The following is a 116,159-nucleotide window of genomic DNA, read 5'->3' as shown; positions in this document are numbered from 1 at the left end:
CTTTCACTTTCCTACCACAGAATACAAAATAAAAGCTGTGCTGTGATTGGTTGCTTGAAAAAAGACAGCAACCCATGTAATTACCAAAAGCTGTTTTGTTTGATGCTCGCAGCCCAGGGTCCTAGTGTGCAGGATCCATAGTCCAAGACAAAAAAAGAGAGAAGGCCACAGCATCCAATATGATGAAAAAAGGTTAAACCTTTATTCACACCGGCATAGAAAAAACTGCAACGTTTCGATTCGCCATGAATCTTTGTCATTCGAAACGTTGCAGTTTTTTCTATACCTGTGTGAATAAAGGTTTAACCTTTTTTCATCATATTGGATGCTGCGGCCTTCTCTCTTTTTTGTGATTGGCTGCTAGGTAATGTTTCGTGCATCTCACAGATTTTCTTTTAATCCCGCATCATGTCATCATGTTGTAGGTCATGCTTGATGTCTAGGGAGCTGCCTTACAAGGAGCTAAAAGAGGCGTGGTTTTCCTTATCCCATCCTGGAAAACTTTGCATATTTTTCCAGAATCCCCCTAGTAGAGCATCTATGGCTATAAGATTCCACAAAAAGCTGAAATTGACAATTTCCAGGCCTTGCACCAGAAATTGTGACTTTTTCATGCATTGTACACCCAAAACTGGGACACAAGGCAGGATACATCGGCTCCATTGTGCCTGACTAGATAAAAAATGTATCCACCTACCTGTCTATCTGCAGGTTCTCTGAAGCCACTGCTATAGCTCTGACAGTACTTTTCTGCAATCGTGCACTAGTCTCAGGTGAGTTATGAAGTGAGTTAAGGGAAACAACCACCAAAATCCATCATGATAAACCAGGGACACTTACTCATAGATCCAGGCACCATGACTCTGGTGATCTTCTTATATTTGTTATCCATGGCCTCCTTCCTTCTAAAATTAAGTTTTAAAATCATGCTAAGGAGCCAGAAGTGCGCCATGTTGTAGCTTCACAGGCTGTTACACTGTGCAGGAGCACATCTCACTCTTCCTCCTCCTTCTGCCTGATGTTACGGCAGCAGGGAGTTTTAGCACACAGTGGAAGGAAAGAAGTGCTCCTCCGTGGTGTAACAACCTGTGACGCTACAGCTCAGAGGGGCTCTGATAATGCTCAGGAACACTTATGGCTCATTAGCATCATTTAAGAGTTGATATTAGAAAGAAGGAGGCCATGGATAACAAATATAAGAAGATTACCAGTGTCACAGTGCCTGGATCGATGAGTAAGTGTCCCTGGTTTATCATTCTTTCATTTCCTTGAATGAGGTGCCATACATGTGGAAGACACTATTAAGGCCAATGGTTTCTCCGGTTGTGACCTGACCATAGACGACGAACAATTGAAGAAGAATGAGATGAAAAGTAAAGTTGTTTGTAGTTGGACCACACACTTATGTTTTCCTCTGGTACCATGTTGTCTTGCATTAATATTCACTGTTATTGACATTAAACTTATTTTTTTCGGAATCTTTGTTTTAAGCATTAATTTAAGTTTTATTAAATGTCTATATTGTAGAGTCTTGTGTGTGTTCCAGGTTATTGATGCATTGTGCATTGTGCGCTGGGGTAAGCGGCCAAGTTTGTCACATCACAAGTGGCACATGTTCTACTGGACTTGGATTGTTCGGTAAAGATGAGGGATTTTTGAAGACTTGGGTTTTAGTTTTTCATAGAATCGTGTCAGTCCGTTTTTCCTATATGCTGCTCAGTAAATCCGTTTGGTACTTTCTGTTGCTGGGTAATGCACTGACCATTTCACTCTGTACAGGAACTTTTTGCCTAATTGTTGTGATACTCAAATAAAACTTGTCCAAACCGCCCGCCTGTTTCCTGTGGTAGATTTCAACATAAATAAACCTAAATACTTGTCGGCTTATCTTCTTGTTGGAAGCAAATTTTGGAGATTATTAGATCCTGACTATTATATCTTGCGCAGTGCAACTATTTCACCAGAATACTGGCGTAGAAGCAGTGATAGATCTCCCCCATGGATCAATTTGTTAATGGATCTTTACAACATTTTTGTTTTCTATTGTATCAGATGATCGTATATGTAGAACTATAACTCTAGTGGACTTACTCTGATCTGCATAATATAGATCGGTATTCCTTAGAGACACTCATATAATGTACAGGGAAATCTATCCAGGTCCTTGAGAAGACCCCCTCTGTAAAAGAAGTTTTTTGTTTCAGTGTCCAATTTTTCCCCCATTCTTCTATAAAAGCAATAGAATATCCATTTTAAAAGACATTTTTTGTGCAAAACTGGACAGCCTCTATCTAACTATGTATATATTGTGGGAGATTTGGCCCAGTAGAGACCGTGGTAGCGGTGATTTGTGATGCAGTCCAAGACAGTGACACCAAGGTACAGTCCAAAACAGGTCTCGCCTGCTTTTATTGCAGCAGCAGTTACAAAATAAAACCGCCTTTACATTCAGGCATCAAACAAACAATATCCTACCCGTCAGGGCGCTAACTAAACAGAGTTCCTATAACTCAGCACTAAAACACAAAAGATTTCGCTGTTCCAGGCACAGAGGTCAGGGCTGTGTGCTCTCCAGCCTCCTTTCAGAGAGACAACGCTCTCAGCTCTGCTCAGCAGCTTTATGCAGCCTGATTAGGCTGCTCCCACCACCTGTGTCCAAGGTGCTGGACAACAAAAACTCAACACTCAGGCCTTGCATAGTATGAGAACCTAGGTGAAACATACCGCCCATCCACAGTTAACCCCTTCAGTGTCTCACAATATATATACATACATATAAACATATATATATATTAAAATGTCAAGATCTTTGTTGTTCTGAGAGTCTCAGATTTTTTTAAATGATGGTTTTTATAAATTTAATGTTTTGTATTAGAAAAATCTAAATTAGCATTAGCTCTCCTGGAATGAATGTTGAAGTGTTAGCAATTTCAGCAGTAGCACCTTTTGCAACTGGGGACACCATGACTGTTACCACAGGTTGCATAACTATTGGCTACTAGGGGCTGCTTGACTATTGCGTACTGGGAGGTTCGGTGACTGGATTTAGGACTAGGATCTGCATACTGCACCAACATTTAGTGTAGAAAATGCACATACAAAGTTTTAAAATAAAATTTTGAAAAAATTCTAAAATTGATTTTAATTGAATTTTTGCGAAATTTGCCCATCTATTAGTAACCACTTATAGTATGCGGGTGTCTAGGCTTTAAGATCATGAGATATAACCTAACCCTTATAGCCATGAAATACTGTACGTCTCATCTGAAACTTTAAATAGGTCTATAGTGGAAAAATAAAATGGCAAAAAAATTGAGAGCATAACTAGGAACACAGTTTTCCTACTTTTTTATATTATGTATCGTTGTTATGCAACAAACTGTTCATAAAAAAATGATTGAAAATGAATCTGCTTTATCCTGACAGCCCAGTGTCATCTGTCCTGGGTGGGGACAATTTTGTTTGCTTTAGTCATCCCTTTCCACGTCATGATATTCCCGTGGGATCGGCCCTGACATAACGTCTAGCAGATGCTCTCCGCTCTATCCCTTCTCCAGAAATTACAGATACATGTTAGAGCCAAAATAATAAATGATTTCCTTTTTACAATGGAGTTTATCTGCAATCCCCTGTTGCCATGTTTTTCCATAAAAGGGGAATATATCATAGGAACAGGACCTGGGTAATGGCTGCTCCTCATACCAGCAGCTTACCTGCCATCTGCAGCGTATGAGCGCAGCTTACCTGCCTGTAATACATGCACATCACTTGCTGAGGAGGCATTATGAGGTCTCTCTCCTCTTCCAACTCAGCACTTTCTCACCTAATTACTTGCTTAGGAAACTGATTATGCAGCCGAACAGCCAATCCGGCAAATTGATGCCCCTAACGACTAGTTACGGGGTCATTTAGCTCCCTGACAATACCACAATTCTAGAATTGTATGCCAGCTTAGTCGGACACCGAATGCACCAGGAGGCAGGAGCCAAAGGGGCGGGGTTTTATTGTACGCTGGTGTATGATAAATGTCCCCATTGTTGCAATGAAAATGCATTATGCTTTGATATTTCTACCACCCGATAGCAGTTTGACCATTTCAAGATAAATTTAGCTTCTTATTCCCTGGTCTTTACAAAAAATGGTTCATTTGCACAATTGTAAAAGCCTTTTTTTGTAAAAAAAAAAAACTGTGAATACGAAGCTAAAAGAAGAGCAGATCCTGTCAGAGGGGGCAGACACCAGTATGTCAGTGTGCTTGGTTTACAGTCCTTCACCTTGGTGGTAGATGTCTTTTAAGCCTTTAGACCAGTGATGGCAAACCTTTTAGACACCGAGTGCCCAAACTACAACCAAAACCCACATATTTTTTGCAAAGTGCCAATGCATCAATTTAAGCAGTAACTTATTACTCCCTGAACTTTCAGAGGTTTAAAGTTTATAGGCACCAGAGGACACCAATGCAGTAGAAAGAAGAAGACATTTGGATTATCATTGTAGCTGCTTTCTAGGGTCCTGGGCTCTCTGGGACTACAAGAGGCCTTGAGTCCTGTCTGGCGAACTCTGTGGTGGGTTGACGGCTCGGGTGCCCACATAGAGGGCTCTGAGTGCCACCTCTGGCACCCGTACCATAGGTTCGCCATCACTGCTTTAGACACTGTGATCAATACTGACCACAGTGTCTAAGATATTTTTTGTGCCATTCCCCCATGTATAGATCAGAGGATTCCCATGTGTTGCTACAGCTGAAGGCCTTGTGAGGGAGGACTTAATATACTGTCTGTCAGCATACAGCTGACACTGCAATGCCATAGTAATAAAATCCCTTACAAATTGAATAAAAAAATGCTATGTTTTTGTCACCTCATTTCCAATAAAATATTATAGAAAGTGATCACAAAGTTGCACATAACCTGAAAATAGTGGATGAGATAAAAAAGCTTTAAGAAGGTGACAACGAAAACTCAATTTTGCGTTGTAAGGAAAAGCTGAACTGAGAGTCATTAGACAAATAAAGGGGTGAGTCCAGCAACAAAGAGAGTATTTTCTATTAATAAAAAATGAAAAGAAAAGGTCTGACGCATTTTGAGCACAAGTTCTTAATCATAGCCCCAACCAAGATCTTGTGTTAGGTTTCAAACGCGTCAGACCCTTCCTTTATGATACTATATAATGTTTTTGATAAGATTAAATAATAAATGTAAAAATTTCAGGTTTTTTTAATCCTCTCCATAAATAGGAAATAAATAGGATTAAGTACACCCAAACAACAAAGTTCAGGTTCAGGTCCTAACGAGAGATGAGCGAGCACTAAAATGCTCGGGTACTCGTTATTCGAGACCAACTTTTCCCGATGCTCGAGTGCTCGTCTCGAATAATGTAAACAGATGCGCAAGAAGCGCTGAAATAATATCGGTAAATGATAAAAGTTTGCCAGTATATTTTGTGGATTACACAGCAGGGTGGCGACAAAGTTAACAAGTTTGATGTGGAAGCCATGAAAACAACCCAAAATTGTGCCTGACACAGTTCGTTTGATAAGGAGACCATGTATGGAGGCAGCTATATGGACGACTTTTGGAGGCAGCTATGGCGATGACGTGTGGAGGTAGAAATGGAGACAACGTGTGGAGCCAGCTAAAAAGACGACATGTGGAGGCTGCTATGGAGACAATTTAATTTGGATAGTGCCTGTATGTGGCAGTCCAAAAAAGTTTTCAAACCAGAGGAGCAGGTAGGTGGTCCTCCAGAAAAATTAAATAAATTGAGTGCCTGTATGTGGCAGTCCAAAAAAGTTTTCAAACCAGAGGAGCAGGTAGGTGGTCCTCCAGAAAAATTAAATAGATTGAGTGCCTGTATGTGGCACTCCCAAAAATTGCTTAAAACAGAGGACCGGGTAGGTAGCCCTCCAGAAAAATTAAATACATAGAGTACTAGAGCTAGAGCCAGTTGGCCCTGGCAAAAAATAGCCAGTTTCCTATGCTTTAGTGTACAAAGAGGAGGAGAAGGAGGACAATGAGGAGGAGGAGTGCATACATTATTCAGGTTGAGCTTCTTTCACCTGGTGGAGAATGAAAATCCGGAGAAATCCAGGCTTTATTCATCTTGATAAGCGTCAGCCTGTCAGCGCTGTCAGTCGACAGGCGTGTACGCTTATCGGTGATGATGCCACCAGCTGCACTGAAAACCCGCTCGGACAACACGCTAGCGGCAGGGCAGGCAAGAACCTCCAAGGCGTACAGCGCCAGTTCGTGCCACATGTCCAGCTTTGAAACCCAGTAGTTGTAGGGAGCTGTGTGATCATTTAGGACGATGGTATGGTCAGCTACGTACTCCCTCACCATCTTTCTGTAAAGATCAGCCCTACTCTGCCGAGACTGGGGACAGGTGACAGTGTCTTGCTGGGGTGACATAAAACTGGCAAAGGCCTTGTAAAGCGTACCCCTGCCAGTGCTGGAAAAGCTGCCTGCTCGCCTACTCTCCCTCGCTACTTGTCCTGCAGAAGTACGCCCTCTGCCGCTAGCGCTGTCAGAAGGGAAATATTGTTTCAGCTTGTGCACCAGGGCCTGCTGGTATTCATGCATTCTCACACTCCTTTCCTCTCCAGGGATGAGAGTGGAAAGATTTTGCTTGTACCGTGGGTCCAGGAGAGTGAATACCCAGTATTCGGTGCTGGAATAAATCCTTTGAACGCGAGGGTAACGGGATAGGCAGCCTAGCATGAAATCTGCCATATGCGCCAGAGTACCAACGCGTAAGAATTCACTCCCCTCACTGGCCTGACTGCCCATTTCCTCCTCCTCCAACTCCTCTTCTTCTGCCCATACACACTGAACAGTGAAGGACTGAACAATGGTCCCCTCTTCTGTCTCGCCAACATTCTCCTCCTCTTCCTCCTCATCCTCCTCCACCTCCTCCGATATGCGCTGAGAAACAGACCTAAGGGTGCTTTGGCTATCAACAAGGGAATCTTCTCCCCCCGTCTCTTGTGACGAGCGCAAAGCTTCCGACTTCATGCTGACCAGAGAGTTTTTCAACAGGCCAAGCAGCGGGATGGTGAGGCTGATGATGGCGGCATCGCCACTGACCATCTGTGTTGACTCCTCAAAGTTACTCAGAACCTGACAGATATCAGACATCCACGTCCACTCCTCATTGTAGACTTGAGGAAGCTGACTGACCTGACTACCAGTTCTGGTGGAAGTTGACATCTGGCAGTCTACAATCGCTCTGCGCTGCTGGTAAACTCTAGATAACATGGTTAATGTTGAATTCCACCTCGTGGGCACGTCGCACAACAGTCGGTGAGCGGGCATTTGGAGGCGGCGCTGCGCTGCCCTGAGAGTGGCAGCATCTGTGCTGGACTTCCTGAAATGCGCACAGATGCGGCGCACCTTGAGGAAAACGCTCAAGGTGTCTTGAGGAAACGCTGAACTATGAGATTTAACACATGGGCCAGGCATGGCACATGTGTCAGTCTGCCGAGTTGCAGAGCCGCCACCAGGTTACGGCCGTTGTCACACACAACCATGCCTGGCTTCAGGTTCAGCGGTGCCAGCCACAGATCAGTCTGCGCCGTGATGCCCTGTAATAGCTCTTGGGCGGTGTGCCTTTTATCGCCTAGGCTCAGCAGTTTGAGCACCGCCTGCTGTCGCTTAGCGATGGCACTGCTGCTGTGCCTAGAGCTACCGACTGATGGCGCCATGCCCACGGATGGTAATTCGGAGGAGGAGGCATAGTAGGCCTTTGAGACCTGGACCGAGGTAGGCCCCGCAATCCTCGGCGTCGGCAGTATATGAGCAGCCCCAGGGTCCGACTCGGTCCCAGCCTCCACCAAGTTAACCCAATGTGCCATCAGCAACATATAGTGGCCCTGCCCGGCAGCACTCGTCCACGTGTCCGTGGTCAGGTGGACCTTGTCAGAAACGGCGTTGGTCAGGGCACGGATGATGTTCTCTGACTCGTGCTTGTGCAGGGCTGGGACGGCACATCGGGAAAAGTAGTGGCGGCTGGGGACCGAATACCGAGGGGCGGCCGCCGCCATGAGGTTTCGAAAGGCCTCGGTCTCTACCAGCCTATAGGGCAGCATCTCCAGGCTAAGCAACTTGGAGATGTGGACGTTGAGGGCTTGGGCGTGTGGGTGGGTTGCGCTATACTTCCTTTTGCGCTCCAGCGTCTGGGGTATGGAGAGCTGAACGCTGGTGGATGCTGTGGAGGATCGTGGAGGCGAAGATGGGGTTTTCGCACGGGAGGTGTTTGGGCCGTGGTCCTGGGCAGGGGGTTGACTAACAGATGACACAGGGGAAGGAGCAGTGGTGTGCCCGGCCGGAGGTGAACCGGCTTGGTGCCATTGAGTGGGGTGTTTAGCATTCATATGCCTGCGCATACTGGTGGTAGTTAAGCTAGTAGTGGTGGAACCCCTGCTGATCCTGGTTTGGCAAAGGTTGCACACCACAGTCCGTCGGTCATCCGGTGTTTCTTTAAAGAACCTCCAGATTTCTGAAAATCTAGCCCTCGCCACGGGAGCTTGACTACGGGCAACATTTGGCGCTGATGCACCAGCTCTGGCCCTGCCTCTCCGTCTGGCCCCACCACTGCCTCTTTCAACCTGTTCTGCTATAGGACTCGCCTCCGTCTCAGAAGCACTGTGTTCAACCGGCCTATCAACCCAGCTTGGGTCTGTCACCTCATCATCCTCCGATCCCTAAGTCTGCTCCCCCCTCGGACTTCCTGCCCTGACAACAACTTCACCACTGTCTGACAACCGTGTCTCCTCATCGTCCGACACCTCTTTACACACTTCTTCCACTACGTCAATAATGTCATCATCACCCACAGACTGCGACTGGTGGAAAACCTGGGCATCGGAAAATTGCTCAGCAGCAACCGGACAAGTAGTTTCTGACTGTGGGAAGGGTCCAGAAAACAGTTCCTCAGAGTATGCCGGTTCAAATGCCAAATTTTGCTGGGAGGGGGCAGACTGGGGGGAAGGAGGCTGAGGTGGAGGAGCTGGAGGAGTGCTGATTTCGGTGACATGGGTGGACTGCGTGGAAGACTGACTGGTGGACAAATGGCTAGAAGCATTGTCCGCAATCCACGACATCACCTCTTCGCACTGTTCTGGCCTCAACAGTGCTCTACCACGAGTCCCAGTAACTTGAGACATGATGAACCTAGGGAGTGTAGCTCTGCGGCGTTCCCCTGCTGCCTCATCAGCAGGTGGTGTCTCACCCCGCCCAGGACCACGACCTCTGACCCCTGCAGTAGTTGGATGCCCACGTCCATGCCCTCGTCCTCTACCCCTAGCCCTCGGGTTAAACATTTTCCAAATTAAAGTGTAAACTTTAAATTTTTTTTTTTTTTGTGTTTATTTTTTTTTTTATTTTTTTAACAAAACGATGCTATCCTATTGCTATGGCTTGTTTCTAACCTACACTGACAGCACACAACTGGATTTTGTGCTGTGCCTGATGACTTTGAGCTATGAAATGAAATAAAGATAAAAAAAAAATAAAAAAAATAAATCAGCAGACTCTGCCTAATTCTAATCAAACCCCTAATAAATTGTCCCACTTCGATGTTTGAGGTGGATATGCGTGTCACTAAGAGATAAACACAACGGTTGCAGGTCTCCCAGCAAATTCCTCACAATATGGTACTAGCTTCACTACTAATGCCAGCAAGCCCAGCCACAAGCAAACAAAAAAAAGGAAAATATAACGCTATTGTAGGCCTAAGTAAGCCATTGGGGTTCTCCTATGGCTATTTTGTAGCCTACACTGAAAGCACACTGCTTTGCAAGAGAAGTTTGAGCTATAAAATGAAATAAAGGTAAAAAAAAAAAAAATCAGCAGACTCTGCCTAATTCTAATCAAACCCCTAATAAATTTTCCCACTTTGGTGTTTGAGGTGGATATGTGTGTCACTAAGAGCTAAACACAACGGTAGCAAGTCCCCCTGCAAATTCCTCACAATATGGTACTAGCTGCACTACTAGTGCCAGCAAGCCCAGCCACAAGCAAATAAAAAAAAAAAAAGTATAACGTTATTGTAGCCCTAAGAAGGGCTGTTGGGTTCTTGTAGAATCACTCCTGCCTAACACTATTCTAATAGAACAGCCTAACGCTTTCCCTGACCAGCAGCAGCTCTCTCCCTAGCGGCATCCAGACGCAGAATGATCCGAGCAGCGCGGGCAGCGGCTAGTCTATCCCAGGGTCACCTGATCTGGCCAGCCAACCACTGCTATCGACGTGTAAGGGTACCACGTCATGCTGGGTGGAGTGCAGAGTCTCCTGGCTTGTGATTGGCTCTGTTTCTGGCCGCCAAAAAGCAAAACGGCGGGAGCTGCCATTTTCTCGAGCGGGCGAAGTATTCGTCCGAGCAACGAGCAGTTTCGAGTACGCTAATGCTCGAACGAGCATCAAGCTCGGACGAGTATGTTCGCTCATCTCTAGTCCTAACTTCATCAGAACACAATGGTGATAATGCCCATGTTTGTGCCGGTACCAATCGTGGACAACAACTGTTCAAATTCCGGTGGCATTTAAGCTGATCTGGCTTGTGCCCCCCGACACTTACATAACGGTGACACCATGCACTGGGGAGTCATGACATCATGATAAGCGCCAATCCTCTCCTAAATGGCAGTGAGCACAGTCCACATAGATTTAGATGCCAGCAACTTTTCCAGTGCCATTCAAACAATTAACACCTGCAATCTTTGGTGTTGCAAGGAGTGTGGTTCTTGTCCGGGTCCGAGCCCAACCTACCTGCTTGTTTTGATTTAGTACTTAAATTGTTTTTAAACCGGTAGTGTGAGGTAGCACACTAAAAGGTCCAACACTGGTAGTGTTAGTGGTAGTAGACTAGTACTGTAGGGTAACACTGACACAAATTGTTCTAAGACTGCTACACGGCTATAGAAAGTTCTGGTGCTGTTTTTGAAAGAAAAAAACCATTTCTAGTCAAGTTAAACAATATCAGACATTTAATATACCCCTTTAAAAGTCTATCCAAGTATTTGCATCCACATATTTTGTATATTACTTTTTGGATGCCTTTTTGGATACCTCTCAATCTGCTATTTACTAATTTATGAATATTAGTAATCAAAAGTGCAAAGTCTAGTGATTTGTATTACGGTAAAACTGTTCCTATCTTGGGTGTTTATGCCCCTTTAATTCATGTCAAGGTCCTACAATATTTGCTTAGGCAGAAGCTTCCAGTTTGCTGATCTCCTCATACACCTGGATCTACCTATGTGGTATATAAACTTTTGGATCATTAAAATAACGTTCAAAAAAATAAAGGGTTAATAAGCATGCGCCAAGTTAGGGGGTGACAGATCCACTAGTACTCTATAATATACCTCCAAATACTTTGTCCTGATCATGATATTCAGAGTTGACATGTGAATGGTTGTTCTTAGTCAGAAATTGTTACATTTCCAGGTTTTACATAATAGAGAAATTCTGTGGAATTGTTATAGTCCTGAGAATTACATAAGTGATGGATATAGTTATGTAATCCATTGTGAGTAATGTTTTGGGACCTAAATTCCATAATTAAAATGTTTTGTTCTCTTGTGTGATGTGAAGATAAACTGCTGCCTCCTTGTTAACTTTGGTTTAGTTTATTTTTAGTGCCTTTCAAATTCTAGCAAGTTATGCAATGACTTCCACGATCTGCATGCTAAAAGGTGAAAAGAGTGGGAGACAGGCAACTTTATCCACTGTATAGTGGCTACTTCTGGGTACTGCAGCTTAGTTTTGTAACATCTATTCCAAAACGTCCCTCTATCCGCAGTTGGCAGAATAGGTGGCGTTAATTTGTGTGTTTCTTGTGTGTGAACTGTTGCTTAGGTTTCTGTGTTCCTGCCCAGCAAAGGGTTACTATCCTGATGGAGAGTTCCCCCAGTGTGCTGCTGGAGGCGTGTCCTGCCTTATATACCTGCCCACTCCCATCAGACCTTGCTGGTTATTCAGTCTTTGCTATCTAGTGCTTTTGTTTTTTTTGTTTGCTATTCTGTGTATTTGACCTCTGCTACGCTTACTGACTATTCTATTGCTACTTGATTCTGTACCTTTGCCGCCATCTTGGTTTTGACCCGGTTCCAACTGACAACGCTTGCCTGTCTGTATCTGTTTTCCCTCAGTGTCATGTATCTCCCGGTGCATCCTGCCTTTCCTGTCTCAGATTTGTGGTTTTTTTCTGTGTAACAGTGTGAACACTGGTCTATCTCAATATTCCTGTTACCTGTCCGCTCCACCATCCAGCAGCTACCAGACGAAGTAAGTCTTCCCTGTCATCTTGTAGGGTGGCTCAGGGACCGTCAGTTAGGTTACTGATAGTGGGTTCACCCTTGTCAGGGCGGTTTATCTGTTGCAAGCAGAGTCATAGCCTGCAGGGACGTCGCAGGGTGAGTTTACCATCATTTACTCAGTCTGACAGCTAGCGCCAAACCTGGTTGTGGTAGCGCTGTTGCTGGACAGGTGCATTACAAGTTTTCATTCGAGTGAAAGGATGCATCCACAAAGCTTTATCCAAGATTTACACAAAGTGCTTAAATAAACAAGAAAGGCAGGGGTAAATTAAGTATATTAAAAAGTTCACATTTACTAAGGGTCCAAACAGCGCTTTTTCGTCGGGTTTCCCGATTTTTTTACCATTTTGCCCTGTATTGCCCCGGGTTTTTGACGCACGCAATCGGATTTTGGCGCATCGGCGCCAGCTTGCATGCGACACAAATTGGGGGGTGTGGACGTCGGACAACCTGACTGATTCGGACAAACCGCGGAATTTAAAAACGAAATTGTGTGGCAGGATCAGCACTCACATGCACCAGGAAGAAGAATGTGAACTCCGGCGGACCTCAGTGGGGAAGTGACACGTGAAGGAAATTGGAAGAACAATCTTGGTGAATCGCGGCATACCCGAATCCTCGTCGGACAATGCACAGAGGGGATCGGGACAGGACGGGTAAGTATATGTGCCCCAAAGAGTCCGCCATAACAACCTCCTGCGGCAGAGAGTTCCATAGTCTCACTGCTCTTACAGTAAAGAACCTTTGTCTATGGTTATGGTAGAATCGCCTCTCCTCTAGGCTTAGAGGATGCCCCCTTGTCCTGGTCACAGGCCTAGGTATAAAAAGATCTTTGGAGAGATCCTTGTATCAGGTATTTGTACATTGTAATGAGGTCTCCCCTCAGTCGTCTTTTGTCTAAACTGAATAATCACAAATTTTGTAATCTGTCAGTGTATTCTAGTCCCCCCATTCCCCAAATAATCCTGGTTGCTCTCTGCTGCACCCGTTCCAGTTCTACTGTGTCCTTTTTATATACTAGTGCCCAAAACTGTCCACAATATTCCATGTGTGGTCTGACCAGGGATTGGTATAAGGGCAAACTATGTTCTTATCATGAGAATCTATTCCTCTCTTGATACATCCCATAATTTTATTTTCTAAATTAGCAGCAGCTGCCTGGCTGTGGTCACTAAAATGAAGTTTTCCATCCACCAATACCCCAAGTCTTTTTCATTTGCAGTTTTCCCAAGTAATCGACTATTTAGCACATAATTATGCTTTATGTTTCCATGGTGCATAACTTTACATTTATCTACATTAAACCTCATCAACCATTTCTCTGCCCACTCCTCAAGCTTCTACAAATCCCTCTGTAATGCCAAACTACCGGCCTCAGAATTAATTACTTTACACAGCTTAGTATCATCTGCAAATATTGAAAATTAACTGTGTAAACCCACTACAAGGTCATTAATAAAAATACAGTCATGGCCAAAAATTTTGAGAATGACACAAATATTATATTTTCACATGATCTGTTGCCCTCTTTTATTGGCAGTTAGAATGAGTTACTGCAGCAAGTCAATATTTGCAGTGTTGACCCTTCTTCTTCAGGACCTCTGCAATTCTCCCTGGCAGCTCTCAATCAACTTCTGGACCAAATCCTGACTGATAGCCGTCCATTCCTGCACAATCAATGCTTGCATTGTGTCACAATTTGTTGATTTTTGTTTGTCGTCCTGTCTCTTGATGATTGACCACAAGTTCTCAATGGGATTAAAATCTGGGGAGTTTCCAGGCCATGCACCCAAAATCTCTATGTTTTGTTCCCTGAGCCATTTAGTTATCACCTTTGCTTTATGGCAAGGGGCTCCATCATGCTGGAAAAGGCATTGTTGATCACCAAACTGCTCTTGGACGGTTGGGAGAAGTTGCTCTTGGAGGACATTCTGGTCCCATTCTTTATTTATGGATGTGTTTTAGTCAAGACTGTGAGAGAGGTGCTGGCGCTTGCTTGTCCTTCATGGGCACCCTGGAGCCTTTTTGGAAACAATGGAACCTCTCTCCTTGAATTCCTTGATGATGCGATAGATTGTTGACCGAGGTGCAATCTTTCAAGCTGCAATACTCTTCCCTGTTAGGCCAGTTTTGTGCAGTGCAATGATGACAGCACGTGTGTCTTTAGAGATAACCAGTGTTAACAGAAGAGAAACAATGATACCAAGCACCAGCCTCCTTTTAAAGTGTCCAGTGGTGTGATTCTTACTTAATCAAGACAGATTGATCTCCAGCCCTGTCCTCATCAACACCGTACCTGTGTTACTGGAGCAATCACTGAAACCATGTTAGGGTGCGTTCACACGTTGCAGTTAAAACTGCACCACAATTAGTTTTGGGTGGTTTTAGGTGGTATTTCTTATTTTAACAAGTGAAAGACATTAAACCAACAGGTGAATGACATTTGTGGAACAGCTTTCTTCTTCAAAATCAAATTCATCCATTCGGTTCATGTCTTTCACCTGTGAAATTGACAAAACTGCACCTAAAACCACCTCAAACTGATTTCGATGCAGTTTTAACTGCAATGTGTGACTGCACCCTGAGCTGCTCCTTTAAAGGCAGGTCTGCAATGAAGTTAAAATGTGTTTTGGGGGAAAAAGTTCATTTTCTAGGCAAATATTGACTTTGCAATTAATTGCTGTTAAGCTGATCACTCTTTATAACATTCTGGAGTATATACAAATTGCCATTATAAAACCTGAGGCAGTAGACTTTGTAAAAAATAACATTTGTATCATTCTCAAAACTTTTGGCCATGACTGTAGTTAAAAAAGGTGGCCCAATACTGACCCCTGTTGCCTCCACAGGTAATATCAATCCAATCGGAGAATGTGCCATAGAGGACAACCCTCTGTTTTCTATCACTAAGCCAATTTCTTACCCAAATACACAGATTTTCCCCTACTCCCAGCAGTCTCATTTTATGTTCCAAGCCTTTATGCAGCACTGGAATGCTGCTAGGAAAAGAACAATAGGCATCATACTCCATACACTTCTCCTCTCATGAGGAGGGTTGGACAGGTATCTTTGGAAATGAAATCGGTGACTATCACAATAAGGGCATTAGTTTTGTTTCAAGGGGGGAATCAGATATTATTCAGATAATAACAATTTGGTATAAATTATGAACCTGGAAGTACACTCTAACTGCTGGGGTGGTTTCATATATTGAGGGCTGGATTTTTACTCTAATCCCTGTATAAGTAGAGTAGAAACTCGTCACTCCATTGAATTTTTATTTCCAAGAGAACGCAATACAAAAATGATGTGTGTAACGTTTGGATCGACAAGGCTTTCTTCAGATATGAATTGCTGAAGAAAAAGGAGAGAATATAGAATAAGAGACAATGTGGGAGATTTATCAGAAGTGTCTGAGGTGAAATTGTTCTAGTTACCCATGGAAACCAATCAGAGCTCAGCTTTAATTTTATAAACAGCTGTATGAAAATGAAAGCTTAAAGGGGTATTCTCATCTGGGCACTCACATTCAATTTCATTAATCTTCCATATATAAACATTTCTTCATTAGATGTTATTAAAAAAATGTTCCTGTGTGAAGATAAATGTAGTGATATGGTCCCTTAGAAACAAGACTGTGTCCTTGGATACGACCACCTCTGCTGGAGGGATTTCACAAAGAAACAAAAAGTTTTTGTAAATCAAAAATGTCCAGGAGTTACTGCAGGTCCCACAGCCGCCCCGTGGTAATGATCGCTGAATCCAGGTGGTCAGGCAGAGCTCAATAGCACATGTCTGGCCACCGCTGCTAGAGTGTGGGGTGGTTGTAACCGAGGAAGCTATCTCATTTCTAAGGGACTGCATGGCTACATTTATGAGAAATTATCTTCACACAGAACTGTGCATAGCGCCCATCTTTAGCACACATGCATATTGGGAGACTTTAATCGTTTTGGGTGCAATTTGAGTCTATTGACTCTTTTAGACAGGTTGTACAAACTTCAATACTAGAACAAGAAAGAGAAAACTCTAACATCTGTGTACAGGAAAGAAGGGCCATTTACACTCATCTGACTACATAAAAAAACCTAGAAACAACTTACATATAACACCAAACTGAACAAGGACTCACCTCAAAAATACACAAGGGATCACAAAGTCATTACAGATCTGTTTGCAGATTCTGCAAATCTTCTGGACTTAATTCCTGAGAATCCCAGAATAGGAGTATTCTATATTCATCCCAAAATACAGAAACTGAAAAAAATATCTCCCATAGGTCCTCTCCCCAAGAGCAGTATTTTAACTACCTTAACTACCTACATGTGGAATCCCTATATTTGAACTTCCCACACAAAGATGGACTAACCGCCTGCCAAATGTATCTCGGGGCTAATGGAATGACCTCAGAATTAGTATTACAGCTCACCAATTTAATTTTAACACATAATTAACCTACACAACTCTGTAACTACCACGGGAACAAAGATGGCACCAAAACTAGAAAATGACTTCCTGGAATTATCTTAAAAAACAACTGTAAAGTAAAGTTTTTTTTCCAACAAATCAATAACTCTTGGGATGTAAAACAACTTTGCCTGTTATCTTTGTTACTTTATCCAGCAGTTTCTTTGCTATCCCCCTCAGATTATCTCAGTGCTGCAGTAGCTCCTTCCTAAGCCTCTGCTGACAAGACAGGAATCCGTAAATTTGTTTATCTGTCAGATTCCTGGGAGGGGAGAGGCTGCTGCTTCCTGCTCACAGAGAAGGTCATGTGACAGAGCTCTCTCTGTGTTAGTGATTGGGATTCCGGCTCTTCTTAGAGAGCTGGATCATTAGGCTTTGCTCACTAAGAAGAGCATGCTATTTTGGATCCTGAATGGCTCCCTTTTAAATATATAATAGGGAAGGACAGGCCAGTTAGTCACCCCACACCACTCTACTTTTAACCCAATTGTATTGAGTCAAAGGGGGCGTGGTGAGCCGGTTAGGGGCGGGATTAAGTGAGCCATTGGCTCACATCATTTACAAACAAGAGCGGGCTTGTTCGCAAACAACACATCACTACTTTGTGTATGTAGAAGAGCTGGAGGTGTTGAGGACTGTGGATGCAGATGTCTGCTACACATAATAGTGAGGTACAAGACCTTCCGTGTCCCCTATCAGTTCCTCCATCAAATTCTGGTATTATACAAAACTATGTCTGTCTTTCCTTTCACCTCATGCCGCAGCCCTTCTCCCACCTTGTACTCAGCAGTGTCAGCTCTATGCAGGTCAGCTATTGACCCTAAGTACTTACACAGCACAGGCTACACACCACATGTTCTTGTTTTACTTATGATTTCTTCCACTTATATACAGTGTTCAAAGGTTTTACTTGTAGGAAACTAAATGGATTTAATGCTAAATTACTTGAAAGAGAACACAAGGCATCATGGGATCTGTGGGCAGCTTGAATTGGACTCAACTTCAGGGCAGGAGCAGGTAGAAGTTAGTCTCCACTCACTTCACCTCTGGTGAGAAAGATTTTTGCAAAGATAACTTTGTAAAGAAAAGGGCGAGCAGCACAATATGAGCACCGTTCTGTTTCTTTTAAAGGGGGAATCGAATAAAATCATTTGGTAAAATCATTATAAAGTTTCCCTTTAAAGGGAATCTGCCATCAATATCAAGCATGATAAACCAGGAACACTTACTCATAAATCCAGGCACTGTGACTGTGCTAATATTGTTATATGACCTCCTTCCTTCTACAATAACCTTTTTTCAACTAATGAAACTAAAGGGCACTGGTGGGTGTTTCAAGAACCCATGAGTGCTGCTTTGTCACAAGCTGTTACAATGATCAGAACATCTCTCTCCCTCCTTTCTCTGTCTGTGTAATCCAGTGAGGGGAGACCTCCTCTGCTCATTGTAACAACAAGTGAAAAGACATCACTGAGGAGCTCTGGAAACAGTGAGAGCCCCTCCAACTCATTAGGACAATTGTAAAAGTTAATTTTTGATTTAATAAAGCCATGGATAACAAATATAAGAACATTTCCACAGTCACAAGTGTCCCTGGTTTATCATGCTGGATTTTGATGGTAGATTTTTATAAATCTAGGTTCATCTTTGAGGTCTGGGAGATATGGACTGTCTGGTGGTAAGACAGTCATTACCACCAGAGTTCATCGCATCACACTCGCAAGTGTGGAACGGGCCTAACTCTCTTGAATTTGCTTTTCTAGGTTACTTCTGCCCCAATGAGTCAAATCCTGATGCAATCCTGCTCCAAAGTAGTCAGCTCTGCCCAGTTTAAACATGGGAGCAGGTCCTCCATGGGTGGTCTGGGGAGTAGACCAGCTGTTAAGATGGCAAGTACACAGTGCAGCACAGTGCTAAGGAGAGGGGATATGTGTGTAAACAGCTTTTGTGTTCCTCGGAACTGGGTAGTGCCCCTCTGAAGAAAGAACTGCTCACAAACCTCCTGAATTTCTTCTACACAACCTTTTCCATATGATTACAGATCTTAAAGGGGTTTTCCCCACAAAACAAGTTAGGCCCTATTCATTGGATAGGACCTAACTTGCTGATCGGTGCAGGTTTTAGTGATGAGATCCCCACAGATCATGAGAATGAGGGATCCAATGCTCCCGAGATGAGTGGAGCAGTCAGTCAGCAACCTTTGGCAGCTCCATAGAGACGAACAGGGCAACCCTGCCATGCAGGACCGGCTGCTCAGCTCACATCGGAAGCTACAAATAGTCCGACAGGGATACATTGAACCCAATTGGATCCCCCATTCTCGCGAACTGTGGTGTTTTCATCTCATCCCTATCCTATTGATAGGGCCTATCTTGTTTAGAGGGAAAATCCCTTTAAATGGCCACTGACTTCTCAGACAACTTGTGCTCTTTTAATAATCTGTCCTATGCTGAACACAATTGCCTAATTTACGCAATTTACACATTTTTCTGTATTCACAGTGAACAATCAATCTAAAACATTAACCAAACTTTTCAATTTGCAATCTGCTTTCTCTTGTATTCTCTAATAGCCAGATCCCAAGACTGTATACATGAATAAATGCAGGGGTAGAGTGCCAACCTCTTGGAAACTAGAGTTTGGAAAACAAGGTGGACGTCGATGTGGCACAGACTTATATCAAAATGTCAATTTATTGATTAAAAAAAGGGCTGGTATAATATCTTGGTACAAAAAAAGAATTAAAATAACATCGGACACAGATAAAATAACAAAGCAGAACAATTCTGTGACAATTCCTGACTGGCCCAGACAGAGCCCGGACCTAAACCCAATTGAGTGTTTCTGGAGAGACTAGAAAATGTCTTCCACCAACGTTCACCATCCAACCTGAGGAACCGGAGGATCTGCAAAGAAGAGGCAGAGGATCCCAAAATAAAAGAAGAGCTTTACTATCCTCATGCTGTTTGCCGGCAGGAAGTCTGTGTGTGTGTGAGCTCATCTTGGAATGCAAGCGTGGGGGCCACTGCAGAGAGAAGCTCAGTGCAGGAGAACAATGTGTCCTGCCCGACCCTAGACTTCTGATTTAGGGTCGGATCCAGGGGCAACCGAAATTGTATACACCAGGACTGATAGAGACAGGTTGGAATTATATCTGTGAAATGTATTTTTGTTAATAACATTGAATTAGAGAATGTGCTATTTTATTATCCTGAGTATATTTAAGAATCTTGTCTTTGTGAAAATACCCCTTTAAATTACATCTACCATCAGGATCAAGGATTGTAAAGCAAACACACTTACTTGCTAATGTGTGTCCTTTCTGGCAGCATCTGCTCCTCTTTTAGCTTCTTATGCTCATATTTTTACAAAAACAAAGCTTCAAAAATTATGCAAATGATACTGGGGCGGCTCTGGGCTCCATAGGCAGTAATGGAGTCTTAAGACCATCAGGTTTATTTGCATAATTTTTAAAGCCTTTTATCATAAAAACAAGGGCATAAGAAGCTAAAAGAAGAGCGGGCACACATCATCATGGGCGATAGATTTCCTTCAAATACGGTGTTGAATAGTAAAATAAGGACGGATCATAATTCCTTTTACATAAATTGTAAAAACATTAATAGAAAACATTACAGGAAATCAGGATCGCAAATTACAGGGCAATAATATATATCAACCTGAGATCATATCACAGAATTATAGGATCATCTGTGAGTAATCTGATTTTCTAGACCAGACCTGCACTTAGACAGCACAATGACTCATCTTTACACGGCAGAATACACGGCTCTTATTATATTATGGATCAGATTCCCTGTACATTTCTTCTATCTTTCATGCAACAAATGACTCATAGCCATTCATTGTGTCCCATCCTGCATCTCTTGGCCTCGCTAATAGGTATTGACTATCTGTTTAGTTGTAATTACAGTGGTGCATCGGCTGATAAAAGGTTTTGCTGAACGTTGGTGAAATCATTGTCATTTGATGCACTATATATTCTTAGTAATTAGAGCTCGGAGACAATTAGAATATTCAGTTCTCCCAATTAAATGGTATTACCATCTCTCCAATAGACCTCCTTCTGAGAAGAACGCCCCTTAAAGGGGTTTGTCCAAGAAAGAAATTTCTCAAATTTTAATACCTAGTTTATGTTTACATAATTAAGATAATTTTTTTAGATTCCATTGCTGACTCAGCTCCTCTAAATATGGTGGTCACTGTAAAATTAAGGCATTAATTGTGTGTGGGCACTAGCTGAGCAGACACTCCCTGAATCCTATGTACTATGAGATGCTGTGTGCTGACAATGTGCTTAGATTATCAGGAATTAGGTTTATCTACTCTTTTATTTAGCTTCTGAACATTCTACTAGTATCTGACACATACAAAAGGAGAGATGAGACAGATCAGAGATGAGGGATGATGAGATCTATAAAATGATTGATATAAAACACAATGACACTCTCAGCCCTGCTGACCATAACTATTAGCCAGTAACCAGTAACTATTCAGATAGTGAGTGCCAGCTGGAGACTCAGGTTGAATGTCGAAATGGGTTGTCAGGACTATTAAGCCATTAAATGCCTGAATACAAATCATTGTGTATCTATTTTAACCCAGAAGCACAGTATACCCCTTACCGTCCTTCAAGAGTTTTCAGGTGGTTGCCCGAAATCAAAGTAGTATTTGCTGCACCCATTGGGTAACCAGAAAAGGAAGCAACCAACCACCTCCATGCATCCCTTTTTTGATTATATATCTCTGCTTTTAAAAAAATGTTATGCTCCTCTCCTACACCATTTGGCACCTGCTGCAACTCCTTTGTCCCATATATGAAAACATCTATTTTAAGCTAGTGATCAGTTTCAATAGTCTATGCTATACTGATTTTAAAAAATGACTTTGTCTGTATTCTGTATCATTTTAGTACTTTACAAAACTTTATTTCACATTACCTGTCTCTATGCCAGCACTGTGTGTGAGTCCCTAGGGATAAGGAGGGGCAGCTGCAGCAACTTATGTGTGAGTCTCCTCTCGTCCACAGTCATCCAGCTTAGTCGGAGTGGTGCAAATCTATCATGTACATTGAGCAAGCAGGGAAGGGAGGGGGGTGGTGTGGAGTAGAGGAAGTATGCATGAAGAACCAGGTTATGTGAAACAAAGTTTTATAAATTACTGAAATGATTAAGAATTCTGACAAAAGCATTTTAGACATAAGCTATTGGAACCTGTCACTAGCTACAAATGACATTCCTGATGACAGGTTCACATTAAGTTGACCTCAGCCCTCAGACCAATATAACTATGCACCCCTTGTACAAAGAATTGCTTTAAATCAGCCTGCCCAAACAAAATGATTTACACACATTTATAGTAATTCATGTTTCTCCCAGAAATGACTCAGGATAACGTGTTCCAATAAAAAGTTTTAATCAAAGAAAGAATATTTAGAATTTTCAGTTTACAGAGATTCTCTTCAAAATAGCAAAAGCAACAACTACACAAATGTAAAACATATACATTATTATATAGTCTTGGACTTTACATAATTTATTAAAGAGAGATCTGTCACCATTTTCTAACCTTTTACATAAACACAGCGGAGTGGTCAGACCCTCTAAATCATGATGGAGCTTTTCTTTGTTTATTATCTAGGTCTGTCTATCAGTATGTTTGCTGCTGCAATGTGTTTATTATGTTTGTTATGCATTTTCAAGGTAAAGTAGGCAGAAATCAATACCTGCTAAAATCAACTTGAAAGCCAGCCTAGGCCAACTTGAACAAATTTTGATGAAAGGCTTTTATGGGAGCTTGTGGGCCCCAATGCTAAATCTATAAAAGGGCTATCATCCCTAATATATAGGGGTAATCTCCTCTTATCATGAAGAGGGCCACTTTGGGTCTGGGATAACTGAAACCTCTGAGACCGGAAATTGTATAGAGAATTTGTCCACTCCCCTTCAGATGTGTCCATCCTTACTTTAGATCAACCAATATTGCAACATGGTATGAGAATCCTCAATAGGACCCACCTCCCAGCACAAACAAACTATAGCCAGCCATAGACACATAAACATAAACATTAGAGATGAGCGAGCACTAAAATGCTTGAGTGCTCGTTACTCGAGTCGAACTTTTCCCGATGCTCGAGTGCTCGTATCGAATAACGAACCCCATTGAAGTCAATGGGAGACTCGAGCATTTTTCATTGAAAGAACACTGAAGAAGAACAGATGTTTGCAGATGTTTTCACTGAAAGAACACAATGAAAGAACACTGAAGAACACATTGCAGATGTTTCCGTACATCTGCTAACTTATCCGAAGACACGAGTGCCGAACGGTGTTGTTCACAATAGTATGTGAAGAATATTATGTGTGAAGAACGCATTGCAGATGTATGGAAAAATCTGCAATGTGTTCTTCACACATATTGTTCTTCACATACTATTGTGAAGAACACCGTTCGGCATGCTTGTCTTCCGATAAGTTAGCAGATGTACGGAAACATCTGCAATGTGTTCTTCACTGTGTTCTTCACTGTTTTCTTCACTTAAATGATCCTGTGTTCACTGTTTTCATTGTATTCTTCACTGTTCTTCACTGTGTTTTCTTAAGTAAATGCTCGATCTCGAGTCGACGAGATACTAGTCTGAGCAACGAGCCGTTCCGAGTACGCTACTAATCGAACGAGCATCCTCGCTCATTTCTAATAAACATCTCATGAGATAGTTTTACAAAATCATGTTTTTATGAAAATCTGATAATCTGATACTCAGCATAAGACATGTTGAGCCAAGAGGAAAAAGTAAGGAAAGACACATCTGTAAGATTTTATAAAGGAAGAAAGTGGTGGCAGATCTTCCTTAATACATGAAAAGCTTATACAAATAGAAGCACAAGGCTAATACTCTTAAGTCATGGTGACTACGTTCCCACATAGTGGGTATTACTTTGCTTAGAAAAACATTCATGTAAAAGACAAACATGAAAACACTTTCTGTTACACTCCTCACATAAAAAATATCTGTATTCAGATTACCAGATATCCCAATTCTAATGTTACATACCCCAACACTACTGGTTTACCCATTACCATACCAGATCCTATGACCTGGCACTAGGTTTGTACCAGGAAGCACCTTTGCAATGTTTCGGGATTCCACTTTTAACTTCCTGTTATGATCTCTGATACAGGGATCTATGGAGGAATTTATCATTTACATATGATCAGGGTAGGCTTACACCGTCTAGACTCAAAATTTGGAGGGAACAGTGCACAATTATTTTTATAGACAGGTGGTACCGCTATGGGGTAGTCATGTATCCCTATCAGTCTCCAAGCTATGAAGACAGTAATCAGGTACCATAAGCACAACTTACTCTGTTAATATGATTTATCTGTAAAATATAATGTGTAAATTAGATATTATTTGATCACAAAAATATGAACACATCGATCACAAGGCACCAATAGACAAGGTATACAGTAAATATAACAAATTGCTGGATTGGCAGCAAAATCTCTTAACGATGCCTTAGACTTCTGCATAGCGTAGGTCACAAAATAAGTAACCTATGTCTTTCTAACATTCCAAAAAAATGAAAACATAAGTACCTACAACACTGGTCACATGTTTGATTCACTAAAGCAAATTGATGGCTGGTCATCTATATATCAGGGGGGATGGATCAGGCATGTTCGATATCTACATGTTCAATCCTTTGTTTTGAAGACACAAGCCAGTACCGGAAGTGCGTCATCTACTTATAGACAGTATATGCATGAGTTTTCAAGTGTATAAAGGGTAATGTCGACAACCCCTATATGCCCTGACGTGAATAATAGACAGAATTAAAGGGTTTCCCCAATTAATATGTCCCTTTCTTGCCTTTTAACTGAGCACAGGTCACAAAACATGGCAATACACACCAGGCTGTGATGTACACTATTCATGGGCCCTCATGTTTGAAAAGATATATAACCAGCTATATGCTCTTTGTAGTGTCGCAGTAGCACAGAGGTATAATATGAGCTTTCCCATGTCATAAGCCTTTTACTGGAGGTTTAGAAAGTCAAATAAACTTAAATGGAAGATCTGGATTTACTGAAAATAAACTCCATTTGAAGTGGCCACATGAACTTTGATTATCGTTGGCAGCGGGCCACCTCCATGTGAAACTTAGTATTTGTTGCCAATTTGTAAACACAGCTGGCCATAAAAAAAATTCTCATCCTTTCAATGGATTTACAACCCCATCCAAACTCCTGAGTCACCCAGACATTCCAAGTCCAGAGAATGAGCATTTTTCCATGGAAGACAACATGTGGTTCTATGACTGCTTATTACTAGACGATGTAAAGTATTCAATTGTGGGGGGATTAAGGATATACCTGGAAAGATAAGTATTTTATTTTTTAGTATATCAGATATAACTGTATACTCAATTCCAGAGAAAAAAATGAGATTCTGTTATTCTGTATAACCCACTTTATTGTCATTGATTCTAAACTGGTTTTAATGTTTTGCATGTACCTACTCCATAAACAGGATAATCCCAATCAGTTAAGCAACCTGTACACAGTGTTCTATCTGCAGGCAGCATCTCATAGAACAGCTGGGGCTGAGCAGATTGTACAAAATGTCCTGTATGTAGGCAGCATGTTATAGAGCAGGAGGAGGTGAGACGATTGTACACAGTGTCCTCTGCGCAGGCAACATGTTATAGAGCAGGACGAGCTGAACAGATTGCACATAGAATACTGTCTGCAGGCAGCATGTTATAGAGCAGGAGGAGCTGAGAAGATTGTACTTAGTGTACTATTTGTAGACAGCATGTTATAGAGTAGCAGATGAGTAGATTGTACATATTGTTCTATCTGCAGGGCGTATGGTATATGGCAGAAGGAGATGAGCAAAATGTTGATGGTTTCCTATCTGGAGGTATAATGTTATAAAGCAGGAGGAGCTGTCATGTGCATTGAGCAGGGGAGGGAGGGGGATGGTGTGGAGAAGAGGAAGAATACATGAAGAGATACAGGCACACACAGGCTGCAGCGGCCCCTCCCCTGGGACACATCATAAGCGGCTGGCAAGGAGCCAGGTAATGTGAATTAAAAATCTCAGCAGAGATAAGTCCCCTGATGGTCTGGCAGTGACTTACTAGCATTACTTTCCTAAATCAAAATAAATCCACGTGTGTTCATGGATGGGGGATATCGACAAGTGCTGCTGTCAATTGAATGAGTGTCTGGTTTATAAAGTATTTGCATATGAATCAAATTAGTAATTATGGATCCTTGGGCAGGTGACCTTCCCAGGAGCCCTAGAGAACTATCTACTTAATTCTCCAACCATGACAGATGCTTTTCTGAGGGCACATCTAAGGATCTACTCTACAACACTTTTGGGAGCAAACGTTACATTAGGGATGCTGACCATTCTTAGCGGATATAACAAAATCCCATCGTTTTTTAAAGTTGGTTATCTTGTAACACACATTTCTGGGCATTTTCAGTGAAGAAGAAAGAAAAGGAAGGAAACATTCGTGCACCTGCGAATCTGGCACTGGAAAGGTTCCACATTGTACATGGACGGAAATGTTATTATAGATATAAAATGTGCACGGATAACGAAACATGTCCAAGGGCGTAACTAGGAAAGCAGACCTAGCAGACTTCTTAATGGGGCCTGCTTAAAAATATACATATTACACTCATATATACCCACAAATTTATACACCTATACACATAAACATGCAGTTCTTCACTCTACACACACTATACACATCACATATACACACATTGAGTGCCATATACAGACATACAGCATATATACACAAATACAGTATATATATATATATATATATATATATATATATATATATATATATATATATATATTTATATATACCATATACACATCACAGATACACATTTAAACAGCATATATACATCACATATATGTTATAGATCTTTAGTGTCAGGTTGGATGACAGGGCCCCCTAACACTGTGGGCCCCATAGCAGCTGGTACGGCTGCTACCGCTGTAGTTACATGCTTGTACATGTATTAAATATCTATGCAGTGTCCCAGTGTCAGCTGCCGTATTGGGTAGTAGGGGAAGAGCGTTGGTTATATAAGCCCTTGATTGTCTGATGCTCAGGGGGATTTTTCTTAGAAATAATCTTAGGTATATCATAAGCCACGCTGTTTTTTAGCAGCAGGCTTTGTGTTATTAGGAAGGAATTTGGTTCTCACCATTGTGGTGTCATAGATGAAATTTATTGTACCCTTGAAGGAAGGATACAAGTCTACTGTAAGACATGCCCACTTCACCACCCTAGGAGGATTACCCATGTCAGCTCCTGTCTCTGTTTCCTACATGACTCCACCTTGTGGATAGAATTTTGTTTAGCAGCTATAAGTGCTCCAGCTGCACCACCACTACATACCATCCAGGGCCTCCTCAAACAACACCGACCAGGGACGACTACCGGAGAAAGCTTCGGCTTGCACAGTGTGGCCATCAGGTTTATTGTTGCCCCTGTAGACCATGGGTCTCAAGAATTTATGGGGTTTCTAAAGGCCACAACATCCAGGGCTCTGGAGGACCTGATCAATCCTCCCAGGATCTGCTACCACTACTGTCCTCCTGCCTCCCATCCTAAAACATTTTCAGAGGTCATCTGGTTCAACCATCATCTACTCCAGAGTTTGATCTTAGGCATTACAAGGGTTGTCAAGGACTGGAACAAATGTCTTTCCAGAGACAACTCCACTCTTGTCCATGGCCCCATGCCTACACATAACATGGACAGATACTGTACTGTTTCTCGAAAACATTGCATGCTTATTTCTAATTCAATAAACTCCTTTAACAATTTTAATAAATAACACATACAACTTCATTATATAGGAATGTTTGTATAGATAAAGCTATTAGTATCTATTATTAGCCCTACATTTTTTCAGTAGTCTGCAAGTAATCAATAATACGTGCCTTTAACCCCTTAAGGACGGAGGGTTTTTCGGGTCATTTCTCGCTCTCCAACTTCAAAAATCCATAACTTTTTCATTTTTACGTGTACAGACCTGTGTGAGGGCTTATTTTGTGCGTAACAAATTTTACTTTCCCGTAATGTTATTTATTTTAACATGCCGTGTACTGCGAAGCTGAAAAAAAATTCCAAATGTGGAAAAACTGAAAAAAAAACCGCACGTTTTGTGGGCTCAGTTTTTTCGACTTTGACTGTGCACTCAAAATAACACCTCAGCTTTATTCTTTGGTTCAGTGCGATCGCGGTGATACCAAATTTATACAGGTTTTATTGTGTTTTAATACATTTTCAAAAATTAAACGAATGTGTACAAAAAAGAAAAAAAAATTTTTGCCATCTTCTGACGCTAATAACTTTTTCATACTTTGGTGCACGGAGATGTGTGAGGTGTCATTTTTTGCGAAATGATGCGACGTTTTCATTGCTACCATTTTGAGGTCTGTGCGGCAAGCACCGACCGCGGTTATTAGCGATGGGGGTTTTCTGCAATATGCAAAAACCCCCACCTTTGTATGAAGAGGACTCAGCCCATGAGCCCTCTTCACACATCCCTTATACCTCTGCGCCATAGAGCTACGGCACAGAGCGTTAAGGGGTTAATATCTAAGCAGGAGAAATATAACATATTAACAGAAGACAACACAACTTGAGGTCATTTGCAGATGGCCATGTTTCTTTTGAGAAACATATTGGGGGAGATTTATCAGAAGTGGCTGAGGTAAAACTAGTTGTCTATGGAAACCAATCAGAACTCTTCTTTAATTTTATAAACTGCTGTGGGAAAATGAAATCTGGGCTCTGATTGGTTGACTTGGGCAACTTGAACAGTTCTGCTTTCACACACTGCTGAAAAATCTCCCCTATTCTGTATGTTGGACGGATTTCATGGATTAAGCACGTCCGTATGAACAAATCACACTGCGTGGTAGCAAATTAGGATCCAGTAAGCACCTGAACAGCTGAACTCAGTCCACACATGGACGTTTTTGTTTGACGGAAATGAACATGGATGGACTCAACACTCAATGTTTGTTCGGGATGAATAACATCCTCAATGTACTCTGAGAAGTGCTGCAAGTTTTAAATATACACTCTATATAAATGATAAAATATTTCTCCTTTACTCATTGGAGGGAATTTATCATTAGGTTTTTTGGCATTGTTTTGGCACAGTTGTGGTGCACATACTGTTTGGTGACTTTCCAGTGCACCAAATGAACATAGGACACTGCAAAGTCACTTTACAGTAGACCCTGCTTGAGCCAAACTCATTATTTGCTCAGACTAGTTTTAATAATACTGAACTATATTCATGATTTGCGATTTGGCGCAAAATTTTCGTTTGGGCACATGTTTTGCCGCAAAATGACTACAGTCATCCCCTGCCATAGAAATAGGAAATAAACCACTACCAAGACCAATTGCTCATTAGACGGACATGTGCGGCAAAAAAAATACGATTTTACGACAAAAAATAAAACTAATACAACAATATACGTAGAACACAGACAACCAAGTCAAAAAGATAAATTGTAATGATAAATTCCCCCCATTGAATGGAAACTTTCAGTGTTAAAGGGAACCTGTCACCAGGAAACCCATTTTTAGCACTCCCCAAGTCCCCACAGAGCATAGTACATACACTGCCAAAGTGTTTTTGTATAAAAAATAGGTTTTACAGAAAAAAAAGTTATGTTATATTGTACCTTTCATTAGCATCTGCTGTGTGACTAGGCACTCGTCCCCTGGGAGTGGCTGGAAAGGAACAGTTCCCCCCACCCCACCCTTGGGAAACTGCTCCTCCATGTGTCCTTTTCAAATATATGAATAACTCAGCTCACCCGGGATTGGCTGTAGAGGAGCAGGGGGCGTCGCTAAGCCAAGCGATGGGCGTTTTCACTGGCAAAAATACGTTTCATTCTTAAAAAAGAAGAGACATTCTCAGGGACTGGATGAGGAAGTGACTGTAGTTGTTTCCATAGACACACAGGATTATGAAACTGCTAGCAGAAGCTGCTATTGTAGAGACTGGTGAATATTATATAGCTTATTCATGTAGCTGCATACTGTGACATGACTATTCCCACATAATATCCCCCTCTATTTATCTACTGACCAAAAATATTCCATAATTACATTAAATATAGTCATTTTAGAGGATGTGCAGATATGGCAGAACTGCCCCAATGGCAAGTGCACCTCTTGCCCTGAATACTGCTTAAAATTGTTCTGCTACATATAATCAAGTTTTTATAAATTTGTTTAGTTTAAGAAGCTGTGTCATAAACATGGGTATCCAAGTATTAGACATCCCAGAAAAAAACTTACAAAGATGGCAAGAATTTTTTCCATTATATGGGGTTCCAGAAAAACAAATTGCCATATATTGAAATGGTATCTTGAAATCCGTAGAGCTAAAAATTGATAGAGCTGAGCACGCTTTAAGAGTACAATGCGTTGGCTGAAAGTTTTCCATTGATTAGCAGAAGTTAGGTCCATATACACAAGTGGTCTTAACTATTAAGAGAACTAACGTCTCAATAAAGCCCTTCATTTGCAGTCATTAGAAACACTAAATTCTTGCCAGCAAGTTGCATAGCTGTGAAGGGTTTCAATTAGTCTGCTGATATCCCCGGAGCGCTCAGAATTCTTCTCCCCCCTTTTACTACTACCGGTAGGTTTTGGCCGTCCTGGAGTCTGGAAAGTAAATGGAAAAGCAAAATGTTAAATTTCATTCTAGATAGAAAGTTAAAAGAGAGCTTATGTCAACAGAAAAGGATACATTATTTTGGTCAAATGGGTCTATCTGATGGGACCATCAGCGATCACAAGTGGATAGTGGAACCATTCCCCCTAATAAATGGAGCAGCAGGTTAAACAGACTCCCTGCCACTCCAATAATCTTCTGTGGAACTTTCAGATATAGACAAGTGGTGTGAATATTTTCTGTAAACTTTTAAAGTTAACATTTTTCTAAAGCTCAATAAAAAATATGCAGTTGAATCAAGCCCCCTCTTCCTCAGAAACCCCCCTTCACTGTAATGGATGGTCCTGCATCCAGAGACATCATTATCCAGATCTCCTGGAGTCCAATTTATGGTTTCAATCATAGAGGAGGAGGCATTCAGAGCTCCCCAACTCTCCTCCTCGTTGACTTTATACAACCAATTTACATCTATCTTCAAAGTTGATTTTCAGGATGATATCACCAAGTTGGGCCATGAAAGAAACAAAAACTAGAAGGTGTTACTGTTTGACAATATTCTGGTAGTGGTTTATTAGGCCAATTGCTGATGACAGGTTTCCTTTAATGTACACTGTGCACACCATCTTGACAAAACAGAAATGTAGGAATTTTTTTATTAATTTACTAAACAAGAAAAACTGAAATATCACATGGTCGTGGGTATTCAGACCCTTTGCTCAATAATTTGAGTAGAAGCAGCTTTTGAGCTAGTACAGCCATGAGGCTTCTTGGGGAAACTTCAAGTCTCTCCAGAGATGCTTAATTGGGTTTAGGTCAGGGCTCTGGCTGGGCCAGTCAAGAATGGTCACAGAGTTGTTATTTTCTGTATTTTCTGCATTATCTCGGTACTTGGTCGCATTCATCTTTCATTCAATTGCTACCAGCTGTTCTCTCTCTGCCCCCATAGGCTGATGCTGCCACCACCATGTGTCACAGTTGGGATTGTATTTGCAGGTGATGAGCAGCGCCTGGTTTTCTCCACACATACCTCTTAGACTTAACACCAAAAAGAGACCAGAGAATCTTATTTCTCATAGTCCTTCATGTGTTTTTTCCACACTGTATGCGGCTTTCATATGCCTTGCAGTGAGGAGAGGCTTCCCACGGCAGACTTTGGCATAGAGCCCCGACTGGTGGAGGCTGCAGTGATAGTTGACTTTGTGGAATTTTCTCCCATCTCCCTACTGCATCTCTGGAGCTTAGCCACCGTGATCTTGGGGTTCTTATTTACCTCCCTGACCAAAGCTCTTCTCCCACAATTGCTTAGTTTGGCTGGAAGGACAGGTCGAGGAAGAGTTGTGGTTGTCCCAAACTTCTTCCATTTAAGCATCATGAAGACCACTTTGCTCTTAGGAACCTTGGTTGCAGCAGAAATTCTTTTATAACTTTGGCCAGATCTGTACCTTGCCAAAATTCTGTAGCTGAGCTCCTTGGGCAGTTCCTTAGACTTCATGATTCTCATGTGCTCTGACATGCACTGTGAGGTCTTATATAGATAGGTTCCTTTCCTAATCAAGTCCAATAAGTTTAATTAAACATACAATGAAGAAGTAGAACCATCTCAATGATGATCAGAATTAAATGTACAGAAAGTGAGTTATATATGAGTGTCACAGCAAATATCAAATATCTACATTTCTGTTTTTTGTCAAGATGGGGCGCAGAATCTACATTAATAAACAAATAAAAATAACTTTTTTGATTTCACCAATTGGCTGCAATGAAACAAAGAGTGAAACATGTAAAGGGTTCTCAATACTTTCCATACCAACTGTATATACCGTATATACTCGAGTATAAGCCGACCCGAGTATAAACCGAGACCCCTAATTTCAACACAAAAAACTGGGAAAACCTATTGACTCGAGTATAAGCCGAGGGTGGGAAATGCATTGGTTACAGCCTCCCAGTATATAGTCTGCCAGCCCCTGTAGCATACAGCCTGCCCAACCCCTGTAGTAGGTAAAAAAATAACACTGTACTCATCTTTCCGATGTCCCCCATAGGTCCTCTTCTGTCTCAGACTGTCTCAGACAGAAGAGGACCTACGGGTGACGTCAGAAAGGTATCATAGTATATAAGGCTGGAAGGAGACGCAAGTCCATCAAGTCCAACCTTCAAGAATTAAATAAATGTTTTATCCCCATAACCCGTGATATTTTTTCTCTCCAGAAAGTCATCCAGGCCTCTCTTGAACATGTACATAGAGTCGGCCATAACAACCTCCTGCGGCAGAGAGTTCCATAGTCTCACTGCTCTTACAGTAAAGAACCTTTGTCTATGGTGATGGTAAAATCGCCTCTCCTCTAGGCGTAGAGGATGCCCCCTTGTCCTGGTCACAGGCCTAGGTATAAAAAGATCTTTGGAGAGATCCTTGTACTGTCCGTTCAGGTATTTGTACATTGTAATGAGGTCTCCCCTCAGTCGTCTTTTTTCTAAACTGAATAATCCCAAATTTTGTAATCTGTCAGTGTATTCTAATCCCCCCATTCCCCTAATAATCCTGGTTGCTCTCCTCTGCACCCGTTCCAGCTCTATTATATCCTTTTTATACACTGGTGCCCAAAACTGTACACAATATTCCATGTGTGGTCTGACCAGGGATTTGTATAAGGGCAAAACTATGTCTTTATCATGAGAATCTATTCCTCTCTTGATACATCCCATTATTTTATTTGCTTTAGCAGCAGCCGCCTGGCTCTGGTCACTAAAATTAAGTTTACCATCCACCAATACCCCCAAGTCCTTTTCAGCTTCAGTTTTACTAAGTAATTGACCGTTTAGAACATAATTATACTTTTTGTTTCCATGGCCCAAGTGCATAACTTTACATTTATCTACATTAAACCTCATCAAACATTTCTCTGCCCATCCCTCAAGCTTCCACAAATCCCTCTGTAATGCTAAACTATCGACCTCAGTATTTATTACTTTACACAGCTTAGTATCATCTGCAAATATTGAAACTTGACTGTGTAAACCCACTACAAGGTCATTAATAAAAATATTAAAAAGAAGTTGCCCCAATACTGACCCCTGTGGCACTCCACTGGTAACATCAACCCAATCTGAGAATGTGCCATTAATGACCACCCTCTGTTTTCTATCACTAAGCCAATTACTTACCCAGATACACAGATTTTCTCCTATTCCCAGCAGTCTCATTTTATATACCAACCTTTTATGTGGCACGGTGTCAAATGCCTTTGAGAAGTCCAGATATACAACATCCACAGCGTCCCCCAGATCCAGTCTTGAACTTACCTCCTCGTAGAAACCAATCAGATTAGTCTGACAGGACCGATCTCTCATAAACCCATGCTGACGCTGGGTTATAAGGTTGTGCACAGTGAGATACTCCAGGATAGCATCTCTAATAAACCCCTCAAATATTTTCCCCACCACAGCAGTTAGACTTACGGGTCTGTAGTTTCCAGGATCGCTATTTGATCCTTTTTTGTATATTGGTACCACATTTGCTATGCGCCATTCCTGTGGAACATAACCAGTCCTCAGTGAATCTTCAAATATTAAAAATAACGGTCTGTCTATCACCGTACATAATTCATGCAGAACCCGGGGGTGTATGCCATCTGGCCCCGGTGATTTATCTATCTTAGTGGTTGCGAGGCGGCGCCGTACCTCTTCCTGGGTTAAACTGTTGACATTATAAAAAGAATTAACATTATTCCTCATTGTGTCTTCCACCAGGGGATTTTCCTGGGTAAAGACAGTTGAGAAGGCGACATTCAGTAGATTGGCCCTTTCCTCATCTCCTTCCACCATGACCCCCATGTTATTTCTAAGGGGACCCACACTCTCTGTTTTTAGTTTCTTATCATTTATATACTTGAAAAATAATTTGGGATTATTTTTGCTCTCCCTGGCAATATTTCTCTCAGTCTCTATTTTTGCGGCCTTTATCTGCTTTTTACAGGATTTATTTTTCTCTCTATAATCCTGTAATGCCTCATCGCTACCTTCACGTTTTAGCACCTTAAACGCTTTATCTTTCTCGCTTATTGCTTTCCTTACAAGACTAGTTAGCCACATAGGGTTTTTCTTGTTCCTTTTATGCTTTTTCCCATAAGGTATGTGTTTCTCACAGGACTTTTTCAGAATATATGAGAAAAAGTCCCATTTTTGGGGGGGGCTTTTGTCCTTGAGAGCATTATCCCAGTCTATGCCTTTAAGGTCTTCCCTTAGTTGCTGAAAATTTGCCCTCCTGAAGTTTAGAGTGTTGGTTGCCCCTTCACTAACGCTCTTAGTAAAGCGTAATACAAAATCAATGATATTATGATCACTATTCCCCAGGTTCCCCCCAACCTGTAGTTTTGATATCCTATCAGGTCTGTTAGTAAGGATAAGGTCCAGCAGTGCCCCCCCTCTTGTTGGCTCCAGGACTAGTTGCGACAGGTAATTGTCTTTTGTTGTTGACAAGAACCTGCTACCTTTGAAGGACCTGCAGGTTTCTACCCCCCAGTCAATATCTGGGTAATTGAAGTCCCCCATGATAAGTACTTCACCATGCTTTGAAGCCGCATCCATTTCACTTATCAGCATTTCCTCTGCTGCCTCCATTATATTTGGAGCCTTATAACAAACCCCTAGTAATATTTTATTTTTATTTTTCCCTCCTCTTATCTCCACCCATAGGGACTCCACATTTGCATTTGTGTTACTGATGTCATCTCGCAAGACGGGCTTGAGGCAAGAATTCACATATAAACAAACCCCTCCCCCTTTTTTATTTATACGATCCTTTCTAAAAAGACTATAACCATCTATAGTAACAGCCCAGTCATAGCTACTGTCCAGCCATGTCTCGCTGATACCCACTATATCATATTTCCGTTTCAACATCAAGAGTTCCAGTTCCTCCATTTTGTTTGTGAGGCTTCTGGCATTTGTGTACATACACTTTATATGGTTTTCCCTGTCCGTATTCCTTTTGTCCTTATTCCCCAATCTCATTCCAGCCCCCCTTCCTCCCCCATGGACTATGACCCTTCCCAGCTCTCTATGTACACCGTCTATTTGCCCTGCACAAGTGTAATTGCCCTCCCCCCAGGTCTCTAGTTTAAACACTCCTCCAACCTTCTAGCCATTTTTTCCCCTAAAACAGCGGCCCCCTCCCCATTGAGGTGCAGCCCATCCCTACTGTAGAGGCTGTAGCCCACAGAAAAGTCATCCCAGTTCTCCATGAACCCAAACCCCTCCTTCCTACACCAACTTTTGAGCCACTTATTTACCTCCTTGATCTCCCGCTGCCTTTCTGGTGTGGCACGTGGTACAGGCAGTATTTCGGAGAAAATTACCTTTGAGGTCCTTGCCCTGAGCTTATGGCCTAAATCTCTGAAATCATTTTTAAGGACCTTCCACCTACCTGTTACTTTGTCATTAGTGCCAATGTGGACCATGACCGCTGGTTCCTCACGAGCCCCTCCCAGTAATCCGTCAACCCGATCCGCAACATGCCGAACCCGAGCACCCGGCAAACAACACACTGTTCGGTATGCACGGTCTTTGTGGCAGATTGCCCTGTGTGTTCCCCTAATAATGGAATCTCCCACTACCAGCACCTGTCTGACCTTGCCTGTGCTCCCATTACCCTTCTTACTGGAGCCGACATTCCCCTGGTTGCTAGCGGCCATGTCTTTCTGCAGCATTGCTACCCCAGAGCTGATATCCCCCTCATCCACCAGCCTGGCAAACTTATTGGGGTGCACCAGATCAGGACTAGACTCTCTACAACTCTTCCCTCTACCCCGCCTTCTACATGTTACCCAACTAGCTGCCCCCTCATTCTGCACCTCCATACTTCCCTCCCCACAACCATCTTCCCCAGAGAGTTTGTGCTCCAGGAGCAGCAAACTTCGTTCCATATTATCAATTGCCCGCAGCCTTGAAACTTGCTCATTTAGATCCAGAATCTGGGCTTCCAGATGAGCAATTTTCACACACCCCACACAGCAGTATTCCCCCTCGAACGGCTGTTCAAGGAAAGCATACATGGCACAGGATGTACACCGTGTAGCAATGCCACTTATGGAGTCCATAATTCTAATGGGGATTACAATAGAAATATGCACAGAAAGAATTTACAGTCAAAGTAACACAAAACACAGAAGTTACCTGCTAAAGCCCCTCAAACTTAAGTCCTGTCTAGATAAGCAAGGTGAATGCCTCCCTATACCCCCCACACAATATACAGATTATGCAAGTAAAATACCTTTAGATCTACTTGGTTGCAATAAAAAACACACAATGAATATCAGGAAATAAAAATGTAGATGCACTTATCTATTTGTTGCAGGATCCAAAACGTACTCCTTCCCTTAAACCTAAGTCACACTTATGACACTGCACACACTTGGGATCAGTGCACACTCGCTGCCAAGCTCATACACTCACTTTGCTAATGCTTTTTTTTAAAGTTATCGGCCACAAAAATCTGCAGAGCTCACTGCACAAGATCTGGTGAGTTTTGTCTTTATTTTTTTAGTTGACTCGAGTATAAGCCAAGTTAGGGTTTTTGAGCACAAATTTTGTGTTGAAAAACTAGGCTTATACTCGAGTATATAAGGTATATATATATATATATATATATATATATATATATATATATATATATATATTTATTTATTTATTTTTTTGTGAGTATGTGTTTTTTCTTAATGGTGGACATTTTCACAGTTTTTTTAAAATTTAGATTAGTTTTTCAAGATTTCCATATCTATAAGATCCCCAGTTAAAGGAGGAAATGACCCACTGTGGGGCTGATGTCTGATTACCGCTGTACTGGGTCGCAGCTCTGATTAACCGTTTTGGGCCTGGAAATCACATGACATGACCTATTGAGCCTGTGACACTGCCAGCTCTTCTATTCACAGAATAATGCAGCGCGATGCAGTGCGGAGAGGAGAAGGCAGAAGCGGTATTAAGTCAGCGCATGAGCAGGAGAAACTGCAGTGACACCGAAAGACATCACTGCAGACTCGGGCCCCGAACCAGCTGACGTCTAAGGTTAGTAAAGCGGTCGGCATCAATCTAATACATACAAGTCAGATTTACTTTCTCACCCTATGATTTGAAGACTTCAGACAGAGGTTGTTATTGCTGTGTCTCACAAGAGTTGTTAGCCTTTTTTTCAGTTCACCAATTTCAGCGGAACCATTGATCTTCAGATTTTTTAATTGGTGCTTCAGAAAACATCCCCAATAAACCAAGTTCTGTTCAAAATAAGGAAAAGATTAAAAATAACTGTTGTGCAAGCTGTAAATTCCATAATAAATATCAATAGTCCCTAATAAACACACAATGCAGGAAGATGAAAACAATATAAAAGCTGCTCTTAAAAGGTTTTATCTGTTTTTATATGTTTTTATTACATATCCAATACCGTCCTGCAGTCTTTTGAAACACTTAAAAACTTCTGTTACTTAATCAGAGAAAATTTGGTGCGTTTCGCGCATTGAAAAAATCTACTATTTATTTAGTGGTAGATTAACCCCTAAAGCTGCTGGGTAGCGCCTATCAGTGTGTCTATGATTGTTAGGAGTTTTGCTCCTGTATTTTACTCATAAAATATTTTTTATTTTTTAACCAGATAGGGCTGTGGGGGGGGGGGGGGGGGCATTACCAGACCCCCTCTGCGCTTCAGTGTGCTTCTTACACACCCCTCTGAGCACTTCTCTCCCTACTCCTTATCTTGATCTCCCATCCCATTGTCTGCCGGAAATATTGTGGCAGCACAGTGAAGATACTCCCTGCTGCACAAATATTTCTGGCTGACAGTGGGAGAGGAGATCAAGAGAAGGAGCAGGGGAAGAAGGGCTCCGAGGGGTAATGTGCCACCAAAGCCCTTGTGCTTAATTTACATAAAAATAAAGATTGTTTATAACCTATAGTTATAATTATGCTGCTGGGAGCTACCTAAAAGAGTTAATGGTTAATCTACTACTAAGTGACAGATTTCCTTTAACCCTTTTTAATACATTTTCATACAAGTAAAAATTATGGTAATAAAAAACAGGGTTTAACAGAGGTGCCCTGTTTGTGCAGCCTGATGTTTGAAACTCGTTCAGGGAGCCCCCTGCTGATGTTATTGCCCCTGACAAACTTCAGAGTAGTAAAAGGGACTGCTAACAACATGGCTGTCTCTCTCACCGACTGCATCCCTGCCACAAGCCCCTTACCATCTGTCTAGGTGCACGATTGCAAGGGGATGGGTTAGAGATGGCACAGAAAGCCCCTCCGATCTCCATAGGACTGCAACACCAGCAGAAATAGAACCTGCTATGTAATCTGCAGACAGTCACATGGCCCGGTCACGGTCTGGCGAGACATGAAGGCCTCACCGCACCATGACCGTGCAAAATAGAAGTCAATGGAGGCCTTGAGCTAGCTGTAATTTGAGCATCTAACTCACGTCTGCCATTTATGGTCGTGTGCATGGTGTCCTAGGCTGAATCCCTGTGCAATCCCTACAGCGCGGCAGAAAGGACATTGCGCCAGTCAACTCTCTTGACTTGTTTATGTCAGTAAATGTGGATGCTTGTACTTTACATGACAAACTATGCCAATCTCAGAGCAGTCTCATCTGGGGAGTTCATCCTACGACAAATATATAAATAAATTGATAAATAGGCATTACCAATTGGTAGTGTGCGCTGCATAGCCTGACATTGTCCAATCTGAGACATGAGATAACCTAAGGACACATCCTATTTTAATGCCTATTCCACTGACACGCACATCTTATAAACAATATCAATATTTTTACCTTGAGTTGGCAACAAAATGTACCAATATCTCTGGAAACATTTAGGCAAGTAGCCTTAGACATGTGTCGGATCTCGTCTACCTAACAGAAAAAATAAATTTAATATACTGAAGCATAGACATTCATATTTATCAATGTGGTCTCTCCATAAATACAAGTATAACCTACAATTATTTTAGAGGAGAGGTGGTTCTACCATCACCATAGACAGGGGACATCCTCTACACCTAGAGGAGAGGCGGTTCTACCATCACATAAACAGTGGGCATCCTCTACACCTAGAGGAGAGGAGGTTCTACCATCACCATAGACAGGGGGCATCCTCTACACCTAAAAGAGAGGCGGTTCTATCACCATCATAGACAGGGGACATCCTCTACACCTAGAGGAGAGGAGGTTCTACCATCACCATAGACAGGGGGCATCCTCTACACCTAGAGGAGAGGCGGTTCTACCATCACTATAGACAGGGGGCATCCTCTACACCTAGAGGAGAGGCAATTCTACTATCACCACAGACAGGGGGCATCCTCTACACCTAGAGGAGAGGCAATTCTACTATCACCATAGACAGGGGGCATCCTCTACACCTAGAGGAGAGGCAATTCTACTATCACCATAGACAGGGGGCATCCTCTACACCTAGAGGAGAGGCGGTTCTACCATCACCATAGACAGGGGGCATCCTCTACACCTAGGGGAGAGGTGGTTCTACCATCACCATAGACAGGGGCATCATCTACACCTAGAGGAGAGGAGGTTCTACCATCACCATAGACAGGGGACATCCTCTACACCTAGAGGAGAGGCGTTTCTACCATTGCAATAGTTAGAGGTCATCCTATACACCTAGAGGGGAGATGGTACTACTATCGCCATAGACAGGGGGCATTCTCTATGCCTAGCGGAGAAGCAGTTGTACCATAGTCATAGATAAGGGGCATCCTCTACACCTAGAGGAGAGGCGGTTCTACCATAGACAGGGGGCATCCTCTACGCATAGTGGAGAGGTTTTTCTACCATCGCCATAAACAGGGTGCATACTGTATGCCAAGAGGAGAGGTGGTTCTACCATAGCCATAGACTGGGGCACCCACTACTGCTAGGGGAGAAGCCGTTCTACCATTGCAATATTTAGGGGGCTTCCTCTACGCCTGAAGAAGAGGCAGTTCTACCATCAACAATAGTTAGAGGGCATCCTACACCTAGAGAAGAGATGGTACTACTATCACCATAGACAGGTTCATTCTCTATGCTGAGAGGTGGTTCTACCATCACCATCAAAGGGGGCAACCTCTACACCTAGAGAAAAGTTGTTCTACCATCACTATAAATAAGGGGCATCCTCTACTCCTAGAGGAGAGGTGGTTCTGTCATCGCCATCAACAGGGGGCATCCTCTACACCTAGAGAAGAGGTGGTTCTATGATCACCATAGACAGGGGGCATCCTCTACACCTAGAGGAGAGGTGGTTCTACCATCACCATAGACATGGGGCATCCTCTACACCTAGAGGAGAGGTGATTCTACCATCGCCATAGACAAGGGGCACCCTCTACACCTAGAGGAGAGGCGGTTCTACCATCACCATAGACAGGAGGCATCCGCTACACCTAGAGGAGAGGCGGTTCTACCATCACCATAGACAGGGGGCATCCTCTACACCTAGAGGAGAGGTAATTCTACCATCACCATAGACAGGGGGCATCCTCTACACCTAGAGAAGAGGTGGTTCTATGATCACCATAGACAGAGATTATTTACAGTGTGAGCAGTGAGACTATGGAACTCTATGGCACAGGAGGTTGTTATGGCTGATACTTTGTACAAGAGAGACCTGGATGACTCTTTTATAAGCAAAACTATCATGGTTTATAGGAAAAATTTTAATCTTATAGGTTGGACTTGATGGACCTGTGCCTTTTTCCAACCTTATATAATATGACTATGTAGGACTCACAATCCTGTGGCTGGAACTGATGAAAGAGAAACATCTACCCAACCCTCCTCTGTCTGCAATCATCAACTACATTATTATAGGGGTATTCCCACGAAGACAAGATTCTTAAATATACTCAGGATAACAAAATAACACATTATCTAATTCACTGTTATTAACAAAAAATTCAGCATTTCACAGATATAAGTGTTACCCGTTTCTATCAGTCCTGGTGTATACAATTTTGGTTGTCCTGGTATATGACTATGGTCAGGCAGGGCAGATTCTTCTCATAAATAGCTTCTCCTATCTGCACACTACAGTGCTCTCTGCCCTTCCCCTGCATTACAAGAGGAGCTCAGACACAAGCACAGACGCTTCCTGCTGGCAAGCAGCAGTGTGAGGAGATTTACTCTTCTAACTACAGATAAGATCTCTATAGCAGGGGAAGGAGGTATAGCAGAGCTGAGCTGAGGTATAGCAGAGCTGAGAGTGTTATTGAGTGTTATCATCATCTCTGATTTGTCTCATCTCTCTTTTTCTATGTGTCAGATACTAGTAAATGTTCAGAAGCTAAATGGAAGTGTAGATAAACCCTGTACCCTGATAATCTAAGCACAGTGTTAGCACACAGCATATCACAGCATGCAGGAATCATGAAGTGTCTGGTTAGAGAACAAACTCTCTAATTTTACACATCACAAAGTTATAGGAGCTAAAACAGCAATAAAAACTGAGTAAAATTGTAAAGTAAGGGGGATAAAATGATCTTTATTGTCAAGGCGACTGGAGAAATTACTGGAAGTCTCACTGGCAATGAACTGGGGAGCTAGAACAAGTAGGAACCCTTTATTTTTTCCACCTCCTGGTTCTGAATCCTTCCAATAAAACTCTTAAAGGGGTTCTTTGGGGACACTGGGCCCCACTGTAAAGTCTGTGCCAGGCCCCCAACTATAAAGTATCATTTATATTCCTCTTCTCATATGGGAAAGTAACACCTTATGGGCCCCCTAAGTCTCTTGGGCCCAGTTGTGACCGCATCCTCAGCACTCTTTAGGGTAAGCCCCTAGTGTGAACATAACAAGCAGCCTGGCCTTACCATGCAGCATGGTTGCCCCTGTTACATTGAAGAGCGCATCTGATACAGCCTCCGGCTGCAACTTGTAGGCTGTAGTGCATATGCACCACCATCTCTATATATCCACAGAGGGCAGCAGTGATGGTTGGCCCTGTGATGCACCGGATCATGAGAGGGAGATCGGTATGGCCTGTTTATAATGTTCTTACCCCCCCTAGGGCCGGTAGTCAGATAAAAGTTAATACAGACTTTATACAATGTCTATCAAATATCTGTCACAATAAAATGAAGCATTTTTTTCATATGTACTTGGTACTACTTTAATGTTAATATCAAATTTGCCTAAAGTTTTTGAATTGTATTGTATTCTCCTTCTACTAACTTTTTTCCACCGCAGATTATAGGGATGTTTAAGTGTCATTTTGCTATCACTTTTTATTAATATCAAACACACAGAAGAATCTCTGAATGCTTACCTTTGTTAAATTGCTGCATACGTCCACAACTTTAATTTTTTTGCTGTTGCTGCAATGGCTAAAATTTTTCGACAGTGATTCTTTCTGAAGAAAAAAAAAATGACATTATAAACACTTGGCTGCTACCAAATACTCCAAGTCACTACTACAGACTTTATTTGGAGTCCTTTAGGACGGGGCTTTATAAGTTTTCATGTGATGTGGTAAAACGACCTTAATGGTACAGTAGGATCAATATTTCTGTGAAGAAAAGTTATGGATAACTTATTATAAAGATTCAAACCTTACAGGGCCGGCACCAGCTCTGGGCATACCTGGGCAATTGCCGGGGCCCACATAAGACTGTACATAATGAATCCATAGAGGGTGAGGGGGCTTTATATAAAATAACCATGATGGGGCTGTTTTTAGGGAACAGGAGACTGTTTTAGTTTCTGAATTTTCAATGCTGCCACATGAGTTCACTGCAAAGGGGCCCACTGAGGCTCTATCACCCAGGGGCCTACTGAAACCTGGAGCTGACCCTGTAACCTTGCTTCAAAAAATATATATATAGGTAGTTTGAGGCACATGCAAAGATTGATGTGACAAAGAAATTTAAGACTGATCTGACTTGGGTTTACAGTCCTTGTTTCAGCTACTTTTCCTGATGCAAAAATGGCCAAAATATATAAAAAGTGGTGCAATCTGCTTGTGCACTTTGCCTCACTCCTGTACAGGTTGCGCCAGATAATTCAATATTGACGCAGGAAGTTAAATTATCGGGAACTATCGGTGCTGCTACGGAAAGTGTAGAAAGAATTATATTTTTTAATTTTGATGCACTTTCATTGTAGACCGTGTGCCAGAATTTTTGGAGACTCCAAACATAAGTGTACCCCAAACTCCAGCTAAGCACTGCTATGCCCCCTTAGGTACCTACATTTTTAAAGTGTCAGACAAAGTGCAGTCATGACACAAAGGTGGTGCAAACACTTAACAAATACATGTGCAATTTCAAGAGACCTTTGTTTTAGTGTAAAGATAGATAAAAAATTGGCCCAGACACAACAATATATCTGGGCAAATGGGGCTTATTTACTAAGGGTCCCACGGCCGCATCCCGACGATTTCCAACGATTTCCGTTTGAGCCGCTGGGACAGGAAAATTAAAAGGAGTTTTTGGCACACGCAATCGCATTTTGGCGCAATCGTGCTTTCATGTGACACAAATCGTCGGGGCGGGGCAAATCCGACAGATTTGGACAAATCGCGAGCTTTAACTTCAAAATTGTGTCGCAAGCCATTCACTTACATCGGGGAACCTGATCGCGGAAGCGACACATAGGGGCACATTTACTTACCCGGTCCAGTCGCGATCCAGCGGCGGGTTCTCCGACGCTGATTCGGGTTCTGCCGCGATTCACTAAGGTCCGTGCGGCGATATTCACCAGGTGTCGCTGCTGCGCCGAGGTCCGCCGAAGTTCACCTGCTTTTTTCTGGTGTATGTGAGTGCTTGATCTTGCGACACAAATGGCTTTTTAAATTCTGCGGTTTTTCCAAGTCCTTCGGGTTATCCGTTGGCCACGCCCCACGATTTCTGTCACGCAAATCGATCGCGTGCGCCACAATCCTGTGAAATACAGCGCAAAGCGGAAATATTCGGGAAAAACCCGACGGATTCGCGGCTGCGGACCCTTAGTAAATGTGCCCCATAAAAGATATCGGGCGCACAATCTTCATGAATCACGGGAGAGTTCATCCAGTTCGGACAGTCCGGATCGGGGATCGCGCAGGGACCGGGTAAGTAAATGTGCCCCAATGAGTTAAATTACCCCCAAAACTACCCAAGCTAGTGAACGTTAAAGTAGTAATAATTCATAAATTTACAGCATCATAAAGTAATTCAGTGCAACATGTGCATTTTGCGAGCCACAAGGAACAGACCTGTGTCATTAATTAGGACCTGTCTGACATCATCACTTGAGCACCACTCACACTGTCATTGTCCTTAGGAAACAACCGCCTGGGCTTCAAAGATGGGCAGGAATACGACGTGCCCTATCCCTTGTGTTCAAAGGGACCGAGCACAATGGAAAGCAATGGGGCGGTGTGTTAGCTGGGGGAGCCCACAACCAAAACACCCGTTTGTGTACATGAGACCTAATAGTTTTAGTTCTACTTCTACAAGACGCAGGCTATGCATCAAAAAGCGGGCAATGCCCATAAAACAGCATTATTGTGAAATACTGTAAAAAATAATTTTCAGACAAGACAAAAATAACTTTTTAAACAATACTTTTTATTGACATCTATTAAAGAACACATACAAAGAAAAAGTATACATTATGACCCAACAAATCCCATCGATTACATTAACAACAGTCCCCTCCCCAATCCTTATAAACACTTCACTCCATCCAGACTGGGAAGTTACAAAAAATGTATATCTTTTTTTTTTTTTTTTTGTACACAAACAGTTTTTTTCAGTATTGGTAGCACATCTGTAGTCAATGTGACCACTTATTGTAGTTTGTGGGTCCAGGATTTGTGGACCCATTATTCAATGTGTGCATTAGCATCTTCTAAAAGTCACCATTTTTTGGACCAAGCTAGTTGCTTGCTTCTTTTTCTCTGAGATCTGCACAATCGCACCATTGCAGGGTACATATATATTTTTGGTTATTTACTGTTATCTTATTGTTCTATTTCATTAAATAAAGGGGGTTATTTATCATATGATAACGCCATATTGCAGTCCCTCAGGCGCAGCCCAATACAAACTTTTACCTTTGAAAGTTCACTCGCTGCAGCTCATGCGCTGGCGCTGGGCAGGAATGCCCCATGCTGCGCCAATCCTCCACAGCCTCTGATAAATAACCCCCAAAGTGACTAAAAACTGCATTTCTATAATATATATATATATATACACTCACCAGCCACTTTATTAGGTACACCATGCTAGTAACAGGTTGGACCCCCTTTTGCCTTCAGAACTGCCTCAATTCTTCGTGGCATAGATTTGACAAGGTGCTAGAAGCATTCCTCAGAGATTTTGGTCCATATTGACATGATGGCATCACACAGTTGCCGCAGATTTGTCGGCTGCACATCCATGATGCGAATCTCCCGTTCCACCACATCCCAAAGATTCTCTATTGGATTGAGATCTGGTGACTGTGGAGGCCATTTGAGTACAGTGAACTCATTGTCATGTTTAAGAAACCAGTCTGAGATGATTCCAGCTTTATGACATGGCGCAATATCCAAAGAGTGCCAAGAAAATATTCCCCACACCATGACACCACCACCACCAGCCTGAACAGTTGATGCAAGGCAGGATGGATCCATGCTTTCATGTTGTTGACGCCAAATTCTGACCCTACCATCCGAATGTCGCAGCAGAAATCAAGACTCATCAGACCAGGCAACGTTTTTCCAATCTTCGTCTACTGTCCAATTTCGATGAGCTTTTGCAAATTATCTCGAACCAGACTGCCCATTCTCCTCTGATCTCTGGCATCAACAAGGCATTTCCGCCAACAGAACTTCCGCTCACTGGATGTTTTTTCTTTTTCGGACCATTCTCTGTAAACCCTAGAGATGGTTGTGCGTGAAAATCCCAGTAGATAAGCAGTTTCTGAAATACGCAGACCAGCCCTTCTGGCACCAACAACCATGCCACGTTCACAGGCACTCAAATCACCTTTCTTCCCCATACTGATGCTCGGTTTGAACTGCAGGAGATTGTCTTGACCATGTCTACATGCCTAAATGCACTGAGTTGCCGCCATGTGATTGGCTGATTAGAAATTAAGTGTTAACAAGCAGTTGGACAGGTGTACCTAATAAAGTGGCCGGTGAGTGTATATATATATATATATATATATATATAATATATATATATACATATATATATATATATATATATATATATATATATATATATATATATATTATATTATATGTAAAACATATTAAAGGAAACCTACCATTTGATTTGATGCATTATGAAGCAAACATACCTTGAGAATGCTGTAGCTACACTGATGCAGGATCATATCTTGGTTAATCCCTGTGCTGAGTGGTTTTGCTGATAAAACAATTATAAAGTTATGATAATGAAGCTGTCTCGCCTCTATGGCTGGTTCACTGCTTCTCCTAGCACATTCTAGCACATTAGTTATTCACAGCACAATAACTAATGTAATCCCTGGGTTGTGCATGAAGGCAGAATAATCAATTGCTGCACCATCCCCCGGCTGCTGTGTATGAGTGATCCAGCTCAGGTTGATTTGTCATGCTTGACTAACCTCCATGTCTAATGCCAACTCCTTGTGTAATGTGTTTATCTAGGCACCAAAAATCCGAGGTCCAGCCTCCCTCCAAACACTTGAAAAACTTTGTTCTTTATTAAGGCATTGGATAGCAGTACAAGAAATCCACTGTCCTTAATCATAGCTGGATTTTTGCCGCTACAAGTATTCGTATACCCCAGCAGAGGGGTGGCCCGTGCCTCACTCAACACTTAAAAAGCAAGGTGAGCTTGTTACTCCACTTTTTATGATTCAATGTTTATCTAGGCAGCCAGCCTGACCCAGCTTTCCCAAGGTCCTGAATCTTATAATTGTTTTTTTCAGCAAAACCACTCATCTCAGGGATATGTTTCTGCATCAGTGTAGCTACAATATTATCAGGGTATGTTTGGTTCATAATGTATGAAATCAAATGGTAGGTTTCCATTAAATGTAAAAATGTATTTCTAAACAGAAAGAAAACTTTTCTGTTGTATTTTTTTTGTTGAAATTTGTTGACAGGACTTCATTATTACTGATAAAATACACTCCAATACCAAAAAATTATCAGTACTGTTTTTGAAATGTTCTTAGAATTGAATGTTGAGAATTGAAAGTGGACCTCTCCTTTCATAATGGGAAGTCCATTTTTTGATATAGACAGTCATGGGTGACTGCTGTATAATTGAGTTAGAAGGCCCCGATATAATGCACACTCCTGGAAAAGACAAGAAAAGAGACAATGTGCCCTAAAACTTAGTCCATAAGCCACTTTTTTCTACCTGATTGCCTCACAAACCCAAGCGGTAAAGGACAACTAGGAGACAATCCATCCCTGCACCACAAATCATAACACAAAGACAGGACAAGACAATACAAATTATTAAGAGAAGCCAACAGAGGCTGGTCGGAACCAAGAGGGCACACTAACAATGTTCAGGAAAAAACACAAAGACAGTATTAGCGCCTCCTTAGCCACAGTCCAACCAACTGGAACCTGGAGAAAAAACAGACGCAAATTTTAATCCAAACAATCTTTATTAAATCCAAAACATCACATGTATCAGTATACAGCCCCTTCTTCATATGTCATTGATATAGTATACTTTATGGCTGTACTATATTATCTCCATGCTCCAATTACTTTTCTTGTGTCCATCCCCTGATATATTTTTATAACTTTTTCATATGGTTGTTTAGGACGTAATTGATCAAACTTATTTCACATCCTTCAACTCTAAGAAAAGTACAGAGGTAGACAAAGCTTTCAGTGGGATTCAAGCTTTTGGATCACATATTTATCATCTACCATGGATAGATGACATATGTTAAATACTGTTAGAAATCTTTTTTGAGGTCTCAATTTATGCAAACAAAGAATAACAGCACAAAATAAAATCAAGAAATAATGCATCTATTAATTATAGTGGATTCACAGGTACCATACATTTTCAATCATTGACAAATCTGCTGTAAGATCTATGTGTCCTCAAAGTAGATTTTTCATGTAAATATACTATAGGATTCATACAGAAAAGGTGACAATTCAATAAAAACCTATGATATAAGGGATTCACAAATTTTCAATTTTCAACAAATGTAATACAATAATTGCAGTAATACAATGTGAACAAAAAAACATTTACACTAGTGGAAGCAGTTGGATGTATAAAATATTTATCACATCAGGGATGAATGGGGAATGACATGAAAAGGCCTTTACGAAGGAACATCACACCTCTTCTACCTCTCCTAAGATATTAAAGGGGTTTTTCCACAAACTAAAGTTAGGCCCTATCTATTGCGAGAACGAGGGGACCCTTTGTCTCTAATCTCTATGGAGCTGACGGAAATTGCCGAGCACCGCACTCACCGATCTCTGTCAGCTCCATAGAGATTAATTCAGCAGAAGGGTCATGAGCTGCTGTCTGCTCCATCAGTCTGACGGAGCGACGAGGGATCCAACGGACCCCTTGTTCTCGCGATCTGTTGGAGTCTCAGCACTTAGACCCTCACTGATCAGCAAGTTGGGCCCAATCCCATGGTTTTTGCCTAACTCTAGTTCATGATAAAACCCTTTAATGTGGGGTGGCATAATGTATGGTTGCCAGACATCCTTCTAGGCCACAGATATTTTTTTTTCTATTTGGGGTGGGGGTGTAAAAATAATCCACATTTTATACTCACCTCCTTCTGTGTTCCCGCTCTGCCACTGTGCAGTGTGTCACTTTAGAGCCTAATGATGTAGCAGCACTGCAGCAGTGGTCGGGATGGCACTGCCAGGCTCTGTAAACTGCCAGCAGTGACAGACTCCACAGCAGATCAACGGGAGCTGAAGGAAATAGGTATTATTATACATGTTATTCTTACACCTCTCCCAGCCATATGTACATATAATTTAATCTCCACACAACCCAATTAACAGCTTGGTGTTGCATTGATTTGGTTGTGGAACTAGTGTTATGATCATTTCTCCAAAATTTCTGTGCAACTGTTTTTTAACCTAAAAGTTTTTCTTTTATTAATTCTCTAATTATTTTTGTCCAGCTCTACAAGCTCTAAAGTTACCATAGTTACCAAGTTTCCATATTAACCCCTAACAACAGGATAGTGGAAAACAAGCCGATTGGTGCCTGGTTGATTGGTTGCTGGGACACTTACAGATCACGAGAAGCGACCCCAGGATCCCAAAGACATAGCCCTTTACCTCGTGATCTGAAAAATGGGGATCATGATGGAGTGGCAGGTCAAACATGCTTACTGCCTGTCTATTAAATACTATGGGAGTGTCAGAAATGGCAGCACAGTGTTCAGCTATCTAGTGGATAGGGGATAAGATGCAAACTTAGTACAACTTCCTTTAAAGAGGACCTGTCACCCAGAAATTCAGCACTAGGAGCGGCTTACTAAATTAATGCATCTAAAGTAAGCAGCTCCTAGTGTTAAAACAAATGCAGCAGTGTTACAATGATAGCGTTATCGGAAACCTCTGATAACGCCATCTAACACCGCTGAGGAGTACAATAGAAACGCCGGACCGCTCTCAAAGCTGCCTCTTTCCCGGACCGCCACGCTTGCTTCATAACTCGTCGGTGACTGCCACGCGTCATGCGGCAGTCATCGCCCCCTCATGAATACACTGGACGCTTTGAGAGCAGTCGAGCATTTGTACTGTACTCTGCAGCGGTGTTAGATAGCGTTATTGGAGGTTTCCGATAACGCTATCTTTGTTACACCGCTGCATTTGTTTTAGCACTAGGAGCTGCTTACTTTAGATGCATTACTTTAGTAAGCCGCTCCTAGTGCTGAATTTCTGGGTGACAGGTCCTCCTTAAAGGAAGTTATACCAAGTTTGCATCTTATCCCCTATCCACTAGATAGCTGAACACTGTGCTGCCATTTCTGACACTCCCATAGTATTGAATGGAATTCCTGGGTGACAGGTCCTCTTTAAGATTTCTACTGCTATGTGAGATATTTGTGAGATGTTCTTTCATAAATTTGAATGATATTTTCTACCATATTTGCATACTGTATCTATACATATAAGTATTAGTATAAGATCCCTGTACAGTGGAAATGTAATGGGAATATCCAGCCCAGTTAAAAGACATCTACCACCAGGATGAAGGATTGTAAACCAAGCACACACCTTAAGAAAAATAATGGTTACAAATTAAGCAAGTGAGCCAGAGGGGCTCCAGATTCTCGATGGAGCCCCAAGCAGGACATAAGAAGCTAAAAGAAGAGCAGATCCTGCCAGAGGGGGCACACACCAGCATATCAGTAAGCCTGATTAACAATCCTTCATCCTGGTGGTAGATGTCTTAACTTTCTCATAGGCGGCCTCACTACTCCTCCATATCCCAAACTTCTCATATCCTACTTGACAAAGGTCGTGATGACCGAAACGTCGTACTTAATGTTTAAAGATCTGTGAAAAATTACTCTTTAAAATTCTTTTTGCTATGGTGAAGGCTTTGCTATGTGATAGAATCACTGAAATAAAAATCATTTGAAAAATTCAGAATTGGTGTGTGCCATGTTCTCCATATAAGATTAACTTTCTCATAGGTCATACATGGATGCTTGTGAAAAGATCGAATTGTGAAGGTTTACGATCCTTAAGTTTTAAATAATTACATTACTATATCTGAATATTAATGTTGATCTCATATTACACACTGCATTAAAAGGGGGGCCACCAATGCACCTTGTTCCCTGACCACAGGATAGGGGATGGTTGGTAAGTTCAGAGTGGTGGTCTCTTGCCTCCCTTCTAGACAGATGTTATGCAGGCACAATACTGCTCCATTTAAAGCGGTTGTCCGGGTGTTTAAAAATTAATATTCAGGGGGTCTGGGGGAGGGGCTGTAGAAAAAACCTAAACTTTTACTTACCTGGCGCTGCTGTTGTCCCTTGACAGTGGGTGGAAGTAGTCTGAGCTTAGGGTGTCTGCCTCTGCTCACAAACAGCACCAACAGATGGCAGCGTGGGACAACTGGAGTGCCGGAGGAGGTGAGCATAAATTTTGGGGTTTTTTTTACAGCTCCCCAGGTCACTTGTATAATTTTTATACATCTGGACAACCCCTTTAACTATATGGGACCAGGCACTATGCAGTAATATAGTATCTGTATAATACTCACATATCTGTATCACCTGATCCACAGTCCTTTTCCTTTTCCTTGTGTATACGTCCTTTTGGTTCTCACGTGATATATAGCTGCTTTGGTCTTTGATTCCATCAGCAGAGGGAATGCTTGGTGCTGGGTTTCTAGTTTCAATATATTATAGTACTGGCAGTCATGAAGGCAGATACAGGCAGTCACCGGGTTACATACAAGATTGGGTCTGTAGGTTTGTTCTTAAGTTGAATTGTAAGTGTATATTTTATCATTGTAATCCCAGTCAGAACTTTTTTGGTCTCTGTGACAATTGGATTTTAAAAATGTTGGGTTGTCATAAGAATCAATATTAACACTAAAGCTTCATTACAGACGCCTGTGATAACTGTTATAGCTGATCACTGTAGCCTAGGACTAAAGTACAGTAAATTACCAATATCCAGAGGTAGGTTTGTAACTAGGGGTCATATGTAAGTCGAGTGTTCTTAAGTAGGGGACCGCCTGTATATGTTTGATTTTACTTCTGTAGATGCCATTTAGATTCTGGATACACATACCAATATGTTAATCATGTTATTAGTAGAAAATCAAAGATGACCTTTGGAGGGTTTGGGCCAGGTTATATAGCTATCCCTATCTCAATGGAACAAAATGCTAAATATGTGCAACGTTGTTCCATTCACTGAGCTTAACTTTCAGACATATTTCAGCTAAGTACAGATCTGCAGGTCTATTGATTATGTAAAATTGGATGTTTTTTAAATGCATATCCAGTTGAGAGATGAAGAGTACAGTGTCTTAGAATTGTATGGACAGATTGGGGGTCATTTACTAAGGGCCCGAATCACGTTCTTACGGCGATTTACCCAAATGTTTCCGTTTTGCGACGATTTTCCCTGAATTCCCGGATCGGATTGTGGCACATCGGTGCCGGCATGCACGCAACGGAAATCGGGGGGCGTGGCCGGAAGACCCGAATCCTCCACACAGAACACGCTGCTGGATTGAGAATGGACCGGGTAAGTAAATGTGCCCCATTATATTTCTTTATTAAATAAATAAGACTAGGCCAAAATGCAGAACCAGTGAGTAAAAAAAAATAAGTACAGCTTTACTAGGATTTCTTTGCTTGATCATCAGCAAGTATGACCACCTCTATAAAAGACAAAGTTTTGCTGGTCTGAAGCATTCAGGGATCTGTTAACACAATTCCATGGAGAAAGGATGTCAGTAATGAGCTCAGACAATCAATTGTTACAGCACATCAATCTGGGAAAGGTTATAAGGCTATTTACAAACCATTTGAAGTACATTTTACAATAAAAGGGTTATACAAGAATGGAAATCATTCAAGACAGTAAAGAATATTCACAAGATTGGGTGTACAGGCAATTTGATCCTAAGTTCAGATAATGTAAAAACCCAAGAGTATGACTGGTTTGGAAAGGGTAACATATCTTAAAACTGTAAAGATACATCAGAACAAACTGTCAAAATAGCAGAATTCTGTTGTAATTTATGCCACAAAGCTAAAATCCCTTGTGGCACATCTATCAGTGGTTTTACCAGTTTTTAGACACTTTCAGACTAATACCACAAAAGGACGTGACTTGGATGGAGAAAGTTCCAGTATCATGAAAAGTTCACACCACCCTCTTTTCATTAGAATAAACCTTAAAAGTCCAAATGTCCAAATTGCCTCTTTTTTAGCCATTTCTGCACACATCAAATTTGAAAGTGATAAAAAGGTTGTACAGTTCCCAAATCGTTGTCAATAAAAACATCAGCTCGTTCGCAAAAAAATCCAACTATACCTAGCTCCGTATTCGTTTTTCCAAAGTTTATGTATTTTTTAACATAGTAAAAATGTATCGATTTAGTATCTCTTTGGCCTTACTGATCCAATTTAAGGTAATATTTCATTTGGATGACACAGTGAATGTAATAAAAACCAAATTGTGAGAAAATGATGCAACTGGGCTTTGTCATCAATTTCACCCTATTTGGAATTTTGTTTTTTAGATTTCTGGTACGTAGCTCAGAATATTAAATGATGCCACAAAAAATATTTGCTTTACAGAAAATAAGCCTTGATACACTATGAAAAAAGAAAAACAGTTATGGCTTTTGGAAGAAAAAAATTTGTAAAAAAAATGGAAATGCAAAATTAGAAAATGACTGTGACGTTAAAAAGTTAAAGGGGTTTTCCCGGGAAACAAGTTAAGCCCTAGCCACAGGATAGAGCCTAACTTTATGATCGTGGGGGTCTCAGTGATGAGACCCCCACAGATCATGAGAAAGGGGGGCCTGATGGGGTCCAAGGTACCTCCATCTGATCCGCCTCATCTGCTCCGCTCATCTCTGGGAGCGACGAGGGGTCTGATAGAGGTACCTTGGACCCCATATGACCCCCCGTTCTCATCTCATCACTGAGCCCCCACCAATCAGCAAGTTCCTGTGGATAGGGCCTAAAGTGTTTTCATAGGAAAACTCCTTAAAGGGCATCTTGGAAACCAGAATGAGTGTAATTACCCCATAGACTGGAATGATTACAATAATGATAAACTCAGCGAAGCTAAACTATTTGCTCTCTGAGGGGTGCTATAGAACGGTGCCCCCTCCACCCCATCCAGTAGTAATATATCACGTTATTTTTTTATTAAGTTGGTTCTCCATACAGTGTCTCCCACCCATGATGAAATCGGGTGTAAAGGGACCCTATTTTTAAGAGTCAGATCCTGCTTTTCAGTAGGTAACTGCAACTTTGATGCTGAAACCCATGGTGCTGCCTGAGGGAAGAGGCTCAACTTGCCTCATGCCTAGTGCACCCCGAGATAAACTACAATAATGACAAACTGCACTAGTTATCTCACTTAAAAAAATATGTGTACATAACATTTTTACAGACTGTCCAAAAACATAATTTTTCTAAAAGTGCTTTTAAAACATGCAAACACATATACCTACCACATTTTCAATGTTATTTATCAGGGCATTCTCATAATCCTTTAACATTGCAGTTCTGTTGTATACGCAGGAACGGGCACTAGTGCTTGTCAACATTATCAGAAAGGGAATGGTGATACTATATTGGAGGAAAACTGAAAGAAAGTAGAACACAAATAGTTAATAAAAAATAGCACAAATATATTGGAATTACTTCTATTTTTCATTAGTATGGAAAAGTTTGGAAGCATGGGAAGCCCCAAATGGAACATCCAATATCCTGTATTTGGGGACCAGTTCTGTTGTGACGCTCCCAGTAAAATAGATGACATTTAGATATGTGTAAAGGTTACAACAAAATGAAGGCACAGTTCATGTTGGTTACAATATGAATGTAAAAGATTCCTAACACATTTTGTGTTGGATCTAAACTCTGTGAATCCTGAGATATTGTCCATGTTATTAACAGTCACCTCTCTATATCCACAATCATTCGTTACATGCAAACTTCCATCCAGGGCCGGCTCCAGGTTTAAGTAGACCCCTGGGCGGAAGAGCCCCAGTGGGCCCCTTTGCAGTGAACTCCCATGGTGGCATTAAATATTCAGAGACTAAACCAGTCTCCTGTTCCCTAAAATATTCTCTAGTTTATCATCCCAATCAGCCTCCTCAAGGTTATTTTATATAAACCACCCTGTGCCCCTATGGATTCATTAGATACAACCCAACACACCCTTATGGTTTCCTTATATACAGCCTTATGTGGGCCCCCCAGCAGCTCTGGACCCTGACACTTGCCCATGTATGCCCAGTGCTGGCGCCCGGCCTACTTCCATCCGTCAATAATTCGGCTTTAGACCAATGTTCAGGGGTATTACATCAGTAATAGCACATAAGTACCATGCAATTAAAGTGATTTCCAGTCAAATCATATTGATGGCTTATCAAGCTAATTTAAGTAAGGCTACATTCACACTACAGTATGGGGGACGTATATACGGCCGACGTATATGCGGCCGATATACGTCCCCCATACACTTCTATGGGCTCACGGCCCTGTACGGGAGCGGTACGGTGCAGCACACGTGCGGCACCGTACCGCTCCGTAGCCCGGGGAAAGATAGGGCATGTCCTATATATACGGCGCCGTGCGCCATTACTTTCTATGGAGAGGGGCGGGGGTGAGCTGCGCTCACCTCCTCTCCCCGCACTGCCGTGTGCCCGCCGTGCTACGGTGCAGCGGGCTCACGGCAGTGTGAATTTAGCCTAACTCTCTATCTTCCGGAGGTTGCTTATTAAATGTGTATTACTTTAACTTAGGCCTATCAATATTGGACTTCTGCATATCCTTGTAGAATATCCTTGTTATCAATACAATTTAATTACAGGCGGCCGCTACTTAAGAACACCCGACTTACAGACGACCCCTAGTTACAAACGGACTTCTGGATGTTGGTAATTTACAGTACTTTAGCCTATAACAGCTATAACAGTTATCACAGGTGTCTACAGTGAAGCTTTAGTGTTAATCCTGGTTCTTATGAGAATCCAACATTTTTAAAATCCAATTGTCACAGAGACCCAAAAAAATTTGGCTGGGGTTACAATGATAAAGTATAAAGTTCCGACTTACATACAAATTCAACTTAAGAACAAAACTACAGAACCTATCTTGTACGTAACCCGGGGACTGCCTGTATCTATAATATTTGTTGATTATTCTATAGTCCCTAAGCCTTTTGGGCCCGGTTGTGCCAACACCCTATGCACCCCCTCAAGTTAAACTCCTGTAAATGGGTTTTTCTTTGGTGTCCATTTTTAGGTTTCAGAACCTAAAGGGTCCTCTACTACTTTGCTGGGTCAGTCTGACCCTGAGTACAGTATCACCCAGCAGCACTGTTGAGGCAGGTCAGCCCATGGCTGGTCTGCTTTACTTTACAATTTAGGTGGTAAAAATGTGAAGCCTGTACATTTTTATATTTTCCGTGGAGGGAGCGGTCAGACAGCAGCTTCATTAAATTGATTCATTATTTACTTGACTAATGGATTGAAGGATAACAAGCCAAGTTTCAGTATTTGATTATCTGTTCCACTGCCCAACGCTCCAGGACTCCTTTATTTTAATTGTTTTTGGTTCTGAACCAAATTCCAAACTAAATAATAAAATTTATTCCAAAAAGATCTTTTTCATTTTTCAAAACGTTAAATCATTTTTTCTGATTCATTTATTATTTTTGTGAGATATTCCACATAATTTCTTCATTTTCTCCTTTCACAATACAGGCAGTCCCCGGGTTACATACAAGATAGGTTCTGTAGGTTTGTTCTTAAGTTGAATTTGTATGTAAGTCGGAACTGTATATTTTATCATTGTAATCCCAGCCAGAACTTTTTTGGTCTCTGTGACAATTGGATTTTAAAAATGTTGGGTTGTCATAAGAACCAGGATTAACACTAAAGCTTCATTACAGACACCTGTGATAACTGTTACAGCTGTTTATTGTAGCCTAGGGCTAAAGTACGGTAAATTACCAAGATTCAGAGGTCCGTTTGTAACTGGGGGTCGTATGTAAGTCGAGTGTTCTTAAGTAGGGGACCGCCTGTACTGTAGCTGCTTTAATTTTCTGATTGTTCCCATTTGAGAAATAAGTTTATCTCCCCTCTACACAAGTCTGTGGTTCTCTATGTGCAGTATGTGTAGCCTTGAGTAACATTACTGCCTGGCAGAAGGGGTCTGACACTTGTCACTCTTCTCTTTTCTCTGGGGTATTTTGGTGTAGTATTGAGGGAACCTCTTGTAACTTGAGTGTCCCTATCCACATTAATAGTCAATGTTTTGTCATCCCGTCCTGGAAAACATATTTGCATATCTTCCAGAATCCCCTAGTGGAGCATCAATAGCTGTAGGTCTCCACACACCTGCAGACTCCATATGGACTCTCCTTATCTCCCTGACCTATCAATGTTAAAAGACAAAAAGTACTGGAATGGTACTGGTACTAATGGAACACACTTAATTAGATTCTACATTTGAAGTGGGAAAGGTTGAGCATCCTGGAGTCAGGCAACACATCAAGAAGTTGGTGGACAAATTACTAATCTGTACTCAAACACATGAAACTAAGTGATATGACCAATATTAATAGTTGTTATCACTGAAGTGGGGTCAAATATCCTATGTTATGCTCATTTTAAAAATGCCTTTTTTAGCACTTTAAATAATTTTTAATAGTTTATTTATGTTAAAAACACATTAATGCCGGCTCCTTGCCAGCAGCGTGTAGTGAGTCCCTGGGGAGGGGCAGCTGCAGACTGTGTGTGCCTGTGTCAGTCTCCTCTCCTCCATACAGCTGGGGATGGTATGGAGGAGAGGAAGAATACTTGAGAAGACACAGGCACGCACAGGCTGCAGCTGCCCTTCCCCCAGGACTCACCACATGTAGCTGGTATAGCCAGGTAATTTAAATTTACATTTATGTAAATGCAATTTATGAGGCAAGATCATGGCCCCCGTACGGTCCTGTGCATGTGACCTTGCGCTGTTAAAATTGTTTCCCTTTAAGTATCTTGGCAAGTAAAGCCTGAAGATATCTATTTAAAACTTTTTTTTTTAGTTTGGTGGTTTTGGTGGTTTGAACTTCTCTTTTCATTTATAGCGTATTGTGTAAGCTACAAAGCCCGACCACAAACCTTGTTGGCAAATACAAATCAAAATCTTCATCCACTGAAGAGTTAAAGGCACACCGATTCAATTTACCTCTCAATTCACAGCGTATCAGTGTGCAAGTGTAGGTGTATTTTTAGTTGGACTGAAAATATAATATCTTGTACCGTAATTCACATTATCTTCTGCAATAATTCAGGAGCAGGGAGAGAATATTTACTGTACAAAGTGAAACTAAACTTTCTTGGCTCAGTCTAGGTACAATAATGTGAAAGCCTGGCAATAATCTCTAACACAGAGATTGTGGTTTGCATATTTTGGGGGAGTGTGGCACATTTCCAGTGAGGGTTTATAGAAAATACTTTTCTTGAAACTGTCATTCCTTAAAGGAGAGAAACTCAGAATGATTGCCAAATAGGTAGTCAGTGTGAAATCCCCATCACCAGTGCGATAGTTCACTACTGATAAAGTGCTTAGTATAGACTTTTAGAGGGTGATTTATCATAGGGAGCCAGCGTATGATAGTGGCCACTCCCCCCTCTTGTTGCGGTCCAACCTGGTGTAGTTTTGCGTAAAAACTATTGAACTAAAGTTCACTGGTTTTACAAAAAAGCGCAGGCCTGAGGCGGGTACTTCCAGCGGCGTCCGCACCACTCCCCGCCCACAAGGTGTGAAGGTAATGTATTCACGGGTTTAATCGCAAATTCTTGCACTGCGCAAGAAGATTATTCCACTGCTTCTACGGCAGGAAACTGGCTCCCTGTCCTCCATAGAGGGAGATTTATCCGATATCTATTAGAGCAGAAATGCTCTAGTTGCCCATGACAACCAATCAGAGCTCAGCTTTCATTTTACCACAGCTGTTTATAAAAATAAAGCTGAGCTCTGATTGGTTTCCAAAGTAACTAGAATAGTTTTACCTCAGAAACTGATGATACATTTCCCCCATACTTCTTGTTCCTTCTCTTTAAAGGGAACCTACCACCTCGTAGCTGCGCGCCCTCGTCCGACAAGCCAGCTACTGCGCATGCGCAGTAGCTCCGGCCTCGGAGCTGGGGCTGCTCAGCCGGACGAGGGTAGGAGGAGTAATGTGGCTACTGGGGCGTGGAGTAGCCGCGCTGTGTAGCCTCGTGCTCGGCTACTCCACGCCCCAGTAGCCGCATAACGAAATTTACATATCAGCTCAATAAAGTGTACCAAAAGTTAGTGGGGACGTGAGTATTAGCTCTAAAAAGAGCTATCCTCACGTCCCTTACATCCACCTACCACCCGATCTACCTTTATAGGTAGAATCGTGGTGGTAGGTTCTCTTTAAGTATCAATGCACTATTAAAAGGTTTTCCGGAAACTTGATATTGTTGACCAACGCTCCAGATAAAAAAAAATTGGTCAGAATGGCAACACCGGCCTTTGTAAACAAACAGAGGCTAGCTGTGGGAGAGCGGAGATCCAGTATGAGTAGATTTTTGTTTTTTAAGCCAGCTCAACCATACATATGACATTTTTTTTATGCCCACAAAACCCCTTTAATATCATTTTGGTGGAGGTCTTTCACCCGTCCTCCCTGGTGATGAGTTGTTCTTGACACCATTAGATCTACACAATTGATAATGCTGATAGACTCCATGGCGTGTTATGTGGCAGATCACGGTTTCCACAGCTCAGTCTATGTTTACTTCCACTTCCATCATAGGTAGTATGTAGTAAAAAAAACTATTACCGTATTTTTCGGACTATAAGGCGCACAAAAAAATCCTTTGATTTTCTCAGAAATCAAAGGTGCGCCTTATAGTCCAGTGCGCCTTATATATCAACCGTACTTACAGACAACAGCTGCCTTGTACTGTGCACAGGTCTGCCACCTTCTGGTCATTCATCCTTATAATCCGGTGCGCCTTATATATGATCCTAGACGTTTTAGCAGGCATTTATTGATGGTGCTCCTTATAATCAGGTGCGCCTTATAGTCCGTAAAATACATTAATCTGAGGTTTCTTTCACACAGTGTCAGTCTTTAACTGTGTGACAGAAGTTTGTATTACCACATGATTGATTTCCTTTATAATGAAAAAAAGTGTCTATTATAGTCCCGCAAAGTCTGGATTAGTCCATATATCCCACCAAATATAACAAATTCAGTGCATTCAGAGTATGATCATTTTCCATTCTAGCTTTTATAGTTCTGCTGCTGGAGCAGGCCACAAACCGCAGTGTAAAATTTTAAAAAAAAACTTTTTAAGCAATAGACAAATATTGGTCGCTAAAAATTAAGTTACCCAAACTCTTAACATTATTTTTATACTCGCTACAAGTTTTATTCAAGGAATAATACATTTTCCAGACATCTTGTATTTGCTAAAAAAAATTTACAACTTTATCTGTAGTTTCATATTTGAGATTCCTTGTTTATCAGATGATCTGTTTAGTTTTAACTGGTCTGAGGCTAAAATTTGAGGCAAAAGGGTTGAGAATTAGATTCTGTGGCCTGTGGCCAGGACCTCCTTGAAGAAGTAATATGTACCCTAGACATAGCCAACTATCTTAATCCACGGCCGAAGTAATCAAAGAGACAGACAGTCCTGGCAGTGATTTTAGTCCCGGTCATTATATCGCTTACACCTAGTAAGGGGTCTGACGCATCTTGCCTCTGGCTTACTTTTAGTGTATTCCTTGTTTTTCTTGTGCTTTCTAAAGTCAGATTTGGGTGTCTTCATAACTGTTGGTGAGGTCATGCAAAATAATTAGTACAAAGCTCACGACATATTAAAAGATGGAATGTTCTGTGCACAAAAACATACACAATTGTGAAATCAGAACTTTTCTAGGGAAGGAGTCTATTAAAAAGATTCTGTGATCTAAGCCAAATAATAGATAAATGGGGCAAAAATCAGGGGGTCAAATGAAGGTACTTTTTGAAGGTACTTATGGCTATCAGGACATATAGTTAAAGGGGTTGTCCGATATGTATCGGGTGGGCTTTTTAATAACGCTATGCTCACCTCCTCTGTCGCTCCCAATGTCCCGCTCCACAGTCCGTCCGTCACCCCTACCTGCACCACAAAGTATAGTACATTATGGTGAGGGCTTATTTAGAGCAGCACTCCATACTATGCAGTCGTTCAGGGCCGGAGGCCCTAATGTGCTGAAACAGGGGCATCGCTAGGTCAAAAGGTTTGGGGCTCATGCCCCGGATCTTTTGGCCGGAGCCCCAGATCTCCCCAGATAAGCTGGATATTTGTCCTGCTACCCGGGCATTCCTCCCCTCAGGACACAGATCGTGATGAAAATGTGTGCATTACTTTCCCCTGCAGGTCCTAGCCTCCGGGAGGCTGCAGGACCTGTGATGATGTCATGATCACATGACTGGCAGGGGAAAGTAATCCACAGAGCTGCATGAGTGAGGTGAGGAGGAAACACAATAGCAGCTAAGGGAAGGGGGAAACCATGGGGGTAACTGTGTGGGCACATTACTTACTGAGGGCCTTTGTGGGGGATATTACTGGGGGGCTGTATGGGCACATTACTCACTGTGGGGGGCTGTGCGGGCACATTACTTACTGGGAGGCTGTGCCGGGGACATTACTGGGGGGCTGTGTGGAGGACATTCCTGGGGGGATGTGTGGGGGACATTCCTTGGGGGGCTGTGTAGGGACATTATTGGGGGGCTATGTGGGGGGCATTACTCGGTGGCTGTGGGGCACATTACTGGGGGTTACTGTGTGGGGCACATTTCTTGGGGCGCGTTCACACATGACACTAGGACAGCCCTCGGTTTGATCTCACATGTTTTCCAGTGAAACGCATGTGATCGGTAACAAGAACCTGGTTTTGTTTAAATGCGAATCAAACGTGGGAACGCAGCCTTGCTGTACATTAGGGAGATTGTTAGGGGCAGCAGCAGGATAACACTGTCAGGGAACCAAGATATAGGGACAATGAGGAACAAAAGATGTGGTGATGCCTAATGGAGAAGATGGAGGACACGTCACCCACAGGCACTGGATGTAACAAGTAGGGATTTCTCCAGTGTTTCTGTACACCCTGAGTAAAGTTGTTATAGGCACATCCAAATGTGAGGGGTTATATACAGGGGTCGGCATTACTAAAAGTGCGATACACATATATTGGGACGTGCGCCCAAATCTTTTACCACCCTAGCAATGTCCCTGCTCAGTATACTCACTGATCACAGCTATTTATCCCTTTAGACGCTGCAGTCAGTTCTGACCACAGCATCTAAGATGTTTTACAGTTCTCCCTCCCTTTAATTGCACCTTGCGTCATGATCAAAGGGTCCGTAGGCAGGACCTTATATACTGGCCATCAGCTCTATGCTGAAAGCCAGAGCACACTGCAATACCAATGTTATTCAGTGTTTTGAAGGTATAATTAAGCTATCACAACTTTCTAGTCCCCTCCTGGGAAAACATAAATAAAAAAGTTTAAAAAAAAAGTAGTAAAACAATGTTTAAAAAAAATAAAAAAGAAATTCTCCCATGTTCAAATCACACCATTTATTATAATAAAAAAAATGAAAAACTAGGAATAATCAAAAAGTTACAACTTCAGGAAGTTCAGGTATTGTCTTGTCTATTTATGACCTGCAGAAAAAAGATAACATATTATTGAGGCCTTGGGGTAAACAGAGCAAAATTTTACATAAAAAAATAAAGGTAAAATTTTCATCCTTTCCAGAATGAGTTTATTAAATTCAATCAGTAAATTATAGGCACCCAAAATGGATATCTCCCAAAAAACAAGCCTACAAAAAATAAGAAAAAGTGACCACATCCTGAAGGGAGTCCTGTAAGGGTTAAGAGAAGTTGCTATCAGGCTAGCATCAAGGTTCTCAATAGACACTCTCTACTGCTATACTACTGCATATTAGTTGTGGGGTTACTTCTAGTTAATTGTCCCTCTCTATATTACAGAATCACCAGACCAGTGCATTACACCCACTACTAGAGAAAGCCAGTGGGGCACATTTACTTATAGAGTCGGAAAATGCACTAAAAGTGCAAATTCCGTGTATAATGCAACATACACACGAAATCATCGTGCGCCAGAAAACATGAATGTGTCGCTTCCCGGCTCAGGTCCAACAGAGTTCACAATCTTTGTGGTTCACCTTTAACGTAGGGCGTGCGACACACTATGCAAGTTAAATACAGTGCTTGTTCAGAATCAATCGGACCGTCCAACGGCACGCCCACTAATTTGTGTCGCATGGAGACAAGCACAGTTGCGCCACCAAAAGAGTCGCACACACACTTCTTAAATACCTGTGCAAGCCGTTTTAGCCTAGAAGAACATGCACTGTCCGACAAAAGTGCGGGGCAAAGCCCTTAGTAAATGTGCCCCAGTAAGTCCTGCTGCTCTTACTCACTCATTGATAGAACCTGTGAATCTTGCTTTTGTTATTAGTTATTCGTGTATTACTGCTTGTCCATTCCGTCCCCAACGTCCAGGAAATGCCAGCACCTAGGGCTTCTGGGAGAGACGTCCCTAGGTGTGAATTCAGCTTCTCCATGCCTGACTGTTCCCGTGCTTCTCCGTGTCGGTACCGGTCCTCCCGTGCAAGTCTCAGCATTCCTGGACTCTGGTTCCGCGGGGAACTTTGTGGATGCCGCTCTGGTCTCCCGGCACCACATTCTCCGCTAGTCATTTCCTCTGTAAGCGGACAGCTTCTTTCCGATCTGGTCCGTTACCGCACTGAACCCATCCATTTTCAAGTTGGAGTCCTTCATCAAGAAAGTCTGGTCTTCTATGTCCTGCCTCGCTCCACATCAGCTATTCTTCTGGGTTTTCCTTGGCTTCAACTCCATGCTCCGGTCCTCAATTGGAAAACTGGTGAGGTATTCCGTTGGGGCCCGGAATGCCAATCTCGATGCATGGTGGCACCACTTCAGGTCCTGACCTCTTCTGCGTCTTCCACAACCCTGAAGGGTCTTCCAGCTTGTTACTGGGACTTTGCTGAAGCAGCACTCCGAAAAAGTTAGGTGAAAAAAGTGATGTTTATTCCACCAGTGATGCGACGTTTCATCTTTTCCATAAAGACATTCTCAAGCATAGTGTGTCAGCGATCAGCTGACTTAAATAGGCGGTGATGCAATCACCAACATGTGTGATAATGGGTACAAACAGATTACATTCAAAGGACTACATATAATACAGAAATCGTCCTACATAGCAGTGCACAATACATATTAAATATTCACTCAGACATAAAATCATTAAAGAAGAAAGATTCTTATATAACCATAAGGTCTGAACATGTGTTACCATGGTTACCAGCGTGATATCATTTGTGTGAGGAATCAGTGGAACTTGAAGAGGTGACAGCGATCCCGGATGGGGCATAGCCTGCTGGCAGGATTCCTTTGACCGTATGGTTCTACTGGATGTCTGTACCTAGCAGCATCTGTCCTCCTATGGACCACTTGGTACCGTTCCAGAGACCCCCAGCATATGTCCCGTCCAGAGCATCTGAGTCCCACCACCAGAATATGGTCGCATGGAGTTTTGGGTTCTGCCCTTAAACAAGATGGCCGAAGTATAATCAGACAACTTGTGCGCATGTCCCGCACATTACGTGTCGGACTTATGGGGATTAGTTCAAATAATCCGGTCAGATTGTGTTATTTGAATAGATGTTTTATTGTTGTGTATGTACCATTTATGTAGCACTTGAACACTTTAAGCCTCCTATCTCCTCACACAAATGATATCACGCTGGTAACCATGGTAACACATGTTCCGACCTTATGGTTATATAAGAATCTTTCTTCTTTAATGATTTTATGTCTGAGTGAATATTTAATATGTATTGTGCACTGCTATGTAGGACGATTTCTGTATTATATGTAGTCCTTTGAATGTAATCTGTTTGTACCCATTATCACACATGTTGGTGATTGCATCACCGCCTATTTAAGTCAGCTGATCGCTGACACACTATGCTTGAGAATGTCTTTATGGAAAAGACGAAACGTCGCATCACTGGTGGAATAAACATCACTTTTTTCACCTAACTTTTTCGGAGTGCTGCTTCATCTCTACATTTGGTTCTACTGCTAGAGGGGTTGTCGGACCCCTACGAAGACCTGCACCCTACGATTTTCCGCACGGTGCCGTTCCAACCTTTGTGTTTTATCTGGGACTTTGCTGATGTGTTCTCTAAGAAACAAGCGGAGACCTTGCCACCACATCGTCCCTATGATTGCCCACTGGATCTCCTTCTGGGTGCCACTCCTCCCAGAGGTCGGGTCTATCCCCTTTCCGTTCCAGAGATGGCTGCCATGTCAAAATACATCAAGGAGAACCTGCGGAGGGGTTTCATACGCAAGTCCTCCTTTCCGGCTGGTGCAGGGTTCTTCTTTGTCAAGAAGGGAGGCTCCTTACGTCCCTGTATCGACTATCGAGGGCTGAACAAGATCACGGTTAAAAACGCTACCCTTTACCGTTGATTACGGAACTCTTTGATTGTCTACGCAGTTCCAGGGTATTCTCCAAGCTGGATCTTCGGGGTGCTTATAATCTCATCTGGATCTGCAAAGGTGACGAGTGGAAGACGGCATTTAATACTCGTGACGAGCATTTTGAATATCTAGTAATGCCTTTTGGACTTTGTAATGCCCCTGCTGTCTTTCAGGAATTTGTTAATGACATTTTCCGGGACCTTCTCTATACGTGTGTCGTTTCATCTTGAGGTGGATGCATCCTCTGTTGGGGCTGGAGCGGGGCTCTCCCAGAGAGGGCCCAAGAGTCGAAGTTCCACATGCGGCTTCTTTTCCAAGACCTTTTCCCCAGCTGAGAGAAATGACTCTATTGGAGACAGAGAGCTGTTGGCCATCAAGCTTGCGTTAGAAGAAAAACTTGTTATACCTCCAGACAGCCCAGCGATTCGATCTGCTTATCCATTTCCATCCGGCTGACAAGAATGTCAAGGCTGATGCCCTGTCCTGGGCTTCGGATGTGGTTGGAGAAGAACCAGTTCCTCGGCACATAATTTCTCCGGACCAGCTTGTTGTTGCAGCTCCAGTTGATCTTCGGCAGCTACCTCCTGGCAAGACATATGTTAGACCTGTTCTCTGGAAGAGGATATTATCTTGGGGACATTCTTCTCGTGTGGCTGGGCATCCTGGGGTACAACGCACTGTGGCCCTCATCTCTCGCTACTACTGGTGGCCAGACCTGGTCAAAGATGTTCGGGAGTTTGTGGGATCCTGCTCCTCCTGTGCCCGCAACAAAGCCTCTTGCCTCAAACCGGCTGGACTGTTACTGCCGTTGCCGATACCCAGTCGCCCATGGTCCCACATGGCGATGGACTTTGTCACCGATCTGCCTGTCTCCTCGGGCTGTACTGTCATCTGGGTGGTGATGGACCGGTTTTCAAAGATGTCTACGAAGTTAAGGAGGTTCTGGACATGAAGGTCGTGAGCGGTTCTTTCTTGTAGACAGGAAGGCATTTGGACCTGAGGAGAGATCCTTGGAGCCTGAAGAAAACATCTTGGATCGGACTCTCCTCCAGAGGTTTCTTGAGGGGGAGGGCGAAGGGGGGGCGGGTACTGTCACAGGTGCTCCTCAGCGTCCCTCAAGAGCTCCGCTCATCTCACCTCCGCTGGCTCCAGCGATGTCCTCTCCTGCTCCCACGGCTCGGCGCGCGTCCCTGTCTCCTAGGGCGCGCGTGCCAGCTCGCTCACATTTAAAGGGCCAGCGCGTCGGTAATTGGCGCTGGCCTGCTATAAGTTTCTGCCTCTTCCTGTGACCCTTGCCGGATCTTCAAGTCTTCCCCATGAAGAGAAAGCTCTCCTGTGATTCCTGTGATTCCTGTATGCCAGTCCATTCTTGTGTGTGAGTCCGTTCCTGTGATCCTGCGTTCCTGTGTTCCAGTCTTTTCCTGTGTGCCAGCTCCTGCGATTCCTGACGTGAGTCCTCCTGTGCATTCTGGTGCTATTCTCCTGCTATTACTCCGGGGACAGACTGTCTCCTGTGTTACTGCGTTGGAGGCCACCGCGGGCTAGTCGCACCTGTGGAACGACCTGTTGGTATCTCGCCGCAGCAAGTCCAACCCGCTTTGCGGCGGGCTCTGGTGAAAACTGGGTGCCACTTAGACTCCAGTCCCAGGTCGGCTAGTACCATCTCCCGCGGTGGTCCAGAGGGTCCACAGACTCCCAGCCCTGACAGCAGTCCCCTGGTTATGTACAACATAGGTTCTTTGTTCTTAAGCTTGGTTCTTAAGTTGAATTTGTATGTTAGTCGGAAATGTATATTTTATAATTGTAGCTGCAGACAAATTATTTTTTTTGTCCCAGTGACAATTGGATTTTCAAAATGTTTTGCTGGAATGGAAAAGAGGTTTATCAATAAAAATTCATTACAGACGCCTTACACTGATCATTGCAGCCTGGGACTATAGTCAAGAGAGCTTCACCAGAGGCCACAGTGGGCAGAGAGGTTTGTCTCTAACTAGGGGTCGCCTGTAAGTCTGGTGTCCTTAAACAGTGACTGTAAAGATTTTTTGCCACAAATCACTTGGGATGTAAAACAACTTTGCCCATTATCTTTGTTGCCTATATGCAGCAGTTTCCCTGCTAAAGCCCTCAGATTAACGCATTGCTGCAGTAGCTGCTTCCTCTGCCTGTGCTGATAAGCCCTGTCAGTCCATAGTTTGTTTATCTGACAGTTTATCTGACAGGGCAGGGGATACTGCTTCCTGCTCACATGGGAGGAGGTCATCAGCTCTCTCTATGTATGAAGCAGTGCTTAGAGTGTTCAGGACTGTGGATACAGAGGTCTCCTGCACAGAATAGTGAGGTACAAGAACTTTCTTTTTCTCTCTCTGCACCTCATGCTGCTACCCTCCCCCACCCACCACCTCCAACGGCTGCCACGCCCCTCTACATGGCATGGAGGTGGCGTATTTACTATTTTATTCGCAAATTCTTAGAAAACTGGAGTAGAAGCAGTGAAAAATCCCCCCCGTAGATTAGATACAAATATTAAAATATACTATCATTTTTTTCCTGTTCAGCATACAAAGACTTCGTTAACAAGTTGTCCATAGAGCTTCTTCCTACACACTCTACACTATGCAGAGAGAGCGTCTGTTCCAGTAATATAAGCAGCTAACGCTCAACAGCAGCTTTGCTATGTCATTGTGCAAAAATTGTTCATACACTATGACAACGTAACCACATCACATACATATATGCATATTACAGTCATATGAATACATTTATTTGTATTATTGACACACACACACATATTTATGCAGACACATGTATTTTAGTTATATACACAAATATTTATGTAAGTCATATAGAAACACATATATCTATATATATATATATATATATATATATATATATATATATATATATATATATATATACATATATGTATAAAATTGATATACACACAATTGATATACACACATGTATATTACAGCCAAACAAACAGATATATGTATATTACTGTCATGTACACATACATATAAATGTATATTACAGATATACAGATGTATATCATGGCATATATACACATAAATATATATATCATAGTACACCCTACTTACTTTTCTGCATAACAGTCAGCCTTATCTCGCAGACAGTGGGAATCTATGACTTTCCGGGAATTGGTCATGTTGGGAATGGGACAATGCAGGACTGACCTGCTCTTCCCACTCACTGCATATAACCCTCCTCCATTCTATATGTCCTGGCTGCTACCTCAGGTCTCACTGTAGGAGGAGGACACTGTTAGGCCGTGGGATGCAGAAGAATGGTCTGGATAGTGAAATTTATAATGAAATGTAGTGGTAATGATGTGACCACATCCCTGGTCTTCTGTGAACACGTATATCCCTGCCCAGAATAGCAGAAGCACTTATTACTGACCAATGAGCATTTCTGCCAGACTAAAAAGCCAGGTACTCACTAGTCAGTATTCTCCTGGTATGTTAAGGAACCAACACGGAAGGTAACAGTTCTGTGTGGTATTCTTATAGTGAACGGCACTACAAATGTTTAGCATAAATTGGAGCCTGCTGTACATTTTTCACTGTATTGAAATGTCATGTGTCAGTGTCATGTCACTGTATTGACATGTAATGCAATTAACCTCTGGAGACCAACAGGTGGCGGTGTAAGTGTTGGTATAGAGTTATAGAGAGCAAAGTCTAATCAACTTTGTCTGTAGACTTATCACCTTGGTAATGCAGGCTGGCCCATCAGTATCAGTTAGCATTTGAGGCAATAATCGTGGTTCTGAGACGTAACATGCTAAACTGTGATAAAACATACCTCTAACCATCCCAGATCCAGCGGGACAATCCCGTATTTCGGGTTCTGTCCCGCTGTCCAGCCCGATAGGAGGTAAATAGTGGGACATCAACTCTGTTGGCATTCTCCAGGCGCTGACAGAGTTGAATAAAGTGCTAATGCCCTCAGATCTGTGAACTATCCTTGTGTCGTGACTGCTGCTGCATGCAGAACCTGGCCGGTCAACAGCCTTCAAGCTTCAGATCTGCAGAGGGCAGCAACGGGAGAGGGTAGAGGAGAGCTCCAGCGTGAACAAAAAGAAGTGAATTCAGTATCTGTGTGTGTTGTTTCATTTTATTGTGCAGAAACATGGGGGAGCTGAGACGAGACATAATATCAGAGGAAGCTGGTGGGGTGTCATAATATGAAGTGGGTCACAATATTAGGGGGCCATGGGAATTACAATATAAAGGGGACTGCTGGCGGGGACACTATTTGAGAGAACATAATGTTAGGGGAAGATGGGGCACAATATTTGGGGGCCAAAATGTGAGAGAGAGGAGAGAGTTGCAATATCAGGGATAGCTGGGAGACCCAATATCAGGTGGGTGGGGGATACAAAATGAGGGGGGCACAATACCTGGGGGACACAATGTGAAAGGTAGGAGTGGCTACAATGTGGGGTGGAGTAAGGGGTGGGGCAAAAGACGGGTCATATATTTGTATCTTTTGTCTATCAATCACTTCCACTAAAGTTGGACAATCTCGTGACAATTGGTCTGATTTAGTTGTGGCACCAGAATCCAGTACAGAAACAAAGGGGCAAACTACTGTCTGTAGACAGGGGTATCATAAATTCAGTGTCCATAAAGTGTCCAAATCTGGAATCTATTAATGGAGATCCCACGGTCTCAGATAGAGAACTAAAATATCAGTTAAACAGTTATATTGCCAACCTGCCAGAACCTGCGGGTGAATCGGGCCTGTTGCTATATGCTAAATGTAATTTGTGAAATTTCTACTATTTTATTAAGTAAAAGCCTTGGATTGTTGATATAGAAGTCTGGTTCTTATATTACCTATCTTAAAACTCTCTTTATAGCAGGCCTTGGAGTGCCAGGATCCAGGTAGGACCCCATGACATTTGGCTAAAACATCTGAGCCTAACTGTGCCTCCAGGGCAAGTCTGATCCTGACCACCTATGCGCAGTGGTGTTACCTGGCGCTGGAGGCTGTTCACGCTCCTGTGAAGAAGGTCTAGAAGGTGCCCATCCCCTGACATAAAACCTGATTGCAGTGCGGGGCTTACTATAAAAATCCAATAAGAGGTCAGAAAGGTTATTTCCCTCTCCCGCCGAGGTCAACCCCACTTGAAATACACATCAAACAAATATGTGGCAAAATTCATATTTCAGCCAAATGTTCCTCCCTCTAAATAGTGTCCAGGTATCTGCTGCTACTGCTGGAAAGGCAACTCAAATAAACCTCAGCAACAAGGAACAGTGAAATAATAACTAAATCATTGCTACTGCTTCCTCCATGAGTGTTCTGTAGGCATATACATTTACATGTTTAATTGCCTTAACACCTTAATGCTGCATGACGTGTAACATTTTTTTTTGCTACACAAGGTTTTAATTTACATTTTTCAAATGTATTTAAACACAATAAAAACTGTATAAATGTAGCATCCCTGTGATTGTACTAAACCAAAATAAAGTCAAGGTCTTATTTGGAGCGCACAGTGAAAGCTTTAAAAACCTAGCCTACAAGAAAATGGCGCAATGGCATTTTTACCACATTTGGAAGTTTTTCTCACTTTCCAGTACATGGCATGGAATAATAAAGACCATCACTTAGAAGTACAACTTGTTGCGCAGATAATAAACCCTCATACAGCTCTGTACATGGAAAAATGAAAATGCTTGGTATTCTTAAGTTATTTGTTTGCAAGTCTTGTCTTGTGTCCGCACTTTGGCATAGTGAGTGAATGTCACCCAGTCATTGGCCACTGATAAGGGTGGCGCCCAGTAATTAGGCAAGTGTCTGTTAGTGGGGATTAGGTTAGAGCTCAATGTCCTGTCTTCCATAGGTTCTGATCTCCAATTACTGATCTAAACCAAGGTAGGCATTACCCCCTTCTCACTAGATCCTGGAAATGTAGCTGATACCTGGATGGGACGCACCACCAAAGCTCCATCATAAGTTATGGTGCCATATAGAATGGCTTTGAGCTGACATGTAACTACACCCAAATATTGTTCACAGTAAGAATAGTGCCATTATTCAAATTGACAGGGAAAGACTGACAAAATGTCTAGCTGGGAAAATATGCAAATAACTTATGTGCATATTTTCCCAGAATCCTCCAGTGGAGTGTCAATGGTTATAAGTCTCCACATGCCTACAAGGTGGCCTTAATTGGGAAAGTCACCATAAGTCTCCCAAAATGTCTAAATGGTCACACTCAACGTTTTGGATGCATTTCAGAGCCATTAAATGTTATAAACCATGGCCCATAAGAGACTACTGATTGGTATGTAACAAAGATGAGACAGCTTGTAGCAACATGATGAACTTATCCAGGACTACTTATTAATTATACTTTTGGCATCTAGAGCCATTAATGCAAAAAAGAGGATAATTGGGTTACCAGACCCGAATCTACATGTTTAGAAGACATGAAGTTACAGAAAAGTAATTCAATAGGGTAAAATCAAATCAGAAGTTCTAAATTATATAAAATTATATATTGAAATATACTAAAACAATGGCCCGCCAACTCTATGAGGTCTCAGCCCTTTTCATTTTCTTTTTTTTACTCCCTTAATTTGAAAAATTTCAGATACATTCCAGAAATTGTGTTTGCTCATACTAAATGTAGTGTACAATGTGTTACTATATGCCCATAAAACAGGTTGTACACCGCTTTCTTGTGGCACATTAACAACTACATGCAGAGACCTTTTTGATGGACTGGGATGTCTACCAGGAGATAGATAAAGCAGTGCTTCTTGTACAATACAGCTCACAAACCATCAGACTACAGCCCAAGTCAAGGCCACGGCTTAAGAAGGGGCTTTGGGTCAACGTGGGTTGGTGCAAAAACAGCATTATAGATAGTGTGCTGCAGGAAAAGGAGGACATTATATTGTGTTGGCACTGAAAGGATGAGGCATTTAAACCATTATCTTTACCCCCACCCTAACAGTTCCTGGATAAGATTTGCTATACAGCCAGTCCATGGTCAAAAAGAAGATGGAGACCACAGCTGTACACCATCAACGACGTAGAGCAGTGATGGCAAACTTTTAAGAGACTGAATGCCCAAACTTCAACCAAAACCTACTAATTTATTGCAAAGTGCTCCCTGTTATTCCACAACTTTCAATTGTATTAGCATCCAGAGGACACCAACACAGTTAAAAGTAGGAGGGCAAATTTGGTTTTTTTTTAATGCAGCTTCTCTCTATGGTTCCTATGTACAGGAAGAATTGTGAAACCAGAAGAAGGACCTCCAAAGACAATCGACCCTGTCCAGACTTTCTCCTTCTTCCCACAGGCTCAAAAAGCAAGGATTTGTCGCTTTAGAATGTCACTAAGAATAGTATCTCTTAAGTTTTGTGGGTCTACAGGAAGATTCTTTGCATTCTGTCTGGTGAACTCTGTTCTGGGGCAATGGCCTGGCTGCCCACAGAAAAGCTAAGAATATGTAATAATCCCAAAGTTAAAGAACTAAAGTGTTTTTGTCCTGTTGCAAAGAATAGCTTCTTGACAGAAAAATTGGACAATAAAAGCAGTTCTCTCTCTACGTTCTGGACCCATTTTGGCGTTACCGATAGCTATGCATGCCTTGAAGGATTGCCTCGGCTCCCAAAGAATATCCGCATAGACTGCATGAAGTTCTGCCTGGAGAGGAACCCATGAAAGATCACAAAATTGGACCCTTTGACAGCACGATAGCTGAAATGGATATTTATAGGCAGTCCCCTACTTAAGAACACCCGACTTAGAGGAGACCCCTAGTTACAAACGGACCTCCGGATGTTGGTAATTCACTGTACTTTAGCCCTTGGATATGATAATCCTCTGTAGGAGTAATAAAAGGTGTCTGCAATTAAGCTTTATTGTTAACTCTGGTTCTTATGACAACCAAACATTTTTAAAATCCAATTGTCACAGAGACCAAAAATAACTCTGTCTGGGATTACAATTATAAACTAAACACTTCCAACTTACATACACATTCAACTTAAGAACAAACCTACATAATCTATCTTGTACATAACCTGGGGACTGCCTGTACTGTTATCAGAAGGCCAATATCTAGATCCAAACAAAGGCAGAGCAATCCTTAATATTAACCCCTACGGGACTCAGCCTCTTTTGGCCTTAAAAGGGTTATCCGGCTGTTAAAAATTACTTATGGCTGGGCTGGGATGGGCTAGTTAAACACAATAAACGCGTACTTTCCTCCTCCGGTGCCGCCGATGTCCCGTGCCGCGGTCCCTTCGATCTGTGCCCCTGTTTGTTTACAGGGGCACAGAAGCCGTGCACAGGGAACTTCCGGTCTGCAATGTGGATGACTCTTCCCATCCGTCCCTATCTCTCAGCGTTGTAAGCGCTGGGAGATGGTGTCGGATGGGAGCTTCCGACCGGGAGGAAGTTTCCTGTGCATCCTTGTAATCAAACCGGCGCACAGATGAGACGTACCGCGGCGTGGGACATCAGCAGCACCAAACGAGGTAAGTGAATGTTTATTATGTTTAACTATCCCACCCCAGCCCGGCCCTCAGTAATTTCTAACAACCGGATAACCCCTTTAAGGACCCGGTCCCATTTTTCAAATCTGGCCTGTGTCACTATAAGTGCTTATAGCTTTGGAGCACTATAAGATATCCAGAGGATTTTTAGATTGTTTTCTCGTGACACATTGTACTTCCAATTATTTAAAAATTTGGATGAAATCTTTTGCGTTTAGTTATGAAAGAAACAAAATTTGGCAAAAATTTAGAAAAATTCTTTATTTTCAACATTCTAAATTCTCTACTTTTGATGCAGATATTCATAGCACCCAAATAAATTCATAACTTACATTTACCAAATGTCTGCTTTATGTTGGATGTTTTTAAGATTCCACATATTTTACTAGAATGTTATGAGGCTCAGAATTTAGGTGCCATTTTTCACATTTTTTGTAAAATCACCAAAACCCGTATTTAGATGGACCTGCTCAACTTCTAATTGACACTGAGAGGCCTAAATAATAGCTAGACTCATAAATTAACCTCAACGTATGAAAAACCACTTTTAAGAAGTTTGTTAACCCTTTAGGTGTTTTATAGGGGTTAAAACAAAATGGAGGTACAAATTTTGGGTGGAAAATTAAACATCTGCAATGGATTAAATGAAAAAAGGCTCCACAAAGTTTGATACCCAATTTCTCCCGAGTACACCGATCCCCCATATGTGGTGGTAACCTGCTGTATGGGCGCACGGCTGGGCATAGAAGGGAAGGAGGCGCCATCCAGATCAGATTTGCTATGTCACATTGTACAGGATATACATTTTTTTGGACCTATAGGGGCCACATGAGATGCACTTTTCTGGTACGTAATTTTGGGGCATCTATAGCTAATTGGTGAGATTTTATTAACTCTTTGTTGATAAAATCACTTTTTAGAGCATTTTTTATCGGGTATTAATTAAAAATTATCTTTTTTCGGAACGTTTTGTGCGGGTTTTTTTCTCCGTCGTTTACCGTGCGGGTCCAGTAACGATTCTATTTTATTATACAGATTGAACCTCATTTGCCAAGTGGATGACCAGACATTCAGTTTGTCCAAGTCACCCTGCAGCCTATGAACATCCTCTATAGACTGTATTTCACTACACAGCTTGTACTACTACTCCCATCCTCCATAGACTGTATTACACACACATATTTTGTAGTTTACCACCCATACAAACCCTGTTTAGAAAAAAATAACAGTATTTACCCTGTAAAACTTTTTTTTTAAAAGGAAAAACAATGCCCAAATCGTCATTTTTTGATCATCCATCAAACAAAAATGTTAAATTAAACTACACAATCAAAAGGCTTTATGAACCCTAAGTGTGTACAAATATAAACTTTAGGTGTTGTAAAAAAAATTTGCCCTCACATGTTAGGGCTCCTAAATCGTGATAATGCAAAGAGTTTTTTTCCCCAAATGGATTTATTATGCAAAAACCCTATCAATATAGAATCGCTACATGCGTATTGACCCAGATAAAACAAGTTTTTATGTCATTTAGGATCCACAATAAATGCAGAAATATACAGATAGGGTTAATAAAAGTTAAGCAGTAGGAAATTTAAAAACCAAAATTGTGCTATTAAAAGCTAATTGTTGGGCCAAAAAAAACAAGACCCCAAACAGCTGTAGTGACAGGTTGCAGAAGGCATTGACAAAAAAAACAAAACAAAAACTGAGAACTGGCTAAAGAGGTTAAATTAGTTTGGGGATCTGAACCATTTAGGCATGACAGACATCCAAAAGATTATAAAATCAGGTAGGGGGCAAATACTTTTTCACAAAACTGTATGTGAACCTCTACGAAGATTGACAGACCAAATATCTTGGCCTGTCAACCTAGCCATGATGAACCTATCATATAAAAACTCTTCATACTAAACACCAGATAATGAGATGTTCTCCATACAAAGAGGTCATACGTTTTCAAGAGAACCGGAGCAAACAAACTTTATTGAATATTTAAAAGTTTCTGATATGTTTTTGCAACAAATCCAGAAGTGCTCTTGGAAGCATTAAAAACATGTGTTCTTACAGGCTGACCAGAAAGACAACTTGTTCCCCTGACTATTAGGACTATAAGAGGTGAAATTATTGAAGATGCTATTCTATACACAGAGAAGGACACTCATCATGCTGGAGAAGATGTGCCAAGAAATCATAGTAAGGATTCATTCTAGCCACCAAGGCAGTGACGCATGCCTTCACAAGGCCAGAGATGTTGTTTTCTGACCACACAAGGATCCAGAGATTATAAAAGTGATAAAGAACATTCATGCAGATATGCACTAATACAACCATTGATGACCCTCAAACTGCCTACTCTAACATGGAGCATGATAGGCATTACCTTATTGTGCTAATCTTTGCCAAGATTACTTAATAATTATTCCGATTTCTTACTCTTTCATCACAGATAATACAATTTTTAAGCTCATGGGTTGCAAAAGTTTCTAGAGAGTGAGAATGTGATCATAATACATACAGGGTGCAATAAGGCAAACTATGCCTCATTGCTTACATGAAATGCATTTCCCTCTACATCAATGCATGACTTACAAGAAGCCTTGTTCAGCCTTTACAACATCATGTGGCAGAGAGTTCCTTAGTATCACTGCTCTTACAGTAAAGAATCCCTGTCTATGGTGATGGTAGAACTACATCTCCTCCAGGTGCAGAGGATGCCCCCTGTCTATGGTGATGGTAGAACCGCCTCTCCTCTAGGTATAGAGGATGCCCCCTGTCTATGGTGATGGTAGAACCGCTTCTCCTCTAGGTGTAGAGGATGCCCCCTGTCTATGGTGATGGTAGAACCACCTCTCCTCTAGGTGCAGAGGATGCCCCCTGTCTATGGTGATGGTAAAACCGCCTCTCCTCTAGGTATAGAGGATGCCCCCTGTCTATGGTGATGGTAGAACCTCCTCTTCTCTAGGTGCAGTGGATACCACTTTGTCCTGGTTACAGGGAGTCTCCCCTCAGTTGTCTTTTTTCTAACCTGAATAATCCCAAATTTTGTAATCTGTTCTTGTAGTTTAGTCCCCCAATTCCCCACATAATCTTGGTTGCTCTCCTCTGCACCCATTCCAGTTCTATATCCTTTTTATACACTGGTGCCCAAAACTGTACACAATATTCCATGTGTGGTCTGACCAGGGATTTGTATAAGGGCAAACCTATGTCTTTATCTTGAGAATCTATTCCTCTCTTGATACATCCCATGATTTTTTTTGCTTTAGCAGAAGATGCTTCGCTCTGATCAATTAAATTGTGGGGGGAATCCAACAATACCCCCAAGTCTTTTTCTCTATCAGTTATACCAAGAAATTTATTGTTTAACGCATAATTATAATTTTAATTTCCTCGACTGAAGAGCATAACCTTACATTTATCTACATTAAACCTCATTTGCCATTTGTCAGCTGAGTCCTCCAGCTTCCACAAATACCTCTGTAATGTTATACTATCAGCCTCAGTATTAATTACTTTACACAGCTTAGTATCATCTGCAAATATTGAAACTCTAATTTTGTAAACCCTCTAAGAGGTCATTAATTAAAATATTAAAAAGAAGTGGCCCCAATACTGACCCCTGTGGCTGTGATGCCTATTTTGTGCTGCCCATTCTTTTCTTTCCAAAGTTATGGCTTTTTCTGTTCTGAAAGTCTTTGACAAAAATCTTTCTCACCAGAGTTGAAGTGAGCGGAAACTTATGTCTGTCTTTCTATGCCCTCAAACTGAGGCCAGTTAGCTTGCCCACAGATCCCACGATGCCTTGTGTTCTCTCTCAAAGTAATTTAGCATTAAATCCATTTAGATTCCCACAAGTAAATCCAATTAATGGCGCACATGCAGCATGTATATGATGACCAACCTGACAGCTTCCTTATCTGCACAGAGCTGGTACTGCTGATAACAAGATGGGGGAAGGGAGCAGCACAAGGAGAGGAACGTGACCGAGAAAGTTCTGTACAATCACAGGCTGGGATGGAGTGACTTATAGGGAGCAGGGAGATCTTTTACCTCACTATTCTGTGCAGGAGACATCTGCATTCACACACCCAGCTCTGCTACATTCACTGTTTTGGACACATCCAGCTCTGCAGAGAGCTCAGTCACATGACCTCTTCTCCTGTGAGCAGGGAGCAGCAGCTCCTCCCCTCTCATGAAACTGAGCAAGAAACAAAGTGTAAACAAACTACAGATTCTTAGGGCTTATCAGAACACGGAGAGGAAGCAGCTATTGCAGCACTGAGATAATCTGAGGGCTATAGCAAAGAAACTAATGGATAGGTAACAAAGATAATAGGCAGAGTTGTTTTACATCCCAAGAGCTATTGATTTGTGGAAAAAAAACTTTACAGTTACTCTTTAAGTTTGTGTTAAGAAGGTGCTAAAATGTTTTGTTGCTGGATCTTCAGAGATGAGTTTGACTGAAGCCTGGTCTTATATCTAATTAGTAAGCTTGATTCTGATGCTGTTTCTATGCAATAATCCTGGTTCTGGTGAGGTGTCCATTTAGTAACCTTCGTTCTGGTAGTGTTTCTAAGTGCCTCTTCTGTATCTTTGTAGAAATCTTGGTTCTGGTAATTTCTATGTATTATGCATTTTTCTGCTACTTCTGCAGTAGAAAGATGGGTTTGGTACTATCCCATGTAATATATTTAGTTATGTTAAAGTTTTGTTATCACTGTTTTTAAGCACTACGGTAATGGCAGGACACAAACAAGGACAGTGACCCTTGGCACTGAGAAACAGTCCATGCGGCAAGTGTGTTATATAGGAATTTGTTGCACCTGTGAGCATTAGTTAATCCTCACTGTCCTGTAAGAAGTGCACAGGATACACCCTCTGGTTTCAGGTTTCCATAGACGATAATAGAAAGAAAGATAAGATCCAGCACTTGTATATAATAAAAATGTTTGAATTCTTTATTGAATCATCGTATAAAATTGGTCAGCATGTAGTGGTATCCACAAACAGTTACGCGTTTTGAGTACAAACACTCTTCATCTTTCACAAAACCAGTAAACTTTTGTTTGCTGTTTTTTTTATGTAAAATTATGCCAGGTAATCCTACCAGCACGGACAGAGGAGGAAACAGGAGCAGATGTGACAACCACACTTCAGATCTTTGCCGACCGTTGCCGAGAATCTCCTTACAGTCCAAGGCCTGTGGCTCTGCATGTAATTTCCACATCTGGTTTTGGCTCTTAGTAAGTGATGCAAAACTCTGATGAAATAACTGAAATGAGAACTGGACCTGACGGATAAACCCTTCGCGCACAAATGCATAAGCGCTATGAGATGTAAACTGGCCAGATTCAGAAGGCTTGACTTGGCCACTGTAAATGTAGAGTTTGTCTTTTTGACGAAGAACTAGCGGGAGTAGAGGTTTCTGTCGTGGGGGTGAGGTTGGGAGATGTAGGACTGAATGTATCTGAGGAAACTTGTCACTTGTGGGGGGAGCAATAATGATGTTATATCAAGTAAGGCCCAAAGGGTGGTTCCAAGCATTGATAGAAGTTGTCATGATTTTCCCAGCCTACTCAGCATTTTGGATTTTTCTTCCCATACTCTTCTTGTAAATTCCTGCGTCCCATGAGGCAGAGATGAATAATCTTCTATCATTATCTTTGTGGATATCTAATTTTAGATGGATAGTCCTGGTAATTAGATTTTGGCCAATTCAGATTTCGGTTTATAGAAAGCCCATATACAGTAGAGTGTGGCTGATCCTCCTAGTCAGTACGTCCGCTCTGCTAAGTATCGTTACGTGAGGTGGACAGTAGGTGGAATACCCTTTGTAGTACTACTTGGATTCTGGATCTAAACATCTAGTAAGCATGAACTTTTGTGTATAGGGAAGAAGTGTCCTTTATTGTACAGCCAATAGGTTAAAGGACATCTACCATCAGGATTATGGATTATAAACCAAGTACACTTACAAGCTGGTATGTGCCCCCTTTGTCAGAATCCGCTCTTCTTTAACCCCTTGCCGCTCTGCGCCGTAGCTGTACTGCGATGAGTCCCGCGAATAGCGCTCAGCGCAGTACAGCTACTGCGCAGAGACGATGCCGGTTCAGCGCTGTACAGCAGCCGAACCGGCATCATTAGCCAAGGGATTTCAGCGGTAATCTACCGCTGACATCCCCGGCTAACACCTGCGGTCGGAGTGGTCTCCGATCGCGGGTGTTTAACCTGTTAAACGCGACCGCTGCATTTAACATGCCTTCTGGGGGTCTTTACCCCACGATCGCCCCCCCCCCGCACCGTTTTTGGGGGGGGCGATCGCTGTTTTGGCTCCTCTGGGGTCCGATCGGGACCCCAGAGAAGCCTGAAGGCATTGCCTTTAAGATAGCGTCTGTGACGTCATCTTAAAGGCAAAGTGTCAGCCTATGCATTTGCATAGGCTGGCACTGCTAATACCCTGCAATACATTAGTATTGCAGAGTATTATCAAGAACAATCAGATGATTGCTTGTTCATATCCCATGGTGGATCATGTAAAAAAATGTACAAAATAATGTTTTTCAATAAAAAATTACTAAAAATGCCCATAAGCCCCAAAACATATAAAGAGACATATAACGCTCAAAAAAGTCTAAATCATAACACAAACCCCACATATTTAGTATCACCGCATCCGTAACAATCCATAGAATAAAACTAAATAACTTTTGAACCCATATGATGAACGCCGTAAAAGAAAAACGTTAAAAACACGCCAAAAATTATGATTTTTACCTATTATATCCCACTAAAAATGCAATAAAAAGTGATCAACAAAACATATGTACTCCAGAATGATATTTTTGCGAACAAGCCATCAACCAGCTCTGTAGCCAAAAACGTAACAATGTTATGCCACTTGGAAGACGGCGATGCAAAAATGATAGATTTTTCCCCTTTATGGTTTTATTTGGCAAATTTAGTAAAACATAAGAAAAAATATTCATGTCTGGTATCCCCGTAATCGTATCGACCCATAGAATAAAGATAACAGGATTATTAGGCTATACGGTGAACACGGAAAAAAAAAAAAGTAAAAAATCCAGTACAGAATTGATGCTTTTCTACTCATGACCTCAAAAAAAGTTCCTAAATTTTCAACAATAGGTGATACCAACCCCAAAATGGTAACACTGGAAAAAGCATCTCGTCTGGCAAAAAAATGCCGTCACATGACCCCAATAACAGAAAAGCGAAAATTTTATAGCCTTCAAAAGGGGGCAACGAGAAAACTAAAATCCTGGCAGCTGCAGGGCGCTCCTTACCTTCTGCGCCTTGCTGTGCCCCCATAACACAAGAAACGGCCACGTGTGGGGGGTCGCTGCACTCAGGAGAAATTGTAGAACAAATTTTATGGTGAGTTTTCTCTTTTTATCTTTTGGAAATGTGTAAATTTTAGGGCTAAATGAACGTATAACCGACAAAATTTGACCATTCTAAATTTCACCGCCATTTTGATTCAATTACTATGAAGATCTCAAGGGGTTAACAATCTTTGTAAATGCTGTTTCTGATAGCTTGAGGGGTGCAGATTTGAAAATGGGTTGGTTATATAGGGGGTTTTGTTGCTAAATATGTAAAATTTGATTTCAAACAGTATTTATCCCCAAAATAGTCAATTCCGAAAATACGGAAAATCGCTATTCGATTTGTAGGCCGCGTGACGTAAAAATAAATTATCCAAACATTTCAAAAATTATGAAAATGTAAAGTAGACAAATGGGAAATGTTATTATGCAAGTTATTTAGGTGGTAAATCTATCTGCCTGAAAACGCAGTGATTTTGAATTTCGAAAATGGCAAATTTTTCTAAAAATTCATCATTTTTTTCTTTTTTTTGTAAATAAACACAAAACTTATCAGCCAAAATTTACCACTAAAATGAAGTACAACATGTGGGGAAAAAACAATCTCAGAATCGCTTTGATAAGTAACAGTGTTCAAAAGTTATAACCATATAAAGAGACGCAGGTCAGAATCTAAAAAATGGGACTGAGCCTTAACCTGCAAACAGGCTGCGTCCTTAAGGGGTTAAGCTTTTTATGCCTCTGTTTTTACAAAAAAAGGCTTCAAAATGAGCCTGAGGGGCTACACGCTCCATAGAAGTTATTTTCTTAAAAATCTAGGGCATAGGAAGTTAAAAGAAGAGCAGATCCTGATAAAGGGGCACACACCAGTATGTAAGTGTATTTGGTTTATAATTAGAGATGAGCGAACATGCTCGTCCGAGCTTGATGCTCGGTCGAGCATTAGGGTACTCGAAACTGCTCGTTACTCGGACGAATACTTCGCCCGCTCGAGAAAATGGCAGCTCCCGCCGTTTTGCTTTTTGGCGGCCAGAAACAGAGCCAATCACAAGCCAGGAGACTCTGCACTCCACCCAGCATGACGTGGTACCCTTACACGTCGATAGCAGTGGTTGGCTGGCCAGATCAGGTGACCCTGGGATAGACTAGCCGCTGGCCGCGCTGCTCGGATCATTCTGTCTCTGGATGCCGCTAGGGAGAGAGCTGCTGCTGCTCAGGGAAAGCGTTAGGGTGTTCTATTAGCTTACTGTTAGGCAGGAGTGATTCTCAAAGAACCCAACAGCCCTTCTTAGGGCTACAATAACGTTCTACTTTTTTTATTTTAATTTGCATCTTTTACCATTTTGTGAGGAATTAGCAGGGGGACTTGCTACCGTTGTGTTTAGCTCTTAGTGGCACACATATCCATAGCAAAGACCGAAGTGGGAAAATTCAGTAGGGGTTGGATTTCTATTAGGCAATAACTCAGTGTCATCTCATCTGGCATAGTACTGTGCTTCCTTTGATACTTGGCTAGAAAATAGCCATAGGAGAATACAAACAGCTTCTTGAAGCCTACAGTAGCGTTCTATATATTTGATTTCTGGTTGATCTGCTGGTGACTGTAGTTTCTGCAGTGCATGTACTTGCCAATTCTGAGCAATTTGTAGTGGGACTTGCGACCGCTGTGTTCTGCGCTTAGTGGCGCACATATCCATAGCAAAGGCTGAAGTGGCAAAATTCAGTAGGGGTTGGATTTCTATTAGGCAATAACTCAGTGTCATCTCATCTGGCATAGTACTGTGCTTCCTTTGATACTTGGCTAGAAAATAGCCATAGGAGAATACAAACAGCTTCTTGAAGCCTACAGTAGCGTTCTATATATTTGATTTCTGGTTGATCTGCTGGTGACTGTAGTTTCTGCAGTGCATGTACTTGCCAATTCTGAGCAATTTGTAGTGAGACTTGCGACCGCTGTGTTCTGCGCTTAGTGGCGCACATATCCATAGCAAAGGCTGAAGTGGCAAAATTCAGTAGGGGTTGGATTTCTATTAGGCAATAACTCAGTGTCATCTCATCTGGCATAGTACTGTGCTTCCTTTGATACTTGGCTAGAAAATAGCCATAGGAGAATACAAACAGCTTCTTGAAGCCTACAGTAGCGTTCTATATATTTGATTTCTGGTTGATCTGCTGGTGACTGTAGTTTCTGCAGTGCATGTACTTGCCAATTCTGAGCAATTTGTAGTGGGACTTGCGACCGCTGTGTTCTGCGCTTAGTGGCGCACATATCCATAGCAAAGGCTGAAGTGGCAAAATTCAGTAGGGGTTGGATTTCTATTAGGCAATAACTCAGTGTCATCTCATCTGGCATAGTACTGTGCTTCCTTTGATACTTGGCTAGAAAATAGCCATAGGAGAATACAAACAGCTTCTTGAAGCCTACAGTAGCGTTCTATATATTTGATTTCTGGTTGATCTGCTGGTGACTGTAGTTTCTGCAGTGCATGTACTTGCCAATTCTGAGCAATTTGTAGTGGGACTTGCGACCGCTGTGTTCTGCGCTTAGTGGCGCACATATCCATAGCAAAGGCTGAAGTGGCAAAATTCAGTAGGGGTTGGATTTCTATTAGGCAAGAACTCAGTGTCATCTCATCTGGCATAGTACTGTGCTTCCTTTGATACTTGGCTAGAAAATAGCCATAGCAATAGGATAGCATTGTTTGGTTTTAAAAACTCAAAAAAAAACAAAAAACACAAAAAAAAAAAAAAACACAAAAAAAAACAAAAAAAAGTAAAAAAAAAAATAAAGTTATAACTCTCATTTTAAAAATGTTTAACCCGAGGGCTAGGGGTAGAGGACGAGGGCGGGGACGTGGGCGTCCAACTACTGCAGGGGTCAGAGGCCGTGGTCCTGGGCGGGGTGAGACACCACCTGCTGATGAGGGAGCAGGGGAACGCCGCAGAGCTACACTCCCTAGGTTCATGTCTGAAGTTACTGGGACTCGTGGTAGAGCACTGTTGAGGCCAGAACAGTGCGAACAGGTGATGTCGTGGATTGCTGACAATGCTTCGAGCAATTTGTCCACCACCAGTCAGTCTTCCACGCAGTCCACCCATGTCACCGAAATCGCCACTCCTCCAGCTCCTGCACCTCAGCCTCCTCCCCCCCAGTCTGCCCCCTCCCAGGAAAATTTGGCATTTGAACCGGCATACTCTGAGGAACTGTTTTCTGGACCCTTCCCACAGTCACAAACCACTTGTCCGGTTGCTGCTGAGCAATTTTCCGATGCCCAGGTTTTCCACCAGTCACAGTCTGTGGGTGATGATGACCTTCTTGACGTAGTGGAAGTGTGTAAAGAGGTGTCCGACGATGAGGAGACACGGTTGTCAGACAGTGGGGAAGTTGTTGTCAGGGCAGGAAGTCCGAGGGGGGAGCAGACTGAGGGATCGGAGGATGATGAGGTGACAGACCCAAGCTGGGTTGAGAGGCCGGGTGAACACAGTGCTTCTGAGACGGAGGAGAGTCCTCGACCTGAACAGGTTGGAAGAGGCAGTGGTGGGGCCAGACGGAGAGGCAGGGCCAGAGCTGGTGCATCAGCGCCACTGTCAACTAGTGAAGCTCCCGTGGTGAGGGCTCTTGCGGCGAGGGCTAGATCTTCAGAAGTGTGGAGGTTCTTTAAGGAAACACCGGATGACCGACGGACTGTGGTGTGCAACATTTGCCAAACCAGGCTCAGCAGGGGTTCCACCACTACTAGCTTAACTACCACCAGTATGCGCAGGCATATGAATGCTAAGCACCCCACTCAGTGGCAACAAGCCCGTTCACCTCCGGCCGTGCACACCACTGCTCCTTCCCCTGTGTCAGCTGCTAGTCAGCCCCCTGCCCAGGACCCTGCCACAAAAACCCCATCGTCGCCTCCACGATCCTCCACAGCATCCACCAGCGTTCAGCTCTCCATACCCCAGACGCTGGAGCGGAAACGCAAATATAGTGCAACCCACCCGCACGCCCAAGCCCTTAATGTGCACATCTCCAGATTGCTTAGCCTGGAGATGCTGCCCTATAGGCTAGTAGAGACCGAGGCCTTTCGCAACCTCATGGCGGCGGCCGCCCCTCGGTATTCGGTCCCCAGCCGCCACTACTTTTCCCGATGTGCCGTCCCAGCCCTGCACCAGCACGTGTCAGACAACATCATCCGTGCCCTGACCAACGCCGTTTCTGACAAGGTCCACCTGACCACGGACACGTGGACGAGTGCTGCCGGGCAGGGCCACTATATATCGCTGACGGCACATTGGGTTAACTTGGTGGAGGCTGGGACCGAGTCTGACCCTGGGGCTGCTCATATACTGCCGACGCCGAGGATTGCGGGGCCTACCTCGGTCCAGGTGTTTCAGGCCTACTATGCCTCCTCCTCCTCCCACCCCTCCTCCACCTCCTCCTCCGAACTACCATCCGTGGGCACGGCGCCATCAGTCGGTAGCTCTAGGCACAGCAGCAGTGCCGTCGCTAAGCGACAGCAGGCGGTGCTCAAACTGCTGAGCCTAGGCGACAAAAGGCACACCGCCCAAGAGCTATTACAGGGCATCACGGCGCAGACTGATCTGTGGCTGGCACCGCTGAACCTCAAGCCGGGAATGGTTGTGTGTGACAACGGCCGTAACCTGGTGGCGGCTCTGCAACTCGGCAGACTGACACATGTGCCATGCCTGGCCCATGTGTTAAATCTGATAGTGCAGCGTTTCCTCAAGACATACCCCAATCTGTCTGATTTGCTCACGAAGGTGCGCCGCATCTGTGCGCATTTCAGGAAGTCCAGCCCAGATGCTGCCACTCTCAGGGCAGCGCAGCGCCGCCTCCAACTGCCCGCTCACCGACTGTTGTGCGACGTGCCCACGAGGTGGAATTCAACACTGACCATGTTATCCAGAGTTTACCAGCAGCGCAGAGCGATTGTAGACTGCCAGATGTCAACTTCCACCAGAACTGGTAGTCAGGTCAGTCAGCTTCCTCAAGTCTACAATGAGGAGTGGACGTGGATGTCTGATATCTGTCAGGTGCTGAGTAACTTTGAGGAGTCAACACAGATGGTCAGTGGCGATGCCGCCATCATCAGCCTCACCATCCCGCTGCTTGGCCTGTTGAAAAACTCTCTGGTCAGCATGAAGTCGGAAGCTTTGCGCTCGTCACAAGAGACGGGGGAAGAATATTCCCTTGTTGATAGCCAAAGCACCCTGAGGTCTGTTTCTCAGCGCATATCGGAGGAGGTGGAGGTGGAGGAGGATGAGGAGGAAGAGGAGGAGAATGTTGGCGAGACACAAGAGGGGACCATTGTTGAGTCCTTCACTGTTCAGCGTGTATGGGCAGAAGAAGAGGAGTTGGAGGAGTTGGAGGAGGAGGAAATGGACAGTCAGGCCAGTGAGGGGAGTGAATTCTTACGCGTTGGTACTCTGGCGCATATGGCAGATTTCATGCTAGGCTGCCTATCCCGTGACCCTCGCGTTCAAAGAATTTATTCCAGCACCGATTACTGGGTGTTCACTCTCCTGGACCCACGGTACAAGCAAAATCTTCCCACTCTCATCCCTGGAGAGGAAAGGAGTGTGAGAATGCATGAATACCAGCAGGCCCTGGTGCACAAGCTGAAACAGTATTTCCCTTCTGACAGCGCTAGCGGCAGAGTGCGTAGTTCTGCGGGACAAGTAGCGAGGGAGAGTAGGCGAGCAGGCAGCTTGTCCAGCACTGGCAAGGGTACGCTTTACAAGGCTTTTGCCAGCTTTATGTCACCCCAGCAAGACACTGTCACCTGTCCCCAGTCTCGGCAGAGTAGGGCTGATCTTTACAGAAAGATGGTGAGGGAGTACGTAGCTGACCATACCATCGTCCTAAATGATCACACAGCTCCCTACAACTACTGGGTTTCAAAGCTGGACATGTGGCACGAACTGGCGCTGTACGCCTTGGAGGTTCTTGCCTGCCCTGCCGCTAGCGTCTTGTCCGAGCGGGTTTTCAGTGCAGCTGGTGGCATCATCACCGATAAGCGTACACGCCTGTCGACTGACAGCGCTGACAGGCTGACGCTTATTAAAATGAATAAAGGCTGGATTTCTCAGAATTTCCAATCTCCACCAGGTGAAGGAAGCTCAACCTGAATAATTGATCCACTCCTCCTCCTCCTCCTCATTTTCCTCCTTCTCCTCCTCTTTGTACAGTAAAGCAGAGGAAACTGGCTATTTTTTGACAGGGCCCACTGGCTCTTGCTATAGTACTTCATGCATTTAATTTTTCTGGAGGGCCACCTACCCGGTCCTCTGTTTGAAACAATTTTTGTGAGTGCCACATACAGGCACTCAATCTATTCCATTTTACTGCAGGGCCACCTACCTGCTCCTCTGGTTTGAACAATTTTTGGGACTGCCACATACAGGCACTCAATCTATTCCATTTTACTGGAGGGCCACCTACCTGCTCCTCTGGTTTGAAACATTTTTGGGACTGCCACATACAGGCACTCAATCTATTCCATTTTACTGCAGGGCCACCTACCTGCTCCTCTGGTTTGAACAATTTTTGGGACTGCCACATACAGGCACTCAATCTATTCCATTTTACTGGAGGGCCACCTACCTGCTCCTCTGGTTTGAACAATTTTTGGGACTGCCACATACAGGCACTCAATCTATTCCATTTTACTGGAGGGCCACCTACCTGCTCCTCTGGTTTGAAACATTTTTGGGACTGCCACATACAGGCACTCAATCTATTCCATTTTACTGCAGGGCCACCTACCTGCTCCTCTGGTTTGAACAATTTTTGGGACTGCCACATACAGGCACTCAATCTATTCCATTTTACTGCAGGGCCACCTACCTGCTCCTCTGGTTTGAACAATTTTTGGGACTGCCACATACAGGCACTCAATCTATTCCATTTTACTGCAGGGCCACCTACCTGCTCCTCTGGTTTGAAACATTTTTGGGACTGCCACATACAGGCACTCAATCTATTCCATTTTACTGCAGGGCCACCTACCTGCTCCTCTGGTTTGAAACATTTTTGGGACTGCCACATACAGGCACTCAATCTATCCCATTTTACTGGAGGGCCACCTACCTGCTCCTCTGGTTTGAAAAATGTTTGGGACTGCCACATACAGGCACTATCCAAATTAAATTGTCTCCATAGCAGCCTCCACACGTTGTCTCCATTGCTACCTCCAAAAGTCGTCCATATAGCTGCCTCCATACATCGTCCCTTTATCAAACGAGGTGTGTCAGGCAGAAATTTGGGTTGTTTTCATGGATTCCACATCAAAGTTGTTAACTTTGTCGCCACCCTGCTGTGTTATCCACAAAATATACTGGCAAACTTTTACCATTTACGGATATTATTTCAGCGCTTCTTGCGCAGATGTTTACATTCCCCTCACCCGGCATATCCTAAACTTATAAGAACGCTACTACACTTGATCTTATACAAAAGGTTCTTAGAAGTGCTGTTTGGGGAGTAGCCTAGAGACAGGGGCTTGGATTGGCGAAAGCTCGCCTGGCAGCGGAACGCCAGCTCCATGCGCATCATGCGCTTCTTGCGCATCTGTTTACATTCCCCTCACCCGCCATATCCCAAACTTATGAGAACGCTACTACACTTAACTTGGTGCAGGCTGGGACCGAGTCTGACCCTGGGGCTGGTCATATACTGCCGACGCAGAGAATTGCGGGGCCTACCTCGGTCCAGGTCTCAAAGGCCTACTATACCTCCTCCCACCCCTCCTCCACCTCCTCCTCCTCCGAATTACCATCCGTGGGCATGGCGCCATCAGTCGGTAGCTCTAGGCACAGCAGCAGTGCCGTCGCTAAGCGACAGCAGGCGGTGCTGAAACTGCTGAGCCTAGGCGATAAAAGGCACACCGCCCAAGAGCTATTACAGGGCATTCCACATCAAAGTTGTTAACTTTGTCGCCACCCTGCTGTGTAATCCCCAAAATATACTTGCAAACTTTTACCATTTAGGGATATTATTTCAGCGCTTCTTGCGCATCTGTTTACATTCCCCTCACCCGGCATATCCTAAACTTATAAGAACGCTACTACACTTGATCTTATACAAAAGGTTCTTAGAAGTGCTGTTTGGGGAGTAGCCTAGAGACACGGGCTTGGATTGGCGAAAGCTCGCCTGGCAGCGGAGCGCCAGCTCCATGCCAAGATCCAACTAACATAGTTTTAACTGCAGCACCTTTAATCTACTACTAGTTCACTGCCTCCATACATGGTCCCCTTATCAAACGAGCTGTGTCAGGCAGAATTTTGGGTTGTTTTCATGGCTTCCATGTTAACTTTGTCGCCACCCTGCTGTGTAATCCACAAAATATACTGGCAAACTTTTATCATGTACCGATATTATTTGAGCGCTTCTTGCTCACCTCCTTTGGTTCCTCTCTGCTACCCATTGGTTTGAAGCCTGAGTCCATTTAGGGTATGTCGCCATGCCACTCTCTAGCCTGCCGCTGCTGCCGCTGCCTCTGCATGCCGTCCCCTATAGTGTCAGGGTCAATTATTGGATGTTTTAGATGCTATCTAGCTTCATTCTGTCACTCTGTCATGGCCATGCTGTTGCCCATAATTTTGGCATAATGGTGCGATTATGCAGCCTCAGAGGCATCCATGCATGCTGCCCCTGCTGTTTCCTGTCCATTTCCGTGGTGTTTCCATCCTTTTCTGAGGTTCCCAGGTGTTTGGCCAAGCTTCCCTGTGCAGAGCCTTGGTCCCCTTGAAAAATGCTCGAGTCTCCCATTGACTTCAATGGGGTTCGTTATTCGAGACGAGCACTCGAGCATCGGGAAAAGTTCGTCTCGAATAACGAGTACCCGAGCATTTTAGTGTTCGCTCATCTCTATTTATAATCCATGATTCTGATGGTAGATTTCCCTTAACACCTAACCCCTTAATGACTTGGCCATTTAGCACCTTCCTTACAATAAGTGGTTAAAACTTATTAGAACATATTAGAAAAAAAATTTTTAAAGAAAAAAAATTCTCCTTTTTTAAAATTAAAAAGTTTCTACTTTTCTGACATATAGTCATAACACCAAAATAAACGGATAACCAACATTTATCACCAAATGTCTGCTTTATGTTAGAATGTTTTTTTAAAGTTTCCTCATTTTTGTAGGATGTGATGAGGTGTTAAACTGCGGTATGGGCACACGCCAGGGCTGCGCCAATGAGAGTACATTTGGATTGAGATGTTTTAAAGGCTATAGAATTTTTATTTTGTTGGCAATTTGGGCATAAAAGGGCTTATTTTCTGAGGGATTGGATGCATCTTAAAACTACTTCATTTTAGTGGGTTTTTAGCTTATTGATGAAATTTTATTAACTCTTGAATATTTGGAGGAAAAGAAAATCATCAATTCTGGTTTCTCCATACCATACAAATAATATATTATTATTATTCTATGGATCACTACGATTACGGTGACACCTCATTTATATGTTTGTTTGTTTTTTACATATTTTTAACATTTTGCTGAATTATAACTAATATAGAGAAAATCTCATTTGTTGTAGTATTGCCACATTTTCAGAGGCATAAATTTAGTATTTCCGGTTCACAGAGCTGGTTTAGGGCTGATTTTGTGTGTTTTCTTTGAGTTCTTCTTTTAAGTGGTACCATTTTGGAGCACATGCCTTTTTTGATCACTTTTTAGTGATTTGATTAAAAATTTACATTTTTGGCAAGTTGTTCAGATTTGTATTTACAGCGTTCACCGATTGGTTCCAATAATGTTTCCGACGGACTCGGCAATACCAAATATGTGGGAGGGGGTGGTGATTTTGTGTTTTTTGTAGTGATGTGTATAGGAAATGGTGGTGTTTTGGGGATTTTCAGTTTACTTAATTAATTATTTATTTTTATTTAAAAAAAAACCTTGGGAACTTAAAAAAATTGTTTTAAAACTTTTTTTTTTTTTTACAGGTTGAGTTGAACAAGCAATCCTCTAATTGCTTGTTCAAGCTCATATTGAGCTATTGCAGTTCAATACGGATGTATTGCACTGTGTTATGCATAGCATGCTCAGTAGGTTACAGATGGGTCCTGCCCCTTACATACCATTGTCATGCTTGACACGCATGCTTAATGAGTGTAACAACAAGCAACTCTGTCGTGGCCAATAAAAACAGATAGAGAACTCTAGCAACCAACCAAATCTTTGTTCCAAGAGAAGCAACAAAAGGTTATTTGGCCACCATGTCGGAAAAACTTAAAGGGAACCTGTCATCAGGAGGCTTTTGCTGTTTCCCCCACGTCCCCATAGCGAATAGTGAACACATTGCCAAAGAGTTTTTCTAGTAAAACTGGCTTTTTAAAAAAAAAAAAAAGATAAGTTAGATGAAAGTTTACCTCTCTGTATGCAGAGCTGTGTCCCTAGTACTATGGGAGTGGCAAGTGAGGAGTGGGGCAGACATGTACAACGTCTGGAGGGGGGAAGCAATGGGGTGGGTAAGGGGGACATGGGAGTTTTTTGTTAATTTTAAATCGATGAATGACGGAGCGGTTTGCTGAAGGTGGGGGGGGGGGGTAAACAGCTCCTCACTGAGCACTCCCATTGGACTCTGCATACAGAAAGGAAACTTTTATCTAACTTATCTTTTTTTGGGAAAAACACAGTTTTATTATAAAAACTATTTGGCAATGTGCATACTATTCTCTATGGGGACATGGGGAAGCAAGAAAAAGGGCTCCTGATGACAGGTTCACTTTAAGAAAGAAGCCATAAGTATACAGTAGGGGTTGGAGCTTTATCATAATAAGACTTTATTGCACCAGAGGGTGCTATAGGATAATCTACGAGAAGACTGGTAATAAGAGGACGTTCAATGAGACAATTTCTTTAACATATTAGTATATCCACAAAGAAATATAAAGTTGGACAATCAAAGCTGAGATGTAAACCCCATTGAGATGAGATGAGGGTGTAAACAGGATATGAAGAAGATATCCTTTAAACATTGCAAGAACAAAAATCAATGAATGACTGTGATAAAGAGTCTACAATGATCTTTTATTACAGAATACTCTGTACACGTGTGTCTACAACTCTCTTGGAATTCTACTAGTAGTCACATGTCTACAATATACTTTTATTACAATATAAAGTACAACTACATAGCTACAGTTCTCATGTTATATAGTACAGGTATACATGGTACCCACATATATGCAATGCTCCATCATATCCACTATTCTTCTTTATCACAGTATACATGGAACCCACATATCCACAAGTTCTTGTATTAAACCATACAGTGTACCCCGACACATACATATACATGTTACTCACATATCACAATGCTGCTTTATTACAGATTACCCACATATCTATTATTCTTTATTATTACAGAATACAGTAAGCCTACAGAACTAAGGTCTCCTGTTCTACAGTATATATGGTACTCACATCTCACATCTACAATTTACTTGTACCGTATTACCAAGAATAGTACAAGCTGATTTCTACAGTTCACAAGTATTACTGCATACATTGTTCCCGAATATCTAGAGTTCTCCTGTTTTATAGTATATATGGTACTCACATATCTACAGTTCTCTTTTACCGTATTACCAAGAATAGTACAACCTGATTTTTACAATGCACATGTATTACTGCATACATTGTTCCAGAATATCTAGAGTTCTCCTGTTTTATAGTATATATGGTACTCACATATCTACAGTTCTCTTGTACCGTATTACCAAGAATAGTACAACCTGATTTCTACAATTCCCATGTATTATGGCACATATTGTTCCAGAATATCTATAGTTCTCCGGTTTTATAGTATATATGGTACTCACATATCTACAGTTCTCTTTTACCGTATTACCAAGAATAGTACAACCTGATTTCTACAATGCACATGTATTACTGCATACATTGTTCCAGAATATCTAGAGTTCTCCTGTTTTATAGTATATATGGTACTCACATATCTACAGTTCTCTTGTACCGTATTACCAAGTATAGCACAACCTGATTTCTAAAACTCACATATATTACGGCATACATTGCACTGGAATATCTGCAGTTTCATGTTTTACAGTATACAATGCACCTACATTTCTACAAATCTTATATGTTATAGTATATTATATACACACAAATCTACAATACACATCTTCTCCTTTATTACAGTACACAGTGCACCTCCATATCTACAATTCTAATGTATTACAGTATACAGTGTACCTACATATCTACAATTCTCATGTATTACAGTATACAGTGTACCTACATATCTACAACTGTAATGTATTACAGTATACAGTACACCTACATATCTACAATTCTCATTTGTTACAGTATACAGTGCACCAAATTATCATGTACGCACATATATACAACTCTCTCATATCATAACATATCATAATTTGCATAATAGTATACTTCCCTTTATCATAGAATACACTGTATTTACATATCTACAATGTTACATTATGGAATTTACCTACATATCTCACTCCTTCGCTGTCATAGTTACCACTGTTCTTACATATCTATAACTTTGTATAATAGTACACACTATACCCATATAACTACAAGTCTCCTATATCTATCATTTATGCGCTGACACGTACAACCCCATTGTATTTCTATATACACAATACTGTTATGTCTACAGTTATGTCTCTAGTATTACATACACCAGGGGTCAGGAACCTTTTTGGCTGAGAGAGCCATGAACGCCACATATTTTAAAATGTTATTCCGTAAGAGCCGTACCAAATGCACATGCCCCCCAGTAGATAGGTAGTCCCAGTGTCATGGATGCCCCTGCGATCTAGGTCTCGGATCGCAGGCACAATCGTGCCTCTCTCTGTGGTGGTGCTCCTTTCTGAGCTCACTCAACCCACCACTTTCTGGCTCGCGTCCTGGCTGTCCAGCACGCGCCAAAACACGCAGATTTAAAGGGCCAATGCCCTGCTGATTGCCTCTGCCCACTTCCCGGGTTCCTATAAAGACTGGCGGCTACCAGATGGCTACCAGGTAGCCATAGCACAAGTCCCCCAGTATATAGTTAGCCACAGCACATGACCCCAAGTAGATAGGTAGCCACAGCTGTCTGAGAGCCAGATGCAGGCAACAAAAGAGCCATATCTGGCTCCCGAGCCATAGGTTCCCTATCCCTGACATACACTGTACAGCTCTCATTACATTATAGCTTCATATTGCAGAACACAATGTACTCATTGTATTCATACCTAATGTTCACTGATACAATATCACACTCACTCATATCTATCTACAATATAGACTGAACCTACATATCTACAAGTCTCTCATATAATGATATATACTTTACAACTATTTATATATAATTCTATGACTGTACATCACAAATCTTCTGTTTTCTCTATTACAGTATACACTTCCCCATTCTCATCTATACTGAATAGCTATACATATACATGATCCAGAACATGCTGCAGCACATTGCACAATGTGTAGTTTATCATAGTGAAATCTGATTTCCCAGCAAGACAAATTGCTTCCAATAAACAGTAGGAGGTAAAGTTTCGTTATGAAAATGTGGGAAATTCCCAGTTTAGTTGGAATAAAAAGTAAATGAGGAAGCTGAAGGTACAGTCAGTCCGGCGAGACAGTATGAGAAGAAGGAGCCATGCTGAAGGCTGCAGGTAATACTGTAGCAGAGCGGCACCGGCTACATCCAGCCTAACCCTAATTCAGAGAGGACTACGCATGGACACAGAGGTCTACATAAAACGAGAACTATTATGGGTCAATGAAAAGGTCACGTGGTGAGTATAACAACTGGACATAGCAAGGTAAATTGGATACCTTAAAATCCAGTATGTTAATGTAAATCAATTTTTTTCTGCAGAATGTTCATGGTTTTCTGCACGGAACAATCATAGAAAAATCTGCATTTGTGAATTATAGACAGAAGAATGAGGACTGCGCATGTAGAGGATTATTCCCTGTCTCTCGTGATCATTACCTGGACACCACTACCTGCATGCTGTGCGGACTGTACCTGAGCACCTGAGTCTGCATGTGATTATAAGAGCCATAGTGACGCACACTGGGACTGAAGCCAAAGCCTACCACCAGGAGAACGCTGCTTACCATTTACCATGGTCTGGAAGGTGGGTATATGAGCTGGTGGCTTGTAGTCATCTTGAGGTGTCTGGCAGAAGTGTCTTCATCCCAGCACAGTCCATGTTACATTCTGTGCACCAGTCACTGACTCTGTCCGTCCGTAGCTGTGAACACGCCATGGACGAATAGCATTAACACACAGTATCCATGTCCCTCCTATGGGCTTTTCTAGTCCTCTTGAACTTCCGCGTTTCCACTTTCAGTTTCAGGCTTTGGAATGAATGGTGGCTGCCAGGAGAACACTGATGGATCCCTCTCAGGCTTGGGTGTGATTTGCTTTCGCAGTCAGACTTTTAACCCTCCTCTCGCACTAACTATCTGTAGTCCTAAGTCCAATGCACTGTTCTACGCTCTTCTCTGCTTATTTATTATAACACTAGTGTTCCGGTTCATTACTGACAAGCTGTTGCTCGCCCTAGTGCCCTAAATTCTCCAGATTGTACCCCCTATAACTCCCTAAACTGGATTTTCCACGTCGTATACATGAAGACCTTTTCCATTTCTGCTCTTCTAAATTGTACAGAAATCTCTACATCAATGACCCTATTAATTTTGGGCAAAGATAATCCTGATCCCTCTGCAGCTGAACCAATTCTATACGTAACTTTTCCCTTAAAACTATGGAAGATAGTTATAGTCATTGATCTAAGAAAACCTAGTGTGACACTGGTGTGATTATGATTTTTCAGTGTGTAGCTTCTTCCTCCCCCTCCCGCACAGACAGACACTTGCAGGACTGTGAGCAGCCCTGCCCCCAGCCCTAGGGTGCTGGCTGTATGAGATCCTAGAGGGGGGAGGGAGAAGGTAGAAAGCACGTGTATGAGCCCCTAGGTTAGAGTTCAGCAGTACATAGCCTTCTACACTGAGAACATGCACCCGCTCCATTAAAATAATCCAACAATTTCTCATATAGTGTATCAAATATACTTGAGATGGGTCATTGCTCAGATGTAGTCAGATCACAGTCAGTTCAGCTTAGACCTTGTTCACATCTACATTGTGGCTTCTGTTTTGCTGCATTCTGCTGGTATCTGATATACAACCAACACGGCAATAGACAAAACAGAAGCCACAATACAGGGAGTTTATAATGGCGTTTGTTTTGCTATCTATTACACTGTCCGGCTGCGTTCTGCTCTATTCTTGTTGACAATAGTGACATGTGATATTGTGAGGGGAAGCTCGGACACCGGTGTGCACAAAGCCGTAGTGACTTGAGACTTTGGGGCACATCCTGTAAGTTAAAAAAAAGAAAAAAAGTTTAGTAAAAGGGTGTAATTAAGGCTTGATCACATGACAGTACAAAGCACTGAATGTTTTTAGATATGGCTGGGTCAACTGCAATATTTTTTAATGGATCAGCGCCTCTGGCCGTTATGATTGATCCATTAAAATATAGAGCAGAACAGTTTTTCATGGTTCACTGAAAGTCTATAGTGGATCTATGAAGATCGATACGGAATGGAGGCTAGATAGAGGCAAATCAGCCATAAAAAACTGACACCATCCATTTTTCTTGGACGATTTTGGCCAAGTTCATGTGTAGTCAGCCTTGTAGTTTGCCTTTTTACTGGATGTGAAAAGCTGGATGTCATCCATTAGGCAAAAAACAAGATACAAGTAAAAATAAGATGTATCAGTAAAAAAAAAACAGACTTGATCCTAAAATAACTTTATAACTTCTTACCCAGTTTATGAAAAGTTGTTTAAGAGCTTTCAAATTTGATGTAAGTCTATTTTTCTGCCCTTTTACTCCAGCTTCAGAATATTTGATGAATGCTTTTCAAAGAAGTTTTCCAATAATCTGAAAAATAGGATTTGGGTAGGATTTGCATAGAGATAGGAAAAAAAGTGAATAGTGACATCTCTAGAGCTTCCCTATCCCTCCCTGGTCTCTGATGCTTATAGTCCTGTACTGTATGTCACCATCACAGTCATATGCCACTGGCTAATACAGTCTATTCTATTGGTTGATAAATTCAGTGCAAATTTGGCATTTCTTAGGCACTGAATCATATATAAATCTTATTCGCCTCATAAGAATCTGTAAAAATGATGGCTATTTAAGGCTACAGTCACATCAAGACATTTGGATGCATTATTATGGAGGCCATAATAGCATATGAGGGACAGATGCAGCTGTATTGCATCCATCCCCAGCCTTCACTGAGCGTGCACCCTGGGAGTTTCCTCGGTGATATAACTACCCATAAAAAGAAAGTTATTTTCTTCGAGATTCTCCCTAAACATCAGCAGCAGCTAATCAATGGCTGCTCATTTTTACTTCTCCTCCTGCTTTAAGGGGGCAGGAGTCGAAACAGAAGATGTATCTCAATGCATGAGCATATCCATTCTATGGATAACTATACAATGGAGACTGATGATGTGATGTAAGCCTTGCCTAATATTGTCATTCATCACAGAGCTTAGGGAAGGGGAATGGGATACTATATATTTATAGTAATAGTCTTCTCATATGGGAAAGTGACACCATAAGGGCCCCCTAAACCTCTTGGGCCCTGGTGCGGCCGCAACCTCTGCACCCCCTCAAGTTATGCCCCTGGGTCAGGAGATGTAGTCAACCTCAGGAAGAAAAGATCCATTTCTGTAGGAGAATGTACGGACTGACAAGTGGAAATAGAAACCTTGAACCTTGTGCAGTGTCTCAGCTAATAGGGAAGTCCAGCCATAGATGATGAGATGCAAGCCACAGAAACATATCAGGGTTCGTGTAGCTTGAGCACATACAACACGTTCAAGAAAGATTACAATGCATATCCCTGAGCCCCATTGACTCATCTCTGAGAAATGACTTGAATACTTGAAATTTTTGATTAAACATTTCGAGAAAAGGCCATTGATCTGAATGTCCGCAGAAATGTTGTGTCACAGATTTCAAATGAATGAATGAGAAATTTGGTTGTCAATAGATGCCGATGGTCATTTCTCAACATAACTAACAATAAAATGCTGACTTAAGTGCTTGATTACAACACACATAGATACCACAAGTAATATCCCAGAGCTTTCCCTCATTCTTGGACAGAATCTGCGGATGATAATTGAGACAGCCCTTATGTTGACTTTAATCTGGAAGGAGAAATCACAGTACAGGCAGTCCCTGGGTTACGTACAAGATAGGTTCTGCAGGTTTGTTCTTAAATTGAATTTGTATGTAAGTCGGAACTGTATACTTTATAATTGTAACCCTAGGCAAAAAATTTTTGGTCTCTTTGACAATTGGATTTTAAAAATGTTGGATTGTCATAAGAACCAGGGTTAACAATAAAGCTTCATTACAGACACCTGTGATAACTGTTACAGCTGATCATTGTAGCCTAGGGCTAAAGTACAGTAAATTACTAACATCCAGAGGTCCGTTTGTAACTAGGGGTCGTCTGTAAGTAGGGGATCGCCGGTATCTGACAGTTCAATACCAGCCAGGGGCTTCAGCCTATGTTTTACTGTATGGCAGACTTACCAATTTTTACATATTGGTAGCAATATCATGCTTTAACACAAATGGGATACAATGATTCCCTTTAGCATCATGACATTTTTTAAGCCCTTACCTAGAAAGTTATATACCTACTTTTTACAGTTACGGCAAAAACGGGTGATGTAAACAGAGCCAGAAGATTTCATTGGCATACGGCCCAGCGTCCATTCAAAGGTCTCAGGACTGTCTGGTCATATCCTATGACAACTGCCTGTGTACTCTAAATATGTTTATTATTGTACTGTTCCGCAAAAATAAGTTAATGCATCATAGCAACAAATATATAAAAAATAAGATGCAGGAGGTCCCTGATTTAAAGATGACGCCTAGTTACAAATGGACCTCTGTGACCTCTGGTGATGCTCTCTGCTTCTGGGTAATTTACTGAGCTTTGGCCCCAGGTTAAACATAAGAGTTTTCAAAGGTATCCGCAATGAAGCTTTATTGTTAATCATTGTTCCCATGGCAGCCAAAAACTGCGAAATGCACAGGGCCAAAATTTTTTTTGGGTCTGAAATAAGACTTTTTGACTTACATACAAATTTAAAGTTAAGAACAAACCTACAGAATCTATCTTGTACGTACAGAGCAAAATAACAAACTTTCTTTAGGATATGTATCAACCACACAACTTTACGGACCTGTATAACTGTATATAATTCATATTGGTTTCTGCATGACATTAAGAATACGTAGAGGAATTCATGTCTGCTTATTTTCATTGCAAAAATACTAAGGTATTGAAGGGGTTGTCCACTTTCAGCAAATAATTGATATGGTTTGTGTAAGCAAAAGTTATGCAATGTTCCAATATACCTTCTCTATCAATTCCTCACGGTTTTCTAGATCTCTGCTTGCTGCCCTGCTATAGAAAGCAGATATGTTTACTTCCACTGGATAGAAATCTATCCATGTGATGTGATGGACATGCACAGGCCCGGCGCCAGAACACGGCTTACCCGGGCAAGTGTCAGTGCCCTAGGGTGCTTGGGGGGACCACTCGGGGGCCGAAAAAATTTTTTGGCCCCTGGATCATTTGTACCCGTGTCACTTTAAGACACTGGTACAGATGATCACTTTGTGGCTCTTACTGTTTTCTGCCTCTATGCTGCGGTTGTTGGGAGTGTAACATAGAGACAGAATCCAAAACTCACCTTTCCTCGCTCCCCCGATGCTACGCTCCCGCTGTACTCGCTGGCACTGAAGCTGGTGCACATCATGATGTCATCAGCTTCAGAGCCGGCGTGTACAATGGGTGCGCAGCTTCGGGGGAGCGAGGAAAGGTAAACAAATAATTTTTTTTTCCCATTTGGGAAGGAGGGGGAACACTGTGGCTTATGGAGGTTTATGAGGACAGTGTGGGTAGCGGGAGGGGGGCTTGATGAGCCTATATGATTCCATCTTGAGCTGGTGTATCTAAGCCTATATGATACTGTTTACTGTGCTGGTGTATCTAAGCCTAAATGTTGCTGCCCACAAAGCTGTTATATCTGAGCCTATATGATTTCATCTACTTGATGCCTACGTAATGCTATCTACTGAGCTGGTGTATCTAAGCCTATATAATCCTGCTTACTCAGCTGGTGTATCTAAACCTGTATGAGGTGAGGGGGGCTGGGTGAGGAGAGTTTGAAGGGGGGTAGTGTGGCTTATGGAGAGGTGAAGACAGTGGGGCACATTTACTTATCGGTCCAGTCACGATCATGCGGCGCGTTGTCCGACGAGAATTCGGGTCTGCCAGGATTCACTAAGGTCGTGCGCCCGATATCCAGCAGGTGTCGCTGCCGCGCCGAAGGTCGCCGGAATTCACCTTTTTCTTCCCGGTGCATGTATGTGCTTGATCTGTATAACTTTTCCTTACACAAATCATTTCAAATATTTGCTGAAAGTGGACAACCCCTTTAAGTACTATAAAATGGGATAGAAATGTAGCGCAACTTTTCAGCAAAAATAAGGCCTTAGACATCTATATGTTTAGGTTAAAAGAAGTTATGTGCTATGAATTATTCCTTGCATAATTCAAACTTTTATTCAAAGTTTAAATCTGTAGAAAATAGGCATAAATAAGATAATTAAAAGGGTTGAATCTGCAATCATAATACATCTTAAGTAAAATGTATAGATCTTTCAAAAGCAGATAATAACAATAATTACAAATTGTTATTTACTGTACATACCAGCCTCATATTCTACAGGGCTTTACTGAGAAATATCATGGTCAGAAGGGGTGACACTGAAGGTGACATACTGTAGCTATACAGGGGTTGGGACATTCTTTATTACATATCAGAATAAATAAGTAAAGTAAATAAATAAATAGTACTGCAAAACGTGTATCAGTAATATATTATCCTGAGTATTAGTAAATACAGGCAGTCCCCGGGTTACATACAAGATAGATTCTGTAGGTTTGTTCTTAAATTGAATTTGTATGTTAGTCGGAACTGTATATTTTATCATTGTAATCCCAGGCAGAATTTTTTTGGATTTTAAAAATGTTGGGTTGTCATAAGAATCAGGAATAACAATAAATCTTAACTGCAGACACCTGTGATAACTGTTATAGCTGTTTATTGTAGCCTAAGGTTAAATTAAAGTAAATTACCAACATCCAGAGGTTTGTTTGTAACTCTGGGTCATCTGTAAGTGGGGTGTTCTTAAGTAGGGGACTGTCTCTACTAGTGTTGAGTGGACCCAAACCAAATCCGGGTTTGTAACAAAGTTTGCCAGTTCGTGTACCCCAGGGTACTCTCATTTTTATTTTCATGGGTCCAGCTTATTTTTGGTTTATTTTCATGGGTCCACTCATCACTAGTAAATTCCAGGTACACAAAGATTTTTTTTTTTTTGCTGATTTATTTTTATAACTGGTCTTTTTAAAATTATATATGAACTGAATGCACATTATGAGTAAGATGAGATGGAATTTATTTTTTTTATTAAGTATTTTAAAAATGAATGAAAAATTAATTCCCGGATTATTGATCGCTAGATTCGCTAGAGCTGTGTCTGTGGACCTTGGGGTGGAGGAATGGGGAAAGTGCATAATACTGTAATATTATTAAGTTACTGTTCCTGCGACTATCCTGTATTACCACTGAGTTGAGACAACATCCTCATTTATGGAGCGAGTCACTTGTATTATCTGAGCTTGCCTGATTTGTTCTATTCTGTGCATCCAAACTGTGCAGGTTTTTCTAATATGTTTTGTCTCTCTACGAATGCATTTAAAAAAAGTTAACTAAAGGTTAACTAAAGGTAACTTTTAATAAAAGGAAAATTAATTTAAATGTAATGCTTTATTATTAGAGATGAGCGAGCATTAAAATGCTCGGGTACTCGTTACTCGAGCCGAACATTTCCTGATGCTCGAGTGCTCGTTTCGAGTAACGAGCCCCATTGAAATCAATGGGAGACCCGAGCATTTTTTAGTAAAATTAAAAACTGAACGAGCACTGTTCAGTGCAGATGTTTTCACTAAAAGAACAGAGTGAAAGAACACTGCAGAACAGATTGCAGATGTTCGCGAACATCTGCGATCTGTTCCGGAGACACGCGTGCAGAAGGATGTTCTCTGCAATAGTATTTGAAGAACAATATGTGTGAAGAACAACTTGCAGATGTTTGGAAACATCTGCAAGTTTTTCTTCACACATATTGTTCTTCAAATACTATTGCAGAGAACACCGTTCTGCACGCGTGTCTCCGGGACATCTGCGATCTGCTCCGGAGACACGGTGTTCTCCGCAATAGTATTTGAAGAACAATATGTGTAGAGAACAACTTGCAGATGTTGTCAAACATCTGCAAGTTGTTCTTCACACATATTGTTCTTCAAATACTATTGCACCGTGCAAGCGTGTCTCCGGAACATCTGCGATCTGCTCCGGAGACACGCGTGCAGAACGGTGTTCTCCGCAATAGTATTTGAAGAACAATATGTGTGAAGAACAACTTGCAGATGTTAGACAACATCTGCAAGTTGTTCTCTACACATATTGTTCTTCGAATACTATTGCGGAGAACACCGTTCTGCACGCGTGTCTCCGGAGCAGATCGCAGATGTTCGCGAACATCTGCAATCTATTCTGCACAGTGTTCTTTCACTGTGTTTTTCAATTAAATAATTAAATTAAATGTTTTAATTGTATTTTTTTACTGTTCTTTACTTTTTTTTTTTTTTAAATTAAATGCTCGTTATCGAGCAGGGCAAATACTCGTCCGAGCAACGAGCCGGTCCGAGTATGCTAATACTTGACCGAGCATTAAGCTCGGACGAGTATACTCGCTCATCACTATTTATTATGTGTGGTGGACAACTTAGAGATTTATAAATTCAAAGTGCCTGAATGTTTAAGTACAAATCGATAAGGGAAAACATTTCTAATCACTTCTCCACTACCCAAAAAATATCATTGTTTGTCTTTTAAGTGGTTTACGACAAAGGTTTAAAGGAAATAAACTGACAGCAAAGTGTAATCTACTTTACCTGATACTTTTATTTTAAGTTTTCTCCAATTATTATGTATAGAACTACGGTTTATTTTTGGTTTCCATTTTTTTTTAACAAAAGCTAAAACACATGGAGTGATGGGTTCAAAAATGTATGCATAATTTCTGTCTCACTTCTATTCTATTCATGGTTTAGCAGAACCTGCATTATTATTTTCATTATTTTTAAATTATTATTTTTAAATATTTCATTTAAAATAATCTATTTTATATTTATTTAAAATATTGCATTATTATTTAAATATATCAAAATAATATAAGTATAAAGGAAGGATTGGAGGGACATGTGGACAACAATAAATGGCATTAAACAAATCGATTGAAATCAAATTTATTTCTTATATTCTCTTTTTTAACAGAAGATCATAAAATATATATAATCCTAATGGACTGGAACTATCATAGTCATTGAGCTCCTGTCGTATAAAAAATTTAATTTTTTAATCTATATTGTTATAAATGTTGTCTTATTTTTCTAAACACGTTATTACAGTGTCTGTACCTAGTTTTTTTCATTTGTTCAATGGAATTTGATGGATTTTGAAAACATTTTTTATATTTGTTACTTTGTTACAGTTTGGCCTAACACTGATAGAACAAACACTTAAATGGGTGTTCCCATGTCAGCAAATAAATGTTATTGTTTCTATATATTTTCCAATATATTTTCTTAATATTTATTCCACACAGTTTTCTAGATCTCTGCTTGCTGTTATTCTATAGGAAGCTTCATTGACCCTGGTCATGTGATGTCACACAGATGCATGGCTCGTCTGATCACACGGCTCTGAGTAACAGAAGCTTTCTATAGAATGAGAGCAAACAGTGATCTATAAAACCCATAAGGAACTGCTGCAGAAATAATATTGGAAAATTTCATATAACGTTCCACGTTATACAAACAATATCATTCATTTCTTGAAATGCAAATTGTAATAGAATCATCCTCTATATAGAATAAAAAAATTAAATTAAAAAATTAAATTTTTCTTTTGGACTTAGTCCTTTCAAGATCAAGGTCTTCTGATCTTAGGTAGGTGTTATCATTTTTTCCCTTCATTTTGCATCACAATCAAGGCTTTAATATAAATATGTTTTTATTTTTTTTAATTTTTCTATGAGAAGAAAATAGGGAAAAAATTTGTGTATTCTTTGATTTTCCTTTTACAATTTAAAATAGTTAATTTTAACAAAAAAACAAAAATTTTAAAGTGCAGCATAATCCCCTCACAGTTACATTTACGTTGATACCAGAAATGCTTTTGCCAATAATGGATCTACAGGCGGTCCCCTACTTAAGAACACCTGACTTACAGACGACCCCTAGTTAAAGACGGACCCCTCTGCCCACTGTGATCTCTGGGACTAAAGTAAAGCATCCAGGGAGCTTCATCAGACTGCAATGCTCAGCTGTAAAGTGTCTATAATGAAGCTTTATGGATAATCCTTGGTCCAATTACAACATAAAATTTTGAAACTACAATTGTCACTGGGGCAAAAAAAAAATTTTGTCTGGATGTACAATTATAAAATATACAGTTTCAACTTACATACAAATTTCAACTTCAGAACAAACCTTTGGAACCTATCTTGTATGTAACCAGGGGACTGCTTGTATGTGGTTGATTTTACTTTGAATAGTCTTGACACATAACAAGGATGCATTTTATTCTGTGTGTTTTATTCATTTTTTTACAAGGAGTTAAAAATGTCAGTTCCCTGGACTATGGGAGACTTGGGCCAATAATAACACACATTAACTCTATGCAGTAAAATCTGAGGATGAAAGATCCCCAAGCTGCACAGGGCGATATAAATCAGGTCACGATTTACAGATTTAATGCGGGAAAGGGTTAATATTTTTCTTTCTGTCAATAATGAGCATAAAGTATAAGGCTTTGTTTTAAAGCCATTTTTCACTTGTTTCCTCATAACACTTTGTACATCACATTAATTGAAAAATTTGGTAGTAGGTTTTGTTTATTTATGAAAAATACAGATATTTGGGAAAAATTTGGAAAAATTCTGGCTGTTCGAAATTCAAACTGTTCTACACTTTTAACAAAAAACAGCAAAAAAACTTGATAACTAACACTCACCGAAAGTCTACTTATGTTGACATGCTTTCTTATGCATCCTCTTATTTTTGCAGGAGGTTATGGTATTTTGAACTTTAGGTGCGATTTTTCACATTTTCATAAAATAACAAATTCATGCTGTTGAGGGACCTGCTCAGATTTCAAGTCATTTGAGAGGCCTAAATAATAACCCCATAAATTACCCCATTATAGAAACTACACTAAATGAATGTGTTTTTCAAAAATATACACAAAGTTTGATACCCAATCTCTTCCAAGTGTAACAATCCCCCATATGTGGTGGTAACCTGCTGTATGGGCACACGCCAGGGCATCGAAGGGAAGCTGCGCCATTCAGAGCAGATTATGTATTGTCACTTTTTAACAACTATACATACTTTTTTTTTTGCCAATTTGGACAAATAAGGGATTATTTCCAGCAACATGAGATGCATTTTACAAATACTTCATTTTAGTTTCATTTTATCAACTAATAATAATATGTTACCTTTATTCTATAGATCACTATGATTTATATATTTTTATATATATTTTGACAAGTTTACTGAACAAAAACTAATATAGAGAAAATCTAATTTTTTTTTCATATCGCCATGTTTACGGATACATAAATGTAATATAAATGTAATATTTTTACGTGTTGAGATGTTCATTTCAGTGGTACCATTTTGGTACACATAACCTTTTTTGATCACTTTTTGGAACATTTTTGTAAATGGATTTTATGAAAAATTTAAATTTTTGGAAGGTTTTTCAAGTTTGTTTTTACGGCGTTGACCGAGCAGTCTTAATAATCTTTCTGATTTATTGCACACATTGTTGCGGACGTGGCGATACCAAATAATTGGGGGGTTTTGTGATTTGGGTTTTTTTGTACTTTTTCGTTTAGGGGACTTTTACTTTATTTTATTATTTTTATTTTAAAAAACTTTATTAAGTGTTTTAAACATTTTTTATTTATTTATTTTTACAGGTTGGCTTGAACAATCCTCTGATCGCTTCTTCATGCTCTTATTCACCTAACACAGTGTTATACAGATGTATCAGACTGTGCTGTGGAATACACTAAGCATAATGCGCAGGAGGCAGAGCCGGCCAGCAGACATACATCTATGCGATGTAAAGACAAAAACTGATGGAGCTGAGTCTATTATTTTATTAGAATTTTTTTTTTAAAGAATGCTGATATGCAGAAGAAATATAGGTTTGGGTTGATTAAAATTTGGGCTATTCTTCATCAGAATTCCATTATTTCCAGGGGAGACTATTGTTGCATAATGAGGGAAATGTATTGCTTGTGTTTTAGGACACCACTGTGCTGTTTCTGAGTAACTGTTGGCTTCTTTACTGCAACAGATTAATGTGGGGCACAGACAAGGGTGCACCAGCCATGAGCCAAGTTGAGCCTCTTGCCTCAAGCAGCATTAACTGCAGGAAGGTGAGGGGCAGCATCAGGGGCATAGTCAGAAGGCCCTGACAATTATAAATAGTGTCTCTTCTCACCACATGTCAGCATGTGTGTGACACTGCATGAAAAACCCACCTAATAAAAAAATTACCTGATACATTACTATTGGATGGGTCAAAGTAGGGGGGTATGTTCTATAGTTCACTTCTGGCAGTAGAGAGTTTAAGTACTAAATGTGCGCCAAAAAAATAACATTTCTATTTTTGGCACACAGCAATGAGGCAGAAGGTCCAGATTATCTGTGTTTACATCAGAATCGGGTCGGAAAAACCATATTAATTTCCCTTCAATGTAATCATTTCTTCCACTCCTGTGTTAATCTTTGTTTCATGTTGCTTTATGAGGTTCTTCTATGTTGGGACTAGTTTTATATGCTGTACAGTAGGTGTGATTTATTTGTACATGTAAATTTCAAATTATGAAGAATAAATGTATATTTATATAAATGTATAAGTATTGTCAATATTTTTATGACCAATATTGATTTTTTTTAAATTAATTTAGTTTTACACTCATTATACATCAATACAAAATCTGACAATTCAATACAATACTAACAATTTAACATATAACATAAGAACTTAAATCCCCCATACACCTATTTATCTGTACCTACTCAACAAAAAGAACAAAAAAAGAGAAAAAGTTGTAACCTGGATAGATTTGTACTGTAAGCTCCAATAAAGCTACCAGATCAAGAATTGCAGTGCAAGATTTTGCAATTAAAATTGGGAATCCGCCACCTCTGCACCATGTGGGCGTGGAGTGGGGGGGGGGGGCTGCGGAGGTCAGTGCCTATGTTCTTTTGAAAAACAAGCACACTTTTGTTTTCTTGTTTTTACACAAAACTATACCAGGCTGGACTTGGCATACAGGCGGTCCCCTACTTAGGGACACCCGACTTACAGACAACCCATAGTTACAGACGGACCCCTCTGCCCCATGTGACCTCTGGTGAAGCTCTTTGGATGCTTTACTATAGTCCCAGACTGCAATGATCAGCTGTAAGGTGTCTGTAATGAAGCTTTATTGATAATTCTTGGGCCAATTACACCAAAAATTTTGAAACTCCAATTGTCACTGGGGCAAAAACAAAAATTGCCTAGAACTTCCATTATAAAATATACAGTTTCGACTTACATACAAATTCAACTTAAGAACAAACCTCCAGACCCTATCTTGTATGTAACCCGGGGACTGCCTGTAGTTTTGCCCTGGCTGCGGCTCCCACAACATGATGCATGCTAAGTCTCTTGATGTATCCGCTATTGTGTCATTTTATGATAAATCTCCCTCTTTGTATAAAAGAGCTATTTCTGAGTACTTATCTCAGAAATTTGTGACAAGACGGTTGATAAGCCAAAAAATTTTCTCCCAAAAACCTTTAATATGTAAACATTACCACCATACATGAGATTAATTGGCTTCTACATTACACCCTCTCCAGCAGCTTTTGTCTTGGTTTTTAAAAAAATTTTATCACCTTAGAGGTGAAAAATACCACCCTAATTGAAGTTTCCGATTTACTTGAAGATCCCATAGCTCTGTGCCAAGTGTGGATATCATTTTTTTTTTCAGTTACAAAAGTTTCCCATCTTCGCATATAATTCATCTTATCTTTGGTCTTTTCTGAAAATCCTGATATGTGATAGAAATTCCATTTTGTATATTTTTCTCTGAGTTTAAATAGATACTATAATTACTATTTATGCTCTTGTTTAGCCGACTTATGATTCCAGAGGATTATGGATTATTCTAAAGAATATGGATTTTTTTCAGTAATTAAGTATATTATTTTATCTCATGCTGAATGAAGTGTATTCATTGTAGAACTATTTTTCAAATAATAGTTTTAACTTAAATGTTTCATTTAGAAGGTTTCTATTAATAGAGATTATTTTAGAATTTTACAGCTACAACATACTGGCACATATTTACAGTGTATGCCTATTGTATTAGGTGTATTAATGTTTTACAGTACACATAGTTGATAGCAGGGGCGTAACTACAGCGGTAGCAGCCATAGCAGCCGCTATGGGGCCCGCAGAGTCAGGGGGCCCCGTCATCCGACCTGACACAATAAATAATGGAGGATGTGCACCATTATATCTATATTGTACTGCACATGTCCAGCATAATATGTATATAACATATACTGTGATGTATATATGTAGTATCTGTGATGTGTATATGGTGTCTATATACACTGTATGTGAGTATGTGAGTATGTTGCATATGGCACTGTATATATGTGTATATGCACAAGAGTATTATATATATATGTGTGTGTGTGAGTATACTAATATGTATATTTTTTAAATGGGAAGGGGATCCCCATGCAGTAGCCTGCTAGGGGCCCCTGTCTCTCCTAGTTACGCCACTGGTTGATAGGGCAAAGGACTTCAATACAGAGATGCAGCAGGAGTGAAGTTATGGACAAACCTAATATTTGCCAAATTTACTCTTTGTTATGATCTTGTCACAAGTTGCAAGTTAGTTTCTCAAACTGGCATCTGTCACTGGTCATGCCTGAAGATTCAAACCACCCCAGATCTCTGCTTGCTGTTATCCAACAGGAAGCTTCTGGATAAACACTAGAGATGAGCGAACATACTCGTCCGAGCTTGATGCTCGTTCGAGCATTAGCGTACTCGAAACTGCTCGTTGCTCGGACGAATACTTCGCCCGCTCGAGAATATGGCAGCTCCCGCCGTTTTGCTTTTTGGCGGCCAGAAACAGAGCCAATCACAAGCCAGGAGACTCTGCACTCCACCCAGCATGACGTGGTACCCTTACACGTCGATAGCAGTGGTTGGCTGGCCAGATCAGGTGACCCTGGAATAGACTAGCCCCTGCCCGCGCTGCTCGGATCATTCTGTGTCTGGATGCCGCTAGGGAGAGAGCTGCTGCTGGTCAAGGAAAGCGTTAGGCTGTTCTATTAGAATAGTGTTAGGCAGGAGTGATTCTACAACAACCCAACAGCCCTTCTTAGGGCTACAATAATACCATAGGAGAATCCAAACGGCTTACTTACGCCTACAATAGCGTTATATATATTTTATTTCTGGTTGATCTGCTGGTGGCTGTCCTTGCTGCAGTGCATCTACTACCATATTGTGAGGAATTTGTAGTGAGACTTGCGACCGTTGTGTTTAGCGCTTAGTGACGCACATATCCATCGCAAAGACCGAAGTGGGAAAATTTATTAGGAGTTTGATTTCAATTAGGCACAGTCTGCCATTTACTTTTTATTTTACGTTTATTTTTTCATAACTCAGCGTCATCTCATCTGGCATAGCAGTATGCTTTCATACTTGGCTAGAAAATAGCCATAGCAATAGGATAGCATCGTTTGGTTTTAAAAACTAAAAAACACAAAAAAACACAAAAAAAAGTTAAAAAAAAATTAAAGTTATAACTTTCATTTTCAAAATGTTTAACCCGAGGGCTAGGGGTAGAGGACGAGGGCGGGAACGTGGGCATCCAACTACTGCAGGGGTCAGAGGCCGTGGTCCTGGGCGGGGTGAGACACCACCTGTTGATGAGGGAGCAGGGGAACGCCGCAGAGCTACACTCCCTAGGTTCATGTCTGAAGTTACTGGGACTCGTGGTAGAGCACTGTTGAGGCCAGAACAGTGCGAACAGGTGATGTCGTGGATTGCCGACAATGCTTCGAGCAATTTGTCCACCAGTCAGTCTTCCACGCAGTCCACCCATGTCACCGAAATCGGCACTCCAACAGCTCCTGCACCTCAGCCTCCTCCCCCCCAGTCTGCCCCCTCCCAGGAAAATTTGGCATTTGAACCGGCATACTCTGAGGAACTGTTTTCTGGACCCTTCCCACAAACGACTTGTCCGGTTGCTGCTGAGCAATTTTCCGATGCCCAGGTTTTCCACCAGTCGCAGTCTGTGGGTGATGATGACCTTCTTGACGTAGTGGAAGAAGTGTGTAAAGAGGTGTCAGACGATGAGGAGACACGGTTGTCAGACAGTGGTGAAGTTGTTGTCAGGGCAGGAAGTCCGAGGGGGGAGCAGACTGAGGGATCAGAGGATGATGAGGTGACAGACCCAAGCTAGGTTGAGAGGCCGGGTGAACACAGTGCTTCTGAGACGGAGGAGAGTCCTCGACCAGAACAGGTTGGAAGAGGCAGTGGTGGGGCCAGACGGAGAGGCAGGGCCAGAGCAGGTGCATCAGCGCCAAATGTGTCACGTAGTGAAGCTCTCGTGGAGAGGGCTCCCGCGACGAGGGCTAGATTTTCAGAAGTCTGGAGGTTCTTTAAGGAAACACCGGATGACCGACGGACTGTGGTGTGCAACCTTTGCCAAACCAGGATCAGCAGGGGTTCCACCACTACTAGCTTAACTACCACCAGTATGCGCAGGCATATGAATGCTAAACACCCCACTCAGTGGCACCAAGCCCGTTCACCTCCGGCCGTGCACACCACTGCTCCTTCCCCTGTGTCAGCTGATAGTCAGCCCCCTGCCCAGGACCCTGGCACAATAACCCCATCGTCGCCTCCACGATCCTCCACAGCATCCACCAGCGTTCAGCTCTCCATACCCCAGACGCTGGAGCGGAAACGGAAATATAGTGCAACCCACCCGCACGCCCAAGCCCTTAATGTCCGCATCTCCAGATTGCTTAGCCTGGAGATGCTGCCCTATAGGCTAGTAGAGACCGAGGCCTTTCGCAACCTCATGGCGGCGGCCGCCCCTCGGTATTCGGTCCCCAGCCGCCACTACTTTTCCCGATGTGCCGTCCCAGCCCTGCACCAGCACGTGTCAGACAACATCATCCGTGCCCTGACCAACGCCGTTTCTGACAAGGTCCACCTGACCACGGACACGTGGACGAGTGCTGCCGGGCAGGGCCACTATATATCGCTGACGGCACATTGGGTTAACTTGGTGGAGGCTGGGACCGAGTCTGACCCTGCGGCTGGTCATATACTGCCGACGCCGAGGATTGCGGGGCCTACCTCGGTCCAGGTTTTTCAGGCCTACTATGCCTCCTCCTCCTCCCACCTATCCTCCACCTCCTCCTCCGAACTACCATCCGTGGGCATGGCGCCATCAGTCGCTAGCTCTAGGCACAGCAGCAGTGCCGTCGCTAAGCGACAGCAGGCGGTGCTCAAACTGCTGAGCCTAGGCGATAAAAGGCACACCGCCCAAGAACTATTACAGGGCATCACGGCGTAGACTAATCTGTGGCTGGCACCGCTGAACCTGAAGCCAGGCATGGTTGTGTGTGACAACGGCCGTAACCTGGTGGCGGCTCTGCAACTCGGCAGACTGACACATGTGCCATGCCTGGCCCATGTGTTAAATCTGATAGTTCAGCGTTTCCTCAAGACATACCCCAATCTGTCTGATTTGCTCATGAAGGTGCGCCGCATCTGTGTGCATTTCAGGAAGTCCAGCACAGATGCTGCCACTCTCAGAGCAGCGCAGCGCCGCCTCCAACTGCCCGCTCACCGACTGTTGTGCGACGTGCCCACGAGGTGGAATTCAACATTAACCATGTTATCCAGAGTTTACCAGCAGCGCAGAGCGATTGTAGACTGCCAGATGTCAACTTCCACCAGAACTGGTAGTCAGGTCAGTCAGCTTCCTCAAGTCTACAATGAGGAGTGGACGTGGATGTCTGATATCTGTCAGGTGCTGAGTAACTTTGAGGAGTCAACACAGATGGTCAGTGGCGATGCCGCCATCATCAGCCTCACCATCCCGCTGCTTGGCCTGTTGAAAAACTCTCTGATCAGCATGAAGTCGGAAGCTTTGCGCTCGTCACAAGAGACGGGGGAAGAAGATTCCCTTGTTGATAGCCAAAGCACCCTCAGGTCTGTTTCTCAGCGCATATCGGAGGAGGTGGAGGAGGATGAGGAGGAAGAGGAGGAGAATGTTGGCGAGACACAAGAGGGGAGCATTGCTCAGACCTTCACTGTTCAGCGTGTATGGGCAGAAGAAGAGGAGTTGGAGGAGTTGGAGGAGGAGGAGATAGACAGTCAGGCCAGTGAGGGGAGTGAATTCTTGCGAGTTGGGACTCTGGCGCATATGGCAGATTTCATGCTAGGCTGCCTATCCCGTGACCCTCGCGTTCAAAGAATTTATTCCAGCACCGATTACTGGGTATTCACTCTCCTGGACCCACGGTACAAGCAAAATCTTTCCACTCTCATCCCTGGAGAGGAAAGGAGTATGAGAATGCATGAATACCAGCAAGCCCTGGTGCACAAGCTGAAACAGTATTTCCCTTCTGACAGCGCTAGCGGCAGAGTGCGTAGTTCTGCGGGACAAGTAGCGAGGGAGAGTAGGCGAGCAGGCAGCTTGTCCAGCACTGGCAAGGGTACGCTTTACAAGGCTTTTGCCAGCTTTATGTCACCCCAGCAAGACACTGTCACCTGTCCCCAGTCTCGGCAGAGTAGGGCTGATCTTTACAGAAAGATGGTGAGGGAGTACGTAGCTGACCATACCATCGTCCTAAATGATCACACAGCTCCCTACAACTACTGGGTTTCAAAGCTGGACATGTGGCACGAACTGGCGCTGTACGCCTTGGAGGTTCTTGCCTGCCCTGCTGCTAGCGTGTTGTCCGAGCGGGTTTTCAGTGCAGCTGGTGGCATTATCACCGATAAGCGTACACGCCTGTCGACTGACAGCGCTGACAGGCTGACGCTTATTAAGATGAATAAAGCCTGGATTTCTCATAATTTCCAATCTCCACCAGGTGAAGGAAGCTCAACCTGAATAATTTATGCACTCCTCCTCCTCATTTCCTCCTTCTCCTCCTCTTTGTACACTAAAGCAGAGGAAACTGGCTATTTTTTTACAGGGCCCACTGGCTCTAGCTATAGTACTTTATGCATTTAATTTTTCTGGAGGGCCACCGACCCGGTCCTCTGTTTTAAACAATTTTTGGGACTGCCACATACAGGCACTCAATCTATTCAATTTTTCTGGAGGGCTACCTACCTGCTCCTCTGGTTTGAAAACTTTTTTGGACTGCCACACACAGGCACTCAATCTATTTCATTTTTTCTGGAGGGCCACCTACCTGCTCCTCTGGTTTGAAAACTTTTTTGGACTGCCACATACAGGCACTCAATCTACTTCATTTTTCTGGAGGGCCACCTACCTGCTCCTCTGGTTTGAAAACTTTTTTGGACTGCCACATACAGGCACTAACTTTGTCGCCACCCTGCTGTGTTATCCACAAAATATACTGGCAAACTTTTATCATTTACCAATATTATTTCAGCGCTTCTTGCGCATCTGTTGATTACACTGCTGTGTAATCCACAAAATATACTGACAAACTTTTACCATTTACGGATATTATTTCAGCGCTTCTTGCGCATCTGTTTACATTCCCCTCACCTGCCATATCCCAAACTTATAAGAACGCTACTACACTTAACTTGGTGGAGGCTGGGACCGAGTCTGACCCTGGGGCTGGTCATATACTGCCGACGCCGAGGATTGCGGGGCCTACCTCGGTCCAGGTCTCAAAGGCCTACTATACCTCCTCCTCCTCCCACCCCTCCTCCACCTCCTCCTCCGAACTACCATCCGTGGGCATGGCGCCATCAGTCGCCATGAAAATTATAATTTTTTCAAAGTAAACGCTTCTGGCCCCCAGGCTCATTTTGGGTGGGGAGGAGCCAAGAGACAGGGGCTTGGACAGGGAAAAGCTCGCCTGGCGGTGGACCGCCAGCTCCATCCCAAGATTAGGCAGCCTCAGAGGCATCCATGCATGCTGCCCCTGCTGTTTCCTGTCCATTTTGCCTCCACGATCCTCCACAGCGTCCACCAATGTCTCATTTCAACTCTCTATACCCCAGACGCTGGAGCACGAGAGCATATGCAGCACATCATCCCCTTATCAAACGAGCTGTGTCAGGCAGAATTTTCAGGTGTTTCACCAGATACATAGTGAAACTTGGCCCATATGTCGCCGCCATGCTGGAGACCTGAAGTTGCAATCATAGCAGCGCAATATGAATGCCCCATACTGTCGCTCTTAATCATGGAAGTTGTCTCCATGGCTGCCTCCACATGTCGTCCCCTTATCAAAAGAGCTGTGTCAGGCTCATTTTTCGGGTGTTTCACCAGATACGTTATGGAACTTGGTCACTATGTCGCCACCATGCTGTGTTATTGACTAAATATACCTTCAACCTTTTGTTCACATAGGAAATCATTTCACCTCCTTTGGTGAAACCTGAGTCCATTTAGGGTATGTCGCCATGAGACTCTCTAGCCTGCCACTGCTGCCGCTGCCTCTGCATGCCGTCCCCTATAGTGTCAGGGTCAATTATTGCATGTTTTAGATGCTATCTAGCCTCATTTGGTCACTCTGTCATGGCCATGCTGTTGCCCATAATTTTGGCATAATGGTGCGATTAAGCAGCCTCAGAGGCATCCATGCATGCTGCCCCTGCTGTTTCCTGTCCATTTCCTTGGTGTTTCCATCCTTTTCTGAGGTTCCCAGGTGTTTGGCCAAGCTTCCCTGTGCAGAGCCTTGGTCCCCTTGAAAAATGCTCGAGTCTCCCATTGACTTCAATGGGGCTCATTATTCGAGACGAGCACTCGAGCATCGGGAAAAGTTTGTCTCGAATAACGAGTACCCGAGCATTTTAGTGCTCGCTC

General features: G+C 42.2%; 1 protein-coding gene and 1 long non-coding RNA gene across 3 annotated transcripts; one reads left to right on the top strand and one right to left on the bottom strand.

Moving 5' to 3' along the window:
* Positions 1-26,714: 26,714 nt before the first annotated feature.
* On the bottom strand, positions 26,715-96,792 carry LOC140132647 (uncharacterized). Its single transcript, XM_072151659.1, has 6 exons — positions 95,897-96,792; positions 54,746-54,879; positions 42,877-42,960; positions 39,384-39,464; positions 37,681-37,830; positions 26,715-30,549 (listed from the first exon to the last, which is right to left on the bottom strand). Exons 1-6 carry the CDS (start codon positions 95,904-95,906, stop codon positions 30,403-30,405), a joined length of 606 nt encoding a protein of 201 aa, XP_072007760.1. The 5' UTR covers positions 95,907-96,792; the 3' UTR covers positions 26,715-30,402.
* LOC140132648 (uncharacterized) lies at positions 95,369-107,922 on the top strand. Of its 2 annotated transcripts, none has more exons than XR_011855682.1 (3): positions 95,369-95,568; positions 95,652-95,916; positions 107,013-107,922. It is a non-coding gene; the product is annotated as an uncharacterized lncRNA (long non-coding RNA). The 2 variants fall into 2 exon arrangements; XR_011855683.1 differs by having other exon boundaries at positions 95,371-95,568; positions 95,711-95,916.
* The last annotated feature ends 8,237 nt before the right edge of the window (positions 107,923-116,159 follow it).

This window comes from Engystomops pustulosus, chromosome 5, assembly GCF_040894005.1.
Source record: "Engystomops pustulosus chromosome 5, aEngPut4.maternal, whole genome shotgun sequence".
NCBI classification, from domain to species: Eukaryota; Metazoa; Chordata; class Amphibia; order Anura; family Leptodactylidae; genus Engystomops; species Engystomops pustulosus.
The sequence above is the reverse complement of the archived record's forward strand: the minus strand, read 5'-3'. Positions and strand labels throughout refer to the sequence as shown.

Coding starts and splice junctions, on each gene's coding strand:
- LOC140132647 (XM_072151659.1), bottom strand. Junction 39,465..42,876: donor TATGCAGCAATTTAACAAAG/GTAAGCATTCAG, acceptor TTTTTCTGTTAG/GTAGACGAGATCCGACACAT. Junction 30,550..37,680: donor TGAAGTCTTCAAATCATAGG/GTGAGAAAGTAA, acceptor TTTACTTTCCAG/ACTCCAGGACGGCCAAAACC.